Source organism: Centrocercus urophasianus, unplaced genomic scaffold, assembly GCF_019232065.1.
Source record: "Centrocercus urophasianus isolate 14NV4802_14NV808 unplaced genomic scaffold, USGS_Curo_1.0 seq_11, whole genome shotgun sequence".
Classification (NCBI taxonomy): Eukaryota; Metazoa; Chordata; class Aves; order Galliformes; family Phasianidae; genus Centrocercus; species Centrocercus urophasianus.
In genome coordinates, this window is record NW_024884253.1 from 23,117,762 (window position 1) to 23,261,940 (window position 144,179).

General features: G+C 38.4%; 2 protein-coding genes across 2 annotated transcripts; both read right to left on the reverse strand.

Annotated features, from left to right (window-relative positions):
- Positions 1–33,816: 33,816 nt before the first annotated feature.
- On the reverse strand, positions 33,817–88,314 carry SLC26A7 (solute carrier family 26 member 7). The gene is given in 18 exon segments (XM_042840087.1): positions 33,817–34,142; positions 34,231–34,285; positions 36,509–36,609; positions 39,650–39,698; positions 40,990–41,127; positions 46,183–46,249; positions 48,767–48,873; positions 54,831–54,926; positions 55,925–56,002; positions 59,223–59,336; positions 61,403–61,550; positions 62,840–62,922; positions 64,291–64,443; positions 70,396–70,560; positions 74,323–74,495; positions 77,090–77,202; positions 84,608–84,662; positions 88,125–88,314. Coding segments are annotated over 18 exon segments (2,211 nt in total).
- Positions 88,315–117,237: 28,923 nt separating this feature from the next.
- On the reverse strand, positions 117,238–126,803 carry OTUD6B (OTU deubiquitinase 6B). Its single transcript, XM_042809061.1, has 7 exons — positions 126,690–126,803; positions 124,598–124,752; positions 122,610–122,705; positions 121,673–121,985; positions 120,990–121,051; positions 119,680–119,786; positions 117,238–119,409 (listed from the first exon to the last, which is right to left on the reverse strand). Exons 1-7 carry the CDS (start codon positions 126,778–126,780, stop codon positions 119,325–119,327), a joined length of 909 nt encoding a protein of 302 aa, XP_042664995.1. The 5' UTR covers positions 126,781–126,803; the 3' UTR covers positions 117,238–119,324.
- Positions 126,804–144,179: the final 17,376 nt, after the last annotated feature.

Genomic DNA, 144,179 nt, shown 5'->3' on the forward strand with positions numbered 1-144,179 from the left:
ACATCAAACTCTTTTAGCTGTATTTCTTTTGTTGCAATAAAACTTCTCACAATCCTGTACTGATAGAAAGAGTATTTTCAGACAGAGCTGCAAGAGAATTTTCCCAAAATGATGCCAATGGAACTCCACAAAATCTTCCACAAATCCACAAAATCCACAATTTCAATGGTATCAAAATCCTGTTTCGACAGGAGAAAAGGACTGCAGAATTTCTTCCCCCTGTCATGAACTTCATGTCATATACTGATGACATCCTTAAGAATTGAAGACTCTATTTTCTTTTTAGCCATATGTTTTGGAAAGATTACTTCTGCAGTTTTCCTCATATCTTATTCACACTGGATTTTTCCTACAATACATTTTGTGCCATTCTCATGCTTCTCGGTCAAGAGGTTGTTCCTTGCATTTGACTTGCTTTTGTTAAAAATCCAAGGAACACAGAATCACAGGTACATAGCAGCAGCCCAATTTCCTCTATAGCCCTTGATGATGGCAGCAATACAAAGAGCAAAGGTTCTCCCGTCCCTTGACTTCCCAAGCACGAGCGGCTGAGCGGATGGATGACAACAATGCAGAATGAAATTGGAAAAAAAAAAAAGCCTGTTCAGACAAAAAGGTTAAAATGCGTTTCTTGAGCATAAGTGGTTTTCTCCAGGGTTTCAGTTTCATGACTTTTCTTACCCTTCGATACAAATAACCTCCAAGTGCAAAGGCATGTACATAGGAAAGGGTGCATCTCAACTCAATGTAAATGTTGTGTAGAGTGCAGACATTTCTGATGGAAGGTGGGAATGCCAAACTATGAGCTATAAAGAGAGCATTATTGCCAATGGATTACTTATAACCTTTCTTACCATTCACTTAGAAACACTTTTTTCCCATATTTAAAGCCAAATAAATAAGTAAATCCCCCCACATGGCACAGAGAGTATTCAGTGAGATTGCTGATTTCAGAGACAAAAGAATATGCCATTTAACATTTACATGTATTTCATTAGGTTTGACTGGCATATGGTGCTATGTGACCATAAGCTTGCTGCTAATATAGTGCCTGTGTTTTTTTAATTAAATCGATGGTCTTAAAAAAGGTACCTATTCTCCTGAGTAAGGTATAATCTCTTCAATTTTGAATATTGCTTGGTCTCCCACCAGCACTGCAGTAGTCCTAAAATTGCTTCAGACTCAAGAAGTTGCTTCAGAATAATTTTTAAATATAGGCTTGTAAAATTATAGTAAAGGACAAAGCAAAACTATAACCAGGGATTTCCCCAAAGAAAAATGAATGAAAGAACAGCGCAGGTTATAATTCAAATTGTCAATTAAATCTGACTCAGAGGAGTTTGAAAATTAAGTTTTTAATTTCTAAGTACTCCTTCCACTAATCTGTTTGTGAACTTTAGACTGTCAGCTGAGAAACAAAAAGAGAAGAAAACTAGATTCTTTTGAACCGGGGGTTTAATAACTCCCCCAGGTCACAGTGCTCATTATAAAGGGAATGAAGTGCTGGTTCTTGGGCAACAGAGCAAACATCTGCATCCTGCAACAAGCCAGGTGCTCTAAATCAGGGCAAAATCAAGCCAGCCCAAGCAGCAAAATCTGAGCATGTCCTTTGTCTATCCAGCCTGCTTGGGTCCCTGCTATGATTGTGCTTGCAGCTGGAGCGACCTCCCAGCCGAATAAGCACACCTGGAAACACTGATGGGCAGCAGCTGTCTGGCACCCTCAGCGAAATTCCCAGCAGGCATCAGGTGTTTGCCTGACTTTTCCTAGGGGAGCTGGATGCATGTGCACTGTGCAAGCTTTAAAATGTCATTGTTAGTTTGCGTGTCAGTGAATAACATTTAGGACTTGAATCGAAATGACAGGGGAGAGATGCGTTCTGCAAGAGGTTCTGTTATTGGCAGAAATGCTCACTGCATTTTTATCGTGAATTTCCTTTCTGTAAATCTTTTGACCGTCTCTGCTTGTGCACTGTAAAATGTTAACTCCCACGCTACTGAAACCTGTGCACACCCATCACTGTGAGTAATGTATCATCTCCATTAGATTATCTTTCCCAGACACAGGTTTGTCAAAGCACAGAATTCATCAAATAATTCTGCATAATAACAGTTTATGAAGTGCTCCGTTCTCTCAACTCTGCATTTGGTTGCTAAAACCATATACAGACTGCTTTCTGACTCCTGAAATGAAGAGAGGCATCCAAGTTACACACTACAGTGTACACAGAGGTTTGCATGCATATATGCTTTCTACCAGTAGTGTATGTGTAGGAGTATTCACAATCCTACATATATTCTCATGAACAAAAGCTTTTACACTCAAATGTTTGCAAGCCAAAGGCAGAGCAAATGCCACCAAAGGCTGCTTTTATGAATGGGGATCATGTGCTTTTATTTTACTCCAAAGGTTGATGCATCTGGGAGCTGTGTTGCATTTCTTGAACGGTGCATTTTTGCTTTGATATGATTTCATTCTCAGCTTGGTCCAGGAGCAGTGTATTAAACACTTTTTTTTTTGCTACATGAACAAAGCGTTGGTTTTCCTATGCTGCATTGGTTTTGCTATGCTGTCTGTGTCACAGTCTGTAAATGCACAACAGACATCTTCCAGCTTCTATAAAATCACCTTTTGGGGAAAAGATAAGCAAGAAAGGACATTCCCCATTTGTCTGGATTGTTCCAGGCATGTCCTCTTTTTACCCCCATGCTGAATCTTAGGATGTAAGAAGTCCAAAAGCAACCAGAAATCTCACATTGTGTACATGTGCCATATGCACTTCTCCCGATAGTTTATAGACTGTACAGATGACAGTGTAAGCGCAATGAGTACTGGATCCATCTGACTGACTGTGTGTGCACAGCTGCACAGCACATGCACAGCACATCAGACATGCTGAGGATGGGATGCACTTCCAGTGCATGTGTAGGCCATCTGGGTGGTGCCTGCACACATATTTCTGGGCAGGACACCCTTGTCACAAATGTGGCAGTCCTAATCTAAGCCAGGAGAAGCTCTGGTAACAAGTGCCAATCACTGCCACTCTCCTGCTCCCACCCTTAGACATGTCTCCAACTCTGCAGACTGGAGATGTACTACTTGTCCACATCACACTGCTGAGAACCGTTGTGTCTACATTTCTTCTAACAGTGCTATTCAATAGCACCTTCTTTTCACACCTTTACTTTAGTGACATCAAGGTTAATTCATTGTGTATCATATTTTAAAGGTGCCTTCATGAACAGAAATGCATAATGCATTTAATTGCTAGGTACTATTGGAAATCCTGAGGGACTCATCCAGTTCCATGTTCTTGACCATCTTAAAAACAGCAACAGCTAGATTTAAGGAATGAGCCCTTTTATGCAGAAGACACACTCATGAGTCTTCTATGAGGAGACCAGGATCAGCCACTAAGAATCAGCTGAAGACACCTCTAACAGAGATCAGCTGCGTTTTGGCAAAGCTGCTCTGAAACCCTTTGCCACACGGAAAGCCTCCTGTAAGTGATTTGGCTTGTCTTTGATCATTTCATCGGATTACGTGATATAAACATGAAGCATTTGTTCCTTACTGTCACACAGTGCTCTCAATTAGTCCCCCACAAATTAGTGGTGAAAGTAAACAAATGCTTTGCCAGTCTTCTTCACTACTCTGGTTTTGCGTTCTGTGATGAGAAGAACATGCTGTTCAGGAATGAATGATTTTTTTTCTCCAAATTTCTGCTTTTTCTCAGGATGTTGTCTACAGAACAGGACTGCACAACCTCATCTCTGCATTTCTGCACTGTAAAAGAAGTTCAGATTTGACCTTTGACTACATTTACATGCGACTTTTGGATGAGACATTTGTTTTCTTGAAAGGTGAAAGCTTTCAGCCTGAAAGTAACCTAAAGAAATATATTTGCCAGAGTCAAATATATCCATCAACTTTTCTGGGAATAAGTATCAGAGAAGAGTATGGCACTGTACCCACATTTATATCAGTTGGACATCGTAGCAATTTCACTTCAAAAAAGTGTATATGCACACATATGCATATGAATACTTAACATATTTCCAGAAATATCATGCAGTTTTGTGCAACTGAATGAATACAGCTAATATTACAGTTATTACAACAGCATTACACACAGAATCACAGAATCACAGAATCACCCGGGTTGGAAGGGACCCCAAGGACCATGTAGTTCCAACCCCCCTGCCCAGCAGGGCCACCAAACACACACATTCAGATCAGGTTGCCCAGGACCCTGTCCAACCTGGCCTTAAACACATCCAAGGACGGGGCATCCACAACCTCCCTGGGCAGCCCGTTCCAGGGCCTAACCACTCTCCTTGTATAGAACTTCCCCCTAACATCCAACCTAAATCTTCCCTCCTTCAACTTCAATCCATTTCCCCTAGTCCTGCTGTTGTCAGCCCTTTTGAAGAGTTTACTCCCCTCGTGGGTGTAGGTTCCCTTCAGGTATTGATAGGCTGCTAAAAAATAACCCATCTTACAGGTTTGAAAGTTAGAACAAAGCAATTTTGACTCTGATTATAGCTCCTTACACCACCTCATTGTGCTGCAGTAGACCGTCTGATCACCGTCAAAAGCTACAGGTCTGTACTACAGAGATGCAGATTTGCTCTCAGAGATGCCACATTATGCTTGTCAGCATGTGCACCAGTGATAGTAAGTCAAGGGATAAAACCCAAGATGTTTGCTTTCTCCTCTTGGCTATGGAGACTTGGAAACCTTGGTTAATGGTATTTCAGTATCGAGAGCACTCTCAATAGCTCCACATCTTCAAATTTTATAAATTAATAGATTATGCTGATCAATGGTACACATTTTTTGGAGCAGGTGGGTCTGGTATAGTAGAAGCTAAGATGTTTTAATGACTCTGATAATGCAGTTGGTGGATACACAAGCAGTAAGAGTTGATGGAAGATCAGAAGTATTTTCTTTAGATTATCTATTGTATTTTAATGTAATTTGTGTCTACCTAAAAGCAACTATTATCCAGAGGAAGTCTCTAAGACACCCAGGTGTTGACTTTAATGAAGACTTTTATGTTAAAAATAGAATTAATATTTATCATACTTCCTTCTGGACTGCTTCACATGTACACCTAAAGGAAAATACGTCTGAAGAGGTGATATTTATTAAACCAGGAATATAAGAGGCACTCGCAATGGCTCAGCATGCAGAGTTCAGTGTCTCCTTGAAATCTCATGTTTTGCATTCATTAAGTCTATACTTTTCTGAACCATGTGAGAATCCTACAAACTGCCTCACGCTGTTCAAATCTGTGTGCAGTTAAGAGGCAAAATCATCTTTGCATTGAAGCTTACTTACACCATAAAAAGGAAGATATATCTGATTTACATCACTGCAAGAAGATTTCTGTTCACCCTGCATCTAGATCCAGAGATATTTAAGTAGCTGAGCTTACTTTGAGTGATTGAACAGGGGCCAAAACAAGACTTCCAATGAAAATCTGCATTTTCCACTTCTATCAGTAGCAACAAGACTTTGCCACTTCCTATACCTATGCATCCTACACCACCCACTATGGTCACCCAACTGGGCAGTTTGGATCAGCTGTGGCTTCAGAAGGCACACGTCAATGAGGACAACAGTGGCCTTGATGTGCTCTCATACCACATGGCTCTCATGCCACAACCAGCACTGTAAAACAGTAAAAGTAAGGGTCACATGGGAAGTCAAAGGCAACCATCATCATGCCTATGCAAGGGAGCTCAGGTCTCGAGATCATCATGACCTGGCATTTAGTCAGGTGCACTCAAGAACCACCACGGTGTTTTCTTCCCCATTGCTACTCCTAGCCCTCATGTTGCTGGCAAGTCTGCTTGCACAGAGAAGAGAGCAGCTGTGAGCACGATCAGAGTAACCCGAGGGAATGGAACCCCAGTATAAAGAACATGCTGTTTTACTCAGACACTTTTTCATAAAAATGAGAAAAAAACTTAAAACAACATGTATGTCGTTGATGTAGTTTCCCTTGGATTAAAAACAGAGCCCTAGAAACATGTTTAATCAGTTTTGCTGTCCCTGGGGGTGTTAATATTTGGCATGCTCCCCCTTTCAATTAAGAGCCGTTTCTCTTGTTCTTAAATAAAACTAGCCAGGAAATTTTCATGAACGCTTTCTCGTAGAAAATGCATTTTCTGCAAAACTGAACTTTACTTTGAGGAAATATTAATATTCCTGGAGGTTTCTGAGTCTTTACTGCTAAACACTGGCTCCAAGGGGATGTTTTGTTTAGTTAAAGCATTTCAGATCAGATCAGTTAAACTTTGCTTCACAGTCACAGAAGTCATAGCAGTGCCTCATGAGAGTTCACATAACACTTGCCCCAGCTGCTGAAGTTTTCTTTTATACACCATAGACATTCCTGAAGCTGAAACATTGGTTAAAGATCCAGTTCATTTGGAGATCCCAAACCACACTGGAAAAATGGGAGCACTGCATCCGAGCTACAGTTCCCATGAGGAATCAAAGGAGCTCATAGGGACAACATTCTAGTAGAAGTCAAGACACAAAAATTAGACAATTTTATTTGGAAGAGCTAAGGTATTTAACTTCAATTAAGACAATTGAAAAGTTGCTGAAATGCATTTTAACTACTTCTGTAAAACAAATGCTGATATTCATTGCTTTTGTCCTTTTAAAGGCAAACAAAAAAGTTTGCTGTTGTTCCACCTTTATGTGTGAAGAAAGTGTGATAGAAACCTGGCTGGACCCAGCACGCCATCTTCCAAATTGCTGAAACTTATGGTCAGAATGGACCACCATCTCTTTTAATGTTTTCTCCTGCACATCACAGAGTACTGCACCTTGTCCAGGCTTCACATACTGAGAGAGCTTAGTAACATGTGTGTCTAAAGTAAAACTGATGTTGAGTAAAAGCAAGTCTTCCAGGAAAGCATTCAGAATTGTTTAGGCAATATCGCTGTTTTTTTTCTGGTTTGTTTGTTTGTTTGTTTGTTTGTTTGTCTGTTTCCAGTGGTTACTTGCCCTTTCTGCTCAGAGTTTCCTTGCTTGTTTCATTTTGACTTCAGCCAGACAGAACTTCCAACTGTAACTCTTGTGGTCCTATGTGTTGGGTTAGAGATTACTTCTACATACATCTTTTAACTCAAACATCCAGAGATTTAAGTTTGTGAAGGCAAAGTAACTCCTCTAACTCTCAAATCATTTTCTTTACTCTTTTACATAATTTTCCTTTACTCTTTTTTTTTTTTCCAATTAGTAAACATCATGCTTAAAAAGCTGTTGCATACCTATGAGCCATGTATTACTTACACCTGTGTACACTCTGAAGAAAAGTAACTCTGAATTTCCCCAAACAGACCTGCCTGTATGTTTTGGGGACCATATCAGTCATTTGGCCTCACCATCATAGCAGTAAATTGTCATGAACTGTAACAAATTTCCTTGCCCCATATCCTATGTTCCCTGCCTTATAGCTTCAGCTCCTTTCCATATACTTCATAAACTGCTAGGGCATTCTAACTTTTTATAAAGTACTATAATTCTCTCTTGGCAAATTTACCATACAGGAATAAACATATTTTGTGACCAAAAAGTAATCTGAACTTTGACTTCTTTTTATGTAAGATAGACAATTCTCTTGAGAGAAGGATTTTTATGAAGAAGTATTGATATGTCCATTCATTTTTTCCTCTCTTCTCCGTTTCTTTGACAGAACAATACAAAAATAAGACAGCCAGAATACAGTCAAGTAAAAGGGCACTGAAGATAAATTTTCAGATTTTTTTCCTTTTTCTTTTTTCACTTGTTTTTCCTATTCACTGTTTTCTTTTTATTTTATTCTTCTTCTTTTTTTTTTTATTAATAAATTTCTACAGGTGTCATGGTTTTATAATATAAATAAACATGTATACCTAAAGGTGGAACAACAGCAAGCCTTTTTGTTTGCCTTTAAAAGGACAAAAGCAATGAATATCAGCATTTGTTTTACAGAAGTAGTTAAAATGCATTTCAGCAACTTTTCAATTGTCCTAAAGGCTGTTCAATTTCCTAAAGGCTGTTCAATTTCCTAAAGGCTGGATGTTGTGTTGTGTTGAGGGACATGGTTTAGTAGGAGCTATTGGGAATAGGTGAACGGTTGGACTGGGTGATCTTTTAGGTCTTTTCCAACCTTGGTGATTCTATGATTCTATGATATATACAGATATGTATATAATATATATATATCCATAATGACGGTAACTCAAGAAGAACCATGAGCAGCAAAATGGTTGAGAAGGACATCCATAGGGAAGGGCTGACCAGAAAATAGAACAGAAGAGAGTTTATAGAAAGATGGAATAAAAGGAATAAGTGCAAAATATTTAGGAGCTCATCAAGAGAATTGGATGAAGGAGACTGTGAAGTAAAAGAGATGTGCAAAGTCAGAGCTGCTCAGATCACAGATATGCTCATGTATCATCAAAGAAATAAGTGCTTCAGCTCGGAGGGCAGCTCAGTACTGGATGAGACAAAGGTCCTAAAACAGTGACACCCCAACCACATCTCAGTGCCCCACTGAACAATCTTGATCTGACTCACTGATGTCACTTACGTTTTCCATGCACTTCTCAATCTTAGGTACCCAAGTCGCTTCTAAACCTCACTTTTTAAATTATCAACTGCTACAAAGCTACCCACAAAATTCCCACGGATTTCAACAAATAGAAAATTTCACCCACTGTGCATTTACTCAGCACAATTGTCAACAGAAGTACTACAATTACACCCCTTTCCAGAGAGAATCCAATTCTCTCCTATGGCCTTTGGTTCTGCATCCAGTAGGGATGGCAACCAGCAGCAGGACTATGGGGCAAAAAAATACTGTGGGATTAAGTATACCCAAGGAAGGTTGTATTTTCGAATACCTGCTTTTCAATTCAGACATCACAGGGCTGATAGAAAGCAATTACTCAGAATTAACTATGAGTGACACTCCTGAGCTTTCATCTTTCAGTGTTTGAAGGGCACACAAATAAAAAGCAGTTCCTGATTTTTTCATGCCACATACTCACAAGGAACGGTCACTCTGCACAATATAGTTGGGAATTGGCTCTCCAGGATTCATTACACTTCTTCTCTTACACATCAGCTGGGGATCAAGTCATCTTTTTTTGTATTTTTTAATTTTAAGGGAGCAGAGTCTGTATGCTGACTTTTTGAGTAGCTGTGACTGTGCGTGCTCCCATGTAGAAAAGCTTAGAGTAAAGCTTGGGATAATCATTTAAATATTAGGCAACTCAAACAGAAAATTCCCACTCCTTTCACTTCACTGCAGAAAAGTATGACAAGGAGCAAAACCCCAAGCCATGCTCGACACTGGATTCTGAATGCTGGCTCTGAACTGCCAGTGGACATTACATCAGACAAGCTGTGAGCACAAGCCAAAGTCTAAAGAGTTACAAGGTCAAGAAAGTAAAAAGAATCAGGGCCGCTGCAAGCTTTATAAGTCAGTAAAGGAATTTTAAAGCCATATGCTGCTTAACAGGCACTGGGATAGAGGGAACGTGAGACTGGAGAAATACGATCTGCAGATCAAGTCCTAGTAACAATTCTGGCAGCAGCAACATTCACAACCATCTGCAGCCAGTTTAGCAAACAATCTGGAACACCACCAGGAACAAATTAAAATAGTCAATCCTGGAAGTCATGAAAGCCTGTATGAACAAGAGCCTGAGCAAATGAAATGGTGTTTTCTTGAGAATATCTTGCAATATTCTCAAAAACATCAAAAGATTTTTTTTTTACTTCTCTTTCAAGTGAAGACAAAAAGCTGAAAGGAGGCTCATATGGGCAAGCAAAGGGAAAGGCGTTTCAGGACTGGAGCTCCAAAGCAATCAAAATGCCACAGATCTCACTGTCAGTAATATTAATACAAGGCAGGAGGAGTCCTCATGTACACCGTGGGGCCTCAGACCCGGATATTCCCCTATACTTCGCACCACATGTTGAGCGCAGGAGCTGGGAAGCAAGTGTGCTCAGAAATCCCACGGAGAGGGGTGTGGGTGAGAAAACTGGCTAGCATCTGTGCTGCTCCAGCACACAGCAACTGAGCTCTCGCTACATGGATTTCATTGTGCGGCACCTCCCAGTGAGAGGGAAAATGTGCTTGTGTGTAAGAGGTTAGGAACTTGGGACATCGCGCCAACGGGAAACGGAAAAGGGAGAGAAGTGAAAAACCAGACATGAGTAGAAGTTGCAAGGAAACACACCTCAGCTGTTGCTATCCAGTGTAGAGCATGGGCTTACAGCAATCTGGGAAGGAGAACTGTCATTGTGTGCTACGTGTCAAGATCTCACTGGTTGAGGCTGAACATGAGGACGTCTCAAGGAGCGCTTTTTCCAGAGCGGTCTGACCTCAAAGTACAGTTGGAAGCACAAAAGGAGAGATCTGGGCCCAGTACTTCACCAAACACTGGAGTTTGCAAGGCTACCTATGGAAGGAAACCATAGCGTGATACAAAGGTGATGTAACCAGGGGAACAGCATGAGAACAAAACTAATTCAGCACATTAATTCTGTGCTGAGCTTTGTATAGTTTTAGTCACACACTTCTCAGTTTCATTAATCTGGAATTAATAGATACAAAAGCAAGGTTTTGCCCAGTTTAATTGTAAATGTAGGTCCCACCATCTCTACTGTTGACTGGCAAGGGTGGGCCTTGCTCCCATCCAAGGAGGATCTGTGTTCAGTGATGGTATTGCAGCAGAGCAGTGACAAAACTGGCTTATTCCACAGCTCTGTTGCTCCATGACTTTGACCAAAATGGTGCTGAGCTCCTAACATGGCCCAGACAGCCTCACACTCAACTGTGAAGAACCCCATGAATCCCACTGGGCAGCTGCATCATCACTTCTCTCCTGTTGACACCGTCATGGCCGCTTGTAATCTGGCCCTAAATCTGTAGTCAGAAAAAAATAAAGAAAAGTGTGATTTATAACCAAGAAAGTGTTTTCTGACAGTCTGGGTTAGAGGAGGAGAAGAAAAGCAGGCACCTATAAAACACTATTTCAATTTGTGTATCAAGACTTTTATTAGCAAAGCTGATGGCAAGCGGCACTCCGAGCTGATGAAGTTCACAATAAAAAAGCCATAGAGACCATTCCCTGGCTTTTTAATTGTCCTTTCTAAATCACCCATGGTATGGATTTTGGAATTAAGTGGTTTAATAGCTGACTCAACCGAATGGTTTTGATGATGGTTTTATTCAAATGAGGAACAAGCTGTGCCTGCAGCGAGCAGCGGCTGGGGAGCAGCAGCGGCAGCCCCGGGGGCAGGCGCCAAGCGTGACGGGGGTCCGGGAAGTGTTGTGGCCCCACGCAGAGCCCGCCTGGCTGCCAGGCCCTCGGCTGCACAGGATGCGGTGGGACCAGTGAGAGTCTCCGTAGTCACTGGGGCTCGGCTTTGCCCTTCCCCCGTGGATGAAAGGAGCTGGGTTTGCCGGGTGGGAGATTTCTGGGGAAGGCAGATGGCTGAGCCCCTAGTAAAGGCCGGGGACATCCCTGCTGCTGTTGCAGTGAGCAAGGAGGAGGTGAAATATGCACTGCCATTAGGCCCTGAAAAGCCAAGATAGCTCCTTCTTATGGAACAAGGAAACAAGGATGGGTTTAAAAGCAGAAAGGAAGTTCTGTATTCATCCTCCCTCATATATTACCTTCTCATTTCATGCTCCAATTTCAGAACATCCATATACTCCACTATAGCACAGGTGACAGCACAATCCTGCACTTACTGAGGTTGCTATCACAGCAGTGCTATACGGACATGGAGAGCAAGATGTATGCCAAGAGAATGGACATGGAGAGCAAGATGTATGCCAAGAGAATGCTCAGTGAAAGTAGAAATACCAGAAAAACCACCTTATTCCTGTTTCTGCCCCTGTACTTTCCTTCTGTCCTTGCAGCAGGAGCAGGGGGGATGCAATAGTTTGTCAAAAGGGTCACTTCAAGACTTCACCTCTACCCTCAGTGTTTGTTCAGTAAGAAACCCTGGTTTGTTTTTAAGACTCTCATGGTGGGGGACTGTCTTTCATTAGGATCTAGCCATAAGTGATCTGCCTCTGGAGAACCAGAACTTCTTACTTCTACCAGTCACCTGCTGGGGAACATAAGCACTAACTTAAGCAGGACAGTGTTGTTGAGCACCCACAACACTTATCTACATCTGGTTGACCATGCCATGACCTGCTATGCCCTGTATTTTACAAAAGATTGTTTGCAATCTTTTAAGAACACTTTATTTATATTTATATCCACATCTAGCTTTCTTTGAAAACTCAAAGAATCAACCAAATAAATATCTGAAAACTCTTATCTATTACTATCATTTCTCAGGAAACAAACATTTTTCCACAAATGTTAAAACCTCAACAAATTAATTAAAGAAGTGAAAATAAAGACAAAACTATTGAAGTTATTACCCAATATGATTGCATCTTTTTGTTCAGATTAGGTAGGCCTAAATCAAACTAACCAATCAGGATATTTAGGATAGATTCAGTGGTTTGTGAAGATCTACCATGCCGTCAGGAAAAAGACATAAAATAAACTGAAAAATGATGTGAAACTGATGTTAGGGTTCTTATCATTTTTCACTTACAGCTTTCAGCATGAAATGATCACCATAGGAAAAATGAGTTTCTTCATTCCTCTCTTTAAAAGAATATACATTCATATACTTTCTGCTTATGTTGAGAAAGGATGAATTAGTGATGGTTTTTAAAGAGGAAATGAATCACACCGGTGAGATTAGACAGGAATCTGTCCCACACTTCCTAACCATTCCTGAGACATAAATGAGGTTCTCACAGCCCTGTTATACTCCAAAACACACACATGGATGACAGCAGCAGGTGCATTCTGCATTCATAAAAACTCTGCATGAATGTTAGATGGAGGACAAATGTATTCTCTATTGTGCTTTATTAGCCAAATTGTTTCATAACTAGGAAACATCTACATAAAAGATAAATTATTGTATTTAAGTAGTTACAAAATCACTGATTAAAAGGTATCCGATTTAAAAGGCATTTTTAATGTAAAATCCATTCTGTGAAGGAACCATAAATTATTTTCCAAAATTTTCCTATGTTTCTTATCCCCTGAAGGGGCAATTATGATTTTTAACTATTCAGAAATCTATTTGGTAACATCGCGTGAAACTGCTGTCTTTCTTGTTCACTGACATCCATCAAACAAAATCATCTCATCATCATCAATCACCTCGTAAAAGAAATAATACGTTTATTGTGATAGTGCACAATCAATATCTTCTGCTTTGAAGATAATTCTTATTTCAATTGTCAGACAGCAGGAGACTATTATTCTATGAAAATATTCTGTTTCATTCATAGTATCTCTTAATTAAAATTTATGACAATTTTATTAAGAGTGTAGTTGGGAAGGCAATTTCTTTTGTAAAGCTGAAGCTAACTTACTCTGTGGTAGAAACAAAAGGAACACAAAAATGTTTTCTCCTGCCCGTAGCTCGAAGTACTTCCTCTTCCTGCTTATGTGACTCCTCATACTACTGTTATCAGCGATGGCTGTTATCAATACTGTTATCAATGATAGCACTGGCCAACCAGATATCTTAAATATGGGTTTTTCACTCCAATCTAATTTTACTTCAGTCCAAAATTAATATTAAAACCAAGAAAACCAAGAAATTACTTCAGACAAGATATTTTGCAATTAATTTGGCATAATTTTGGTGTCAAGCTAAGAATCTTTGCTATTTCTAGCAGAAAATAAATATCCCCTGGAAATAAAAAGTAATTTTCATTGTAATGACAGGCTTATCAGTATTTCTAGATGCTCTTGAAAGAGTATTTTAGGAGAAATTTTCATTCCATTCTTTTCTTACATGCTCTAAATAAGTATTCTACTGACCATTGAAATGGCACCCCTTGGACAGATGAAATCCTGCACAGCATGAACATTAATGACCAAAGCTATGTTGACTTAGATGGAAAATTCAACAATTTGAATTTTCATCATTGTAGCAATTTCCCTGGCAAATATTTCCTAGCTAAAAACAGTAACTTCTCTGATTTCATAGAAAATCTGCTTTGTTATAAAATGCTCTCTGTAGTATTACAGAGTAGAAATACTTAATGTAAGAGTTCTCTCAATTAAAATACATTTTTTCCCCCATAGTTCTTTCCTTCCTGGCAGAAAATCCACATAAGGCTCACAAAATCAGATGAGTAGAACCATGAAATTGAAGTAATTTATGCAAATGGAGATGTATAGAGATGCTACTATTCTGCAAATTTGCAGCAAATGAAAATCTGCAGATCAAATATCTAAACTTAAACTGTCCTGGTAGTGAAATGGGGGCAGTTCACAAAATCAGAGTGATAGAATCACCAAGGCTGGAAAAGACCTTCAAGACCATCCAGGCCAACCATCTACCTACCACTAATATTTCCCCTCTATACCATGTTCCTTTGTACCACATACAAAGGTTTCTTGAACACCTCCAGGGACAGTGCCTCAACCACCTCTCTGGGTGGTTCATCATTCATCATTCCATTAGACAATTCACATAATATATCTCTAAGTGCACCAAGATATAAATGGATATAAAACTTACGATACTCTGTTAGATTTCGAGACGGCTCTAATTGATTTCAGTGGGAATTGCATTTATGTTTCTAAGGGGAGATTTCAACTGTTGCTATTAAAATGCAGAATCTCTACACATAGTGTTACAAGAATCTGAAAGAATGGTCAGGTTAAGTTTTTCTCAAGAGGCATGAGGATGCAAGAGCTGACATGGAGTATATAACAATAATTTGAAAAGGTGGGTATACACATTTCTCAGTAGCGATGCACTTTGGGTAGCAGGGCTCCATCAGAAGCTGTTCTTGAGTTTGTGTTGGTTTCGTTTCCAACAGATTACTGAAAGAAATAACAAAGCCTGACGGAAGAGTTAATACCTAGGAGTGCTGTATATTTTTATTTATTTGGAACAGTTCTGTAGGCTACCTTGTTGTGCTTTCATGCCCCTGTGCGAGGAACAGCAGTGTGTGTGTAATAATGAGCATCCTTAAGGGCCAAGGGCTTCCAGCCAGCCTTGCAGATATCTGTGCTGTCCAGCTATACTGGAGGAGACTTTACATGTCATTGCTGGGCCTGCATCTCCTTCAGCTCAGCATACTGCCCCAGCTTTTTTGTCAGGGGAGAACCAACAGCACTGCAGTGGCCTCTTGGGGTTAAATCACACAGAATTTTTTGGCTTTGGCAGATCAGCTGGAAGTCCTACACAGCAGTGTGCATGTAGGGGGAATGTGCAGTAGTGCTCCCTGTTTTCCTCTCCTGAAAGGCCAAGTCAATGGGCACCAGGACAGCAAGCAGAAGTTTTTATTTTCTGCTTACATGTTTTTTCTCAGGGTAGTGTACAGTCAGTGGAACAACTCATATCAGTAAGTTCATTGTCAGCTGGACATTAGCTGAGGCAACACACCCTCTTTACTTTCAGACTTGCCAAGTAACTGTATTTTATGTTATGATCTTCTTGCAAGAAAACCCGGTCAATGTCTTAGAGGAAGCTTGTCTGTCCCATTTCACTCATTTAGTTGCTTGACTCTCTGTAGATCGCTGCTGCCTCATAGGATCTTCTGTGGGCAGTGGAAGCATAGTTAAAAGCTCAGAGATATATGACTTCAATTGTTTAGCTCGCTGGCAATAATGCATCATGACAGAAGCAATTGTTGGAACAGGCAGCTATGATACCATTCTTTTATGAAAAACTGTAGTTTGAGATAAGAAAGGAAAAAGAAGTCTCTTGTGAATATTATTATCCTCTGGAAATTATCCCAAAAAGATTTGCAGTTTCTTTATGGACTATGGCTAGAGTTCATTGATCCACAGACTATCATCCTGAATAGCAGATTAAAAACAGATGGCCCCAGATCTGTTCATGGCTACAAATCTCAAAAGAAATGAGAGGTAGTACAGTGATGACTGACCACAAATGAAAGCCTAGAAACCATTCTTTTTTTTATTTTTTATTTTTTTATTTTTTTCTTTGATTCCTCTGTAGTTTATACAATGTCCATTGTAGTTAGAACTCAAATAATATTAACACAAAGAAGGTTACCACCCCTAACTATTTTTCTCTGGAGGCAAACAGCTCTGGCGTGGTCTCATTCTGCGCTGAAGCAAGGAATCACTGTCACTGGGCAATTGAATTCTTGTTAGCAAGGAGCTGCTATTGCAGTACGGCACTGAAAGCCATTGCTTTCAGTGTGGCAGCGGCTCTGTCATGGGGCAGGGCCAGGAGCAGTGATTTCATACCCTGCCATTACAAAGGCAGCCCCAAGGAGCTCCCTGGACCACTGCAAATAGAGTGGGCAAACAGAGGGTGGTACTTCAGTAATAGAGTGACGCAGCAGTATGCACTGAAGCTGGTGCAGGCAGGGTGAGCAGGGAGAGCAGAATAGCCCTCCCCATTTGAGGAACTGGCTCACCTATTGGCTGCCTCCCAGACAACAAATCTAACCATGGTCTCAACTAGACAGAAATACCTTGCCCAAAAGAGTGCAGTTACCCAGCCCAAGTGCTTGCCCAGAAATGCGACTGTTTTGGTCTCCAGCTGCTTGAGCCTGTTGCTGTCCCCTCAGGGTGGTAGACATGACACATGCATGAGCTGTGAGCAGGTGGAAGATCTGTTCACCATGGTGGCAGAGCTTAAGGAGGAGGTGGAGAGATTAAGGAGCGTCAGGGAGTGTGAGCAAGAGGTAAACTGGTGGAGCATCTCTCTGCCATACTTATGAGAAAGACACTGGAATTATACATTCCAGACAGTGGTGCCTTGTCACCATAAGGCAGAGGGAGGGGACCTAACAGATGTAGAGAATTGGAAATGGGTCCCTTGGCAGCACTGCAGGAAAACCCCCTCCCTACCTATCTCACCTTCCCAGATGCTCTTACACAATAGGTTTGAGGCTCTGGAACTTGAGGGCCAGGTAAGTAGGGGTGCAGTGGAAGGTCCCCTCAGAAGGCTGTGGGCAAGAATGCCAACTCCATGCCTGAAGACTGCCTCCACAAAAATAAAAGAAGGGTAACTAGGCATAGTTACTCTTTATGTTGGCCAGACCCTCACCACAGGAAAGTGTGCTGCCTCCCTGGGGCCTGGACCAGGGTCACTTCTAGGAGAATGACTAGTCTGGTTCACTCCTCTGATTATTATCACCTACTGATGGTTCCAGCCAGCAGCAATGAATTCAACGAGAGAAGAATGAGGAGTAGCAAAAGGGGCTTCAGGGCTCTGGAGTGGTTAATGGATAGATAGGGAGTACAGATGGTGTTTTCCTCTATCCCTTCAGTGGCAGTGAGAAATACCGAGAGGACTGTGAAAACACATCTGATAAATACATGGCTGAAGAGCTGGTGCCACCACAGGAATTTTGGCTTATTTGACTGCAGAGTGGATTACTCAGCACTGGTCTGATGGCTGCTGATTGGGTCCACATGGGTCATAAGAGGTAGATAATTCTGGCCCAGGAGCAGTCTGGGCTTATCTGCCCTTGTGAGACTCTATCTGAAGCACTGTGTCTAAGCCTGGGGACCCCAGTACGGGAGAGAGGCTGAGCTGTTGGAGCAAGTCCTTAGGAGGACAACGAAGATGTAGCTCTCCTGTGGTGAAAGGCTGAGGGAGTAGGGCTTGTTTAGCTTGGAGATTAGAAGGCTCTGGGGAGACCTCACTGTGGCCTTCCAGTACTTGAATGGAGCTCATAGGCAGGAAGGGGGGCCAAATTTTACATGGTCTGATAGTGATAGGATAGGGGGGAATGGTTTTAAACTAGAAGAAGGTAGATTTATGTTAGATGTTAAAATAAATGTTTTACTCAGAAGTAATGAGGTGTTGCCCACAGAAGCTGTGGCTGCCCCATCCCTGGAGGCATTCAAGGCCAGGTTGTGTGGGGCCCTGGGCAGCCTAATCCAATGGGTGGCAGCCCTGCCCGTGGCAGAGGAGTTAGAACTGAATGATCTTTGGGGTCCCTGCTGGCCCAAGGTTTAAATTATGTGTCCTCATAACAATGATAAGTGTATACTGCAAGATCAAGCAGTACAGAGGATGAATCCCTGACTATTTTAACTGTCATGTCAAAATCCTTGTTTTCATTTAATATATGTAGATTTGTTATACCGGTCCTCCTGCGAAGAAGTGCAACCTCGCAGACCAACGTTTTCCATTTCTCCCTTTTCATACTGTTTGGAACACATGTTTTCCATTTATTACACAGTTCTGTTCCATTTTGAGTAATATTTTCTGTTTTCTCTTCTCTGCACTAATGGAAATGTTGAGCCGAAATTCCAACATTTCCCATAAAATAAAAATTCCAGAAAGTGTTAGTACATGCTTACTGAAGTGACCTATTTCAACGACAATTTTTTTTTTAAACTCTGATCTTGATATCATAATTCTGAAAAGATAAAAAATCATCAACTTCAGATTGCAAAAATCATGAATTTCCAGTTGTTACGGTAGATACTGTGTTTGGATGTTATTCTGTATCAAAACACACAGTACAAATAATTCAATTAACAAAGCATTTGAATAGGATTAAAAAAAAAGGATAAAATAAATCTTGATTTTTTTTCAAATATGTTTTTTCAAAAACAATAAATTAAGTATCTTAGAAATAATGCAACTGTAAGCTCTTCTATAAAATTGTTTTCAGGCAGCACTACACCTAGATAGCAAGACCTGAACCTGGTCAGTTGGTGACATTCCCATACAGGCTATTACTCAATTTCAATTCAGCTTTTTACAAATGTTCTCAATCACAGATAAAATGCAAGCAGTTTTTATCAGGTATCTCCTTAATATTATTCATTTAATGAAATCAGTGATAATAATTGCAATTCCATAATAATGGACATAATAGTAAACTGTATAATCAATACTATTGTTAAAAACATTGCTATAAATGGTTGAAAGGATCAAATTGCTTAGTTACTGTTCTTAGATTGAGAGTATTTTTATTTTTCATTTATTCTTAAAAATGGTTTCCAAGCACGGCTGCAGGTACTTCAGACTTGGCATCAATGAAGAATAGTGTCTGTAAATACCTATTCTTCAAATATTAGTAGTGTAAAAATCAATTTTGAAAAATTATTTTGAAATTCTGAAAGTGCTTTAAATATGCATTAAGTTGGCCAGGTTTCTTGTTTACTGTGGTTGAAATACGAAAAATAAGTGAAGAAATACAATCTTCCCATCTCAGTTAGTGGTCAAGAATCAGCATCAAAGTATTGGAAGCCCTTCACAAGCCCACCTTTGTTAGCATGTCCTGGAATGCAAAGCAACTCAGAAACAAAACAGCACAGAACTTCTGGCCAAGACAGCTCTGTCTTCTGAATTCTGAATTCTTCTTATGTTTCTATCCTGGTCTGGTGGTTGGCAGCCCTGCACATAGCAGGGTGGTTGAAACTAGATGATCATTGTGGCCCCTTTCAACCCAGGCTATTCTATGATTCTATGAATTAAAATTTGGATCTTGCAAGCATCCAAAATTCAAGATGCAGCTCAGAATTTCAGCAGAAAAGCCACTGTGGTTTTTACCTCCCATAAATTAAACTCATTTTTCCCCAGGACATTGTAATTTCATTTGCATCATTGTTATTCTCCACCAAGATGGAAGGATTTCTTTCTCATTTACAACAGACGGAATTGACAATTTGCTATCAAAATGTTTTCCATAGTGAAAATTACTTTGCAATTAACATGTAAGATTTATTAAAAGAATTCAAGCATGCTGAGCCCTTTAATTAATGATACAAAAAAAAAAAAAAAATCAAACAGAAAATCTAAAAAAAATTATCTAAATACATGTTCTGTTGGTGGTGAGCAAAAGCAATTTGATGTGCATGTTTCTGTTATTTATCAAATCAATTTAGTGGGAAAAGGTTTTCTTTGTATGTTTGTTCTCATTATTCTTATTATGAAAACAGCATCTTTTTCCCCCAAATACATCCTAAAAGTGTGAAACTAAGACTTTTTTAGAATAAAATGCAAGGATTAATTTCTCTGACAAACTTATCCTCTCTGTAACAGTCTCTGTTTTATGATGCTGCTGGGTGCTATCAGAATTCACCTAGACATGGCAGGGAATATCTCAGGCTCATCAAAATTTTTGGGGAGGGGTCATTCCACGAATCCAGCTGTTCTTCAGTGATGTTTTTTGATAACCAAAGATCTGATCTCTGTCATGTCGATAAAGATTGATTTTCAGGAATGCTCTTCTGTTTCTGTCACTGCAAGGTCTCACTCCTCTCAAAGCCTGGACTGAAGACTGAAGATGGTCCCATTGCCAGTATTCCAGATTTCAAAATAATCATTTTGAAAAATTCTGGCAATTCCAAAAATATTTTACCTCTGATTACAAATGTACCCTGTTTTCACTTTTCTGTGTCTGGATTTTGATGTACATAACCAAAGGACTTCTAACAGTGAGGATCTTCAGCAGATGAAATCATAATCCATGGAGGATGCTTTCACTCATTTGTACTTCCAGACTCAGTCTGGGCAGCATGTGAGATTCCCATGGAGCCTGAGGTTGGATTCTCTTAGACCTTTCTAATGCAGAGTTTGGCTCAGAGTATTGTTGGTTCAGTGGTTAAAAACCATACTGAACAACAACATAATCATCCATAGCCTACATTCAAATCCTGAAGTGTTTATGATAAGAGCATCAAAGTGCTGTAATCAAAAGATACCTGCTGCTAAAATTGCTGTTATGACCATTTTTTTAAGTAAAGACACAATTTTTCTGTAATATACAATATTTTATGTTCTGAAAAATCAGACAGCTGTTCAGCCAAGACTGGCAAGGAAAGTAAACTAGCAATTCCTGTCTCCAGAAATCAGCTGATCACATTAATTATGCAGTGGTATAAAGAAGGAAATGAGGAAGTCACATTAGTTGTTGAATACTCATCATAGTGAAGAGTTGAAGAATGAATGCCTAATGAAAACAAGTAAGATTGGAAAGGAATAATTGTAACTATTCACAAGATAAGAATGAAAATATTTGGGATGCGTGTATTTCTGTTTGCTGTTAATGACATTACAGACTGCTAAGTCTAGGGAGGACTGAAATGTATTCAGACTACATATATTTGTCTATAATATGGATGTAGATGCTTAGAATCACACCTACATCCAGGAAATTGTTGGCAACTAAGTAGTCTGAGCCTGTAAGTTGTAGATACAGATGCAATGGGAATGACATGCTGGGAAATGTAAACTGTCTGAGTAGGGCTCTCATGTCATTTGATAGATTGCCCAAGGAGCCAGACAGCCTTTGCTTTTCTCACTAACTGGTCTCTTGAACTTAAACATCTGTTGGGCATGCAAGGACATTTCAAGCACTAGGATAGCTGGTGGGAATATGTCTTCCTACTGTTAACCCCTTAGTGTGACCAGAGGATAAGAATCTACACTGTAATATCTGTCAGGAAAACTGGTTCAAGTTAACTTGCTGCACTCTTTGCATGCAAACATAGACCTGGCCAAGGATAATGAATTAATTCTCTCTGGAACCAAGCTTGCACTGATATTTTTCTCCTTCCTGTCTTTTTACAGGAGGTAAATTGGCTGCAGATCATTCTGCAGTGACCGCTGAATTTACTATTGAGCAATTGTTGGTTTTGAGAGAGAGCAAAAAGGACTCAACCTAATGAGTTCTTGCCTTTACTGAATTCCAAAAGAACTCAGATGACAACATAAATGAAATCAAACACATAAGAGAGTCCACAAAAATTTTAAGGGACAGAAATATTTTCAATAGTGGAGCATTTTTTATTTTTTAAAAACAAGGCTTCCCCTTCCATTTATCTTCAGGACTATTTTGAAATACAGCGTGATTATTTTGTCCTTCCACCCTTCTGCTGTCACAGTTTTTGTTTAGGACTGTTTTTCATGAGATAGGAACGTCCTGTACAATACGAAAAGAAAACATTTTTTTTCTTTCAAAAGAAAAAAAAAAAATAATCCAAGGGTTTCATTGTGGAATGAGAAAGGGTCTGATGACATTTTCTAGCAGCCAGCAAATCATGCTGTCATGCATAGGGAAAAAGCCACTAAAATATCCCCGTCTAAAATATCGCAAAATTATGTAGAGCTCAATCCTAGGGAGCCATCTGCCATGTGAAAGCTTCACTGATTTCTAAAGGCGTTCATTGCAGGCAGCCTTGCAGGACTGGACGCATAATTTGTCCCTTTTAGAAACTGTAGCTGTCGAAAAGAAGCTTTCATCAAACCACGTGAGTGGCAGAGGCAGACTGACAAAACAGCCATGAATCTCACTGGGCAAAAAAACAACAACATACCCTCAAAAGGAGCTTTCATGCTGGCTGAAGAAGTGCCACAGCTACAGGTGTGGAAATGAGCTATTTGTGAAAGGATATGGCAGGATGGCAGGATATCCTGTCATGTGTATGCATGGAAATCTGGCTGCTCTCTGGGAGATTTCTGCTCAGAAAGTGTGCAGATAAGGTTCCTCCTCTGTAATAGCCCTTTTCTGAATTGTAAGTCCTTAGAACAAAAGTTAAATAACTCTAGCCCACGTGAAGGAATTTTTTGTAATATACTACATATATATATATATGTATGTATGTATACACATGTATATGGGCATTTAATATTTTGGCATTTCTTCTCATTTTATTAGCAAATGTATTTTGATGATGACTTATTTTGTCCTGCCTTGGGACAGGAAGGTGTTCTTGCAACCTCACAGTTCTGTGTTCTGGAAGCACTGAACTTAGACGTGGAGGAAACAATCTGCAGAAAGGCAGAAGGGCATTTGTTTTACAAATTGCAGCCTGATGAGCTTGGCAACAATATTAAATACCCATGGAGAGTTACTATAATACTAATACTAAATGAAAAATCTTTTATGGCAACAGTGAAAGCAAAGCGTTTGACATATATATATAAAGTAGACAAAATTCCATTAATTTTCAACTTGGGACAGACGGCATATTTGAATTTACAGACATGCCAAATGGCAATTTTGGCTTCCAGTCTTTGAGATGTGGCTGATCTATTATGGGTGATAACAGCATATGCTACTTTCTGAGTCAGTTTCTGTTATGTCATGCGAAGCACCGCTGCTAGTAATGGGAGGCATTTTTACATTAGCTAAGTTGCAAAGTGAGGTTCATAACAGCAAATAGTGGGGCTACAAAGGTAGATTCAACTTGATACTTGATACTTGAGATGGATGTCAATTTAAATAGCAAGTAAATCAATGAAAGCAAACCTCACTTGGCAAATCAGCATGGCATGTAGTTTGTTCAGATTTTTTTCTCCATGTCAAAGAGTTGTATTGTGTCTTGACAACATCCTTTAGCCTGGGAGAATAAAAGAAGACATTTGGCCTTTGTGGGTCTGTGTCCGAACTTGTATATCCTGGGGAGGTACAGGGCTGCTTGAGATGCTGCCAAGCAGCAGTGAACAGATGAGGAACAGCAGCGTCTGAGAGCAATTTGATGGAGCAGATGTTGCATCCCGGCACTGCTCAGCTTCCTTAAGGCTCTGTCTGGTGTCATCCCTTTCCTAAATGAGTTTTCATAATGAATTTATTTGTTAATTGACACATAAAAATCTATGTTAATACAGCATTAAGGGCCTATCTTGAATGTACATTGCCAAGAAAATCTAGAAAATAAAAAGCATGAGCTTGATTGCCACCAAAACTTATCTTCTCCTTTCCATGGGGAAGAAACTACTGGTACAGCCACACTTTACACATAACACAATCAAACATCACTTCTTTTCTGCTGGTACTAGCTAAAGGAAATGATATTTGTGTTGGAAGATCCTTTTTGATACTTAGTCAGTCAGAGGCAGCACCTCCGGTCCCTGGTAAATATTTTGGCAGATGCTCCCGGCCGTGATGGGCACAGCAGCACTAAGATACTATGGTTTCACATGGTGCCCAACTAGCAGCTCTGGTGTCACCAGAGTTATCCCCCTGCTGCCCAAACCAGATAATGAGGAATGTCTTTTATTCCTGACACAGGTGTAAAGTTGTTCTCCTTCTGTCTTTCACTGTTTCCACAATTCTGACAGCAGAGCTAACAAAACACAGAAGTGGTGTTCATTTCAGACATAAGCTATGGCAGGTCCTTCGGTGCAGTAGCCTGGTTGTTACCAAATATCATGAGAAATCCAGAAACTAGCTGCCTCTTGGGATGATATGTTTCAAATTTACCTTTTTTCCTTCAGATGAATACCCTGTCTGATAATGGGTGAAGATACTTTCTACTAAAGCTATGGTAGAAAGAATTCAAGCCTAACTGAACAGCTCCAACTACATTTGACTCTCCTCTTATGTACTCATGGAGTTCAATAGAGTCCCTTGAACACACCTAAATCTCTGATACTGGAAGCCCAGACCTGGGTATAGTTATGAGGCAGATTTTGGTGGTCTGTCAACTTGTAGTTTAAGCTTTCAGACCACACTTACATACACACAGCCCAGGTGGGCAGGATGTTACCTTTATCAGCTGAGGACCAGGGAGAACTTAGGTTTGCAGCCATCCAAATTACATGGATGTCTTTACCCTGATAAGTAAGGTTGTGAGAACCTCTGGATACACTATGTTTCCTCACATTAAATGAATTATGCTGTCCTCTGCATCATGCCTGCGTCTGCGCAGGTGGGCTGAAGGCATCTCTGTGCTGCACTCTGTTGTTGTGCTCCCTGCTTTGTGGCACAAACCAAGGCACAGGGTGCCAGGTTCACACTAACCACTGTCAACACTGCTTGTGGCTAACTGCTGACTGGCCCTGACTGATTGCCTAGGACTGTTACCCTAGCTTTGAATTAATCACATTACTCAAAATATTTATCCTTTACCTTTCTCTCCTTTAGTCAGCACACTTCTATCCAAAGTTTTCTTGGAAACATGCCATGAACTACGCCTGCCACTACCCCTGCTGGTTCCTGATGAAGTAGCTGAGAAGCAACACTGATGGAGAAATGATTGAAGTGCTTTAAGCATGGTGTTTACATGACTGTCCACAATACGGAGGTGGTGATGCTCAGGATACACCTGTTCCTCCTTATGGACCACCTGTCTCTCTGAAAAGGTGTACTCTGTGAGGTTGGAAAGAGGCAGATGTGCGTTTTCTCATACATACTTAATAGTGTTATTGGTGAAACACCTTTAAGTGCTGCAATTTTTCTGAAAAAGAGAACTTTAGAAAAATGCAACATAACATGCCACACCAACTTCTTTTATTGCTGTAAAGAAATTAACAGGTTTTTAAAACTATATTAGCAGGGTCTATGGCAGTGTGGAGGAACTATTCCTCTGTGAAAGTGGCATCTCTGCAGAAAATTAACTTTCCTGCTGACCAATGGCCTGACAATAGCAAGTGGTTCAAATTTTTATCATCCACCTCTCCTTCACTCTGTCACACCTTCTCCTTCACCCTATATAGCCTGACATCCCAGCTGCCCCACATGCTCGTCAGCCTTTTCATTCATGCACAATATCACATGCTCCCATTCCCTTGATATTTCTTCTCCCATCTGGTCTCTTCCCACACTCCATTGCTTCCTCCTAGTCCCAAGTCCTCCGCAGTCTCACAGTCCAGCAGCATCTCAGGCTGGTCTCTGGCTTTGCATCTGCACGACTGCACTTGTGCTGCAGTTACTGTTGCACCCAAAAAACATTTGGGTTACTCCAGTTGCACAGGAGACTATAGGAGAGAGGACAAAAGAAGGGGAACAAGCAAAGCCTGCAGTCTCCTGGTCTGCAGAGTGTCATGAGTCCCCCTCAAGTCTCCATCTCCATTTCTTGGGATTAGGAATCGAAGATATTAGGCATACTGGAGATAAGTGAAGCAAACAACAGAATCAGGCCAGCAGTGAACCTGAAATATGATTGGAAGATTTAAACACAGATTTCCTGCTGAAAATAAAATGAAAATTCAGATTGCAAATGTAATATTCCAAAACCTGTTTCAAATCCGGAAATGTTGCAAGATTAAAAAAAGAGATTTATTTTTTTTCTCTTATCAGTTAGGATTGCTCTCATTCTATCAAAACATGTCTTCTTTTATGGAGGTTCTCTAAATTAAGAATTTGGCTGTAGGAAACCAAGCTAAAACAGAACGAAATTTCAAAATTTAAAAGGAGTTGCAGACAAAGACAAAAAGGAGTCTGAAAGAAAATTCAAAACATGGTTGAAATTACTAGCTTGTACTTCAGTACTACACTGGAGTATATACTGACAATTCCAGTACTGTGACTACTAAATTTTATTGGATAGGAAATGTCATTACAAGAGGCCTTTAGTAATAGAGATGTAGAGACAGCAGGTCCACAGCAGCAGAATGGAAAATAAGCTGAAGGTATTACAGCTAATTACTGCAGTGACTACCGATGATCGAGTTGAGATGGACCCTAAGGCAAGCGTGATGTTTGGCATCTGATATATGAGATATGCAGACAGTCCTCCTCAAAAGTATGGGATTAGTAAACATTGTACTTCTTCCTTTATCATAGAGGTGATACAAGATGCTCAGAAATTTACAGATGGAATAGGCTCAAGGTGCAAGTGTATACGAAAGTCTGTACTTGTGGAAGAGTAAATCAGCAAGAGGACAAGTGATAGAAAAGGAGGTGTGTGAAGTGTGTCAGCATGGAGCTGCATGACTGCTGCTTGGGTAATACTGATTCCCATTTCTCAATGCTCTCTCTGCCTTTAGTCTACCACAGATGAATTGTTGCTATAATTACTATAGCCTGTTCAGGCTTCAAATGTTTGAGAAAGCAAATCAAGTCCCAAGCAGTCGTGAGTTTAATTTAAAGATCATTCTCTGAGATTATAAAATAATCAGATCACACACACACACTAAAAGCAACTCTTTGATGGAACAGGTCCTTTCCCATCTCCTCATGTTTCTAAGAACTTACACTCTTTCTACCAGTTTGCTGGTTCAGTCTCCTCAGAAGCTACAAGTTGTCCAAATCTGTAACCAAATGAGAGCTGTTATGTGTCATTCAGTGATGATCCTGGCACTTTTGTGGCCTAACAGAAACCTTTTGTCCTGAACCGATGAGCAACAAACATTTTTAACCATATCACAGGGTCTACAGGTGTCATCTTATTTAATCATGGTTTTGTTTATATATTCTTTGATTTATTCAACAGAGCAAAAATGTGCAAAACCAGTGATCTCCAAAATTTCACAACTGCCTGTAACAGTAAAGGATCAAACTCTTTCTTACATGGAATATAAGACTATGTACAGTTACTGGGAGACAGTGGGATTTAGGTGAATGTACAGGGTGCAGTTTAATTCAGCATTTTGGAGTTTTATGGAATTCTTAAGTTCTGGTTGCATTTTTAAAGCACAGTGGGGATACAAAGCATTTACAATCGCCAAGTCTGTCAGAGGGATAACACAGACATTCACAACCAGCCATGCAGCAGTATGATTCGCTCCCTCAGTCCTTCTCAGTCTTTATTCACCTGAAGGTTCCCAGCACTATAGGGCTTTTTACTACTGGAAAGTACATTAGGAAAAAATTACAGATATCCGTTTATCTGCTTCTGCATGTCATGCTTTTCAGAAGTGTCATGGAGCCAGAAGATTCCTCTTAGGGGAATTCCTCTTAGGGGAGGAGTTGCTTCTGAAGTGACCTCTCAAGTCCCTGGTGAGAAATGATCTTGAACTTCAATACCAATTCTGGGAACATAAAGACTAGTTTTACTCAGCCATCTCACTACAGAGTGGTTTCCTCACCATTTTGTGGGTGCCATTGAGTAGTATAGCTCTAGAAAATAACCTGTATGAATTTGTGGCACTGAAAGTCATTTACGCTTTGCAAATCAGTGTAAGGTCAAAAAAAGGACAATGCATTAATTTTGGTAGAGGTAAATTCTTTTGAATTTGCAATGGCAAATTTCCAGCCATGAAAAATTAGGCTGCTACTTTCAAGGCCAAATTTATAAGCGAATGTCGGTCTCTTTTTAATGACATCACAGGCACTAGGGATGTGAAAGGATTTACCCATAATTTCCCCAATACTGGGGTAAGCCACAGACTTCTATATGCCATCAGTGTGCACCACCTGTAGATGAAAAAAGATGCTCAAATGGCAATTTATACATAGAGGAAATATTGGGAATATTGGTCTGAGATTTCTATACCTCTAATAGAGGTAAGAATGTCTGTTAGAAACTATACTAAGAAATGTAGCCAAACTTCTGAATATAATGTAACTTCTCTCATTTACACATTCACACAGAGGGTGGTGATGCACTGGAACAGGTTGCCCAAGGAGGTTGTGGATGCCCCATCCCTGGAGGCATTCAAGGCCAGGCTGGATGTGGCTCTGGGCAGCCTGGTCTGGTGGTTGGTGACCCTGCACAAAGCAGGGGGGTGAAACTGGATAATCATTGTGGTCCTTTACAACCCAGGCCATTGTATGATTCTATGATTCATTCTTAAGACCTAATAATGCATTTAATACCTTTTGAGTCTCAAGAAAACAACGTATCTCATTCGAGATTGGCTAGTAAAAAAATGTGATTTAAAAAAAAAAAAAAAAGCTGCTAAGTCTTGTAATAATGAGGATAGTTTCCTCTTTCCACATGTGAACTGTCTCATATTGCAGTTTATTTCCACATAAATTTATGGCAGTGTATGCTAATACTCAACACTGAAACATGAAAAAAAATAAATCAAAAGCATTGTAAAACATATGGAAACATGCAGATTATGTGATCTTCACTGAAAATCCATCTTCATGATGAAAGCACCATTTAGCATCCACTCTGGAAGCGCGCTCGTTCATTTATTTATGAGATGCTACTTTCTGTAGACAAAGAAAATCTCTTCCAAAAATAGGAGTGCCATATTCTCAAGGCATACTGTGTATTTTATTTTTGTAACCAGTAAATGTCAAACAGTATTCACACACAGCATTGACGCATTAATGTTTTCATTCAACAGTGCAGATACCTTTCCTCGTTACATTATATATTTATGGCACACAGAGCTGTCAAATAAATTATGTCAAAGCAGCTAAAATCAGACCTTGTGACACTTGAATCATAGAATCAGGGCAAATAACCTTTAAAAAGAAAGACATATTATGAGAATTAGAAACATTTAATTTGCATAAATATAATGTTAACAGTCTTTTCCTTATTACATATTTTATGCCTAATTTGTAATTGTCACTATGTTCATTTCTTTACATCAGTTTGCACTCAATTTTTTTTCCTCATTGATTGCTTTGTTTTAGACTGTGTGAAACAAATTCTGCAGGAAGCATGTGATCAGATCCACATTTTAACATATCCCAATTAATACATCTTAAATTTTGAGGGAAAAAAACTCTTATTTCACATAATGTAACATCTAGCACTTAGAATTAATTCCTAAAAATATCTGAAAATTCCTGAACACATCAAGCAAATGAAATCAACAATATCTGAATGTTTTCCCATAAAGTGCAGAACATACAAAAATTTGCAACACTGAAACAAGGATTTTCATAATGTACTTGATTCACACCCTTTGAATTAAGGAATATAAAATCTGAGCATTGTGTACACATACAGGAAGCAGAATGAATACGTAGTCTTTCAGAATTGCTTACTGCCCGGAGTTCCTGTTGCCTTCACTAGGTGAAGCCATGCAGAACAGCATGCTTGGAGAGCAGACACTTCCTCAAGCCTCTCAAACCTTCAAAACCAACAAGAAGCAAGAGAGCTCAGCACTTCTCAAGACTAGGCTCTTCTAATGCTGCTCAGTCTTAGGCACGCAAGCACAATTAATAAGACTTTGCATTCATCTGAATCGTCCCTATGGTTATCTAGGTAAATAAAGCCAGAATGTACAAAGATGAATGTCTGTCTCAAGAGAGCAGAATAACAACACTCCGTTGTTCTTACTGGCTATGACTCATCTCAGTTTTCAGAATGATACCTGGGCATTTAATGCTAACTGCTTTGTGCAGTCTCTTTGCTGCAGGGTGTGTTTGGCTCACTTGCCCTCCTGACTCAGAAGAACAAACGTGGAATCATAGAATCACCAAAGTTGGAAAAGACCTCTGAGATCATCCAGTCCAACCATCCACCTACCACCAACAGCTCCACTAAACCATGTCCCTCATGTCTAGATGTTCCTTGAACACCTCCAGGGTTGGTGACTCCATCACCTCCCTGGGCAGCCCATTCCAGCACCTGAAAACTCTTTCAGAAAAGTAGTATTTCCTAATGTCCAGCCTAAATCTCCCCTGGTGCAACTTGAGGCCATACATAATGTAGCTAATGGGAAGCTTGAGATACATTCCTACCTATATACAGACTACTATTTCCTGATGAACTTGAGAAAAGCCAGTGGACAGTCTATACAGAAGAGTGTTGAAGTTGTTACTAAATTCTGTATTAGGTTGAAATTGATACTAAAATCCAGCTGTAGAAAACTTCTATTGAACACTGAGGAAAATGGAAACCATTTTGAATAGCAGTAAATTTTTTTTAATTTGATGCAGAGTTGCCAAGGATTTCATCAAGCATTGACATTACAAATAATTTTAACAGCATCTGTATTAATGTTAACAAGATTATTCAGAACAAAATTGAAGGCCTCTTGGTAGGTGTTATCTTTTCTAAAGACCATGTTTTAACAATTTTATTAACCAACGTATCTCTAAATTTTCAGAAAATGCATATAACTATCAAAGAATAAATACTGAACTTAATAGAAAAGATAACTTTTATTTATTTATTCAGCTTTTAGTTAAGAAGAGTTCTCCATTCAGCTGACATACAATTGATTCCTCTACAATGAAAGTGCAATGTAAATAGTGCCTGAAGTGTTCATAAATCACTAAGACTGTCTGAACAATTTAATAATTAAATGTTATTGCCTGTTATAACCTGTCAAAGTCATTTGCAATCAACTACTGCATCTGACATGAATGCACTTTGGGCAACAAATAAAACTTACTTCTTACATGATCAAATTCCAGCACTGACCAAACAACAGCTCAAGCTGGAAATGCAAATGACTGTGCTGAAAAGAAGAAAAAGTTTTGGAAAAATATGACAAGTTTTTCCTCTTCAATCTAAGCTAAAGAATATCCATGGCACTGAAAATATAGCAAACCATTATAATAACTCATGACATCTACTACTGAGGGAGACAGTCCAAACAACATACATCTGCCTTCTTTCAACAAATAGTGCTCCCACTGACCTTGGCAGGCATAAAAAATTTTACAATAACCAAAAAATTGAAGGATATGTTAGCTGTGTTGTGATGCTGTCACAGTAAATAGCTGTCTTGAACAACGAGAAAGGTAAATAACTCCACCAGAAACAAAGTATGCATTGGTATATGGCTGCACCAAATATAATGTATCAATTATAACATTGTGCTTTTAAGAAATTCTAATGTCTCATTATTCCATGCACAAAACTACGGATGCATTACAACTAATTTTATAATAGAAGATATCTAAAAGAATATATCTTACTGTTAAACACATTCAGTACCCCACATCTGCTTTCTAATAATTTGTCTCTAAGTGTGTATAAGAGTATTATAAAAACCACTGTAGATCAACGATAGGAACAATCTCTGAGTGATGGCAGTGGAAAGATCTTTTGTTCTGAATGGCAGATCTGTCATTACTGAGTGCACTAAACATAAATGGCATATGGAATAGCATCTATGACATCTCCTTGAGAAAAAAAAAGCTAACAAGAAACCATGGTGTAGTTCATTCTGCATATGAGCTGGTCAAACTATCCACACTGGATGGGTTGGCATCACACTTCACTCTGTTCGGTGAACTTGCTGCATTTCTAAATTGTGAGAAACAGAAAACAAATTATTACAATGTTTTCGTAGAAGATCAAGAAAATTTGCAGATGAAACAGTGCTTGTTTGAAATTGTTTGAAATTGCCACCATTAAGAAGTCTTGCAAATCAAAAAGTTATTCATGACGAAGATGAGTGGCATAAAGCAATAGATATGTCTCTTATCAACTTAGAAATGAATATGGCACGACATTGACCTTGGATGTATGTAAGAGTATCTTTGTCTTCCTGAATGCATCAGAGATGCAAAGGAACCACCAAGTCCTCTTGCCTCTAGCTTTCTTCCACTGAAATTCTGGTGTGAGGGGATCAGAAATGGAAACCCAGACAAAACACTTTCCATAAATCTCCATTACCTGCTCTTTTGTATCCCATTCTGCCACTTCTTTTCTCAAAGTTCCTGCTGACCTCAGCATCTTGACCCCAGTTACAGCACGGTGCTGCTAGTGAGATCACCCTGCCACTTTACTTCTGCCCATCTTTTTTTATCTTCTGATGTGAAAGGCAGTGAACACATTGAGAAACCAAACCACATATCTTAAACACTATAAAGAGGCATCAGCAGCATACTAATGTTTATATTAATTACACTCAGAATTTCAGAATATATGCAAGTCTTTCAGACTGCACCACTTCACCAGTTTGCTTATCAGGTGAGGTAGTAGCACGTTCTCAGGTCATGGCAAAATGGACTTGAGCTCCTTTTTATTTTCAGTACTTCTCCTGGCTTTTCCATTCCCCGTTCCCATAAAATGGGAATACCAGCTATTTCACAGGAACATTAGAAAGCTTACATGGTGTCTATAACGAATCCAGATCTTTTATAACATGACAGTCATCCTAATTCATCTAATCAGGCCCAGACAAAATATACAATAGCCATCCCCATTATTTTTATCCTGCAGTTACCATTTCAGTTTTGGTTTGTTTTTTTTTTAATTTTTAATTTTTGCAGAGCAACAAAAAGAAAAGTTGAAAAGCACTGAAGAGAACATAAAGATGGACAGCGCCAAATCACCTTATCTAGTTAAATCAATGAAAAATGATTTTTTTTTTTTGTCCAAGGGCAACTCTAATTTTACTAGTAACACATGCCAGATCACAGTAAAGGGCATGAAAAGTGAAAACAAATACCGCAAATCAGAATTAGTTTAATATCTCTTGAACAGGGTTCTGAAAGGAGCTCTGCTCTTGTTTGGAATTATAAATACAACCACAGGAAAGCACACTGCTTATAATGCACGCTCAGTTACACAGAGATTACAATCATAGAATCACCAAGGTTGGAAAAGACCTCTAAGATCATCCAGTCCACCTATTATTATATTTCCCACTGAACATTAGAATGGAAAAGACTCCATGATAAGGAAGGCCCGGGTTTATAGTCTTTTAGCAAGGATTGCAAGACTTATTGTCAAGCAAATAAATATATGAGCAAATGCACTTTCAAGCCTCAAGCCTCAATTTCTAAGACAACCTTTTTTCTTCCTTCTCCCTCTAGCTCTCCCTTCCACCACATAAAGTTCCTCTCTCCTCTTCCCACCAGTGAGCCAGCACTGCACTCTGCACTGCAGGGCAGACATAAGATTAATAGCTCCAAACAAGCCTGCCAAAGTGTTTTGTTCAGTCTAGCACAGTGCCCTTCAGTTTTATCTCACTTATCTCTTAGCACATGTGCACCTTATGGCCACGTTACTGTGCTAACAGAGGTGCTCTGCTTTAAGCAACACAGGTTGAGGAACAGTGTTGCTTTGCAATGCATGACAGAGTAGAAGATAATTTGCCTCACCAAGAGGCTGTGCTGGTTATGCTGAGATGTCATTATGCTTTCCAGTGGAACATGCACTCAGATTAATGAAAAACAACACACCTCTGGATCCAGCATAGAAGACTGAGGAGTTACTGCCAAAGGAGAGAAGGGGGCAAGAAGAGAGAGCAGGCAGGAAAAACGTGGTAAATGCAATCCACAGACTGAGGACTGGTTGCAGAGTATACAGATAAAATATTTCCGTACAACAGGTTCACCGAATATGTGACATTTTCCCAAATGAAAGCTTTATCAAAGCTCAGTGAGCACCCGAGGAGCCCCCAGACCTCCCCTACCCCTGCTGTAAGCCTCACCCTGGAAATCTGACTGGCATCGATTGCTGAAGAAATAGAGTCAAAGAAGATGGGGTTTTCAGATTCGAGATTTCCACCATACTGCATTGCTTTTATCAAGGAAGCTGCAGCAAAACAAACATATGAGCACTGATAAAGTAGCAAGAATATATAAATGTAACATTAAAAATTTTGCTGTAAGTTGATACTTGCCTTTGCAGCATGCGAGCAACACTTCAATGTGTCTGCTTTTACAATCCATGTAAATCTACAAATGTGAAAACGTGGAGAAAAAAAAAAAAAAAAAAAAAAAAAGATTTTAAACACCAACACCATACCCACCAAGAACATACTCAAATAGGCAGAGCACGGCATGCTGCTGTTCAGGCTATGCTGACAACAGCCACCAGAGAGAGCCCCTCCATAATACAAAGAGCACCGAATCACGTTCAGCAGGAAAGCATCATTTCTTCCCTCGTTTGCAAAGTGCTCTACAGCTTAGCTGGTAATAAAAATCAATCTGATCAAAATCTGATTAATAATGTACCATTTAAAATAACGTTATTATGAATTTGTTTCCAGTATGCCTTTTTCTGCAAGTTTACCCATCTCTTTCCCACAAGCTTACCTACCAGCCCACAAAGCCAATTATTGGACCTAGGGAAGAGTTGTATACTCATAGAATCCTTAGAGTTGGAAAGGACCTTGAAAGGTCATCTAGTCCAACTTCCAGCATCTATCAAATAGGTACCATAGCTAGCATGCCACATTCTGCAACAAGTTGTTCTTTATTCTTTCTCTGAAAATGTGCAGTTTCACAGAGACTAGGTATAAGCTAGAAAGTGATAAAAAATGAAAATAACTCTAGAAGAAGAGTAGGGCCTTTTTTTGGCAGATGAGGAAGCATCCAAAGCAAAATAAAAATAAAAATAAAAATAAATAATAAAAAAAACAACCTTAACTAATCCATGCGAAGTGGAACAACTGGAAAAAGAGAAGTGATTCAATGAGAACATCATCAGTATAACCTACTTTAAAAAGGACCCAGAAGCCCGTTCCACACAAAAAATCCCTCTAACTCCAGCGGCAGTGATGATATTCAGGGAAGGACTGTAAAACATTGAGCGCGTTCCTCTTATGGGTAACACAGTTTTGTCATTAAGCCACCTCCATCTATGCCATAGCACAGCATGGATTTTTGTCCCACAAATTTGTCTAATTCCTTTGATTTAATCCATAGTTCTGAGGTCTCATAGATCTTTTGCAAATCAGTTGACAAACTTTTTTTTTTTCTACTAATTTTATTGAATGCACTTTTTTTGAGGGAAGAAGTAATAAAGAGTAACTCTTACTCACCTTATTTATTCGTACCAGTTTTCCTTCCAACTATGTCCCCACATATACACTTATTTTTAATTTAACACTTTTTTTTTTTTTTTTTAATTAATCAATTCAGCAAACTGAGAAAACACTTAGGATAAGAAAAGGCTTGGGCTGAAACACAACTTCAGATTTTTGTGCTCATTGCTGCCTTCCAGTACCTAAAGGATCCTACAAGTGTAGATAACAGGACAAGGGGAAATGGTTTTAAGTTGAAGGAGGGAAGATTTAGGTTGGATGTCAGGGGGAAGTTCTTTACAATGAGAGTGGTGAGATGCTGGAACAGGCTGCCCAGAGAGAGGTTGTGGATGCCCCATCCCTGGAGGTGTTCAAGACTAGGTTGCATAGTGCCATGGGCAGCCTGGTCTAGTATTAAATGTGGAGGTTGGAAACCATGCCTGTAGCAGCGCGGGGCTTGATTATCCCTGAGGTCCCTTCCAACCCAGGCCATTCCATGATTCTATGATGATTAAAATCTAATATTCTATCTTAAACAGAAAAATTACATGAACACCCAATTAAATCTGTACCCACTGTAAATCTATTAAATGCCAAACCCGATGGAAATAGCAAGTAGCTTTTGAACATATTTTTTCATTTGCTGTATAGTGCTGATCATTATGTTGTTGCTGTTCTTGGTCATATGGGAGCTTCCTGGACCTTCTGTCATGCCTGAGGAACCCAGCCTGCTAGGTATGTATGTCACAGAATAGAACATGGAGATCATTAAGACCTCTGGCTTAGCAGAAAGTAGGTAATAGAGATAAACTCACAGAAATAAAAACTGAAATTTTAAAGCTGACTGTGTGATGTGACATAAATCAGCTTTAAAATTACAAAACAAACAAACAAACAAAAAAAAACCAACACAAGAACGACCCACGAAAAAAATACCAGCAAAGAGAGAGTTTTCTGAAATGCGACTCCATTAAATAAAAATCATTGGTGTATAATTTTATACAAACACAGTTCAGTATCAAATCTCTGTTCATCTCTTTCACAAGTTACCCCCTTTATCCACTGTAAGTTGGATGACTAGTAGCTGACTTGAATAACTTGTGTGTGTATTTATGTATTTTAATGTACAGAAAGTATCTGGTATTACTAATACCTGAAGCAACATGGAGACTCCAGTGTAATCAAAGAAATGCAGTCCACTGCAGTCCAATATCAAAATGCGTCGCTCACTCTGACATGGCTGCAGTGATTCACCTGCACATTTGATGGAAGAGAAAATTTTAATTACCAGGGATAAGTCAAAAAATGCCTATTAGAATTATGAAAGTTAAACAAAATGAGCCCAAAACATCATAGTAAATTAGTCTATTGTGTACTGGGATATGCATTAAGCAAATTGCACTGTTTAAAAGCACAAGCGAAGTACCATCAGAGCAATGGAATGAGGAATACGTTATTAGCAAGATGTATTAGACAGAAACAGTCTCTCAAGGACAAAAAAAAGAAGTTTGTCTTCACATTCAAATTTCTAAATGAGCCTGACTTGTTTGGGAAAGTTCACGTGGGATTCACAGAGCAAATATCTCTTGCAGATTCTGATATTGAGTTCATTTCTGTAGTAACTAAACACTTTCTTCTGCTTTAACTAATATTCTCCTATAAGGAAGACAAGTCTGTAAAGTGGAGTGTTTCATTTTCCCTGTTTTTCGTTTGGTTATTTTTCACATGCATACGCTATCACATATTGATGCTAGAGAAAAAAATGTAAGATTTGTGAAGGTCTTCTTATATTCATTCTTCAGCTCCTGGCCACCGTGTGCTTAATCTAAGCACATACACATAATTTTTAATCTAAGCACATACTATAGTAAGTGTGTCCTGAACTAGCACATAGATGATTCCTGGCTTTCATAAAAGAAAGACAAGAAAATAATGTACATCTTATTTACACTGCTCTGTGGGTAAATAACAGCTTTAATATCAGTCATCGTAAAACATAAAACTCAAAAAAGGAGAGTTATTTTGAATGCAAAGATAGGTTAATAGACATGGTTTTGACAAAGCAGAGGAAAAAGCTTTAAAATCCTGAAGGTGTGCAGTATATCCCTGTCGAGTAGATTTATAATGGTGCTCATTCCTTTCTGACAGGAGTCTGAGAGTCAGAGCCTTTTGGATTTGCACCTCCAGAGATTTGCCATCCAGTATACATGAATAAATGCACTGCAAACAAAATAAGGAATTTCAAAGGAAACCTGCAGCCTGGCAGTACTGTAGTGGAAACCCAGGAAGGATTTATGAGATCTGCTGGGCTACTCACTGTCATCTTTTCCACACACCTCCTTTGTTTCCAAAACAGAAGAACCTTTTATCTCTGTACTTATTCCCTCAAAAAGCACATACACAATTCTATCTGCAGGTTCCAAAAGTTTTACTTTAAAAAATGCCCTTGGGGTTGAATTTCCCTTTTCGGTTGTTACACTGCTTACATAAAACTTAATGTTTGGCAGTTGAAGAATAGATTTTGAATACATGTAATAGCACGTAACTTTCTTCAGAATAGCAGAAAAAATAAATAGAAAAGGAAATAAATAGGAAAGGACAGAAGGATAACAATACAAATTGCTTTAGCCTAGAAGTGTTGCATCCCAGCACAGAGGCTGAGATCACCTTACACATGAACTGTGCTTAGCTGATGTTAGACTAGCACAATATGAAAACTTCTAGTATTATCATACTCAGAAATCTTGACAAACCTTGTGAAGGTCAAGCCACACTCACACATGTACAAATGCAAATACAGAGACAATGCTGATCTTGCATTACTCTCCTACCCAGCCGGCATCCTGCATTTCAGTGGAGGGGTTGCAGGTACAGACCTATTGCTTCTCTAAATGACTGGGCAAAGGCAGCAGAAGCTATTTAACATTGTGCTGATATAGGCCATGTCAAATCAGTATTCCCTAGAGGTAGAAGGGAAAGATTTGAAAAAAGCTGCCATGCTTTCCAAGATGACTGCTGTGTGAATAAGGATTATGTCTTCCTTTCCCTCCACTTCCTAGAAATTCAAGCCCCTTGTTTTATTATCCTTTGAAAGGGATTTTTCTTGTTCTTTTTTTCTCTCCGGTCTTTGTTTTAAGTTCCCATGAAGAGTCACCCTACTCTGCGTATATAAGGTATAATATAAGGTATAATAATTGTCCTCAGGGAAACCAAAAATGAGTTCTTGTGCTGTCTGTCATTTCTGTAACATAAGAAACCAACTTATTCAAATGAAGACAGAAATGCATACTGACAAGACCTTCCAAAAGACTTTTCACAAATACAATGCTGTTCACTTATGTACTGTTTCACAGTACAGCACTGTATAGTCCTCAAGAGCCATCATCATTACGTTACTGTGTGTTGCAGAAAGCATTCTATCACACCCAAGTAAAGTAAACACTGCAATACCATAAAAATGTCATGAGCCTAGTTAATAAGTGTGAACTGTCAGAAAACAGCCCCCAGATCAGATTCCCTACTGAGGTCTCAGTGCTTGTACGTGTTTTAAATAAACACAGCATTGGAATTCCCTCCACAATGAAGTCATCTGTATAAAGTATCTTCTGCAAAAGGTTGTTGCAGTGGTCCCAGGAGAATGTGTGTGCTCTGGTTTGATTTAAGCCCAATAAATTGTGGGATGAGTAGAATCATTCAGCATAATCCCTAATTGAAAGCAAACTGTGTTATACTGTACTGTACTGGTGGCCATAGCGTCACTGATTGTTCAGCTGACATTTATTGAGCTTTTCTCTTCAGTGCCTTCAAAGACCACAGAGACTTCGCATGGTTCTCATCCCATCCTATTTTCAGTTTTGCATACTAATGTTCAAGTCTCACCGTGAACTAAAAATAACTCAGGAGCAGAGCTTAACAAAATGGTTTATTTGTTTCTTTGGCTGAAGACCAAGGAAGGTAATGTTCTTAGTGATGCTCCCACTCCATACCTGAATCAGTATGCATATGGTGATTTGTGTGAAATAAGAGACCCCTACAGAAAATGTATTTTCACTGGTTCCTCACTTTTGAAATCTTAAAAAGTCAGTCAAGAACAGAATAAAACCAGGACCCATTAGGCCAAGGTTAATGGAGTTTAACAACTGTTAGAACTCATGCTTCACTGAATGTGTGATCTGAAAAAATATAAGTTTCCAGACAATTTGAATTTGCCTAGGAATAAATAGAAAAATCTGGAGCTATTTTGCACACTTACGTCCATCCTGGTTTTAATATAATGTATAGATAACAAACTCACCATGACAACCTCCATTGGAAAATGAGCAGAGTAATGTGTTCTGCTCACACTGAAATAAAAGCAATGAACAATTAGCATACCAAGGAAAACGAACCCGATGCAGAGTAACCAGAGAAAATCAGTGCAATACACAAGAATTCTGTTTCTCTATATCAAAGTTAACTCCTTCTCTCAAAATCATATTTCATGCAACAGTCTATTGGACACATTTGCTGAGTAAGACTTTCACTGTCCTTCTAAAGACCTATCAAGTAGATGTCTCCCCCCCTTTTTTTCCCCACAAAACTCAGTCTCTATGATGTCTGGATTCACTCTAAAGCTTGTAACTAAAATTTTGCTTTTGATAGAAATTTTATAAGATTAGCTTCTGACTCACATTTTACTTGATGAAATCTCATTTAGATTTTTGTGAGAACAATTCTGACACATGAAGTTATTAACGAGTTACCTTTATCCAGATAATTTTTTTCATACTGATTTCCACATGAGTGTTGCCAATATACGTTTAAAAGAGAAATACAGCACAGAAACAAAATTCAAACCACGATTTTTTTCATTTCCATTGTGTTCTGTAGAAAGACAGTTATTCCACACAGGTACCAAACACTATGCACCGTATTTCAGGTAGCTGCATTGCCAAGTACCTTCTAGAATAGACAAAAGATAACATCTCCCTCCTTAGTAACATATGCATGATCTTATAAATTAACTTATTAACTTGCTATCTTATTAAATTAATGAATAAATTAATCCAATGCAAATCCTAATTAATATCTGTCAATTTAGACTTTTTTTTTTTAATCATACTAATCAGTTTAGCTAACAGAACCAAGGGGAAAAACAGCAAAATTTCAGAGCTGAATTTCTAAACAGAGAAGAATAGGTATGGGCAGCACAGCTCTTCAGTAGGCAACAGCAGAGGTTGTGGACCATTATGATCCTTTTCAACCCAGGCCATTCAATCTTTCTATGATTCTTCAGTTCTTAATTATTAACAAACCATTTAGGAAATGGCTGTGATTTCCTCAGTCCAGTTCATCAAACTGGATGAATTGGGCTACAGTTAGCCTTTTACCTTATTGTACTGAAATGCTTTCATTGTAATGATAGAAAGAATAATGTGTATTTTTTTCCCTTTTAGGAACATCGTGGAATTTGCTATAGTTGTGTGCAACTTGAAAAAATATGATCTTTTCTGGGACATTTTCCAAAAAACAACTAATTTTTTTGTGTGCTATTTGTTTTCCAATACTAATAGTATAGAAAATGGAAATGCAGGGAAAGTAACCACGAACTTCAGTACTGTCACCATGATAACTGAATCATGTAGCACATCCTACCTTGTTTACATCTTCACATGCCTGGCTGCTCATGCTATCCTTCTGGATTATCTTCATCAGGTCTGCATGAAACTTTCTGGCGTTGAGAAAGACTAATGGGTTGCTGACTGAAACTATCTTTACCTGTTTTAATGATTCCTGTGGAGTGAAATAAACAAAATGCTGCAGTTTATCTTCGTTTTGGAAATATACATAAATAAAAGTGATTTCTTTAAAAATTCTGACAATTCCTGTAAATCAACTCAGAATTAACTTTGTGTTGTGAGGATGTTAACAGATAGCTGCCTTGATCAGCTTTGATGCAACTGCACTTAAGGAGGAAATAAGAAATCTACAGGGAAATTATCCATAATTCAAGTTAACACAAAAGCAAAATCACATTCATTACAAAGCACAATTTCAAGAGCTATCATCAGGCAAATGGGAGGAGCACGATTTCAGTTGGCATAATCTGCAGACACAGACAAGCGTTACAGACTGGGAATATCTTCTATAGTGCAAACATGTATTGGAAAAAGTAGACAAAAACTGGGAGTATACACTGTGTCAGGTCTGGGGAACACTCATAACATTAACCTCAGATTCCTGAGGACTATTATAGTACAACAGGGATATTTCTCCATGGAAATGAAAAAAGCCAGCACTGACTTTAGTAGTGGAGGGAAATCCCACCAAACCTGCAACCCTGGTTCTCACACCTCCCTGAGCTAGAGCTGAGAATCGTTTAAGAGGTACAGCTTATAGCTGAATATCCTGCCTGGGGAGAAGTCTTTCTGGAGCCACTCTCACCTCACTGAGCTCTTGAGCATGTGCAAATTGTTGATGGTCCTACTTGCACCGACTGGATCCAGACTTAGTCTGAGGGACGTGTTTTAACATCGCTAGCACACACAAAGAACCATCAACTACTCTGGATCCTGTCTTCACATTTTTGCTAAAAAGTTTCATCCAAACATCACTGAAACTGTAACTCAAAGCACAGCTGTTACACACCAGAACAAATAAGGAAGGAAAACAGACAAAAGTCAGAAACGTCCAGCTACCAAGGAAGAACACTTCCCACAGAATACACAGTTTTTCTCTTGTTCTTAAGGTGAACTTATAAAACACTGTCAAAAGCTAGTAATAATGTGTATATGTATGTGGGTTGCTCTGAAAGTAATGCCTCTTATTTATTTTCATGGAAACTACAAAAGATACAAAGAGCACAATAATGCTATTTGATAGAGCGAACTCTCAGCTAAAAAACCTATTTTTTAACATAGTCACCACAATTATCTATTTTTCACTAGAAATGAACAAGAGCCTGCATGCTGCACTTGTAAAAATCTGCACTAGCAGAAATGACTCACCATTTCACAGATGCCTATGACAGTGTCATTCTTAGGAAAACATTGCCCACACAGTCATTGTGCTAACATTCATTGTTTGGTCTCCATAAGCATTGAGAAAGCATCAATGAATGTTAGTGGGTGCCATTTTTTCTGCACAGAGGAATTCAGTACATATCTTTGCTTCATCTGCACTTCCACGTCAGATGCCACAATGCCCCTCTGCTGCCATCTGTCACATGGTAACAAAATGTAATGGAATACTGGTGGGAAGGTTCAGCCTCTACTATCATTGCACCAACATTAGCTGCTGACATGGTGAGCCAACATAATAAAAGAGGAGGCATTACTTTCAGAGCAGCCCTCCTATATATAAAAACACTGGGTATTATCATCCCTAGCTTAATTGTGATGCAGCTTTTATATGTGGACTGAATTAACCTAATTCTAGTGATACATCCACTTTCCACAGGTTATAAACTGTGCATCTCTTTTCCTTGGGAAATAATCATGTATGGTATCATAGATACCAAATACTGGCTCTCTGTCACTATTTCAGATGGACCTCACTCACTGTGCAGCAGCTCTCACTTGCTTTGGTGTCTACTTCTTGCATTTCAGACTTGAGGAAAGGTCTGTTGGCTGTTAAAGTCTTCTGCTTTTCCAAGTGTATTATCTTATCTAGTAAAAGATACTACATCTAGTTATAATGTTATTTGATTATATTCAAATAAATAATTGTATTGAGTTTTTATGTATCTAGTGCTGCAAAATAGGAATAAGAAGGATCATGTATAGCCTGTAAAACTTACCAGTATTTTCAGGAGCATTTTCTACCCAACTGGCACACAACCAGAGATCTTTAAATATCCGTAATAACTCTACTAATATGGCCCAGTTGGAAAAAACACAGTAGAATTAATTTGCCTTTTAGGTGTGTCTTTCATGGATGCAGGGGATCTCAAGATTATTTGTGAAATCTCAGGGCTTTTTGCAAACAGATGATGGAAAAATATGATCCTTGAATCCACAACTGAACATTAAAAGTAAAACGTTAAAAAATCTCTATATTTATTTTCACTACTGAAATAGTTTTCATTACAAAAAAAAAAAAAAAATCTAATTTATACAAGTGTCAGCTCCCAAAAATGAACTAATCATGACAACAAGTAATCAGCAGTAAGAAAACAAAGAGATAAAAATCCCAGACATTTTGAAAGAGAATATAAGCTTCAAAAGTTTCAGTTCTTCCTAACAAAAGTCAGCGACATTTAAAGTTACTTAACTAGGCCACACTCCAATAGAAGTAAGTGGAGTTGACACAGAGACCACTTCTGTAGCCGCTCAAAGAAGCATGGGATTGCACTGAAGAAACAATTTTCCCAACAGACCTTCAAGCAAAATAGGACTGGAAATCTTTACCACAAACCACACTACCTCCTCATTGCAAGCTATTATTCAGACTTCTGGGAACAAGGCAATCTCTTGGACACCACCGCAGCAGCCATCATACAGACTTAAACATTTCAAGTATCCAAAACTGTGGCAATGAAGCCCAGTCTACATATTGTGATTTGTGCAGTTTACCTATGAATCTGATTATGGTGAACATCACAACACCAAAATGTCTCAGTCAGTCAAGTGGCAAAGCCTAACTGGCAATTAAAATGGCCAAAATTATATGAAAACCAGGCTCTAAAACAGGGACAAAACAAAGAGCGATACATAGTTGAACACAGAAATACTCTGAAATCCTACAGATTCCCTTAAAAACTATCCTACACAGAGCTTGGTGTGGAGACAAGTGAGAACTTTGGTGCCATACCAGAGCTGACCAAGTAGAAGATAAAAATAAAAGAAAAATAAAAAGATAAATGTGCAAAGATCAAAGTCTCTGGTGATCAAAAAGGTGAAAGATGTGAAAGATTCAAACTGTAGAATCACAGAATCAAACACCTCTGCAAGAGAAAGGCTATCTGCTGAAACACATTCAAGCAGGGGGAACACTTAGGTATAACTTTTTGCCTAAAATGGGCAACACAAATTTGATTCAGTTATTCTTGACTTGAGTTTTAGCTCTTGTCTTAAGAAGAACAGTTCTAAGAAAAATGCATTTCTTTTTTATCATGTTCTTGCCCAGAAAAGAAGAAAATGGTCATTATGGGTGGCTTATTCCCTCTGTCACTTAGGATGCTTACAATTGCCCCTCACGCTCTGCACAACTCTCTCTATGTTTGGGTAAGAATTCATGTTAGTGAATGCCTGTGATGCAATTTGTTTCACACAAACTTCTAAACACCCTCTTGATTTTTTTCCACATTAAAGTGTCATTTCTCCTATGGATGAAATAATCCCTATAAATCCACAGACTTTAATGGCAGGGTAGATCATTAAGCTTGCATATTTTTGTGTTTAAAAAGCTCTGTTACTTATGTCTAAGCTATTATTTACCAGAGGAACATGGATAACTCTAACACACATACATTAAAAACTACCCTAAATGACTGCTGCAACCCAGTGGCTCCATAAATTAAATTAAAAGCATTTTTTATAAATCTTAAAAATATTTTCCTTTATTTGTATAATAAGCTCTTGAGCAATTTGCTTTCTTAACAAAATGTTATTTTCCTCAGTGCCTGCAGACACTAGTTCGTTATTACTTGGTGGCTGGCATTAATCTTAATGATTAAAAAGCTGCGGAGTAGTTAGCTTAAAAAAAAAAAAAAAAAAAAAAAAAAAAAAAAAAAAAGATGCACAGAGATTCATACGAATACTGTATGAATTGATACAAAAGCAAATAAAAAATAAAAGCAGGCAAATTTTGGTAGCCCATCTCTGACAAAGTTATTCTAACAGTCTCCTCAAGAACGACAAGTGATATAATTGACAATTGGACCAGCTTCAATAGCAGTGTTTTAAATTTATGTTTTAGAGTACTCTCCATTCTTACGTGCCTCTCACATTCCAGCATTGTTCAGCATGCCAGAATGGTAAAACCACCCAACCCAAGCTTGGATATTGTGCCCAAGATAGCTCTGATAGAAAACATTTGCCAGAAAAAGAAGATTTAGAAGAGAGCTTCTTAATAATAACAGGTAATAACTGTGAACATATTACATTTGACCCTTCACAGTTATTAGGAAAGGAAAGCAGACACAACAGAAACTTCCATGATGGAGAGCTCAGGATGTCCCAGTGACGGGACTCTATGCTGTAAGGACACATGGTTCCACTTTTCTGTTGGCTACTGATCTAAAACTTCATTCCGGAGGAGGGAGGTCACCTCTCTGGGTTGTTACCCATCTCTTCTTACCACAAGCTTGACCACAAGCAGCTTTTATGGTAATTGTAATGAAAACGACCAAAAGAATTTAAAACCTCTCATTGGTAAGTTTAAGTTTGTACAAAGCAAATTTAAACAACACAGTCTTTGGGAGAAATGCTTATATCCACTTATCACATACGCTTGCCTGAAAAGTGAGGTGCATGAAGCAGCCCGTGACACTTCATGATGCTGCCTCGCACACATGGCCTCCTCTGGGAGTCAGGTCACTGGGGCTGGAGGCAGTGTCAGGGGCAGAAAAGAGATAGTGGATGGTGGGGGTACCAAAGGACTTTCAGGAAATGAGGAAATCTGATAAGAACATAGAAAGAGCTGTCCAATTCCCTGAGACTCAAGGCTACTTTTCTACCCACTATGTTATCCTGGCTTTATATTTGAAGTGCCTTTTGTAAGAAAGGACACGCTGATTATAATCTGGTAACCAACTACAGAAGACAAACAAGCCTTAATTAGGACGACACAGAGAAAAAAAAAAAAAAGAAAGAAAGAAAAAAAAAGAGGGGGTTGGATTTAACTTACACAAGTATCTTCAGTTTTGTATTTATATTCCACTTCTTTCATATTTTTCAAATTCAGTGTCTTTTCTCTGTAATCAACACATACAGAAAACATGTGAGTCAAATCATTAGTAAACATGAACAGAAAGAGCAAGATACAAGACACCCCAAAACCGTAACACAGAAGTCTAAATGTATGGCAATTATGGTAATTATTTGATGATCAGAGGGCTGGAGCACTTCCCCTATGGGACAGGTTGAGAGAGCTGGGGCTCTTAAGCCTGGAGAAGAGAAGGCTTTGGGGGGACCTCATTGCGGCCTTTCAGTACCTGAAGGGACCTACAGGATAGCTGCCCGTTTTATAAGGGCAGGTAGCAACAGGATGAGGGGAAATGGCTTCAAACTGGAAGAGGGCAGATTTAGACTGGATATTAGGAAGAAATTCTTTACTTGAATACTCCCTGGGAGCATTCAAGGCCAGGCTGAATGGGGCTTTGAGCAACCTGGTCTAGAGGGAGGTGTCCCTGTCTGTGGCAGGGTGGTTGGAACAAGATCATTTCTAAGATACCTTCCAACTCAAACTATTCTACGATTCCATGACAATACTATCCATATATATTTTTCTACATATGTATTTTTCTGCTTATAAAGCTTATTTATCATAATGACAGTGTAGTCAAAAGAGTAAATGGCAAATTTCAGAGTTACAGTACATCACTTTGAAAATCTAATAGAATTTTATTTTATTCAACTGCAAATAATAAGATCTTTATTTTAATTTTCGTTACCATTTTATACCTGGCCAGAGAGCTAGTCTCAAATCAAGGTAGCTAATACATGAACTACCACTTCAAAAGCTCAGAGATTTAATTAACATTTTCTACCTTTAACCTTTAAGGATGATTTATTTGTAGTTAAAACTGGTGCTTGTCTGTATGACAAAGCAGAACGCTGCACTCTAGCTGTCAAAGTGGAGGACTCAGTTGGAAAAAACAGTGTCCCCATGCTCTCTGTATGGTCAGTGGAAAGTTGCTTTGAACAGGCAGTTCAGTATAGGAATTTCTGCATCCATACATCTCTGCAGGAATGCATTAAAGTGCAGAACAAGAAGTCTATAAAGCTAGCTGTCATCTGAGATCTGTGCCTAAAGCTAGGCAATGAGAGTAATCCCAGAACTAGACAAGGCAGTGCACAGGGAGTATTTACAAGTACCGGGGTTGGCTAAATGAGGCTTGCAAAACTCAGCTGTTCTTTCTTGTCTGCATAAATCTTACTGTAGCTGCTGCTGTTTTTAATGCATCCTGATATATAACATACCATGTCCAGTGCTCTGGTGTCTGAACAGAGATTTCATAATAAATCATCAAGTTATTTTTCATGCTTTAGCGTCTAACTCTTTTGCAGCAGTCATTAGTCAGAACATGTTTGGCCATGACTGGCTGACTTACTGCATATTCTCATGATAATCTCACCTGTGCAGTGCACTTTTTAAGGTTGTTAGGTCTTTTGGTGCCCTTAGATTGCATGGACAATCCCGTACAATCTGATGGAAGACCACACAAATCAATGGAAAGAGTATTACTTAGTTAACTAGTGCAGGTCCAGACTAAGGTTTTAGTCGGACAACAGAGGATCCTACTTTTTGTGCCAAATATCTCTCCCTTTTCTGTTGCAGATCAACAGACATCCAAATGTGTAAATAACATGAAAACTTTCCTTTACAACAAGAATTTACCAATAGTTTTCTAAGCAGCAGGGGATTACCAGTAAGGTTCTGATTGTTTCAAGCAGAAATCATTTGCAATAATTTGCAATTTTGAGCTATTTTCACGCTGATTCTGCAAATTATCCTGTAAGAACAGAGCTCTGCATAACTTTAACAAGCATTTAATCGAGCTGTCTATATTGTATTTAATTCCTGTGTAATTAAATGTTCTTGCAAACAGCTGCCTGCAGGCAGCAAGTCATTCATAGGACTGGTGAGTTATGGATTAATTCTGTACTATGAAATGATCATAAACCCCGAACAATGTTTTTCTTTTAATCAAAATTAGCAACTGTAATATATGAAAAAAGAATATCTGAATTTGTTTTAGCTCTAGATACTTCATCCCAACTTCTCTAATTCATAGATAGGATCCATAAAGCAAATTTCAGGCATTAGAGCATGTCATGCAATTATCTTTCATTAACGTGTTTTAGCAAGGCAAATATCAGCTTGCAACTCCTGTGCAATGCAGTATCTAGCAGTTGATAAAGGAGTTTTGTTACTAAGTCTTGTCAGAAATATTCTTCATGAGTAACAGTATGAAATGAAAGAAAAATATATTGTTGGCTATCCTGATGACTTTGTGCTACTTTCATCTAGTGAGTGAAACAGATACATACTACTAGGTGGTAGTACATATCTGCCTGGGCAGGAATTGGACCAGATGGCTTCCAGATGTCCCTTCCAACTTCAGCCATCCCAGCATTCTGTACAACTGAAAACTGAGATTTCACTGTTAAATTTAGTGTAGTGTAGGTATATCCCAACAGCAAAGCAGTGTTCCAGAAAGAATACATAATTATGTGCTACTAGAACATTTCAATAAATTACATCTCACCTGGGAAAGCGGAAAATCACAATTGCTATTGTGCAGACAACACCATACAACAATCCCACGTTAGCAGCAAAGCAGATTGTGAACATGTAGGTAGTAACCCATATGCTCTTCAAGGAGGGAAACAGAAAGAGATGATTAGATGATGATAATTGTAATGATGTACATCTTATGAGTTAGAAATAAAAAAAGCCAGTAGTTTCTGAGAGGTGAGCATTTAGATGTTTGAACTGGCAAGTATCTGAGTTATCATCAAAATAACATCTCTCCACTGTAGAACACGTGTAACAGGACATCCTGCTCTTCCCGATGTTCACAGAAGATCATTCTGGACGTCCTTAAAATAGTGCAAGTAATTGTGCTAGCAGCTTAATTTGGAATGAACTAGGTTAGTTGGTTAAAACTGTAATTGATTATTCACCTTGCAAGTTATCACTACTTTCTTTGCAGCACACAGCTAAAATCCTTCTTCCCTTCTACACAATGAAGTACTCTAAAGGTCACACACAGAGAGCTCTTCTCTCACTAATTACCTAAGTGGGAATTATAATTTGCAAGGAAGTTAATCACAAGTGGCATTTATCAGAGTACAGCTGACTAAACCAACTCTGTAACAATTAAAAATTATTGAGGAATGAATCAGTTGACATTAAAATGGTGAGTTTTCAGATTGCTTCCCCATCTTTCAATGTTTGAATTTATTTTAAGTTTTTTTTAAAAAATGCAAAGAATATCGGGAAGAAAAGTTGCTTCAGAAAGAAATTTTAAATATGAAGAAGAAAAAATGTTTACATTTCAAAAAATTGTCTTAATTTATTTTTTAAGCAGAAGAGATTACTCCTACTTCCATCCCATAATGGTGTATGTGACATAGAGATATCCAGATTTTTACATTAAAAGGAGAAAAGTATTACTGACTTGATTTCTTATATAGCCCTGATGTCAAGGATATCCAGCACATACTTCTTTGCCTGAGGGCTCCTTCAGCAAAGACTGCCACCTTATCTTCAAATAAAAAGTGTTAAAGAAGAATGGAAAGTATTTTCTCTTCTATGAATATACTGTTCTCCACAGTCATCCATTTCAACCATTACAGCACTTTCTGATAACATTTGCACAGGAACAGATTGCAATGCACATAGGATTAAGCACTTTTAAACCCCTTCCCAATCAACTCAAACTAGCTACCACAAAAGTAATGTAACGCATGTCTGCTAATGCTGGAGGGATAAAAAAATCTCACTAGTATGTAAAATTATCATAATAGAAGAGCTGGCTTGCTTGCTACTCGGCAAAAAATTGGTTATACAGCAAAGCCTTCTGAGCTTTCTCAAGAAGGAGGGCCCCACCATATTGAATACCTGAACAAACCTAAAAGGCTATCTCCCTCATGAGTATGAAATGTTAAAATGTTCTAAAATACATAAAATTATACCGGTGGGCTCCAAAATTCCATGAGAAACCTTCCCTGATCACCCTACTCCAATCTATTTTGACAAAACTGTTTGACAGGTTGGTGGCTTTGTGTTGGAAAACCCTCTCTGGAAAGATGCTGGAGGGCACTTGTCAGAAGTAAGCCCGATCTTGTCACTACCTTAACTGTAGTTAGTATCATTCATTATGCCCCTTACAAATTAAAATATATGCATACTTATGCAATTAATGCATCCATAAGTACCTCTCACATCACGGTATCACAAAAGGAGTGTGTAATTTTTACAATAAATTGTTGCTATTCTTTCTGCTTTCACAAGTCAAGAGTACAACTTCGAGCTATTCAGCTCTGGTCATTTCCAGGCCAAGTCACTCATACAGTGAGAATGCTGTTAGAAAATGTTGGTGGACTATTTTCTTGATGGAACATGGTCTAAGTTTTCTGCAGATTAAAGTGCAGAAAAATTTTTATAGATGGCATAGAAGACAACAGTGATAATTTAAAAGGTTGAAAAATAAAGAGCTTTCATGGAGAAAAATGACACTATCAGACGCTGACATATCCAGTATTATCCTGGAGAATATGGCAACTGCTGGCCTGATCAGCTGTACTCTTTGCTGGATAAAAATTCTGGCTGGCTGGATGGGCCCAAAGAACAGTGGTGAATGAAGTTAAAACCAGTTGGTGACTGGTCGTGAGCAGTGCTTCCCAGGAGATGGTATTGGGGCCTGTCCTGTTCAATATCTCTATTGATGGCCTGGATGAGGGCATTGAGTGCACCCGCAGTAAGCTTGCAGATGTCATCAAGCTGGGAGAAAGTGTCAATCTGCCTGGGGGTAGGAAGGCCCTTCAGAGGGACCTGGATGGGTTGCATTGCTGGGCTGAGGCCAACTGTATGATCTTTAACAAGTGCTGAGTCCTCCATTTCAAAAAAGTCCATGCATTGCTGCAGGCTTTGGGTAGACTGGCTGGAAAGCTGCATGGAGGAAAATCACAGAATCACAGAATCACCCGGGTTGGAAGGGACCTCAAGAATCATGTAGTTCCAACCCCCCTGCCTAGCAGGGCCACCAAACAGGATTTGAGAGTGCTAGTGGCCGGCTGAACATGAGCCAGCAGTGTATCCAAGTGGCCAAGAAGGCCAATGGTATCCTGGCTTGTATCAGAGCTGCCAGCAGAAGCAGAGAGGTAATTGTTTATCTGTACTCAGCACTGGTGAGACTGCACCTTCAGTATTATGTTTGGTTTTGGGTCCCTCGGTATAAGAAAAACATAAAAGCCCTGGAGTGTGTCCAGAAAAAGGTAAGGAAGTTTGTGAGGGCACAAGCCTTATAGGGAGTGGCCAAAAGAGCTGTGGTTGTTTAATCTGGAGAAGAGAAGGCTCAGGTGAGAGCTCATCATTCTCTACAGTTACCCAAAAGGTCGTTGTAGTGATTTTGAGGCCAGCGTCTTTTCCCAGGTAACAACAACAGGATGAGAGGTAATGTCCCCAAGTTGCACCAGGGGAGGTTTGGGTTGGGTACTGAGAAAAATTTATTCTCCTGAACTGTGGTGAGGTATTGGAACAGGTTGCCCAGGAAGGTGGGGGTCACCATCCCTAGAGGTTTTTAAGGAAAGGTCACTAATGAAGTGACATGGTCTAGAGCAGTCACAGGCATGGGTTCTAGTTGGATTACATGATCTTAATAGTCTTTCCAACTTTAATGATTCTATGATTCTAATTTCTAATATTTTTTCTCTTTAAATGTAGTAATGTTTCTCTGTTGAATATTCTAAATCTCTTTTATATATTTGTTTAACTGAAATACGTTTCCCTGCATTTGGTCATTTCTAAGTCCAACAGTTAACCGCAAAATAATATTTTTCTTTGGCACTCCTTTATCAGTCTTTGTCTAGTTCAAATAGCTGCTGTTCATCTAGGACTTTCAGCCTTAAGAACATAACATAACAAGAACATTACTGACTTTTTCCCTTACGAAGGGGGAACTTATTTAGCAAGAAGAAATTAGGCTAGCAGGAAGGATATGGAAATCAATTCTTGAATTGATAACATGAAAGAAGACATACACTTAAGAAGTCCAGATCAACTTTTTGGTAGTTCCCCAAAAAAAGAGGAAAAATTCAAGAGTAGTCATTTCCAGGTCAGTGTACAAAACAGATAATTCAGGGAACAACACCTTGGAAGCATCCAAAATACGAAGACATCAGAGAGGGGAGAAATGCTGTATTGCATACAGCTATGAATATGTACAGTTCTTTTACAATAAATATCACTAGAAAAGAGGAAGCTTAGATCTGAAATGAATGAAGTCATCTAAGAAGGCGCTGGGACTGACAAAAAGCCTTCACTGAAAAAAGAGACCTTTATGTGAAAGTTGTGAGTGGCAGAAAAGGACTCTGGAGCAAGAACCGTGGGATTCTAGCTGGAAAGAAGTTGAACGTGATTTGAGAGATGGGATATAAAAACAGGATATTCCTGAGGCTGATAAATTGAAAGAAAATTGAAACAAATATATGTAGTAATATTAAGCTGATAACATACTGTATCAACCTGCTCCTTCAAACTTGGCTGCTTCTAAACATTAGATCTGCAAGAAAATGCAATCCATGGCTGAATTGAGAGATTTCAAGCTACCTTTCATATGTCAAAGGATTATGTTGTATAAATCACTAATCAAACAGTATTACTCATGCTGTTCATGTTCATTAAGAAGTTTAAGTGTGAAGGAACAAGGTAAGAAAAACTGTAATGGTCCGTTTCCATGCATTATTTGCCAGACACATGAGCATAACAAACCTGTCTTCTATAACCCTTAAAAAATTATTTCCAGAACAGCTGCTAATTATTTCCAAATGTTTTGTCAGTGGTTTTTTTTTCTTCAAAATACTCTGGATAACCTGGGTAATGGAACTGATTTGTTTCCAAAAGGCTGTCAGTTCTGGAGTGAATCTTTCAGTCCAAAATCAACACCACTGAAGTTATTCAAATCACTGTACATAGTGGGGCTTCTCAGCCTAGGCAGCAATATAAGATCAATGTTTGTAGTTTTATTTTAGATTAATGCTGTTTAAAGCAAGCCGATTTATCCTGTCAGGTTAAGGACTGATGGCACAAATACTTGAAGATAAATCATTTTCCAAGTATATTCAGCCAAAAATATAAGCCCAGGAAGCTCTCTCTCCCTATAAACTATCTTAAAAATCATAACAGATGCCAGAGATGTTATAACTATTCACTCATCCTTTTTTGTCAAAATCACAAGAGCAAAAATCAATCAGGTTATTCTACCTATAAAAATGCATCAAGTCTAGCAGAATATTCTGCTGAAAAACTTCACTTATGAAATCAGTGTACAGTTGGAGGAGCTAAGCTCCCTCATACAAATTTTCTGAGGCCCACTATCCCCAAAATAATTTTTGATCCACACCATCCTATGTTTTTATAACTGGGTTAGAATGAAGACCAAGTACAGCACAAGTAGAGAAAAATATATTCAGAATTTTGCTTTTTGAGGAATGTAAGATTTTGTGAAAGACAGAGCTCTTCTTCTGATTGACACAAAACATGTAACTCTAGTCTTCTATCTTGGAAAGGGAGAAACATCAGGTAGTCAAACCAGAACAAAGCAGGGTTCACACAACTCTGCTTTCAACAGTGAAATTCAGTACTCAGCAAAAATATAAAATAAAAAAAAATAGATGTTCTAATTAGCTGGAGTGACCGTTACTGCAGGAGAATGCTAAATCACCATAGAATCCAACAAAATCCAATACTATCTCCAGAAACCTTTACCTCTCACCACAGAACTGGGGAATATAGGGCCAAAATACCTTTCTGAGTATTTCTTAATTGAAATTGCATAAATAGGAGTTACAAAATCACTACAGGATGTCAATTTGTTTATACAAGCTATAAAGCAGTTAGAGGCCTGGGTTCTGCTTACTGACCAATGCATTCCAAACTCCCATGGGAGAAAAAATTAGGTGTCTTCCAAAACATGACTCATTTTCAATATTTGCTGGAAATTCTGTGTAAATGCATGTCAGACTGCTCAGATCTTGTATTAAATTGTATTTTCTCACTGTTTCTTTCTGTCTATCTGCTCTTTATGTTCTGTTTCATCTCTCATACTGCATAATCTCTCATATGATAAAAGAATACATTTTTGTATCTGTTTGCAAAATCTTGGAGAGTTGAAGCAAATAACATCATCTTAGGACATACATCTTTCTGCATCTCCCGTGTTTCCAGTTCTGCTTGTCCTGTACAGTCATTCCATATACACAGAGAACAAAGATAATGAGACCTTTTTGATGCAATAATAAAAGCATGCTGACTGGCCAGAGTAGGAATGCAAAATTAGATACATATCTGCCCAGATCTGTATACATCTTCAGCATTGAACTATGATCTTTTTCATTTGTCAAAATTTCTTTTTGCTTTTTCTGACGCAGACAATTGATATTTCTGATGCTCCTATTGTGAGACAAAAATTAAGCTGATAATACACAGAAGTAATAATAACAATGACTTGCAATTGTCTCCTCTAGGGCCACACAACTATTATAGTTTATCTAGCAAGTGTTTTTAATGGCTTTCAGGAAAACCTCCTAAGATCAGATCTCACTTACCCAGTCTATTTTATCCACATTCCAATATTTTTTTAAGTCACGGAACTGCATTAGCATCCCCTTCAAGCCCACAATGATAATGCTTGCTAGCACACACTGGAAAAAGAAAGAAGAAAAAGTTCATTATGGAATTAGTAGAGGAGATGAATCTTCTTGCTCAAGCCCAGCAATCAATATTAAAAGCAAGTTATTGAAAATCTGGTGATTGTGTTTCAAAAATGCTATAAAGAAAAAATATTCTTCTGTTGCAACAATAATAGTATCAAAATCAATTTTTCATTCTTGAAGGCATTTTAGAAGGCTCCTGACTATGAGAAAATGACAGAAACTTTAAGACATCCCAAGATTCTGTGTGTGTTGCCAGATCAATGACATCTGAGGGTCTCCAAAGCAAGTAAGCACTCAAATTGTCTACAGTGAAAATATTCAATTTCCCTTTCTAATCACCTAGGGAAAGACTTTAAAGGAAAAAAAACCAACAACGTCGATTAGCTTTGTGGCAGGCACAATAATTTATTGTTCTCCAAGATGGAGAGAAGGATGAAGTCTTTGGGAACTCAAGAAGGGTGGAGAAAAAGAGACTTGCAATAGGGAGGTGGGAAGGGGTGAAAAAACACCTGACCATACTGCTTTACAGTCTTAATGTAAAGGGTGCATCCCATGACAGAGATAAAAGAACTTTCATTAAACTAAGATCTCTATCTTCAATCATGTGTGTTACATTTATTTAAAAAGCAAAATCATACATCATATGCATTACTGGTGTAAGATTGTGGATCTTCATTAATTTCTATTCAGCTCTGCCAATCTGTCCATAACAGTCTGGATGTAGATTTCTCACAAACTACATGCCAAAAGTAAGTAGAAGAAAAACGTTTTATTTTATAGCTATGTGATAGGCTTATGTGGAGCTACATATGTGTAGACTCTACATGTATTATGCAGTCAACTCTGTATGTTATGATTCTGGGACACGTTCTACCCTTGCTATTCTTTGTCCCATTGAAGTTAAAGAGAGTTGTTTCAGATATAGTACCATCTTTCCCTCAAAGAAACTCAGTCTTTATAAAATACTGGAAGTGATAGTACCATACCATGGGCAGCCAGTACAACATTGCTCCAATCGTGTAGATCACCACAAGAACTAATGCACAAGAGATAAGGCAAGCCACCTAAAACAAAAAACATGAAAATCCAATCACTCAAGTACACACAAAAGTAAAAAAGCGTTATTGCCATATATGGTAGACAGAGGCAAGAATGAGATGTTGAAGATACCAGGTATTTATAGGTTGTTTAACTATGTAATTTCAGTTTTTAACTGAGGTGATTACCTTTAGCCAACTATAGTGAAAACACAATAAGGAATACCAGTATCTGTGTTTGACCCTGATGTCAGCAGGCACAAACCATAGCTCCACTCACAGAGTTATTAAATGGTGTGTGTGTTGTGTAACATCTCATTTTAGACCTATTGCAGCACACACAGTCATCCTGTAACATGATTACAAAATTATACTCTATGTTGCATCAAATCACAGATTGGGTATTGCATTGAGCAAAAATTATATATGAAGAACTGTGTCATGATTTTTGCATCAGAAAAGTTTTCTAACCTCTTTCACTGGGATGAGTGCTTGGAGATACTGTGTACAGTCAGAAACCACCAATGATCAGCATCTTATAGAAGCTATGTATTTTACTTTAGAAGATGCAGCAGCAAATTATATAATATTATGTTGATATTGTATGTATATATATAATGATAATTGATGAAAACAACATGAGTCTAAACAAACGTGGTCTACAGATTATATGTTACTTCACAGTACTCTTTGTATTAATCTGTTAGAGAACTACATTGAAATTGTAGTCTCCCACTCTACTCTGACTGTTCACAAAGTACGGCATTTCTGTCTTGATAACAAACAAATAGTAAATAAATAGTATCATTATGGTTGGAAAAGATCACTAAGATCATCCAGCACAATCATCAACCCATCCACACCATGCCCGCAAACATGACCCTCAGCATCACACCTCCATTTTTCTTGATCACCACCTCACCAACTTAACCATCAACATCTCAACAAATCCCTGCTAGGGACAATTGAATAAGTGCTAAGATACAGTCCAGATTCACAGAAGGTTTTGATGGTAAGTACACAGATGCTCAGTTTATTTTTATATTGATAAAAATTTTCCACACTAAAATAATTGTTTCATTTTAAGAGACAAGTTGTTAAAAATAAAAACAAGTAAGTTGTTGAAAGAGTAGAAAACGAGAGCCATGACATACTTTAAAATACCATCAAGAGAGATAGATAGGGTTTTTACAGAAAAAGGGATGCAAAATCTGCTGGCAGAGTCACAAGGAATTTTTGCCTTTCTCTGCCTGTTCAAAACATAAAAAACAATGTGTCGATTGTACTTGAAGGACACTGCTCAGTCGATGAAATAGTTCTTCACTTCTGTTCTTTTTTCAGAAAGAATATCACAGCTCACAGAATCTTTCAGATTGGAAAAGACCTTCAGGATCACCAAGTCCAACTACTCAAATAGAAAACTTGACAGTATGGCAGGGTCTGGATTCCTGTCTTCCTGCAGTGAAGAATAAATTACTTCCCTGAATCTGAAGTTTGGTCTTTGGAGAAAAGCAGGCTGTGCATATTTCTGTCATGTCTTTTTGTGTATGCAAAGCAAGTCATTGCTTTTCTTTTTGTCTGTGATCTGACAAACATCTATGACAGTTATTCTTCTTAGTTGCTCATTCTGCCTAGACAGCTCCAAAAGAATGGGCAGGAGTGAATATATTGCTTTCTAAGACATAGGCAAAGAAGACAGGTGAGAGAATATTATAATCTCGAGTATTGTCATAATGCTGGTGCACAACCACACTAATTTGTGGATGCAAATTCTGCTGTACTATGAAACTTCTGGATAAAACTAGCAGATATTCATTATTCTTACCATGGACTTCCCACTTCGACTTCAAGCCATGGTGGTTTGTTTTTCCATCTTATAGCTTGAATGTCTTTCGAATGGGGCCTTTGTCTATATGTTCCTGAGCCAAAGTGCTCAGATGCCCTATATGCATTCAGGTTAATTAGCTGTCTTAGAAAAGTCATGATGCAGTAAAACTTTAATTTGGAAAGATATGAACAGGTAATAGAAGAGAATGTCAGTGATGGTGAGGGCACATGGTACAACACTGAATCTAACTAAAAAAATCTGAAGTTGATAATAGCAAAATGGCAGCTAAACTATTTGCATATGAATGCTTTTAAAGATGAGTACTTGATAAATTATTCATTATGATTAACAGAGTTCAGAGAAGTGTGTAGGCTAATTAGCAAGTAATTAATATGCATAGTTTTGAAATAAAACCTTGTATCATTTCTTACTATTGTGGTGTCTGCAAGAGAAACAATTGTAGGATATAGACGGGAAGAATCACCACCTACAGACTGTGCTTTTCCTTGGCAGTCACATCCCTTTACTGTTCTTTTCATAAGTAATGACCTTTATACAGGCAAGGGCAGGAGTTATAAAAGGACAATGGCAGCAAACTCTTGAGGATACAGCATTTATACGATAGGATGGCCTTGATGGGCTCTTGAATTTCACAGTATGGACAAAGAGGCAGTGTTCAGTGCTCACCCACATGGTGCCATCTCACACCAAGTTAGCTGCTTCTCTTGCTCCCAGGCACAGATTGGACAGGTTACGACACTACAGAACCCCAGTGAGTATTTTCTTCAGTTACTATTCCCTATTTCCAGAGGTACTGCCATGGGAACTTCTGAGTTTCATTTCAAACAGAATGCAAAAAAAATCCTGAGAAAACTATATTCCATATTTGTGCTCTGAATGCATTGTGAGAGTCAGAAGAAATACACCAAGACACAGAACAGAAGTTAGCACATTGTTTCTTTTAGGAGCAACTCTTAACATCACATTCATTTTCTTTTGAAAATCATATAGGATCACTAATTATTATTAAAAAAAAAAAAAATACAACACTTTAGGCTAGCCTGTAGCAATAAATCCACTAGATGCCATTAGAGGGCACTTTTGTTACAGTGCTGACAAATCTGCACAAAACTGAAAGGGCTCTTGCATAGTTTCCTGCAATCTGAAAACACAACACCCTCACCTCCATACTGTCCCACACTTCAAAGTTTATATCAAATTAGACAGGTAAAAATGCAGAAGTGGAACCATTAGTTTTTCTGTTAAGACTGTTGCCAAACAGTCGTAATTCCATGCAGATGGTTAAAATTGATAGGGATTTTGCAGGATGGTGGAATGCAGTGGATTAATCAGAGCAAGCTCCAGTGTCCAGAGCAGCATGGTCAGTGTCCTTCCACTTAAAGCACTCTATCCTATTACCTGTGTTCTGGCGCCCGTGCTATATAACAGTGCTGTTCGTCCCATCGCTGCCGCGCTTGGTATGCAAAAGAAAAATGAAGGTATCATGTTGCTGAGGCCATGAGCCAAAAGTTCCTGCAAAGTTGTTAAAAAGAATGAGTGTCTTTTTTTTTTTTTTTTTTTTTTTTTTTTTTCCTATTGCTGCCTCATTTCAATGCTTCTTGCCATCAAAGCAATCTTCAATGAAAATATTAGCCAAGATGGAGGATGGCCATAATTGTTAGGAAAAAAACACAGCATATGTACATAATAAAACATCTCCCAGTACATATTCAGAAATTCAGTACACAACTCAGAAGTAATTTGAAAGTAATTTGAAGTAACTACTGAACTAGATTCACCAAAAACAGGAGATGCATTTTTTTCACAGAATAAATGATATTGCTGAGTTTTGAACACAAAATTCAGCAAAAATAGCTGCATCTTGATCCACATCTGCTTTTTAACAGGCCAGAGGCTCAAGTAGTGGGATCTGGACAGTGTCCAGGTTTTTTCTGGCTTATGACTCTACTGGAAGAAGATAGCCACTGATTTTTTTTCATATATGCATTAGTGAAAGTGAAGTATGATAATAACACTATCTGCATGCTCTCTTTCATTAAAAATGCATTCTATGTATTTTCACAAGCAAAATACAAGTATGTACAAACAACTAGTACAGAAGAAGAAAGAATGCACCGAGGAAGCCACCTTGTATCCCAGCTCTACACTGGGAGGAGCTCATCCATTCCCTGAGGGCAATGTGACAAAGACACTGGTGCTGCCAAAGTGCTTGATACATATATGATGTCATATCTAGCCAGGGAAACACATCATGGTGAGTCAGTCTTCACAGCACCAGAGAGGAACACCATGGAAGTCCTCAGATAGACTTGTACACACACATGACACCATGCAAAGAACTGTGCCTGGCTCGTGAATGCAGTGCAGCTTTGCCACCATGTTGCCCTGCCTGCTCTGTTTTCATGTAGGTTTTCTCTTTGCTCCATTATCCTCTGCAGACATACACATAATTTCCACCATTTTGATAGTTAAGCAGTAAAAGTTACAAGTTTTCCAAAAGTACCATAAGACACACAGGTTGCTGTGCTCAGTTTAGTGCCCTCTAGGCACTACAGCACATTGTCCCAAGGCATAACTTATATTAAGCTGTGCTCCTTAGAAAACGTTGCTCTTCAGCACCAACAGAAAATCAGGGCATAATGTATTCATTTCAGAATAATTTTTAGACACCTGAATAGATAAGAATATTGTTGCCTTATTTTCAAATGGTAGCGAGAGTTGCAAAAGATACGCGCTGATGTAGCAAGGCCAATCTGTCTAGATGGGATGTTCAGATAGGTCTTCATCTGCAAAACCAACTGCTCTTCATACAACATTATGTCATCTATCCCAAATGATTTAACAGGAAGTTGGGAACAGAATTCTCATCATATAGCATTAATTGCCAGTTAGGAGTGTTTCTTACCAGTGTTTGAACTATTGACTCCATGGATTCCCACTTGCCTTGAAGTTGCCTACCCACCATGAGCAGTAATGAGGTAGCGCAGGAAGAAATCATCCCACTTTTATTTAAGCTAGCATACTGCAGAGTGGAACTCTAAACAGAGAGCTCCTGTGGCTGCAAATTTAGCAGTGCTCTCTGAAATCATCCTGCATCTTTTATATAAACAAACCTTAATTTCAGATGAGACTCCTTCATTGAATAATCTTATTTTATAACATCAGATATTTCCTAGGGCAGTAAGTACCTAATTTATTTCTTTCTTTTAATCAATCACTGGTTTAAAATCTTAGCTGGCCTTTAAGATCTCAGCTGCCAGAAGAGAAGCTGTCACACCTTGAAACACTGGGAAGACACATTAACACCTAAATTAGCTACAGTCTGCATGAAATGCAGCATTATGAGATTATCCTTGAAGGATGCATTTCCTCAAAAAGTGTAGCTCATCCAAATAGGATATTCTACAGAGCTGATTTGGACTAGATATGAGTTCCACAGTAATCATTGGAAGGCCTCAGGATGTCATGCAGAATTTATGCTTACAGGGCTTTCATCCATAACACTTCTCCAAAATGGTAAATGAGTTTTATAGCTTACTGACCTTCTGGTCTCCTTAAGTAAAGAGAAAGAACTTTACCTGGTTATCATCCACAGTGTAATTAAATTTTTTAGCAGAGCTTTGGGCTAGAGCTAGTGATGCTACATAACCAACCAGTGCTACCCCAAAAGCTTCTGTGACTACCTCAGATAGGACATTCATGGATGGCAGTTTTGGTGGTGGCAGCCTGTAAAAAATAAAGATAGCCTCAATACTTCTGTTATTCTTGACAATAGAAGAGAAACAGTCTTTGCATGCATGGTTAATTTTGTTTAATACTTAAGACATTTATTAAATTTTAGATTAATTGGAACAGTATTAGTATTCAGCATCTCATCATCAGCATTCAGTATGGAAACTTACTCCATCTAATGGCGATTTTCTAATGCTATAAAACCCCGCAGTTAAGAACCGAATCACACCAAACTATCTCTGTACTCTTCAAAAAGATGTCAGACTCTTCTGAGAGCAAATTATGTCCCCTCAGATCTCAGAACACCTAAAGTTTCTAATGATCTCCACTGACAAGGCAGTTAGATATCTCAGGTGAGCGAGCACTAAAGATATGTGGGAGGGATCCAGCTTTCTGCTTATATTTTTCAACACTAAAGAATCTTGGTATGTGAGGTTAGACAGAAAATAAGCTTCTGATTAAAGCTATATCAGTACAATTTAACTGCCCATAATGCATATCAGAAGGAGTACAATAACGTTGTTTCAGCCTCAGAAACACGTAGCCTGTAATAGCATACCCAAAGAGTTAAAAATAATTTTCTTCCTCAGCAACTTCCTTTATTTTACATAAGTGCAATCTGCCACACATGCATTCAGAGCTTGCCCTGTGAAACTTAGGGAAACCCCACAATCTCCAAGAGGGAGATTATAGAACAGCTGTGCTGTTCCTTACCAGCCCTTGGAGTATGAACATTCTCCCTAACACCTAATCTAATTGTTTTCACAGCTAATTATACTGAATATCTTTTTCCTTCTTTTCAAACTCATGGAGGAAAATGTATCATTGCCCATAGTCAGAATGCTCTTCTATAGCTAAATCCTTCTCTTCAGAAACCACATTTTCTAAAATTACCGTATAAATGAGTAAAGAAGAACTCATTGGTGCAATCTACAGGTTTATCTCACTGCAGTCCTCTCTTACACAAAACACAGGTAGCAGTAATCTAGTAGATTGCCCTCCTGACATACATCCATTAGCCATCATCAGGTATACAGTAGCTACCTTACTGCATAAAGTAATGAGATACCTATGAAAATGTACAAAAAAGTCTGCATTTTTAAGACTACATCAATACACCTTGTTAGTGTGAGATTGAATTGTGAGAGAGTATTCGAGAAGGTCATGAATGAAAATGATAGACTTTGCTATTTCTTACTCCAAAAAACTACTCTGACCTCCTCACAAGCTGTTCATAGATCTAAGCATATTGAGAAGCCACAAACTAATAAAAACCATATTACCCTTGAGGAATATGCCCCACAACTTCTAGCCCGTAGACGTATTCCATATCGGCATAGCAGCAGGCAATGGATGTAGCAATTATCTATTTGATTCAATATAGAAAAAATACATTATGTTTCTATTGCTTTCAGGTTCTCATATAGTCCACGTTACCACCAGAGCTGAGAATATGACAGCGTTCATGCATGTGTCTTTACACTAATACAGTAAGACAGGGAAGTATTATAACTAAAATTATAGTAAATCTGGAAGTGAGGCAAAAGAAATGGTCTGGACACAATAACAGTTTTAGAAAGCATGTCTGAGGAAAGACTATGACAGAGGAATTTAGATGCTCACTGGTAATAAAATCAATCTGAAAAGCCATTTGCCAGTCTTCATCAAACTGCCCCTGTGCAGCACATGGCTCAAACCACTGCCATTCACAGCTTAAAGTAATTCAAAACTGTTACCATAACTGAGGTGCGCCAGAGTGTGCGGTTCAGCTCATGCTCTCTGATCCCAAGTGGCAATATCGACTTCAGCATACAACCCAGCAGAAGAAGATGTGGTTACCTCTCAATTTATGTTTCAGCAGATATAAACCTTGCTGAGAGATTGGAAAGTTTGGCCTTGAGGTGGTTCAAGCTCATTTCCCATACTTCTGTGAGCTGACCACAGAAATCCCAGAATAGGAACATGCTGTAGTACATCATGCTTGGCTTGCTGTGTTTTATCCAGTATTTTTTAATGGGCAATGCACAAACAGATCACAGAGCAGAGAGCAGAATCTCATTTTCCAGCATTTTATACAAGAAAAATGGTTCTTTTGTAAACAGTTTTTTTTCAATAGCAACAACAAAAAAAGTATTCACGATGATCCACTCTGAAATAAGCCTTTTGTTATTGTTGCTAAATTTTCTTTTACTGGTCTAGAACAAAACAAAAACTTCTGTCCTAGAGCTGGTTATTTTACCATAGTTTAATCCTTAAAGTTGAGATTTACTGTACAACAGAGAATTTCAATTCGGTCTATGCTATATGAAAGGAAAACTGTAAGTAAACTTATAGAAAGCAATAACTTAGGTATTTAACTTTGCTGCAGATAAATAATATGCAATATCTAAGTAAGAACTACTCAGCACAATGCTTGCCTGGAGTTATATCAGTTACTTTTCATTTCCTACATTAAGCTTCTTACAGTTTAACATTCTAGACCTCATGTTCTTGTAATTATGCAAAAAAGTAATAAAAATATTATAAAAATTGGGAACATATGTCACTTCTTTCTTAATTATTTAGCCAAACTCTTTCTTGTTATTGCATTTAATATACAGCCATGAAAATTAGCCATTCATTTAATAAGTGGCAGGTGTGAGTAACTACAGAAAACATAGAAAAATTCAGGGAATTAGTTGAGCCACTAAAAACTCTATAAAGCAAAAAGTCTAATATTTGGCTTCCTACTTACCAAAACTAGATCGATAGGAAGAACAATTTTTATGTTTCTCTGAAATTTCTCATTCAATTCCTTAACAAGAACAAGCACCACAATGCTCAGCAAGGAGAGAAGTAAAGCCTCTAGCTGAACCGATCTGATATTCTCAAATACGTAGGCATAAATCTGCAGTGATTGAGATGAACAACAGATTATATTCACAAATTACACAATACGTAATTCCAGGTCACATGGTATTGTATTTTCTACACTTCAAATGTCTGAATTATCTGGGTGAGCTGGATCAGTACTCCAAGAGATCTGTCATCAATAATTTATACATTTCTATTGATTGTAGAAGCAAGAAAATTCCAGTAAATCTGATATATGTCCTTTCCTTCCCTGTTTTATTAAATTCAGTGAATTAAGCACAAAAACATTGAGAGAAATTTGCACAAAGATGCATTATTGGTGCCTACAGCACATGACATCCACCAACACTAATGGCAAATGTGAGGTATGAGGAAAGAAGTAAAGAGACAGAAAGAAGGGAAAGAGAAGGAGAGAGTGGAAGAAAAAAGAAAAAGGAAAGAAAGATGCAATAGAGGCTAGGACGGGAAGCAAGAGGAAACTTCCCAGATGATTGTTCTTTTCAGGGCCACCTCTCCAGCACTCTGGGGAGTCCATCCAAATATTTTGCACAGAGCAAGATACATTCAATGTCCCTGTTGATTGCTCATGGCCATTTCACTAACAGTGCTCCATGACGCATGTTTTGATCAGGTCCAGATGCTGCACACACTAATTGCCTGTCATGCTTTGTGTGTAGGCACTGTTGACTATTTAAATGACTAAGGCTATCTACTCAGCTCTGTTTCTGTCTCTAGCATGAAGTTTTAAGTTGAAAGCTGCAAAATAAGTCCACTGCTTAGAGGAACAAAGAAGCATGAAAATGAAAGTAATGCACATGCTTTATAAAGATGCAAGGTGGAGAAAAAGCAAGGTAGGCTTAAACATTTAAATTCTGCATTAAGATTTTAGGAACATTTGCATAGCCCAAAATATAAACTGTATAGAAAAAAGAAGTTAAAATCTAGGCTGTAGTTTCAGGCTGCTTCACAAGTAACTTCCCTTAAAACCACAGCATGAAGGATAATAAAATCAGGGAACTTACGCTTGAAATAAAATATAAGTAAATGTTGTTTTTTCCTAGCAACAACTAAGATCCCAGGTACCAGGGTGGACCAGGCTCTGAGCAACCTGATCTAGCTGTGGATGTCTCTCCATTTATTGCAGAGGAGCTGGACTAGATGGTTTTTAAAGGTCCCCTCTGACTTCAAGGATTCCATGATTCTATGGATTCTAAGGTCAATACAATAAATGAAAAGTCATGCTTGTAATTTTATCAAAGTAGATATTAATAATCCTCTGCCTCACAGAGCCTATTTCCAAATAAATGCATAATACTAACAAAGTTTGACAGTTTGGAGCTTAAATGCATACATTTATATTAGGAAGGGAAAAAGAATAGATAAATTATCTTGAGAAAGAGCACTGTTCTAGAAGAAAGACAGTCAATGTGATGATAATTTTTTCCCTGTTCTGATTCTGTCACTCATTGAAGAGATTATGCTTTTTTTGCATGAGTATATTATTAATGGCTTCTGATTTTTCCTCTCTTACTACTTCTAAGATGATCTTTATAATCTATAAGGGGTGAAAAACTGAAAATATAATATAAAACTCTAAAAATGGTGATGGAAAAACAGAAGAAATGTAATTTTTCTCATAAAGGGAAGTCCTTTCCATTGAAATATAGGCCATGGGTTTTTGATTAAGGATGAATGGCATAACCCAGCACAAACATTTGTCAGAACCCCTGAAAAACATTTTAAAAACAACTTATTAAATAACGTGATATACCTATGTAATGAATATGGTAATCAACCCAATTTTTATTCACGTATTTCCCCACTGTCATCAGACAATGTGAACTATGTCTTAATGTGGCTTGCAAATAATCCGCATACACATAATCTTCCAAGCATGCATTGTCAAGAGAGCACAGGCCTTGGCTTGGTACCCAGCAGAAGCTGTGATTAATTAGGGCAAAGGAAGGCAATCTAGAAAAACTACATTGCAAACTGCACCCACAAACATAGGGAAGGTTGAGCTATATCAAAGATAAAGTGGTAAGAAAATAGAATGATTCTTAATTGTCAAAGTGACGTTGGTTTTTTTTGTTCATTTGCTTGGTTTTTATTTTTTATTTTCCTAATGAGCACTGTCAGCTTTAGCTATCTATGTATTTTTTGTTTAATTTAATTTTTTTTGCTTAGAAAAACTGAGATCTAATGCAGGGTGAATAAATATAATTTTAATGAAAGATTACTAAGAAATGTGCACAAGCTTTTAGAACATCTCTCTTTACAAATTAAATAAAAGGAAGATTCCTTTTATTTTTATTAATGTCTAGCCCAAGCTTCTAGAGCTTTCATAACATCTCAGAATGCCAGGACAGCTGCAGCTGACATGGGCCTCAGTCTATTTGGTTTCCTCCAGCCTTCAGGCACTTCTCCCCTTTGCATTCATCAAGATTATATACAGTGGACTCACAGTCTCATTTGCCAGATCCCTCAGCACTCCCAACAGGGCGAATGGACTTACAAATGCCCAATTTTCTTAAATAATCTCTGACCTGATTCTATTCCACCAAGATTACATATTCGATGCACCAGTCTTTCAGCCTGGCCTCAGGGACATGGGATTTCTGAAGGCCTGAATTACTGGTAAAGACTGAGGCAAAGAATGCATTCAGTAGCTTGGCCTTTTCACTGCTCACAGTAACAAGGTCTCCCTTTTCATTCAACATAGGGACCACATTTCCCTTAGTCTTCTTTTTGTCACTAATATACTCGTGTGTCAGCCATTCTTGGTGCCTCTGACTTCCCTAGCCAGATTCAATTGCATCTGGGCTTTAACCTTCCCTACTCGATCACTGACTGCTCAGGCAATGTCTCCGTACTCCACCAAGGTTAACTGTCCTTGCTTATATCCTCTGTAGGTTTCTTTTTTGTGTAAAGTGTGGCCAGGATCTTCTTGTACATCCATTCAAGCATTCTGGCATTTTTGCCTGACTTCCTCTTTGTTGGGATGCATCACTCTTGAGTTAAAGTTTTTTCATACCTTTATCAGACTCCCACAAACATTTTACTTGAACAGCTTGCAGTATTATTTGATGTTTCTCTCTAAGCCCTACCCTTCAATATGTACTCTACATCAGCGAATAAAAAAATCAATACTTCAGAGCTAACAACAAACAGCCATATCCCCAAAATGTGGCATTTCTAAAAAAGATATCAGAAATATCAGTGTCTGTAATAAACTGAAACAAATCTGGCAGTAATATGTATAAATATTACACCAATTACCACATCAGACTCCAGAGCTACCACTGACTATTCCCTGGTAATCGTTCCCTGAAGCCCTAAAAACACACTTCACGATGATATCAGCAAAGCAAGCAGAGCATTTCACAGACCACTCACTGTTTCTTCAGAGGAAAAACCTGCATGTGGTTAATGTGTACTAAAGCCATCAATCTGCACTCTTCAGTTCAGATTTCATACTGTCCGTTAGATTCCTGTGCTCATCCAACATAAAAGTGTGAGCGCTAAATATAAGCACCTAAAACTCAAGTTACAATTGTAATCTGATTCAGAAGAAATATTTGCAGATGTTTTTATCACAAAAATCACTAGGAATTCAGTATTTTATACATCTTAATGACACACACATTGAAGTAATTTAGAATCTGTAGTAGAATTTAGTGTGATATTGCAATGTAGAGAATATTTTGTGTCATTGTATAGCTAACAAAATTTTTACAATACAGTAATATATTTAGTTGATTGTCTCTTTATTTTATTGTTATTTTCATGCAAAGAATTTTAATTGAAGTGATGCAGTTAGATGAGTGACTTGATGTAAATTTGAAAATAAGTAAAAAAAAAGCAACTTTGTAACTTTGTTCACATATATACACACATAATGTCTCTGTTTTCGTGGGAAATTAACTGCTTTGAATTTCACCCAATTTTCACATAATATTAAATGGTAATAGTGCACACTGTCATGGTTTATACTCGAGAAGGAATGTGCATTCTGGTAGATTAATGAAATCCTGACTTCTTTTTTTAAACTGCATATGTGAAAATCCAAAAGATTAGCTTTAAAAATGAGTATGGAAACTGAAGCAAATAAAATAAGAAAAAGAAAAGCAACACTTGTGTTAAAATGCCTGGTTCTGTCTGAGAGTAGGTGACCTTGTTACATTTTAAAAAATGCCTCTTTTTTATTATTATTATTATTTTTAAGAAATACAACACATTGTATGGGAAAATCATGCAGGCAATTACTGTGAGCTGGACAGGGAAAGAATAGAAAAAGAATAAGAGAAGAAAGGCAAAAGACTGGTAGTGGATTAGTGTGAACATGAAGACTTTCTCGGCCAACTTGCAGCACAACCACAAGGATTTTGCAACCAACTTGCAACGTAACCACAAAAGATCCAATTTTGCAAAGTAGGCTTCTTACATTGCAGGAGTTCACTTTTTAGCACTGCATTCCATAGAAACTTGTGGAAGGATAAAGGGCAAATGCAGATATGGCTTTCTGTTTTCAGTAAAACTTAATGATAGTTTTCTCATTGCCCCTTGTGAACATCAGATTTCACATGCAGCCCTCCCTCATCATTTTCCTTCTCACCTTCATCCAGCCATTGCCATTTGTAAAATCTCCACTGATTCTGCAACGTGCAGCACAGTTGCAGTCTTACAAACCATACACAGGGAAAATGAAATGTAATACATTACACAAGCTATGTGTAAACACAAAAATCCCACATGCTTGATGCAGATGTAATATATTCATTCTCCATACACAAAGCTCATTTTTACATATTTAATTGTGATCTCACTTGCTGTAAAAGAATGCATTTCAATGGCTTGCTCTACTTTCAACCCTCCCGTTACACTTTATTAAACATCCTTACTCTCGCTTTCTCAACCCAAAGGCTGTCTAAAACATAACAATGGGATTTGTGGGTGGGAGGTGGTTTGAAGAAAGAAAACAAAAAGTAAGCAAAAACCTACTCCCTTGTTTCATGAATTTGGAGCAAAAAACATATCAAGAGACACAGTGTCTAATTCACTGCTGGGGACTGAAATATCGGAGTTTCTTGAAGCAATCCACAAGTCTAAACAGACACCAGAAACATTCTGAAGTATATGTATGGTAAAATTGTTCTTTCTAAATGTAGAGGCTTCCTTGTTTGTTATTATTTTAAATTGTACAGAGGGTTTTTTGTTTATTTATTTGTTTTTTACGCAATTCTACAGAGCAATTGAAAACCTTAAAAAAAACCTATCAAGATTTTTTATTCTGGAAAATGCTCAAAGAGGGTTGATTTCAAAACTGAAGTGAAAGGCAAAGAACTTTTTCATATGCATTAAAATATACAAGGGATAAGGGAACAGATTTCTTTCAAAGCATTTGTATTACCTCATTTATGATATCATCAACACACCAACATGGAAATATTTCCTTCTATCACTGCTGTTCTTTATTATTGCTCATAATGTGTGTTTTGATTATTTCCTGGCTGTTGTACTTAACACTGTCAATTCTACAAGATACTAATATGCCCATATGTAAGTACAGCCTCCTTGGAAAACCTACTTAAAAAAAGAAAGAAATAAAGAAAGAAAAAACAGATGGCTGCTTACATTAAGAAGTATTTATGAAAAAGCTTTTGAAGAATTAACAAATATTTTAGTAGATGATGAATGTCTCATTGCTAAAGATAATGAAGAGAATTACTGATGCTGTAATACACATCTACTGAAAATGTAGTTTCCTTATCTTTTCAAAATAAGACCCAGTCTTGCTAATTCTTCATCAAGTTTTCCTAATCTGTTTCTACGAAAAGAAATAGTAAAACGAAGATTTTGGTATTACATCAGTTCTTTCTCACACATACTTCACAAATTCTTCACATATATATAACTTTTTAAAATGTATCATGATTTAAGAAAAGGTTAAGCTAATGAAATAACCCATCTCTTTTACTGGACTCACATGAAAAAATCCTAGCGGTCCTGATATGTACGGCATTTTCATTCCCAGCAAGTACTTCACTTGTGAAGTCACAACGTGCGTCGCAGCTCCTGTGGTCATTGCACTGATCACTGGTTCTGTTAACAAGAAGGTGGCGTGGCCCAGCTGCAGCATGAACATCGCTACCTGGAGAGCAAGGGTATGTGCATTAGCAAGGGTGAAAATGTGCAGCTTCCAGGTGACAGAGCAGTGAGATGGGCTCCTTTTAATAAACTGTAAGGTAAATGAGGATTGAAAGCAAAAGTCCTTTGAAGGATGAATATAGCTTACAATGGGACCACTGAACCACCTGCACCATCTCATTCACATCACTGGTTTACCAGACTCTAACATTAAACTTAGTAATGAAAGCAGACTTGAAGAAACTGTTTTCATACACTGCTTACTACCCTGGTCAAATACATGAGAAAAGCTAACATTCCAGTAAGGCTGATGCTAAGACTCCTGTTCCTCTGATATTTGACGGACCACTTAGTCAATAATAGCTTGTCCATAGTATGATTCCCAGTCAGTAATGTCAATAGCTACCAAATGTATTAGGTGCTGAAACTACAAGATATGAGCCTTATGCTGAACACTCTGTAATTCTGTGGAGATCTACTCTGTCCCAAGCACTAACATTGGTGTCTTCAACCCACAGCTTTTCCACTCCTCTGGGAGATCCTAAGCTTCCTGATATCACACTGGCCCCACACATACACAGATTTCAAATACATGTACGGTCAGTCCAGTATTTTGAGTTGCATCAGCTTTATACACTGAGGTTTCTAGTTTTGCAGATATTCAGAAAAGGAGCTACAGATTTTTCTTCAGAAGATGGGGCAACATTCTTGTTTACAGAAGATCAGAGATGTTTGAACAGTTATGCATTTTGTTTCAACAAACTTTATAAAATTATAGTACAAGTAAACAACAGAAGTGGTGGAAGACAGGATTACTAAACAAACAAACAAACAACAACAAAATAAAAAGAAATTCTAGAAAAGTATTAAAACTGAATGTGGGACTGGGAGAATGATCAGGCAAAAGGAACTTTCTTGTAGCTATCATATTTATCTTGTAGCTGTTTCATAATTTGAACCTGATAACTACAAGAGGATAGAGAGTTAGCCAGAGAGAAATGAGTAATTGCAAAAAAACAAACCCCTCTATGTTTATTAATTCAAGTCCTTTTAGTTCTTGTCCACTTTCAATACTTACTTTCCATGACAACGAACTCAGTTTATTATAGTTGGAATTCCACTTTCAAACTGTGTAGTCAATTTAACTTTATGGACAGTAAAAACTTTTTATCACGTAACAGGCTCTTTGGAAATGACTAATCTCGAACTTTCTGTCCAAAATAATTGAGTCTGATAATGGTTACCTGTTGCATGAACTCACTTTTGGAGAACAAACTTTAAAACCCTCAAACTCCATGGTCTGGAAGGTGCTGGGTTTTTGCTGTTTTTTCTTTTTTTTCTTTTTTTCTTTTTCTTTTTTTCTTTTTTTTTTTTTTCTTTTTTTGAGCTCTACTCAGAGTAAGACATGGTGGTCTTCCTTCAGATCATTTGGTTCCTAGGCTAAGAAAATGAAGTCAACCTCAGGGAATGTGTTTAGAGCGCCTAGCCAGCCTACTGGAAAAACAGTATCAAACGCCTTTTCTAGCCAAATCGATTCACATCTCAGCCTGTTCTTTCTCAGAGGGAATCAGCTGTTTAGGAGAGAGACACTTCATCCTTTTTCTTTTTTTTTTTTTTTGTGTGTGTGTGTGTGTGATTTTGTGATTAGAACACTGCGCTTTGGTATAAAGAAACATGTTTATGGGCAGACACCAAAACTAAGGTGTACTCCTTTCCTAGAGAAGTATCATCCCAAATGCCCTGACAATTCGATGAATTTTTGTAATTCAGGACACCTTTAATGGAAATCTGTTTCCCCAAAATACATCATATTTTTATCTCAGAATGCCATATCTTATTCCAAGCTATCCATTAACTTCTAATTTAGTCTGATGAAAAGAAACAGATCACTGTCACAGCTCTCAATTACAACAAGATTTTCCCTGTCTCTTTATCCAGTAATTGCAGCAACTGCTAGCCAGAAGACTGGAATCGAGGTGACAAAAATTGACCTAGGATGATGGCAAAATTTTTTCACAGTCTTGATCTGGACTTCCACCCAAATTTCACTGATGAATTTCCTCTGGGATATGGAAAATAAGTATTGTAATATTTTCTCTGTGTCCCAGGCAGATACTCTGATCATTTTGCTTGCATGAAGCATTAGTGGCATCACAAGCACCAACTTTATTAGCAGGATTGTAATAAATGTAGCCTTACTGACCTCGGAGAGAAGCCCATGTACTTGGCTCAGCTCCCTGCCAGACACATTCTGAAGACCCATACAGAGGATTTTCTAGTTCTTGTTGCAGTCCAGCTTGAACAGGGCAGAGGCTGAGATAAGTCACCTGGGACAGTTTAAGGCATACGCAAAGGCGGTACTTTTCAGAATGAATGAGAAAATGGAAGTGGATTTACACACCTAATGGGATTTTGCTAAGAACAATTTTCTGCACTGGATTTTGAACTTAGATCAAATGCAGTCACCAGCATCCTGCTGTAGGCATTTTGGCCTCTAACACACAAGAAGAGATGATGTAAGAGATTGTCAGGCTCTGAGCATTGCACTCCCAAGTGTGTATGCTCAAAGGACTTTTTTCTGTTACAAGTGTTCTGCACAAAATGCAGTGGTGCGATACACTCACTGGCACAAGCAGACAAGCACAAAAACAGAACACCAGAACATCAGGATGGCTGAGACTGGAAGGGCTCTCTTGGCCATCTGGCCCACCCCAGCTCCAGCAGGGACATGCAGAGCAGGAGGCCCAAGCCAGGTGGCTTCTGAAGGTCTCCAAGGAGGAGACCCCACATCTGCTTGGCAACCTGTGTGATGTGATCAGAACTAGGTCTACTCTGTTATGCTGCCTCTGGGTTTTCCCTTATATTGCATATTTAAGTAAGCAGTAAAAGAATCGAAACAGCAACAGCACAGCAGAAGTGAACACACTTCTTGATACCTCCTACCAACTAGCATAAGTACATGCCCCAGTTCCTGCCAAGTGCCAAGACACTAGACATGCCAGTTCTGGGCATTTTGGCTCATCCTTTACACGGTGGATGGACCCAAAGCACCAAGCATGGGGATCCATGTTTCTTTCAGAGGATGGGTACCAGGAAGTGTTGCAATGTCAAGGGCTGAAACATTTCTTCCATTTAAATACTAACAAGGAAAGGTAGAAGCCCTCTTCGAAGACCTGAGCAATTGGCAATGGATAAAGAAATTCAGTGTTTGTGGTCAGAATAGGAAAAGAGAAAAAAATTAAAAAGATCGTTGATCATTTGTATAAGCTTTGGAGAATTATTTGAAGACATCTGTTTTACTAATTTATTATGCTTTAACAGTGGGTGTGCGAACTCTAAAGAGAATGTGAAGATGCTTTCCTTAATGCTTTTAATTATTGAATACTGTATAGTGTTTCTCTTCAAGACAAGAGCAACAGAAAAACTCAGGAACATGTCAACTTACCAGAGAGCTGATTCATGTTTTGTTTCTGAAGGTAAAGGAAAGGGAGCACCAACAGTGACTGAACACTGTATTAGAACTGACTGAATGTGGTTTTACTTCATATTGCAACATTTCATGAGCGTGCACACAGACTATTACGACATCTCAACCAAGAAGCAACAGATTCTTACACCAGATTCTTACACGTTTCATCATTCATGAATATCAGACCAGACCCAGGGTCAGTTTTTCCAAGAGAAGTGAAAAAAAAATATTACAAATGCCATAGCTGTCACAAATGCTGAGCATCAGCAACACAGAGTATATGTGTTCACTACCTACCTGAATGATTCCTCCAAGAAATGAAACTGCTGCTGCAACTCCAATTCTCTGCATTTCAAACTCTGACAGGCCCAAGATTCCTGAATTATTATTTGCAGTGAAATTAGTGCCAATGGAAGGAACAAGACGTTCAACTGCATTGGCAGATATTAAGGAAGTTAAGGCAAAAGTTCCTATAAAAAAAAAGCCACAGATTAGCTACCAATGATTCTATACCCATACAAATCACTAATGGTCTGTTTTTAAAAACTTGACCATTTTGAGTGGAAGTATCCTTTTGGACACTCTTAAGAATTTTTGAAGTAGTTTTAATTGAATTTTTTTCATGTAAGATACCATTTATACATTCAAATTGAATGCATTTGTGTCTATATTAATGCACAGTCATGTAGACACATTAACAAAAGAGTTTGCAACATGACAATTCACGATGATTTGAAGTTAACATAAATGTTTTTGGGTATATGTGTGATGAAATGTTTTTTCCCAATAGCCACAAATGTTCACCATTCAAATTTCTAGGATAATTAAATCATGCTATATACATAGGACCTAGTCCAATATAGTTTGCTGATTCAAGAACTCAACAAATAATCTGCACTCCAATAAATGGAGACAGGCAAGGAAATAAAAAATTGCTCAGAAGGGCAAAGCAAGGTTAATGAAACATTTCATTAAAGATAAAGAAAGATCATAATTCAATATTTAAAAGGACAAATATATCATGAAAGCTCTAAGAGTCTAACAAATGCCCTACTATGTCAGACCAACAGTCCATTTAGCTTGACATTCTGCCTCCAGCTGTGACAGTCAGAGGCATTACTTAGGCAACGCACACAAGCCTGGCCACTTTCTGCAGACCATTCCCTACATAATCCCCAGCATCCTGTAGCTGCAGGGATGTTAGCAAGTATTTTAGATTTTTGTTATGGACTAGCATTCACAAATGTGTTGAATTTCTCTTTGAACTTGATAGTACTTTCTGCCTCTGCAGTGTCCTCTGGGAGCAGGTTCCAGAAGTTTAGCATCTGCTGTGGTATATCTGTTAATCTATACTTGCTTCTAAAGTGATCCCTTATGAGTTTCATTGAGCCATCCATACTTCTACTATAGCAAGATGTGATAAGTACAGTTCTACCCTCATCTTGGGTATACCCCTATTTATCAAACTTCCCAGCACAATTCTTTGGGCACCCACAAGGGACTCCACCATCCTGAAAAATCACCACTGAGTCCTGTTTTATGCTTCTTATCCTACAACTAGCTAATCATTAATAAAAGAACTTTCTTCTATCACAAGGGCAACTTCACTTTTTTTAATAACCTTTGCTGTGCAACCTTATCAGTAACTGTTTGACCATTTTGATATCTTATATTAAAAGTATTTCCTTTTGCCATTTGCTTACTGGCACTTCTATAGAATTCAATGACTTTAGTGAGATGGGATTTCCCTGTACAGAAGTCACACTAACACCTTTCATACAGACATTGATTACACGTAACTTTCAGTGATCTTGTAGTTTTACCGTAGTCTGTAAAAATAAGGGTGAAGTTCAGGTTTGCAGGTACCAGGATTCGCTACAGAGCCTTTTTGCTAAATGAAATCGGAGTGGTAACTCAAAAATCTTGTGGCCTTGTCACAGAATGCACTGGTTTCACTTTCCTCAGAAAGCCATTCCCACCAGTTTCCTTCGTTGCCTACCGATTTTGATGCACTTAGGGAATTTTCAGGCATCCACTTGATCTTCCTCTCCATGGCATACTTCAAATTTCTCTTTTTGGCTTTCCAATCTTCCTACATATGTTTCACCTACCACTTTTCATGGCTTTCCTGCTTACTTCATTTAGTCAATTTTTCCATTTTTTAAGTACTAAATTCTTTCCTATGACAGAAATGTTAATTTTCCTGTCATGTTGAGGCATGAAGGGACTTTTGGAGGATAACTTTTTTTTTTTCTTTTTTTTTTATGACATGACATATATTACCTGGGTTTATAATATTTTAATATTAATTTTTTTAATATTTAATATTTAAATTTTTTATCTAATAAGACTGAACTTGAGAACACTTTATGTAGGACTCTACATTTGATATTATATCACAGCAGAAACTGCCTTCAGACAATCATCAATTATATCAAGAGTAATCAAGAAAAAGATGATTTCTGGCCCAAGAAAAAGGGATTTGTTATTTAAGTGACTGATCTTCACACTGACATAACAGACTCCACTAACAAACATCATTCTTGTTGTCTGTATATGTACACAGAACACCATTAATCTTATAGAAATTGCTGGTAGAAAAAGAATTTCAGTGATGGATGTGGAGAATTATATAGCAGTTGTGAACAGAGCCTTTTTTGCTGCTGTTTGCATATATCTTCTTTACTGAATCTTTTGTTAAAATCTTATCTTGAAGCAGATTCTAATTGATTAAGATTTTAAAATCTTAAAAATTACAGAGTAATAATATAATCTTAAAAATTGGGGAAAAAAAAAAGAGTTTAGGAATTCAAATCCAAAATCCCTTAGTAAATGACATTTACAAAAGAAGTGTAAGCGTAATATAAAGTTACAGTGACAGAATTACCTCGAGTGTATCCTTAATGGGCTTTTTAAAGTACTTAAGCTGGGGGAAAAAAATTGTAAAAGGAAGCACAAAAACATTTAATTTCTGTTTAGTTTTTAGAGAATATTCCTTCCATTGATAACACTTTTTTTTCCAGTTTCATATTTCTGAAAATGTTTAGAGCAGAAAGACACTTACCTGTTGCAACATGACGTCCCATTCCAAATATGGCATATATAATGACAGGGAAGAATGAACCATATAAACCAAAAACTGGATGGACTGAAGAGAGAGCAGCAAAGGCCAATCCTATGGAAAATTAAATGGGGTTACCCCCATGAATTAAGATAAAATAAAATTATTCTGCTTTCAAGTTTTTGAATGTCCATGTTTTAATAAAGGCAGGGGAGAAAGCACTTTCAGTTACAAAAATCTAGACTATAAGCCAACTAATTTACAGTGAGGATCAGAAAGAATCAGGAAGGGTTGTCCATCTACAGTCTTGGTCACCAGTGGAAACTAATAGGTCATGTATATGATCTGTGGCATCAGCTGTCGTGTTTCCAGATTGTCTCCATCAGCCATCTCAAACTTCTTTAATAGACAGTTCTCACAGGAGGAGGCAGCGCCATTCAGTGCCATTCCCCAACAAACAAGGTTTTGAGTCTGCCAGAGCTCCAGGCAGTCAAATGGTTATTTCTTGCATACAGTTCAAAACCTATAATTTTGGTTTGGATAGAGACACTTCAGTTTGCTTTCTTTTAATTTCTTAAAAATAAAATTAATAAAATAAAATAAATGAAATTGTGAATTCATTCTCTTTAGGTGACTGGGTTTTTTCACTCCTTCAGTTGACAACAGTTTTTTTCTGTACATTAAGCTGTGAGTCCAGAAATGTAGAAAGTATTTTAATAGTATTTTAAAACAGATTTTAATAATATGAAGGCATCAAAGACCATCTTTGCCTAAAGGCTTTCAGTGGCAATGTAGAACACTTTAATTCAAGAGCTCCCTTCTTGAATTTGAATTTGAATTTGTGACAAAGAACAGTGACGAGGGGAGCAACAAAATGCTGAAAGCCCAGACAAGTCCAGCTATCTGTAAAGCAGGCCCAGCAGTTCATCAGTAAAACATCATGAGGAGAAAAGGAGAGGGGAGGGTAGAAGAGGAGATACTATAAAACACAAAATTTGGATGCCTTCTTTCAAGCCTTACAGTTTCTTCTCTTCTGCCTTACAGTTAACATGCCTACTCATCAGTTTTTCTTTTTTCTCTTCTTTAACACACTGGTACCATGAACCAGGAAGATCTCTGAAATTACAGTTCTATGCTTGTGTTCACTTGAGCAAGAGATGTAAAAGACAGTTCTGATCCAAGAGCAACAGAAAAGGGTGTGCCTAAGCAGAATAAGACAGCACAGAAGAGAACAGTATGATCCTGTGGTAACAAAAATGAGCAGAGGAAAAATGAGAGAAGATGAAAAAAAAAGAAAAAAGAGACTTTTAAGGCCTGTTCAGCACTGAATACCTCTTCCTTTACAAATACTTTACTAATAAAAATGAAAACAAACAAAAACTTTGTAACTACTTACATAGTACTCACAGAAATATTCTATTCTTGCAAAAGAGCTTATGAAAAACTAATTCGTTTTCCTCTCCAGAAAAGAACAGAGTAAGCAAAATCTGTATAACTTCAGCCATATTTTTATTATAACAAGATAAGTGAAGTGAAATGACATCTCTGTGCGAGATATAAATCTACAAGATTCACCATGGAATACTGAACCAGTTGCCTATTTATCAGCCATATTGGGAAGAGATCAATAAAAGCTGGTTGAGTCAACTGTAAAAAAATTCATTTTCAAATTCAAAAATTCCTGAAACACACACTATGGAACAGTTGCATCATTCCTAGAGAAGTCACCTCTGCTAGTTCTTTAATATGTTCTCTGACTTGCATTTCTTAAGCATTTGTTTTCCACCAGAGATTATAAAGGAAGTGGTTTTAGGTTGAGGGAGGACAGATTAAGGTTGGATGTCAGGGGGAATTCTTTACAGAGAGAGTAGTGAGGTGCTGGAACAGGCAGCCCAGAGAGGTTGTGGATGCCCCGTCCCTGGAGGTGTTCAAGGCCAGATTGGATGGGGCCCTAAGCAGCCTGATTTAATACTGAATGTGGAGGTTGGCGGCCCTGCCTGTGGCAGGGAGGTTGGAGATTCATGATCCTTGAGGATCCCTTCCAACCCTGGCCATTCTGTGATTCTGTGAAGCACAAAAATTCCCTCTTCATTAGGAAGTTGTAACAATTTTGAAAGATATGATTTAAAATATTTTTTGCAGAAATCACGTTACATTCATATAATTTTTAATTTTGCAAATAAACTGTGTTAATTTTGGATCTTGTTTTCAGTATGAATCCATGTGGTTCATTTTTAACAGGTTTTCACTCTAAGAAAATCATTCAAGTGGAGGTGAGCTGTGAAGATGTACAAAACAAAACTGGAGGTTACAGTAATATACCACAAGCTAAGCAAAAATACTTCTGGAATTGGGACCATATTCTCTTTTACTATTCAATATCTCAATTTCTTACAGGCTTAAGAGCAGAGAAGATTGTTTTTTCACCTCAGTATTTACAAGGTAAACAAAGGTTCAGCTACGGTAAAATACTGTCACCATCTAGCTGTAAAAGTCAATTCCTTTCCCCTAGATGTGTTTACTTTGTTTTTATCTTTCCTAAAACATAAAATCAGAATCAGAAACATTTGACAATTTCAGCCTGAGTGCATTTGATCTAGCATAAACTGTACAAGTTGTAGGTAGAGCACTAGAAGCAATACTGTCCTTGATCACAAACACAAAAACATTGCCAGCATCTCAGTTCAACTCTCTGAACAATGCTGAGAGGTATGACATAAAACACCCAAACACTGCCATGTTCTGTGAAACTCTATGAAAGGTGCTACCCACCTAGCAAATACCAGAATCTATAAAGGAATTCTGCTTTGCTCACAGGCTGACTGGGAAATACAGCTTTCCTGCAGGCAGATAATCTGAATATAAATCTGGCCACTATTTTTTTCCTGGATAGTCTTTTTGTATGAATTTTCTAGAGGTGGTGGCTCATTCTCTTGCAGGTGAGGTCACTTCAATAAGGACAGAGCTAAAATCGCAGCTTTGATTCCCATCTTGGCTCTGCTTGTTGGCTTTATTTCTTGTTACTGAAGCACATCAATTGTGTGTAAGAATAGAACAAACATTATAAAACAATTAGAAAAGACTTCAGGCTTTCTAATTAGACATATAATGTTCTAAAATTTCAAATACATTTTCAAAATATAATCAGTCATATATTTCAGATCACTTCATTAATTTTCATATTAAAACTTGCTACAATGCATTCCATATGCTCAATGACTAGTCAAACTCACAAAGAATGAACAATAAGTTCAAATGCAGTACATTAATATTGTGAATCTTTTTATTTTTACTGAATTCTTATCATAAGATAACATTTGTGTGGTGCTTTTTCATTGAAAATCAAATGTCTGGCTAGCACCAGAAGAATAACAATCATGATTTGCCACACTGGAAAGCAAGAGATGTGGTACCTCTACTTGTAACCATCAAATGCAGTTAACCATAGAATAGCGAACTTGATGCAAGTAGAAATAAGCCCATATCCCACCACAGGAGAAAGTTCTCCATGTTTGTTAATTTGATAGTTTCTGCTGACTGCGCTGCTAAAACCAGACCCTATTTCCCATTAAAAAAGCTTTCAATCATCATAATATGAGCAGTGAGTTAAAAAAGAAAAAAAGAAAAAAAGAACTTTGACAGATAAGCAGAGATTAAAGGTTTCGACTTATTTAGGATGAATTTGACACAATATCTGAACATCACAGAGACTTTATAAATTACTGTACAGACAATCCTACAAACTATTGCACGTTGATCAGCCATAATTCATGAAGAGTGTGGCTATCTCCAAAATAAAGTAAGTATGATTTTAAAATATTTTTTTATTTATTTATAAAGAGTATTATTACAGGGAGATGGCTCTGCATCTAAGTACAAATGGAAAACCAAACTAAGAGGTAGCCTTTTGAGAAGCATCAGCAGCATGGAGAAAGAAAGGCCAATCATGACTGAAGAGACAAACCTTAACAGAGATGAACCAGACTTTAGGAAATCTGTGAAAAAGACTCCTACTTGGAAAAACTGCTGGTCAAGGATCTCGGCAGTAACAGTTTTCTTGAGCTCTCTGATCCAGAAGATTAGAGGTGGAGCAATCTCTCTTTCTCCATGGATCAACACTGCCTGGCTTTGTTGGTCTCTGTCCATGGTGCTCAGGCACCTCTCAGTTACCAACATGGCACATCTGGCCACAGTCACAGCTCATCTGGCCACACTAAGACAGGTCTACCTTTCATAGTAGGCTCCAGAGGTTTCACAGGTCATTCAGAAGCTGAATTTACATTTCTAGCATTCTATCAGACCGATCTACATTAGCACATGTAATTTGAAGACATTAGAAATGAAAATATTGCATGCACAGCAACATCGGTTCCTTAATCCTCTGCTGGAAAGCTGTATAAACATGAAACACTGTCCCTCATTTACTGACTAATGCATTACATTTCATTATCAGCTTACATCATTATTTTTTGTATGGGAGAACTATAACAGAGCTCAGATGGACATTTTCTTCCACAAATCACTTATGAACTACATGGATTCTCCAATGCATTTTCTAGGCAACTTTTCTGGTTCTGTTGCCAAATATACTTATTCAATTTCATCTACACATGCTATTTGTATGCCAGATGTATATTTGCAAGACATATCTGCTCCTTAATAAAATGATTAGCTCCAGTTTGTCTGCTCAGAGTGTATTTACATCTATACATTTATAGTCAGAACCTGGGGGGAAAAGAAAAACACAAAAAAACACCCCCACAAAAACATAAGACCACAAAACAAACAAACAACAACAACAAACAGATACAGCTGAGGTTCCTCCATGGAAAGCTGAAAAAAAAAGTTGGCATCATGCCTTTGAAAACACTGGGCAACAAATTCTGGAATGCATGAAGGCAGTATAGTCTTTTTTTTTTTTTAACAAGGTCTCCAGCCAGTGTTTAAGAATTAGTTGTTCAGCAATAAATCCAACTCGAGACTAAATTAACTTTAATTAAAAAATACAAACCATGCCAATCCTCAGTAAGTAATTATTGGACTTGAGGAATGAAAATGCTGGCAGGAATAACAATACTGATTTCATCAGATGCCATGTATGTATTTCGCTTTTAGAAGAAACATGCCTCAAGGGCCCTTCACACCCCCTCACTCCCCAGAAAAACGCAGCCCACTAAAACCAAATTGAGCCAAAGTATTTTTTTCTCATGATAGGTCATAGGAAAGCCAGCTACTGTATAACACTACATACAAATTCTGTATGGAGTGTATCGATGTGCTAGCTGACTATAGAATATATATATTTAAAAAGTCTGATCAAAATTAAAGTCAAAATTTTATAACCACATACTTTCAGATGGATAACTTTTGACTATATGCAGTATACGCAGATGGGTACAACTTTAAATTAAAACTAATGTCACAGTGTTTATGAATGCGGCCAAATATCAAGAACTTAGCAAGATAAAGATGAAACCAGGAATACAGTGAGAGTTTGTGGGATTTTTTTTGTTTGTTTGTTTTCATTTATTTTAGAAAAGCTCTTATGTTAATTTATCAACACACATATCTCAATTTAAGAATTCCCTCTTTTTTTTTGAGCAGCAGGTAACACAAAGTACCAAACTTGTGAAGAAATCTCCTTGTGCATTGTGTTCTGATTCTTATAACTGGCAAACGTGTAATTTACTGCATCTACAATGAAATTATGTGATAAAGACATGCATCATCTTATGATATTTCAATTGGCTGTTTTTAGATTTAAATTCTAAACATACTCATGTTCATTTATAGTCATTTATGTGCGGCAGTTGTATTTAAATGTCTCTCAACTCTTGTACTTACCCATCTGATAAGAAACACAGTCATCTACATTTTCAGCTTTCAACTGATACGTATAAGCCGCTTAAATCTTCTCCCACATACAATCTTTATTTTTCTGATCCTCCTCCTAGCCTTTTCCCACAGAAGTTTGAAGTTACCTTCCATTAACACAAGCAACCAGAATTATATATTTCAGATAAAAATGTATCAAGTCATCACCTTCTTTTCACCTTTAGATCTCCCTAATACTTTCTTTTCAAATAAGCTAATAATTTTCCAGCAGTTTATATAAACTACCCCTAACTGTGTGCATCAGTGCATCTATCGTTAGATTGTGTAGATCTGAAGCAAAACACAGAGCCTTACCTCTGAAATAGGTTGTAGGATCAATCGCTCTCCTATCCATTATTGTTACACATAAAAATATTATTTTATTCCCATTAAAGGGAAATACACATTTATTGCTTGCATCTGGCCCAACTGCATCCAAACTGCAGTCTTGTAACTAGGATGCAACACTACACGTACTACTATCAAATCATAGAACATTATTCCAAATTTGACAGAATCTTTAAAGAGTAAGGCATCTTCAGTTGTTAATCAGAAGACTTAATTTTCATTATAGGACATTATATGATGTCCTAACCACAGTACTCTGCTTAAGACTTCAGACATATCTCTGTCCCCTAATTATATAGAGAACTGACATTCCTAAATAAGTTACATACACATATATACATATTCAAACAGACTATAACTATGAACTCAGCTGCATGACTGGGGGTAAATATGCACTGTCTTTTTCTGACAAACTCAGATTAACATTTTTGCATGTTAAGACCATGGCAGTCAGAGAAGCTTAATGATGGGTTGCAATATTACTTACATGGCTTCTAGATGATAGCCTGTGTAGACAGTATATGAAACAATCCAAAACACAATACGATACATTACACAATAGCAATCCAAAGGCAAAAAACTGAGATGGGTATGTAATTGCATAATTCATATACTGAAAGAAGCCACAAAGGTATTTATTTGACAAGGTAAGACCAAGAAGGATTGGAAAATGGATTAATCAGAGATATACTAACAGCTTGGTAATGAATAAATGATGCCAGGAAAGATCACCTATAAAAGGCCTTGAAACTAAAGATAAATTGCTTAGTGCAATAGAAAGTTAGCACAGACTGTGAAAATGAGCTAAGCAGGTGCATTCTGAACTGATATGTATGGGCTATAATACATGTTCAGGAGGCAACAGAAAGCAGGATGACAGGCTTATGAGACTCAGCTGCATGAAAAGACTACATCATAATGCATCTTAATATTATCATGCAAGAAAACTTAGGAAAAATTCAGGTACTGTTTGATTAAAATATGCTTTTCCTCCGAGTAGATGAAATCCAGGTTACATTAAAAAACACAAGCAAAATTCTGGTGTTAACGTGTCAGGTTAATGGATGAGATACAAGAAAAAAAATAAGACCTATCTTAAACTTTTTTTAAACGCAGTTTATTACCCACAATACCACAATTATAATGACTGGGAAAACACATCACCTGAATTCTACATCTTCTGTGCTTACACCCGAGCCAGTCTCCTGTAACACTTCTCTAATCTAATCAATATAATCTTCTCAGTAACATCAATTAACTTTAACAAAGTCGATGCCTGAATTCATATGAATCACATCTGGAGTGGGCTGGCTCTGGACAGCAGCTAAATATCCCTAGCCTCCTCCTCCCTCCTCTGAGGGACAGGAATCAGAAAATCAAAAGTAAGAGAACTTGCAGGACAAGATAAAGGCATTTTAATAGGTGAAGGAACTCAACCAAACACATACAAAGCAATGTAAAGGCAATTGTTTGCTACCCCCTAGAAGATCAAACATCCCAAGTTTCACTATCTCTTACAACTAGATCTCCATTGATTTCTAAGGAATGCAAGCTTCCTGACAACTACAGTGAAGAACACTGATTATATTTACACAGTTTCATTTTGGAAAGAAAAACAAACAAACAAACACAACATATTAGGAAGTTCTAAATAATCTACTTGGAGACTGTAATTGCATTTGTGTGTATGGGAGAGAAACAAGGAATAAAACAGAAACAAAACTGTACCTACTTCAAAATCATCTTCATCTTGATGGAGTATTAATGAGTTTTAAAAGGGAAATGAAACGCTAGTCTGAGAAGCAAATGGAGAATTTATTTGTTATTTTACAGAGTTGTTTCTCTAGTCTATCAAAAATAGATTTTTCAGAAACGCAGACAAAGTAGTAATTACCAAAACATGAAAACTCAACTTTCTTAACTATCTGTGAAAGTAAGCAGCAAACTTCAAGATGGGAAGAAAATATTCATTATAGATTCTAAGATTATTTTTCAGCCTTAGGTAAGAATAATTTTTCAGCCAGAGTAAGAATAATGATTCTATGTTTGAGAAATGAGGTGTTGAGAAGTGTGTAATTAAGTTATAGTTTTGTGCTCTTGAACTAATGAAGCCTAGTTTCTTTTGTTGGTTTAGACTTGAGCTTGACTGGCTTTGCAGTCTGAGACAATGCAAGCTTCAGCTGAATCTTTTCAGCAATTAGAGTATTCAAAGTTTCCATTATTGGAATTTTGTAATTCATAGGGTCTATTTTCACTGTCCATACAATTTATAGAAACATAATTAACTTGGATGCCTCTTTCTCTGCTGCTGAATTCACAAAAAGACTCTAATATTAAAGGACATGCATAGAGACTGCAGAAGTATTGTTTCAGTAGGTAAGTAGAAGAGTTTGTCAGTGAATTCTGAGACTCATTAATTAAGGTTAACTTGGCATTTTTAGCAGGGAAGAAAACAACTACAGGAACACACAGAGAGGACTACTTGTTTTCAGACATGACTTGGTATGAGCCCTCATTCTTCAGAAATGCCAAGCAGCACATTGTGGTAATGCCATTATTTTCCTTCTCATCTTTCTACCTTCCTCTGTCTTGCCTCCCCTACTTAGGAATTGGATCTGTTGGTTACATGGGATGTTATTGATCAGTATATTCTGACCACATGGTTGAACATGACTTCTTTAGTTATGTTTTGATCGAACTTCAGTAGAAGTAAAAAGGAAGCTTCAGAAGATCCACTTTCTGCAGTAATTGTTCATTTGATAATGATTATATTTTTAATCTGATAGAGAATTTGATTAGAAAGAGTATGCATAACACGTTGTACCTCCTGACGGTCTGCACAACTAAAGACAACTGAATGTTCAGGTAGCATGCCTTTCTCATACACTGTTCCTAGACTCTGCTCCACAGGACATAGTTTCTAGCAAAGGACTAGTTTCCAGTGTGCCACAATAGAATATATTTAATCCTAAATTATGTAGTATATGCTCAAGTAATTTAATTTTCAAGTACCTGATTTGACGATGAATTACTGGGTTGAAGACATAACTCACATTTAGATACCAAGATTTTGGATAATGAAAAACACTAAATGAGTGGTAGTAGCTCTATAAAATATTGTCCAAAATAAAAAGAGTCATAAGAACAGCTATTCTGAACTACCCTATACATCACTCACTGAAAACATTGGGTGATGGTAATTGTAAGGCTTACAGCACTAGTAAAAGAGTTAATGCAGCAAGTTCCAGAGAAGTAAGTTGTGCTCAAGTAACACCGCAAACATGATAAAGTATTTAGGTACCTAGCTCTCCTTTTCCATAACCTAAAATCCTTCTCAAACCTGAGGAAGCAGTGAGGAGAAAGAAAGGAAAAAAAGTCAGTTGGAGGAAAGAGTTTCAATACACTCATTTTGAAAAGTGTAAGATTATTTCTAGCTTTCGTAAAAATAATACAGAAAAGCAGTATTCTTCATCTTCTTTAGATTTTCTCAAATGTATCTCTCACATTAAATTGCTTTTAGTACAAAACTCAAACAAGAAAGTTCTATCGAAAACTACTGGCATTATAAAATTGCTATTTTTCAACATTTCAACATTTCAGCATACTGTTTTAAAAGTTTTAATTACAATTATAGTAAAGGCACATACTAGTGAAACTGGTACTTTACAGCATTATAGTATTAAGTTTCTTAAAGTTCAATCATGCCAGTGCAGATGTTACTAATTACCTTGGAAGCACAAATACTTACACAAGCCAGTTGTTTTCAGCTGCAGCATAATTCAATTAAAGTAGTGCTTACAATTTAACAACATAAATGATAGTTAAGCATAGCCAGTATGGGGAGTTGTTAAGAAATAACATATATATGTATAGTTTACATCAGGGAAGGGATTGAAAATTATCTGAGGCAGACAAGCAGCTGGGATTATCTGAGACAAGTATAAAATATTGCCTAAAGAAGTGACACTACAATGGACATATTGAAAACAGACCAAAGCATTTATTTCCCAGTAACAACCACTTTAGAGACTCAGATAGCTGGGACTTTTGTTTTCTGCAGGTCATTCTGCAGAGTTTTGTTTCTAGGAGTTTTTCTTTCTCTTTTTTTTTTTTTAATTTTTTATGTTTATGAAGCAAAATAGAGTCTAGCTCCACCTCTCTTTGTATTGCTGCTTGACAAGAGAAGTGACAGGTAATGTAATACAGCACTAAGTCAACACAGAAGCAGAAATATGCAAGCTGTGTATGCACACACATTCTCCGTGGTTCATGTCACTGACAGAAGTGCCCTTTTAGTACAGAACACTGTTATCTTTTACTGCTGTACACTGGGCTTCCACAGGTAATAGTGTAATCACAATGATTACTTCTGAGCAGATTTTCTTAAAATGCGGACAACATATAGACAAATTACAATGCAGTTACCATGTAGATACATTTTATTTTTCATGTGGAATAAAAAAATGTGGTCACGTAATTGATAAAATCTTGTATGTAATCACTTGCTGTGTGAACAGAGTTAATGCTTCCTTATTTCTTGTATTCTGAAAAATTGTCAAAGGATCGGATATAGAGGAAGTTTTGGTTCACAGAAAGCTATTCAAATAACACCATGTATTTCCATCTGCATTTGTATATGCATAAGATTCAAGAATTTTTCTTGTATTTTTATTTAGATAAAATCTGCTTTTGATAGATAAGGATACAAGCTGCCCTAAACTAAATTTTAAGATAATATGAACATGAAGAAGGTATAAAATAAAACCAGATAAATCCAGCAGGATTGGATTTCAAGATTTCAGAAGTTTAACTGTACCTTGAGTCACCTGCTGGATGGCCAGCATCATCCCAGACACCATATCGGGAACCAGATTCTCCTTCCAATCATAGACGGGCACCCACTCCAAGATGGGCAGCCGCCTCACGCACCATTCCTTGATATCTTCACAGCGAACGGCCCGGATCTTCCCCCACACCGTTCTCCTTCTCCTCTCTACCCCCGTCATCACCAAAACCCCCAAAAGAAGTTCCTTGTGCAGAAGAATGGGTGGCTGAGAAACCACTCTGATCTGGGTCGTTCTCCAGGTTTCTTCCGAGAATTTGTGGTTCCGAGACTATAGGGGAAAAAATTGAAAAAGAACAACAAAACAACAAACAACACAGAAGCACTCACATTTTCTGCAGCTGTGCTCTCACTATGCTCAATAAAAGCACTTACTAAATGTCATAACTGTACGAACAGCCACGCAAAGCTCTCAGAGCAAAGCTCACATTTTCGGCTCGTCTCCTCTCCTGTCAGTTTGTGGCTCTCCCCCGTCACCTCCCGCTTTATATTCGGGCAGTGCTGTGCTTTTGGCCTCGGTCCAGCGGGAACGTGAGGCACAGCGGGGCAAGCACTCGCCGGGGCTGCGTGGTGCCGGGAGAGGTGCTGGACCTTGGGACATCTCAGGGCTGCTTCAGGGTCACAGCAGAGCCAATGCTGCTCTGAGGTGAGAGATGGGGCTTAGCTCCACCAGCCCCGCTGCCCCTGCGGGGCAGGACAGAGCTCAGTCCACCCAGTAATTTTTGGTCGAGAAATAACTTCTCTCACTGAACATACAGGTACAAAGTGATCAGCGCAGAAAAAGTCAAGCTGTCAACTTACTTAAATGCTTCATTCCATTTGGAACAAGGGCACAGGGGAGCTAGAGAATCTGTACCTCTAGATGCTCTAGATCCCTCAGATCAAAATCTAAAATCCATTACCTGTGTGAAAGTGCCCTCCCAAACTGTCCCACAGTAAGCAATAAAAATAAATACACCGTTAAATATTTTAGTGGTATTTGTATAAATTAGTTTATATGTTAATCTTTAGACAAAGATGAACAAAGCTGAAGTGTCATCCATTCATGATTTTGATATTCTGCTCAAAACACTCATTTCAATTGTCAAGATCTCAATTCTAATTTACAGATATAAGCAGTTTTACAGTCCCTGAAATTATAGAAAAACATTACAAGAAATTTAAAACGGCAAATAAAAATATTCGAATTTCATTTTTAGTCTATTAACTCAATCTCCTGATATTCTGAATCCTGACTTAATTTTTTAATTGCTGGCATTGGTGGTTCTGAAACAAAGCACCAATTTTGGAAATATTTAATTATACATTTAACTTTTCAGATTTAATCAAAGCTTAATATAACTTAATTAGTTTCCTGAATATTACCAAAAATGGTTTCTTATAACATATTTTACATTTTTTTATGCTGCACTCCAGTTTTTTGTATTCTGAATCTTATTATATCTCCCACATTGTATCAGTACAGATCACGGATAATAGATGTTTTTTTCTAGCATGCTAAAGCTTTGTTTAGTTAGTTCGTGATTAAATGATAAGAAATTTTCTTCTCAATCATATTACCAGCATTCCTGATGATGCTGCAAAAAATATAACATAAAATATTACCAAAAAAAAAAAGAAAAAAAGAAAAAAAGTTTTCTGACTGGATGTAGAATCTTAAAATTAATTTTATAAGTTCTGAAAAGAAATGGTTGCAGTCACACTAATGTTTCAAAAACCGCAATTTCTATTCAAATTAAAAAAATAAAAAAATAAAAGAGAAAAAGCAGTAGGGTAAATGCACCACAAATCATTCTACTGTGTCACTCATCTGGTGTGTACTGTTGTATCACTCAAAAGTGGAAAAAAGTGGTTTACCGAAACACAAACAGATCACTTCTGCTAAAGCTTTGATCTAGAATATTCCAGCGTACCTATTCTCTACCCTGCTCATCTTTTAATCATGTACATCCTTTAAAGAGCAGATGAAACGCCACCACTGGTTTGTTTTACTAAACAAAAATACATGTAAATACATTTCTACACATAGATATGTATGTACAAAATGTGACTACTGATGTAAGATGGACTAATCCTAATTTAATAAAAATCATGGTTCACTGGGAGCTATGAATGAGTATTCTGAAACAGGCAGGAAAATGGCACATTATGAAAGCAAAGATTCATGATTAAACAATCAAGATTATAATCCCTAATCTCTGGATTTCTCATGTCAAATGCTGAAGCTGTTTAGGAGTCTGTAATTGAGATTTTCCCACCTGGTATTTTTAGGGTCAGTAAATTTGGACAGTTTTGTCAATCCCAGATTGATATCTGAACTCCTAGGATTAGCCATGTCAACAGACTTTTGTCTACATCCAATAGCAGGGGATGGCTTCTCTCTCTATGGCTGTGTGCATGCATGAATGCAAACATCTCACAACTAATGCTTGAAAATAAACACTACTAATTGGACACAGACAGAATTTCACATGCAAAGTCCTTGGGATGTCCATGCTGGTGTGGTACTTGTGTGGAAATTTGATTTTACTCCAGCAATTGCTTTGACGAGTAAAAGACAGATTGAAGAATCATTAAACCTGAAGTTGATCAACGTCACCGCCAGTCATGGAAGACGTTGTTCCTCACTGTAATTTTGTAATTAATTAAGTGTTCATACCAATGCCACAAAGCAATACATCATTTGCAACAGCACAGACAAAGAAATCAAATTTTTTAAGGGATGGTGGATGCACAGGTGCACAAAACGGAAAACCTCTTTACTACAAAGTAGTGCAACCTTAAGGAATCATCAACAAACTCATCTGTTCTTTGGTAAAACACAGTACCCTAACTGAAACACGTACTGTACCACACCAAACAAACATTTTCACACCAGGTGGCTTTCATTAACCTATAAACCTGTGACCTATAAGCCCCTAAAGTACACAAACATGTCATTCTTTAAACTGTATTACAATGTCTACCAGGACTGTGAGAGCCTGGAAAATACACAGCAGTATTATTCTAATAGTGGATATACATGCAGGGCTGAGAAAATAACTACATAAGTTGAAATTTACAATATATTTAATATAAAAGGAAAAAAAAATGTTGCTCTACAAGTTGGGTGGGCTTCTCACACTTCCTTTAAAACAGATTCACTGAAAAATGGGGAACATTTTGCAAGGACAACCTGAATTTTCATTATTCATTGGCTATTTACATACATGATGCATACACAGAGTTAAGAGGTTTGATCTTATGGCTCTGAACTCAAAGGATGAAAAAAAAACTAAAATAAAAACAGAAAAAAAATATATAAATCCAGGCATCCCACTTCATATGGAAGCAGGCTTTGTAGGAAATCACTTAACCTTTGCTCAAGAAGTGCTTTTAGTCTTCACATAAACTAGCAGGAAAACTCAACTATGAATATGTTTACATGTCCTTCAGAAGTCTTTGTACCTTAGTGCTATGATGGAAATGATGTGACTTGCTCTTTTTAATTTTTCTCAGGAAAACAGATCACTCACTGAATATCTTCCAAGATTAAACCAGTTGGACTTTGGACTAACTAAACCTATGCTCCTGCTGATTAACATCATTTGTTCCCTAAGAACATCTTGTGCATCTAAGTCACTTCACTTCCCCATGGTCTCTCATCTACTGTCATTCGGCAAGGGAAAGTACATGCTGTGAGTAATCAAAAACATATAATGACTGACATCTCCTCATCTTTTTTTCACCAGTGAACCAAATTTCCATTCATTCTTGTCCTCTATCCTATTCTATGATCTCGTTTTGACACTGCTGTCTTTCTGTCATATTCAGACAAAAATAGACAAAGCATTCAGAGGATGCCAGAAAATAAAAGAATAAAAGATGGCTAAAAATCTTGGGTATACAAGCATTGTTTCATTAAGAAAGCTGGCAAAAATTCCAAGGGAAAGTATGTTTGAGCACAATGAGAATGGAAGTCATATTTAAAACAAACAGTAGTATGTATGAGTTTAGATCATTCAAACTATAACTATTATATGATACAAGCTCTTGAAATGGCTGGGAAGGTGCTGAAAAACAGAACAAGACTAAAGTAGTAGAAGACATCCGCATCTTCAGGAATGCATTCCTGGACTTTGAGCATTTATTTAAAAAAAAATAATAATAACAAAGCAACCAACAAGTTAACAACCATATGTTGCATAAAATATTAAACTGGGTCTCAGAAGGTGCAACCCTTTCAGTATCCTGGTCATTACCAATGAAATTTAAGAAACTTCACCTCTAAGATTTTGGTGTCAAAACAAAATACACTCTATGAAGTCCAAAGCTTCCCAATGCGTCTTTCAAAATCAGACAAAATGCTTTTGCTTTTGCAGTTAAGAATACTCCTGACTTCAAATACTTAAACGTGGGTATTGACTGAAAAAGATAAGGTCCTAGCCCTCTACACTAAAAATAATATGACTACGAGTAAGCCAAATCCTGCTCCCTTCATCATGCAGCACACTCAGGAGACACTGTGGTTTGACACAGTGTGAGGAGTCGAAGTTATTACAAGATGAAGGCAAACCTCCAGCCATACAGAAGCCGGGTCCTGACCCACACGGCTTGGGCTCAGCTTTAGGATCTTGTCTACAAATGGGCTTTCAGTGCTCTCTAATTATGCCATGCTATACAAAGCTGTGTGAAGCAACACTGACATCCAGTGTCTTTGTTCGGTATTTTTCTTCTATTTTTGCAAGGCTCAAGAGCACTAGCTGGACCAAATTGTTTCACTACATGATGGTTTCTGAACTGTGTAACTTTAAGTGTACAGCTTAATAATGCAGGATGGTAAAAATCACAGCAATAGAAGTATTATCCATCACATTTAAAATAAATTTACAGGTCAGAAATTAAAGACCGGGTATAAATTAGCAAGTACTGAAACAGGAGCTCCTAGTGCTGAGGTACAATCTGCTCTCAATGAGTCTAATAAATGAAAAATGCAAGCACAGAACAGGCAGATAATTTTACAGTGTGACCATTCTCTTAAATTCCACTCCTGCTCTGTTACAACTGTCTGCTAATAACATGCCACGCAGCTGCTAATGAGGAAAAAGATAGTATGAATGTGAGGTGATATTGAATTATTTTAGAACGTCTAAAATGAGCACGAGATGCTTAACAATGCCTGTTTCTTATGGAAAATGTCTGTAAAGAAAATCTCACTTTTTCCTTCTCTCTTAAGATTGCATCTAGCATCACTGAAAGGTAAACTTTCCTTCAAAATAGTAAAAAATGGTTATTATTATTATTTTTTTTTTAAGCTAGGGGTTAAATTACCAAATGAACTGTAAATTGATTTTTGTGAACACCCACATTTGAGAACTTGTCTTTGTAGCCAAAAAGTTGATAAAACAAGTCATAAATGTTATTATTTTGCATACCAAAATGTTCAGACAGAATGCATAAACCAGATTTCCTGATCTCTGGTTGCGCAAACCAACTTATAAGCCTGACAAGGCCAGACGCTTTTCAGCAGTGTGTGGTGTTAGGACAAGGGGAAATGGCCACAAAGTGAAGCATAGGAAGTTCCACACAAACGTGCTAAGAACTTCACAGCGCGGGTGACGAAGCACTGGAACAGGCTGCCCAGGGAGGTTGTGGAGTCTCCTTCTCTGGAGATGTTCAAAACCCACCTGGATGCCTACCTGTGCAGCCTGCACTGCCTTTGCAGTGGGGTTGGACTTGATGATCTCTAGAGGTCCCTTACAGCCCCTACAATTCTGTGATTCTATGAGGCCACACAACAGATGGAGAACACTTTGGATTTGGATGCAACTAACCCCAGGTTCAAACACCCTCTTTTCAACTTCAAACTTTGTTAGCTGGCTGTGAGCAGAGGCACACAGGCTCCTGTTCTAGCCTTGACCTCCAGAGAATGAGATTCGAAACGCCTGCTCATTACAAATATTCTTCCATTTAAGATCACTGGGCGCTGAGCATTTAAACTTCTTGAAGAAGTTAAATCCATCCAGAAGTATGTGAGATTTGTGCTGGGTTCTGGCCTACCCATGGTTGTGGGACATCAAGGCACTGATGCATTGGGAAGACCGAATTCAAACTCCCGCGACAGGGTTTGTTGGAACCAGGGTTCAGCAGCCTTGTCAGCTAGATAAGCAGCAGACAGGTCTAAAATGTAACTGTTCATACAGTACAACACACTGTTCCCAAGCCTTCAAAGGCTTGTACATCCAGTTACTTTTTACCTGAGTAATTACAGTGTTCTCATTCATTACAAAACATTCTGTGTTCACTGACTTAGAAAAGACTTATCTGGGAACAACTATCATGAAACAAGCATTCCTGAAGAATTTTATTTCCAGATATCCTTAGTGTCATAAACTCATTTACGGGAGAAAGGCCTTCCATAGACCAGCTAATCAAAATACTTCTTCAAATATGGGATAATTGCAATGTCAGATCAAATTGCTCAGGAACTTGTTCAGGAATGCTTTGAAAACCTCTAAGGATGGATCTTTTTCTAATTAACCTCCCACTGCATTTGGTGTTGACTTTTACATCAACCAATAGCATATGTTGATTCCAAGCCATCAGACACAAAAAGTTTATTAAAGGACAATAGAACAAACTCCTCTTTTGTCAGCAATGTGTGACTAAGAAGGGCCGCACTCAGTGTCACAGCCACTGTGAGCTTGTGAGCATGCTAAAACCAGGAAAACCTTAACTGCCATTAGGATCATGAACAAACAGATCAATAAAACGAATTTCACAGAAGAGGAAAAGAATGCTGAAATGTGACATCACTGCCCTTTTGCTTCAAAAATAGAGCAGAAGGATCCACTTTCCTGTTGCATCCTCAGGGTTACCATCTCTTCCCCAAAAGACACATTAAATTAACCAGTGTGAACAATACAGAAAGTTTTACCTCCCTTTACCTCTCTGTACTGAGTGCTACACTGTCTTATATCAGAGGAATAGACTATTAAATTGAATATTATCCCAATTTTTGAAGCCTTCTTCAAAAGTAAATTTTTGCTCTGATAGTGTTACAGATAAGTTACTGCTTAACAACCAACAATACTTTACCACCGGATGCTTCAAGCACATGAAATCCCTTATTTTGCATCCCTTGATAATCTTATCACACTCCTTTTTCTCTGTGTGAAAGCCTCTAAATATCTCCTCTCTACCCACCTTTACTATACAATGTGCCACTGCTACACGTTTTACAGAGATGTCATTTCAGTCCAAAAGTTAGTTACAAAAACTGGCAGCTTTACAGTCCACAGACTTTATTCTTTGGGTTAGTCTTATCCAGCTGAAATAGAAACTCAATCACTTAACTGAAGAAACTGTTTATATATAAAGCAGTGTACTAATGCAGTGCTGTAGGCACAATTGTAATAGATTTTATACCTAATGACAGAAATGTGGCCATTCAAAAAGGAAAGGCTATAAAGGGTAGTAATTAAAATTTACATTAATTTAACAGCTAACATCTTATTGCCTTCTGAGACAGTAAGCCAGTGGAATTCTGAAGTGACAACCAGATGAATTCACTGAAACTAAGGAACAGCTAAAACAATTCCTCCAGAAAAGAAAGATCTGAAAATATTAACACATTCATACAATTCTTGGTTTTCTCACGGCAATTCGGAATGTCTTAAAATGTATTTTATGAGACTACTGTCTTGTAATCTGCATGCAAAAGTGTTTCACATGAAGAATGTACTGTTCACATTGCATTTTAAAACATTGTTTCATTTTCAAGCGTGAGCCCAAAAACACTTGAATGTTTTCCCTTCCGTAATTTGTTTACTCAAAAATGTACATCAAGTACATATGAAAACACAACATATTGTGTACTAAGCTATTCCAGGGGCCAAGAAGTTAGAGAAGACGAAAACTGCTGTGTTAATAATATCCTGTAACATCAGCTTTTCCTGATTCTAAATATGAACTGGAAAGATATTATATATTCATAAGAACATTATTTTTCTAAGTATTTTAGCTACTAAAGAGGACAGTAGCCTCAGAAAATTCATACAACAAAGAGTTGTTATGAATATCCTGCTTGCTTCAATAAAAATCTCAGCCTTGCTTGTGACATAGTAAACTACACACATAAAATAATTTGGTTTGATATGAAGTATTTTAAACTACTCCACAGGTCTGCTTACAGCTATAAAAAATAATTACAAGTGCTAATGGTTAAGAAATAAGTCAGAGTAAGCCACCAGGTGTACTTGCCAACTGCCAAGAAGTCAGGAGCCTTGCTTCTGCCTCTCCAGCACTTTCTTCCCAAGTGCTGGGAACAAAACCAGTGCAGACTCTGAGCAGTCACCCAGCACACAGTGACTCTGCGTGCCAGGTCCTTAACAAGCCATGACTTATTCAGGGACTACATCCAGACAACTCCATATACTTTGTTTGAAGTTTTCACTATACAAATGTATATTCCCCCATTCCAAATTTTAAATTTGCTTTGAAAATACAGCATGAGATGAGAACACAACCAAATGCACGTGCTTACCCATTTTATGCCACTTTTATGCAACCAAGTATATGAGAAAAAATTGCATGACCTGGACTCTATCATTTGGGCATTTTTGCTTCTGTTTTCAGTGCCCTAAATTTACAGCAGAAAAATCTATTGTAGATCACCTTGAACAATGCATACTGTCCTTGTATACCTGTTTTATGTGTTTATTAAGATGTAATTCTACTCACTTATTATGTGAATACAAAGATTGCATATATGAATCATAAAATGATATAATAATAGAACGGCTTAAGTTAGAGAATGAAGAAATGCTTGTTTTGCTGCTTTCTTAAGTATCTGCTGTTTCACAGATTAGACAATTTAAAATTAGACACAGTTCTTTCCTGAAACAGACAAAGTAATTTTGCAATCAAGTCAGTTATCTATGGTTTGAATTGTTACAGCTACATCTTAGGTGCAATATGGTGCTCTGAGTAGGTAGGTAGTCTCTTCTAGACTCTGTCCTAGAAGAGATGAGCCAAAACTCTCAGTGAAAAGGACAGAGAGGGGTGTTAAAAATAAATAAACAAATAAAAATATGGCTAGTTCTAGAGAACACAGCTTCATCTCATACATAGTACATATAACTTCTCCCAGGTTTTTGAAAATGGTAGCAATTAGAGAGTGGAGAACAGCTGGTAAGGATCACAGAATCACAGGGACCTCTGGAGATCACTGGGTCCAACCCCCTCTTACAGCAGTTCCCTAAAATAGGTCATAAAGGTAGGCATCCAGATGGATCTTCAATATCTCCAGAGAAGCAGACTCCACAACCTCACTGGCAGCCTATTCCAGTGCTCTGCCACCCTCACTGTGAAGAAATTCTTCCTCATATTTGTATGGAACATCTACTTTCCACTTTTTTGGCAGTTGCCCCTTGTTCTATCGTTATACACCATTGAAAAGAGTCTGGCCTTATCCAACTGTCTCCCACATTTTAGATATTTATAAACATTGATCAAACATCTTTCAGCCTTCTCTTTTCTAGGTGGAACATACCCAGGTCCCTCACCCTTTCCTCATATGGGAGATGCTCCAGACCTTCATCATTTTTGTCACCATTGATTGCATGCTTAGCGTGGTGTGGCACACATGTTAAACCTCACTTGGGAGAGTGGGGAGAAAGGATATGACCTGTGGTCATCTATAGTCCATTCAAAGAGACAATTTGTTATTATCTGACAGAATTTTGTGCATTTTAACCAACTCATGATTTTAAGATGTTTGAAATGTGCTTGTCAGGACAAGAGAAATCCATCACATGCTTCACAACTGTTGCAGGACTACAGTCGGTTTTCCTAATAATCAGTATTAGCCCCAGCTATTAAGAAATTGTCATCCCTCTCTTGCTAAGGTAAGACAGCACAGACAGCTGAGACTATTCTGCGCCCAAACAGAAATACACTAATTCATTATATGTACATTTTCCAAAAGCACTTTTCAAAGTAATCAGGAAGACTGTGCTTTTCAGCATATTTGCATCAAAATAGTTTGATATAAACTTTTAAGTCATCTTCTCGGCCTCATTTTCTGTAATTCCACAGACAGTGGAAACACTAAACCTATGTCTTACTGAAGTGAAAAAGACGCCCAAGGGACTAAACTAATTCTTGTAGCAGTTATGGAAAGATTTCTGCAGACCCCAGTGATTGCTTAATTGACTGTGGAGTGCTTTGTTAAATAAAAAATGCACTTCAGCATATGGCAGGATAGTTTGCTGATGCAGGTGCTCAGCAGTTGCTTTTGTTTAGTTCCTTATTTTCCTAAATGACACAAGCCACTTTTCTCTATCTCTTCCCCTCATATTGCTAGTTTTGAAGTTTCAATTTTTGAGATTCTGTGTTGATTTTGTTTTCCATCACACTGATTTGCAACTCATTTTCTTCTTCTGGAAGAGGATGCTCTTTCTCTCATGCTCCATACAGACATTTTCCTTCCACCTTGTTAAAACCTCTCTCATGCACTCAAATGTGCTGATGGGATGGGATTTTCACTGAATATTTACTGATTTTTCTTCCCACATGTCAGTTGTTCAGTTTCCTGCTTTGGAATTATTTCCCTCCAATGAATCTTTCTTTGCCCTACAGAAATGTACAGTGTTTGTAACTAAGAAGTTAGTTACAGCAGTGCCTCAGAGAGGGCGTATATAGCACAAATTTGTTGCTTTGAGCTGTAATTACTTCAAGTTCATTTTGCTGAAGCTGGAACTGCAATAGGATTTCAATGGAGAGAGGGGAAGCTTTCTCCAAGCTATAATTACCTTAAAAAAATCTTGTTTAAAATTACCTTGGGACAATTTCTGCAGAAAACCTGGTATCTGTAGTGAGAGAAACTCAGATTAATTCAGCACCTTCTCATACTTCAAAGTCTTCATGGGCCAAAGTTGTGACCTTCTATTACAATGGATGGAAGGAGCCCTCTGGATTAAAGGAGCAAATGTTACAGAGAAGTTGATGACAAGGAAAAATGATGGCATATTCTGTAGACCTTCATTTACACAGTTGGTAAAGAACAAAAGTGAAGTAAAGGGAACCAATATTGACAGACCAAAGATTTGGGCAGCTGTGAGACCACAACTTTGATTTTCAGCTCTTCCTTTCTTTCACCTCCTCTTTCAGGCCATCTCAGACCCCAGTGTCTGGTAAATGAGGGCCCTGTCTGCCAGCAATTACTTACTTTATTTGCATATATAATTAATATTTGCCACCTTTATATTGCCTTATTAGCATTTGTGCAATGGTTTTTAAAGCGTGTTATTTAAAGAGCCAGCAGCTTAAATCAATGTCATGTAACATACTATAAACCTCATGCTGGAATGAAGCTGTTTTTGAAAATGAAAATGAGATAGACAGTATGAATTACAGTACCTACATTCAACAACAAAGTCTGTATCAGATTTTTTTTTTTTAAATCCAAATTATAAAGAACTTTTAAAGTTCTACAAATTCTACATGTATATACATTTTCCTGCATATGGGCATGCATTCCTACAAATTTTCTGCAGCAGTCCACATAGACATTTACTCTGGGACAGTACCTGTGTATAACTTAGTAATATATTTTTTTCCTTGTCACAAATGGATTTTGACTTATGCCCTACACAAAGGAAAGACACTACATAGATTAGGTGAACTACACAGATTAGGCGCACACAAAATATAAAATTGGCATAGGTTCTCTTTAAACTTTTGAAATAACTGATCTTCATGTATGCTTGATTTTACCTCCTAGACTAGTCAGGTGTATGAAAGTATTCTGGCTCTGATCTTCTTAAGTTTTAAGACATCAGCAGTAGTCGTTAGTGAAGTAAATTCAAAGTAGCTTTGGAGTAGCTGAAGAAGACTAAAAAGCATAACTCTGAGTTCAGGCACATGGAGAATCCTACTGACACCACCGACAAGTGATGTCAAGATTAGGAATCTGTTTCTTGGAATCAACTCATTCTGTGTACCATCATGATTATTTCCAAAGGGTGTGAAATAACAAACAGTTGTAATTTAAAGCAGGGAGAAATGACACAAATAAATTGATTTTTACCAAAAAAACAAAGGAAGAATATTTTTTTCTCCCACATGAAAACATCCATTGGAATTAAAACAATGAGTATAGGTACAGAATTTCTAAAGACAAAACAATTAACATTTTTTCATTGTTTTCTGTAATGGATAGTAACCTCCTATAGAAGGTCCAGGAAAAAACAAAAAACAAAAAGCAAAAAACAAAACAAACAAACAAAAAAAAAAACAACCACACAACAAAAAGCAATAAAACCACAAAACCTCTAAACATTTCAAACCTGATTGATTTACCTCATTTTTTTCCCTTTATTTCTTCATTTTCTTCTCTATCAAGACATCCATGCACCAAAACCTAAAAGGCAGTTTACAAACATGAAAAGCAGGATTTGTAATGGAAATGGCAAAATATATTACAAGTAACATGTGAACCCAAAGTCTGTAAACAGAAAACCATTAATCAGGATATCACATTAAAGTACATGGATCACAAGAAGAAGCTAATCAAAAAGCAATCATATTTCAATTGTTTACAGCTTACCCAATAAAACCCTGAATAATGCTTAAGAAATGTCATCCACTTGATCTATGCATTGCTGAAGTTCCAACAGCCAAAACCACCACCATTACATAGTTACAAGGAATAATTATATATATGGATAGATTACTACTTCAGAATTCATTTTCTCTCCATCTGGTGTACATCTTATTTTGACCACAAATTAGGTACTGTGCTAGGAAACTAATTAACAATCATTGTAAACAATACCAAAGAGAGCAATCTGATTTATGTACTGAGCATATTCCTTCCTTGCTTTGTGCTGCAGTAGCAGCAAAGACTATGACAGACTGGAGCATAAGCAAAGACCTTGCAGGCAGCAGGTGTACATTTTCAACTACTTTAATTTTCTTCTCAATGTAAGAGTGAATCATGAAATTTTTTTTAAATGTAGAATCTTCTGATATTTTATATATTTTCTAAGAAAAGCTGGAGTGCCATTATTTTGAAATCACTTTCCATTACTTTTTACTAGAGAAGCTGCTGAATTCTTATTCTGTCAAATACTCTGTAAATACTGTTAGCTTTTTAAAGCAGATTAGAAGGCACAAAGGTTTCTAAAGGCACAATTTAAACTCAGATTTTGTCTTTAAGACATTTAAACCATTTAAAGATCGCTATGACAGGGACCACTGCTAGCTTCTGGGTAATATTCAACCCAGTGGCAATATTCGGAGCTGTTATACTTTCATATACTTCAGAATTCAAAATCTTATAACAGAAGGTAGTATTACAAGATATTAAGGAATTTGCTTCTCTAAACCATCTAAATGAACAATATATTAAGTAGTGCCAGCCAATGGTTTTACTTCACGTCCAGAGCTTAGAGATAGCCACTGCCTTGTTCACAATGATCTGGAATTAGTTTCTTAACATTTATTTATTATGCAGCTGCTGATGGCAACTCTAATTCTGATGGTTTTATAGTTAAGCAGGAAATCTGGCTCAAAAAATAACATCTCATCTTCATATTTGAAAATTTTGTATCTGCAATATACAGAATTTTTCTGAGATCACAGAAGCAACTCAGATTATGTTTAATTTAGGGAGCAGGAATTAATGTATCATTGCAAGGCAGCATGACAGGCCTGGCCAGACTGGACTCCATTGAAAATTTCTTCTCCAATAAATAGTCTGGAGAAAAGGCTGGAAATGAAATTTCACCTTGCACCCTCAATGACCATACTGAGTCATTTTTAACTCATTCACTGGGACTTTGGGACTGCTCCAAGTAACTGAGCAAAGTTAGGAGGAGGGATCACTCAAAAAAATGCAGCCAATGGCACCATGGGTAAGGCTACTTCAGTTCTTCTCCATAGACAGTGCTTCTGTACTATATCCTAGAAGTCTATGCATCCCCACAGACCTCTAAAAGTCCTCATGCTGCAGTCTTTAATGTACTTACACGCCTTCTATAAAACGGGTCACCTTCAGCTGGCTCTAAATAGATCAGATTTTCCAAGGCGCTGACCATCTTCAGCCCTCCCTGCCAACACCCACACTGGGACACAAAGCATTCATTATCTGATGTCTTCAGACGCTTTGTAAGCCCATAAATCATTGAACAGAATGTACTGTAAGGCCTCATTTGATTAGACAGATGTAGAAGAAGCCAACCAAAGTCCTTCAATAAAAAGCGTTTAACTTATTGGCAGTTGGACTAGGTGATCTCAGTACTTTCCAACCTCGATGATTCCATGATTAATCCAGGATCCTCCAATTGAGCTTTTAAAATCCACTTCCAAAGAAACATAGGCTCATGTTGGATGGACATGCACAGGATTTCCTTTTTCTCAGTATTGTACAACCAAATGCTTCCTACAGATTTACAATTCCAGCTCAATTTCCCATACACAATTAACCCAATTCCATTTTCTGTTATACTGTTCATCATACTACAGGCAACTCATTTAACCTGTGACCTTATCTACCACAGAAAAGCAGTGGCCTGTGTAACTAACACCAAGATGCACCTGTGCTCACCTGATAGCACAGAAAGAGCAACCATAAATCACAGCTTCTCATAAAAATTAAGTTTGTGTAAGATCACATCCTTTACAACTCAGTGATGAACAAAAACTAAGAGGAGATGGAACAGAAGCTACCAAATCAGGCTTTTGTTTTGAAGTGATTTATTTCCCTGTATTCACTGGCATACAGAAGAGAAGTGTTATTGAGCTTAAGTGGCTGTGTGCCCATGACTTAGAAGCCAAACATGTCCTGTTGGAAATCTTTGATTAAGACACTGCTCCAAATTCTTAGGGAATGTCAAGCAGCAGCAACAAAGAACAATAATAAAGACAGATGGATTTTATTTCCCCCTAAATTTTTAGTTTGATTTAAATGAAGCTACTCATCTGATTTCCACTATGGAATGCTTAAAGAATTAGTGAGCTGACAAGTCTGTCTCGCACTGCTACAGAAACAGTTATAAAGGCCAAAGTGAAAAAAAACACAATATTGTTAACAGATGAAATATAACCATCTGGTTTTACTGTGAAGTATTTGAAGGCATCCTGATAAGTATAAAAATCCTGTCCATCTGATCAAAATAATAATTATCTTCTGAGGTAGTTCTATCTGAGGTAGACAATTGTGCAACTTGATTTTTCTTTTATTACAAAGATCCTTGGTTCCTATCACCTCTACGCTTGTGTTAGATCAGAAAAAATAACAAGAAAAACAACTAAACAAGAATGCCCTATCAGAAATGCTGTAAAAGGAAGCAACAAAACTACAAAATAAAATAGTATAAACAAACAAACAATGAGGTTCTCCTTTGCTGAAGATTTCAGGGCTAGAGGCATTTCTTAATGTAAAATGTCATCAGATTCCAATATATCTCTGCAAATCTCTTTCTGTCCAAAGACGTGGTGGATACCCTATCCCTGGTGATACTCAAGGCCAGGCTGGATGGGACTCAGAGCAACCTGATCTAGCTGTCGATGCCCCTTTTCATTGCAGGAGAGTAGGACCAGATGCCCTTTAGAGGTTCCTTCCAACTCAAATGATTATATGAAATAAAACAAAGCAAAACACTGTGTTTTTACTACTATGAAATAACTGACATTTGTTTTATTCTAACATATTCACAGCAGGAGCAGTCACAGCTAAAAACAAGGAAATTCATTTTGTCTGTTAGCACTTAAATATATGGCAATAATATGCATATATTAAGCAGGGTCTAGCACAACTACCAAGCTTAGTTGCTTTTCACTGACTTCATTACGTCCAACCTGGTGAGGTAATTTTGGCTGGCATGTTATAAATCATTGGCAAGATTAACAATGATACACATTAAGATGATATATGTTTTATTGCTGCTCAGCTAAACATGTCAGCTAAAGTAATTACTGCTATGAAGCTGCATTTATTTTTCCATTGTGTGATCCTTTAAGTCACTCACATTTGAGATGAGGAATATTCACTTCAGTCTCTTTCAAAAGCAGTTATTAACAGCATTACATCATTTAAGACAGAGTTGAAAGTTCATTACCCAGCACACAAGTCCTAAATTCTATGACTTTAAGAGGATCTAGGGAAAAGTTAGGATTATCAGCACTGGAGAATGTAAATATGTCTAAAAGTGTGTCTTGTGGACTGTATGGCTGCAGGAGATGGCAAAGGAATTTAGGACCTTCAATTTCCAGTTGCTCTTTTCATTACATACTCAGTGAGTAATAATTGAGAGCTATAAAAACAAACTGCTAGGTATTTGCTCCCCGGTCTCAATCCAGATACTTATGGATGAAGCCCAGGTTTTTAAATATTCATGGCATGGTGGGAACCCTGACTGGCAGCTGCAGCAGAAGCATTAAGCACCGACTGTGCAGAGAAATTGTTACCTATTCTAAGATAGGGAAGTTCTTTCAAAAGAGATGTAAGTCATGTTGAATGTCTGATGATTGATATAGTTTAGGTCACTGCCACTGATTTATTCAATGCTGCACAATAAAATCTTCCAGAAATGCTCCACAATTGCTGGGGCTGGAGTTCCATGAAATAAATAGACTCGGGGCAAATTGCAAAAGGACAAGGCATTATCTAAGTGAGACAGCTAATGCTGTGTGACAAAGCACATTACTGCAGTCCAGCCTTGTCTTATGCAACATTCATTAAGGTGTTGAGGTGCAAGAAATAGAAAATGCTTTAACAGGATGTGAAGCTGCTGCTAAACTGGAGAGAGATGCTATAAGAAAGAGATCTTCGGAAATAAATACAAATGGAAAACAACAAACTGAAATTGAAGTGGAAAAGGAAGTGTGAGATTATCATAATTTGCACAAACTTGGCAAGTACACCTCTTTGCATGGGATGTGCTCCCAGGTGAGAGCTCTGGGAGCCTCAGGTAAGGACTGAGGGCAAACAAGGGAACTTCTTAGGTAAAAACTTCTGCAGTTCCCAGCCCCATTAAAAAGGGACAAGACAGCACTGTAATCCTTAACAGTTTTCCAATAAAATGATTTATCTGAAAAGACTGAACTACGAGAGCTCATTAAAGAATGGAAAGGTTAGGGATAAGAACAGACCGAATGTAAGACCTGTCTAAAGGAATCAGCATCAGACCATTTTGTCCAATTGAGCACAACACACCAGCATCATAAATAACCTGAAGAGCCAGAAATATATCTCAGGCTGTTCCAGTCCATCAGTTGGCTCCATGAATTCAAGACAGTAAGCAAGCAGAAAATCCCAATTAATCACTTCCTTCTCTATGGGCTAGGGAACAGAATCCAGACAAGCAATAAAATTCAACACAAACTGAGGAAACCTTCAGCTGAAGAACTTCTCAGAAGTGTCATCCCATTGACCAGCTGGACCACAGGAATATGGGAACTGCAATCAGAAACACACAGAACAAGCGCTTCTCCTGTTGGACCTAAAAAGTTGTCAGGATCCTTTCCTCCCCTTTAGTTTTCACACGCAGAAGTGGAAGAGTAACCTGATCTTATCTGACAGTAGTGCTGCCCTGAACTGGATGTTCAATTAGAAGGCCTCTGGAGATCTCTTCAAAAATGAAATATTCCCTGATTCTCACAAACTATACATAAAGGACTGAATGTAACTATGAAATTTGTGCTTCACAGTTATTTATCTGTTTTGTGTTGGACTTTAGAGAAGTGAGATTCAATTTTGGCATTTAGAAAATCAGCTGTTACAAGGGACTTGAGCAGTTAGCTCACTCTTATCATAACATGGATGTTACTAAGGCCACTGATAAGCCCGTTAAGAATTTTTTGCCCATTTTTGATAACAATATTCTGACTCCACTCCACTTCGCTTTTTGTTTTATGTTCTTTTAAAACAGATTAACTTTTAGAGATAAAAAGTGAAGTAGAATTAATACACATCACTTATCTTGGTGTACAGTCCTTCAAATATTTGGTAAAACATCCTTGTGGACACTCGCTGAGTGAAGAAAATGTTATGTACATTAACCTTGTGTGCTCAGCACTGTTTCCAGAGCTGTGCTTGGGTACTACTCTTTTGCTTTAGAAGAAGGCAGAAATGGACAGAATGTGGATTTTCTTATATGCCCATGGGAAGATGAGTGGTATTTATGTTTCAAATTACTGTTTCCTAAATGAAACATAAATGTATAGCTATGGGTTATCTATTCCCAGACATCTATATTCCAAAACCAAACGTTTGTAAGATGTATTATACACAGAATCAGAATTACAATTGCTCCTATAATTCTTAAGCCTCTTCCATCAAGGTTTACTGACAGTTTTATTCCTGACAATGCATACGTAATTTGTATGGTGCTTTAATTAATAATCTGCCAAGTTTCATTTTAAAAATTGGAAGAAAGAATTATTTCTCTGCTAAGAGAGTATAGCACTCTGTTATATACCATGAAACAGTTCCAGTTAACAAAATTTAAGTGCATCTAAAAATAAGTCAAACAGAAGACATTTTAATGAGTTAACGTCAGGCACTCAGATCTTACTTTGCATCTTCAATGAGCTACTTCTGATTGTTTCTAACTCTCCTGCAAGCTGTCACTCAAGTGAGAAGATTAATCTAGTAGAGCGAATGAGGATTGGCTGTCTGATTAAAATATGTGAACTACTTATTAGAAGCTTTAGGGGACAATGTGCTCCTAAATTTTTTGCAAAGGAAGAGGAGCTCTAACTTAGCATACTGTGTAGAACTACTGCCCTGATTTCTTTATGCTTTTACTTCATGGATCAACTGTTCTATTTCTCATGCTTCTACTTCCTTCAATTGCTTTTCAATTTGTAAAAGAGTTGATGTTAACTGAAACAGCCAAAATGCTCAATTATTGATATTGGCAGTTGCAAACTTTTTTCTGTTGAAATAAAAGGACTGAAAGGGAATGAGAGTAACCCACTGCCTTAGAAACAGCCAATCAGTATCATTCTGAATGAACAAGTTTGTCCTCTTTAGATTACAATGAGGTAATTCACATATTCCTTTTGCTATCACTAAAGTCACTAGAACCCAGTTATTTGGAAGAAATATTGAGTAATACAAAATGCTTTGAGGAACTAACTAGGGTTAGGGTTAGGTTAACCCTACCCTGTGTAGGGAACCTGCTTTGGCAGGGGGGTTGGACTCAATGATCTCTGGAGGTCCCTTCCAACCCCTACAATTCTGTGATTCTGTGAACTCCAGATTATCCTCTTCACTGATGTTGTTCTGTGCTGTTTCTTCTGGTGATACCCTTGTGATAGGCAGGAAGGCAGGCACAATCAGAGGCAGAGACACGTGTAGACAATTGTTTGGAAGTTCATTTTTGGGTGCACTTTGCACCACTTAATGCACTGATGTAGGCTTTTTTTGAAAATTATTTTTTTTAAAGAAATCAAAGGCCTTGCATCAGCCAGTGCTTTGAGTGAAATAAATTCTGAGAAACAGGCAAGTGGTTTTGGAGATCTTTGTACAGCCTCTTTAAAAACTGAATTGTAGCGTCTTCGGGAAATATTCATTTTTAACACTGCATCATAATACTGCTACCTCTATTCAAGGTGATGTTTTAGTTAATTAAAGAAACTTGTAGCCCACAAATGTACTTTATTTATGCATAAAAAGTGATGTCAAAAAAATTAAGCTTGCACATCTAACCGATAACCTGTTTGCTCTCTACTCAGCTGGATTACTTCCTGTAACATTACTCAGCTGTTCTCATCTCTCTTGACAGCACACTGCACAGAGCTCTTTTTTCACCACACTGAAACTCATATTTTATGGCAGTCGTTGAAAGGATCGTTTATAACTGCTCTGATCTGAAAAATTTTGCGTGATGCTGCAGCTGAAATTTGTAAAAACAGTTCAAGGCTCTTCCTAAATCATGTAACATTTATCATAAATCTGGGGAAGCCCAGACCTTGAAGGTAAGATCTGAGCTTTCCTCCCTGACAAAACTTGATGTTACATAGGGACATATTCACACACTGTGTGAAGCGAACAAGGATATAAGAAAACATCTACTGAGATCCTGTTTCACCTGTTACAAATGCAAACAAGCTATCTTGTGGTCAGCTCTGGCTTTGTCTAGCTGTGTGTAGCAAGCACTCAAGGACATACTGCAGTCTCTCTGGATAACCAACACTTCACCAGCCTCATAGGCCAAAGAAACATATCCAGATACAGAAACATATCAAGACACAGTTCAATTGTTGCCACCTGTACTACTAAAAAGCCAGAAGAGAGTTTGGCTCAGTCATCTTTATAATTCTTCTACATTAGTAGATTATTAGATCCTCCCTTACCATCTTCTCTATACTCAGAAAACTCAGTTCCCTCAGTCTCAATGTGTTCATCTTACAGACCCCCAACCAACTCCATGGCCCTACAGTGGACTTCCTTGAGCTCATCTGCCCAAAACCAAGAATGCTCTGCCAGCCTCACCAGTGCCAAGCACAAGAGGATTTGCTTGCTATACTCCTAATGTAGTCTGCGATGATGTTTGTATTGTTAGTGGAGAGAAAGCACTGCTGCCTCAAATTCCACTTGGTGTCTGCTGTGACACACAGCTCATATATTACGATCCCATAGGAGACTGGGATGTAGTTGGACCATAAGCTGTTATGGAGCTATGGTACTTTCCTCTTTGGTTCCTATGGTGCTTTAGGATTGTCTTCTTAACAGATGAGATTTGCAAGGATTTGGTTCCCTATCAATGCTCAAGTACTTGGGAGGGAAAGAAACAGGATGAAGAGAGAGAGAAGCCTTGAAAAACTTTCCTTTAAGGAATTAAAGTTAGACATCTGAGGAGAGCCCAGAGAGCTTGGGGAAAATTACAGAAGGATGTTGAGAGCAAACAAATTTAAAAAGCATGTCTATCATCATCTGAAAATTATGACTGTCTAGAAAGAAAACAAAATTTTAAAAAAGGTATGTACAGAGAAATCATCTCTCTAGATACTATTCTCTCAGAGCATCTGTAATTGGAAATAAAAAGGAATTAAATCTTGTTTGTTTTCAAATTTAAATGAACCATTACAGATTTTTACTCCATTAAAAGTACACTGAAGTGTAGCTGACTATACAAAATCATATGCATATTTTAGGTTTTCCTGCTAAAATGTGCTTGGTCATCACATGTTCCTGACTAGCAGTAGCAACCATTGATTTTTAGAAATTACTCAGGTTGACATGATTTTGTCCTATATTTTGTACTAGAGGCATGAAGTGAACAAAGGAACTTCTGTAGGGGAATGGCAATTTACAATGTGCTTGTATCTTCTGGGAGTCACAGCAAACAAAGCAAATAGAAAAATTTAATATATGGAAAATCTGGTTAAAAAAAATTGTTTGCATGAGAAAAATGACATTGGAAGTAATTACATTTCACTTTGTTTAAACAATACATTTTTAATTACAAAACTCCTGCCTGTGAAAACATTTTTTTATGTCTGAAAAATACAGCCATATTTTGCTGATCTTTACAGTTCTCAGCATGTCTTTATGAAACACACATTTGCTATCTGCATTTTCAAGTATTTTTGTCTAGGCAGAAATTGAGCTATCAACTGAATACATTATCAAGTCAAGCCTGTAGGAAGCATAATTAGAGAAGTTCTCAAATATTACATCAGGAATGCAGGGGAAAAAGTACATCCTGGAAGATGGTGGTGCTCATGTTGCTTGTCAGTCATCAACTTCCTAATGCTTTGAATTCCACCATCACCATGCTGATGGTGGGTGTACTGCAGTCCTCGAGAAGCCAAGCATGCAATCAACTTACCAATGATGGAATCTGACTGCAGTGCCTGCCACCAAGGAACTTCTTCTGCTAGGTCCTACAGGTTCTTCCAAAGGCTTTTAGAGGGTCTCCCAGTTGTTCTAAAGGCTTTGCATACTTCCTCTTTTATATTGGCTGGTGTGTAGCAAGCACCCCCCTGACCCACAAGCTGTCAACACGCAGGCAGGGCACTGTGCACCTGAGCTGCTCTTCCTGGCAGAGCACAACCCTCCTCCAGTTCCTCACCTCCCAGCTGCCTGTACCCAACAGCACTCTTTATCCATGACAACGTCCTAGATCCACAATGGTCCACAGGCTTCCATCATCAGGGGAAAAACTCAATAGCTAAGATAATTTTCTGAAGGGACTGTCCTGTTGAGGGCTGGTTTTAATTAAAAAACAAAAAAAAAAAACAAAAAAAAAACAAAAAGCAACAACAATACTGCAGCACTATTCCTACAGACAGCATCAAGGCTAAGTCAGTGAAGATGACAGAAACTAAAAGCCATCCAAGCAGAAAGAGACCCTTATCACAGTGTTTGTTACACATCCTTGCACTAGAGGGGAAGGCTTGCTGTTATGTCGGTGAAAGTTACCACTCCTTTACAAATAACAGTCTGCAAAAACGAAGTGCACTATCAGAAGCATGACATCCAGTTTCTTCTCTGTTAAAAACAAGCAAACAAAGCTTTTTCTGTGGTAGCCACAACTAAAACAGAAAAAGTAAACTTTTGGTATAACAGCTAGGTAATTCTCCTTGAGGATCTTTTTCATTTTCCAAATAGTGCCATTTTGTAAGTAGGATTTAAAACATTCTTACTCCACTCTCCAACTTCTTGCCTGTCTACAGATATTTTTCATATTATTAAAACAATTATGAGCCAGTAAAAGCAGTCTCTGTGGCAAACACCTTTTCCCTTTTAGAACCATAGAAAAATAGAAGCTGTAGAGAAATACATGATCCACCTGTGTAGATCACACTTTGTTTCTGGAGAACATGCTTCTACCTTCATTTGCTGTCTCTTGGCTAATTTTAAAGCTACTGTAGCCTTCAAGTTTGTATTCTTTTTTCCTTTCTATGCTCTTCATACAGCCATCCCCAATTTCCAACAGCCTCCTCTGTTCTGCTTTTGGTTTTTTGTACTCCAACATTCAGCATACGGATAAGAAAAAAAAACATTTCTTCAGTGGATTTTATCCCTCACTGATTCCAAATTCAGTGCAGCTCCACTAGGATTTTACAACAAATTCTTGCCTACTTATACTGTCAAGTTTTGTTTTTCTTTTTTTTTTAAATAGCACATGCATGTGCACGAAGAAGAGTTGTCAGTTTAAAATCTCCATGTCCTTAGTTTTATCAAAAGGATCTTTCATAAGACAACATTATTCTATCATACGACAAAAAATCTTTAAAAAAATAAAATAACATTACTCACATCTGGAAGGTTCCTAAGTTTATTTCTGGACAAGAACAGCATCTTCAGACTCTTCATGAATCTGATCTCGTTAGAGTTCATGACAAAACACTCGCAGGTCAGATAAAATCTGGGGAGGCTTTGCAGAAAACACAGCTCCCCAGAAATATATATAAATATTATTTTTATTTTTTGCTAAAGGTATACGCTTGAATTTTTCTAACATGCAAAAAGGATGAAGCTTTTCAATCAGTACTCCTGGTGTATTTAACTGGGAACACAGAGACTACCTTGGTTTATTTGTGATTTTACAAGTTTTTGGTCTGTGAACAATTCTTCTTATGACACACATATTTATAACATACAGAGGCAGTTGCCAAGATTTTAATTGTATCTGAAAGTACCTATACCATATGCCTCCAGTGATTAATCATAACCCATCTGCTGCTTTTATTAGTTTCTCAAAACAAAGGAATTGGTGGGTTACTGTTCTTCTCAGAGCCAAAGAAGGCAGAGAAAATGCCTTTCATAGTTCAGATCCTATTTTTAAGTCTGCTCAGCTGCTTACATAGATTAAGTAATCAACACAGGCTGCTTGTCATTAAAAAATGCATCACAGGAGAGCAGCTGGAAGATAAAGGGCAGCTTGTGTCTGAGAACTAAAAATAAAAAGTTGTACAGGCAACAATGGCATGCGTTACAAAAAAATACCACCTGAAATGTTGCCTTTTGAACTAACCAGATGATGCAGGTGGGACATTCTCATGCTAGATACTGAAAGGCCACCATTAAGTCTTCTCAGAGCTTTCTCTTCACAAGGCTGAACAGCCCCAGCACTCTCAGCCCAGGTGAGAGGATAGGGGAGGTGTTCTTTCCCTCAGAGTACTTTTGTGGCCCTCTTCTGACTGTGCTTCAACAGGTCCATCTGAAACATCTGATCAGGGCTTCTTAGAAGATACCAGGCTGCCTCTAAGAGCTGCTACCCAGTTCCACTTACTCAACCTTCCTAGCAGTGAATTCCCTAACTACAATGTGACCAGAGCCAGCCAAGGAGGAAGGCTGGAAAGATGAGAGTAATCCACAGGGCCAATACCAGCTGCAAGAAGCAGTGTCCCTACTCTGCCTGCTGCCAGAACATACAGCAGTAATTCTCACATCTGTAATTCATCAAAGCATTACACTCAGACAAAGCAGAGCAGATGGAGTGCCACCATCTCACTTCATCAGATCTGTCCCATCACATAAGTAGTACACTCAGCTCTACTGCCTGTATTACAGAATAATTAACTATCACATAATCGCAGAGTAATTGGCTTGGAAGGAAACTTACAGTCTCCCCCAGCCTCACCCCCTGCTGTAGGCCAGCTGCCCCCATCAGCTCAAGCTGCCCAGGACCCCTTCCATGGCACTGGGTGCCTCCAGAGATGCAGTACCCACAGCTCTCTGGGCAGCTGTGCCAGCACCTCACTGCCCTCTGAGTAATGAATTTCCTCCTAGCATCTACCCTAAATCTCCTCTCTTTTAGTTTAAAACCATTCCCCCTAGTCCTATTGCTATCTGTCCATAGATGAAGTTGCTCTCCAGAGTGACTAATAGATCTTCTTCTTCTTCTTATATATGTTGAACATCTGTCATTCACTTCTTGTCTAATAGCTGTTCATTTAAATGTCTTTATTTATCCACGATTCTGAGCCTGTGCATTTTTTTATTTGAAGCAGAAGGTCTGCACATAAGGGTAAAAGCTACACATCCTCCTGGATATTGTTAAATCACATTTGTTGTACTGGATAACTGTGGTCATATGTTTAAGTTATATTTTCAGAATCACTGTTTTTTGTCTGTTTCAAAATGCTAGCTAACCAGAAACAGTGGATACCTGCAGTGACTGGGATGCTGGTAAGGCCAAATGAAACAAGCTTTCTGTTATTACTGGAATTTTTGGACAGCATGTGATGTGGATAACAGGAATATTTGGCTTGCTTTTTACCTACGTATTCTTTATCCTAACTAAATAGTGAAAAACAGGTGAAAGGTGATTTCATGTTTCTTAAGCCATAATGTCTTTTCATTTTGAGGGACTTGCTACATATCTCTTGTATTCTTACTACATCTATGTAAAATACTTATGAATGACAGTGTTTCACAGAATCATAGAACGGCCTGGGTTGAAAAGGACCACAATGATCATCCAGTTTCAATCCCCTGCTGTGTGCAGGGTCGCCAACCACCAGACCAGGCTGCCCAGAGCCACATCCTGCCTGGCCTTGAATGCCTCCAGGGATGGGGCATCCACAACCTCCTTGGGTAACCTGTTCCAGTGTGTCACCACCCTTTGTGTGAAAAACTTCCTCCTAATATCAACCTAAACCTCCTCTGTCCTGGCATAAAACCAACCCACCTATCACTATCAACTCATGTAAACAGTTGGTTATCTGGCAATGGCTCACCATTTTTTGATTGTCTAAGTTGTTAACAATGAAGTTAATACTTCAGAGCATGGTTTGTCAACAGAAATGCCTTTGTGCTCTGAAACTTATGTTTTTAATATATGCGAAAGGATTTCTTTCTATTAGGAAGGTAGTGCATTGGCTGCAATGACATCAGAAAGGGGCACAGGAGAAGAATCGATCTGATTTCTTATGCTGAGCAGTAATAAAATTGAAGGGCAAAGCGATAACCATATCTGCTAATACAATCTAATTCACTTCACAAAATAAAGCAAAACATTGTTTAAATTAGTGGATAATTTAAGAATGTTTGACAGCTTAAATTCTTTTGACAAGCCTTTGTTTATTTCTATATGCAAATCTCTTCTAAGAGTTATTAACAGAGCTCATATAGCTGGCCCAGAAATCCATTTTTTTTTAATACAACTGTGAGGGGAGGAAAAAGATCTGTTGTTTTTTTTTTCTTTTGGAAAGTGAACTACTAACGACTATGAGAAGGTCGGCTGAAATGTTGTCCCATTCAGGACAATCTAATTGCTCTCTCAGCTGTTAACTGTCTTTACAGTCTAGCGATGCTTCCTTGGGCATTGGGAATAATTATCTTTTGAAGTTAATCCACTTTTAATACCAGTAACATTTTGGTTTCAGCAAAATGCAGCCTGTGTTTTAGTAACAGGAATTAAAGAAAAGCTCAGTAAACGGAGTCCTCTCAGATAGTGATTTGGTGCCAGAAGAGTACTCTGTTTTCTTCATTGCTTCATTAAAATAAAGTTACAAAAGTACTTCATAGAAAATGAAAGTGTAGATTAAAATTAAATACAGAGAAGATAATTTTTAATCACTTTTTATAAATGCATCTGTATAGATGTACGCTAGAAAAGGACTCAGAATTGTCTTCACCAGAGCTCTGTACATAGCACAAATTCGGCGCATCCAACTTCCAGTTACTTTGTTTATGCCAGAATATGGGTTCCCAAGTCCTTCTTATAAACAATGTCAACTTCATTTGTCAGCAATAAAAAAACAAACTGATGAAGTTAAGCAGTTTGTCAATAAAGTAATGCAGTCAGAACCAATCCCCAGAACAGAAGGTTTTTGTGCCATTTATATTTATCTGTTTCTTTTTCCACTGAAGGTGACTTGTCAGAAAACTTATTTAAGATGCTTACTGGATACCGTTCTAGCATTCTATCACTTCTTCTACATTCTTTTTAAACAGTATATGTTAAACATAGACCTATTCAGGTTGCACAGGTAGGCATCCAGATGGGTCTTGAATATCTCCAGAGAAGACTCCACAACCTCCCTAGCCAGCCTGTGCCAGTGCTCTATCACCCTCACTGTGAAGTTCCTACACACAATTGTGCAGAACTTCCTATGCTGCAGTTTACAGCCATTTGCCCTTGTCCTAACACCATACACTGCTGAAGAGTCTGGCCACGTCCCTTTGCCTTCTGCACCTTAAATATCTATAGACACTGACAGATGCCCTCTCAGTCTTCTTTTCTCAAGTCTGAACAGACCCAGGATGCTCAGTCTTACTCATAAGAGAGGTGCTCCAGGCCCTTTATCATCTTTGTGGCCCTCTGCTGGACTCTTTCCAATAGATCCCTGTCTTTTTTGGACCAGAGAGCCCAGAACTGCTCACAAGATTCCTCACCAAAGCAAAGGGGGATGATCACCTCTTCTGACCTATTGGCCATGCTCCTTTTAATGCACCCCAGGATGCCATTGGCCTTCTTGGCCACAAGGGCACACTGCTGGTTCATGGCCAACCTGTTGTCCATATAACCTCTAACTACTTCAGCCAATGAGGAAAGGAGGAGGGACAATGTGGTTGGGAGATGAGGAAAAAAGGGGGCTACAACACTCGATACTTTGAGAGACCCTATAGGGAAATGCCCCCAGCAGACTCTTGCTTTATTCAAATAAAGAAAGCTGGAGACTCTTCTCTGCCTATTTTGGGGATAAAGATGATGGAGCAAGCCTATTTGAGCAGAAATTTTCCCAACAACCCAGAGGCTCATCTGGGATCCTTCTACCCTCTGGGATCAGCAAGCTGAGTGAGCTGGCAGGCAGTCTCACTGATTTATGGTGATCAGTTCACTCTTGGGGCTGTTGGCACCAGCAGATTGATTGTGTTCTCATGACCATCCCAGAGGCAGACAGGATGACAAACTGGAAAATGGATGCAGCACCACTGCTGTGTTACAGCAGGAGAGATCACTGGAAGGATTTCCTACCCTGCAGACAACAGGACAGAGCACTTGCCTGGATTGAAGGTTGAATCCAAACAACGGGCTTGTTTATGCACAGCTTTCTCTTTTGCAATTCAAAGTCTGGTGTGACTCCACCTGCAGGTCCACAGTGGAGTCCTTGAAGATGCAGCACGAACCTCAAGAGCCTGATGGAAGACATTCAGGAGTAGGGCAGCTGAGACGCGCTTCTCAGTGCTGCAGCCCACCTCCAGGATGTGCAGGATGTGGCCAGGTGAGAAATCCTTCCTGGATTGCAGGAGTATCCCCAGTTCTCAGAGTAAGCGCTGCCACAGCACCAGTTTTTGTGACTCCTGGGGGCATTAAGAGCTCCCCCTGTCCCTGCTCCTCAATGCTGAGCCCCAGGGAACAGCTGGGATGGCTGACAGATCAGCCAGGGTTGATAGGGCGGCACAAAACAGATTGGCAAAAGGCTGAGAGAAAGGACACCTACCAAGATGAGCAAGGGAGGGGGATGTCAGGACAGCCCGCAGGCAACGTGCCTGTCCCCTGCTCCCTCCTGCTGGTGGGGAGAGCTGGGGGCAACAGCTGCAGTGGGCCAGGGAAGACCCTTCACTCCCACCTTGCAGACGTACTACGCCATAGCACACAGACAGCCCCATAGACAGCCCCAGACCCCACCAAGGCCCAGCCCTCCCGGCCTGGTCCACGGGCACTGCCCTGCCAGCCACCACCACTCGGCAGCACTGCCCTTAGATGGCAGCCCCCAGGGTGAGCCTGAACCGCAGCGCTCTGCAATGGCTGCTAAAAGGCAAGGTTCAGGAAATGGAGGCACTTCCAATACCTGAATATAGCGGCTTTCCCATATCTGAACAGGGCATACAAGAAAGCTGCGAAAGGACTTTTGAGAAGGGCATGTGATGGGGGAGTCTGATGGTGACAGGTAGAGGCAGGTGTCTCACATTCACCAGGAAATTAATATTCAGAATTAAGATTCTGAAGAGAACTCCATTTCACTTGGTCATTTTCATTTACAGAGAAATTCAAGGATATTTTCAAATAAATTATTCTGAAAATTGCTACAATGCTGAGCATGCAACTCATCTACAAACACAATTTTACAAAGAGCAAACCTCTGTCTGCTTGAATGGGAGGAGTCGCAGAGAATTCATGCTACAGCAGGATCCTAAAGTCATAAAAATTAGTAAATTTATTAATACTAGAAATTAAGAAGTGAACAATTCATGTACAGAATTAGAAGTGACCACAACAAAAAATGCCACATATAAACCAATTTATTACATTTTGGCAAGTTCCACACAGCACGAGCAAGGATCTTCTGCCCACTCTATTAAAACATTCTTTTTCTTTATACAGATTGTAAACATAATAAACAGCACAAACTGTTAGTACAGGCATTGCAGGATTCTGACATCTTCCTCTTACCAGTTAAAAACATGAGAACCCAACAAACCAAAGAACTTCTTTCACAAGGTATCTACGAAAAGCAGCATATGCTTTTGTGTCATGCCAATTTGAAGCAACACTGAGAATAATATTTGAAATTATTATTTTTAGCAAAATTCATAGTGGTATTATGAATAGAGACATCTTTTTTGTTAAAAACGTGGTTTCATACAGGCAAGGTAGTAAAATTCTGCAGTGGAACAGCTGCTGTAAATAGAGCTACATTTGCTGCACTATGTCTGATAAATAAGAATGCAGCAAATTCTTGATCTTGTTAATACATGGTTACCTAAACCATTCTAAAAAACTCTTAATACGTGTTCTGCTTGTTCAACCAGCACCTCTTTGCCCCTCACAGACCTCTGCTATGACTGCTTTTTTATTTTCACTTTTCCCTCTCTCTAAGTGTTTCATTCAGACAGAACCTGATCCATAAAGTGAACATTTATCTATTTGATTAAGAGCAGATTTGCAATTTTTAAGTCCTATGAACATGTATCCACTGGCTAAATTCATCAAAAGATTACAATGTGTGCACTGTTACCTCATAATCTTCAACTGAGTGCAAACATGTTGAAATCTGACAAGAACTGCTTTTTTCCAAAGCAACTTACTGGCACTAAGATAATGCAGACAATTATGATGTTATAGGCTATGGCTTATAGATCAAAATGACTTCTACGATTAAGAAACAACTGATTGCATTACAGTTTGATACCAGTTTTGGAGTCATAATTGACTCCAAAATAGACAAAAATCTACATTTCCAATGTAAAAAGACAAACAAAAAGTAAAACACAAGCCTTTCAAGTCTTCTCTGTGCATAAAAAGGAAAACATAAATTATTTTGCATATCACATTTAAAGTTACTGATGTAAGAGAAGGTGGTTATTTTTACACTTGTATGCAACCAGCCATTTTAAGCCTTATAAAATACTGCATTTTAGGCCACGCATAGATCAGCAGGTCCTTGCATGATGAGTTCAGGTGAAGTCTCACTACCTGAACTAAGGAAACTGAGGACCTGTTTGTAAGATTTCTGTACCATCAAAACACACAGATGAAGGATAAACAGCACAGCTGACTCATCCATGTTATGATGTACAGTCATTAGCAACAATTCTCTACCTAAGAGATTCAGTACTAGGAACAGCATTAACAGCATCCTACAGCAAAATAAAAGTAAAGCCCTCAGATCTTGTAAAAAACTTGATAAAAGCCTGTAAAATTTTAAGACACTTTTTGTGACTCCTTCAGTCAAGCTCTTCCCTGCCCAAATAAAGGGGATCCCTAATATATTATTAAAGCTAGATTCTGATGGAACTAAAATACAGCAAACAATACTCCATCAGTCTAAACAAATCAATTATTTTGAAGTCCTCAACTCTTCCATGATCATGAAGATCTCCAAGAAATAATGCAACAGAAACCTACCTAGTAACCTTAATTCTTTAGCACATTTCAGATTAACCATTTGCTGCTGAGTATTTTCACAGTGGCATGAGATGAAGTTCTACGAAAAGAAAAACAAACCAACCAACAGAAAAAGAGTTCTGACCTACACAGTCAGTATTTTAGAGATTTTCTAAATATGATTAATACCAACAAGTTCAAAATACTGTGGTGTGTGGAACATTTTGTTTCCGTGTTTCAAATAAAGAGCTGTTTATGATTCCCAGCAGAGCCTCAAACATCTTTTTTTCCATTTTTTATCCATTCCAGTTAGTTTTACTTTCTAGTCCATCTAACAGTTGTCTGGAGCCCAACATATCAAGATGCAATTGTTACTAATGTGGATTTTTTAATACTAGCTGCCATTTTCTGTAGCCGTGTCTGTTAGAAGTTTTACAGAATTGTAATGTTCTCCTAATCCATAAGCATGTCTCATATACCTGAAAAAAAGTTAGAAAATAAATATTTAGTTTAAAATATACTAAAATATACTGCACGTCAAACATTAACAGCACTGGACAGATTAAGTTCAAGCTTTAGCACAGAAAAATAAATGGTCATTAAAAAAAAAAGCAGAGTATTAAATAAGGGCAGGTTTTAATGTTGGTGACTTTCAGACACAGACTGACATATGCTTTGAATAATAATAAAAAAGAAATTTTTATTAATGTTAGTAAGAATTTTGAGAATGGGTAAAATTACATACTTACACAAGTATTATTGGTTTGCCTGAATATTCTTCACCAACAATAATGGAAGGGGAATCCATCTGCACCACCTCAATAGGTGTCTGCAGAATGTGCGACAAAGCCCTTAGCTGTAAGGCAAAAAAAACCAACCATTCAGTAACACGATTAAATCCAAGTGGGGAGCAGACATACTATTTAGTTCTAGCAAACATGAGTCTAGTTATAACATTTCAAATTTTGTTACAAACTAAGCTTTATTAAAAAGCGAAACAACTTCCAACTTTTCCAACTAATTAATTGCCTTAAGTTATTTATTATCTTGATAAAAACACACAACATTGTGCTAGCTACATAATAACTTCAGAAAGCAGTAAAAAAAAAAAAATAAGGACATAAACTAAAACGTACTTTCTCAACCTTAAAGGTTATTACAAAATCCAACACTGCTCTATTATAGTCAGCTTTGTTACTATACAATCATAGATACACCAAGGTTGGAAATCACTTCCAAGAGCATCTAGTCCAACTGTAATAGAATCACAGAATTGCTTAGGTTGGAAAAGACTTTAAAGACCATCGAGTCCAACACAACCAGACCATACAACCCTAACTCTAACAACCCACTGCTAAATCACGTCCCTGAGCACCACATCCAAACAGTTTTTAAACACATCCAGGGATGATGACTCAACCATCTCCTTGGGGAGCCTATTCCAGTGCTTAACAACCCTTCTGTAAAGAAGTTTTTCCTGATACCCAACCTGGTGCAACTTGAGGCCATTTCTCCTCATCCTGTCACCTGTCACCAGTAAGAAGAGACCAACCCCCCTCTTGCTGCAATCACCTTTCAGGTGTTTGAAGACAGCAGCAAGTTCTCCCCTCATCCTCCTTTCCCCCAAACTAAACAACCCCAGTTCCTTCAGTCTCTCCTTGAAGGGCACATTCTCCAAGCCCTTCACAAGCCTTGCTGCCATTCTTTGGACCTGCTCCAGCACCTCAGCATTTTCTTTCTGTACTGAGGTGCCCAAAACTGAACACAGTCCACCTACCACGAACTTGCACGACAAAAAAATGCTTTCTTCCCCTTAAGACAAAGTTTTCCCCTAACGCTACTGTCATTCTTTCTAACAATATTTTAAGCTACTGAATTCTTTACCTGTTGTCAAACAGAACATCAGTAGACCATCAGAAATGCCGACATGGAGAAAATTGCAGCAGAAGAAAGTTACGAATGTTTCCCTATTCTTACAGGCACTACTTCCTAAAAAGTCCCTTTTTAAAGATAAGTTGATAATTTGCAAAATTCTGAACTGAGTGAATACGACACTTACTTCCAGTTGACCACCCCACGCAGCCGTATTTGCTATATCATCACAGTACTTTGCAAATTCCTCTGTGGGGAAACAAAAAAAAGTCAACTGTTAGTAGTCCTCTCCTTTGAGAGCTAGCAACTAAGGAAAAATAACAGTTGCACAATGAACAACTAGAGCTTGAAAAGTCCAAACATGGGAAAATATACATGCTCACTAAAAAAAAAAAAAAAAAAGCAGTAGAAACCAGAAACAAAAAGCACAACTGTTTTGGAAAGAAAAATGAAGACTGAAGACAGAAATAAGGAAAGTTATGGGGGAAAAACAGAAGTTTACACTTTGAACTTTTTATTCAAGGAATTGTTAGTAACAAAAAGCATGAAATTGCATATGTGTTTCAAAAATTACTGTTTTGAGAGTCTAGAATAGAATATGAAAGCAAGTATTATGCTTAATTCTTAGTGAGATATATTTTTAGTATCTTGTAACTGCAAGCAGTTGAGCTGTTGCTTTTTGAATTCCAAATTAGCCAAACAGTTGTTAACTTCTACAGCATTTAGAACACAGCAGAACCAATACACTAATGAAGTTCAGAAACAAATATATAATAACGACTTAGTCACACCTCAGCTGTAACAGAGGGCAATAATAATGTCAGAAATCATTATAATGGTTTCTAAAATGTTTTACACTACAACTCTTACCTTTGCTATACATGTCTCCAGTATTGGGGTTTGTAAGAAATGGTAGGAAGTCATCAAAGTGACTTTGAATATACTTTGCTGTTTGATTTCTCAGAGTTGCAACAGTCCAGGAGTTGTGGTGATCCTTGAGCTGATCTTCAATAGCTCTGTACATGCAATGGCCATCTGAAGGAATCTGTTTAATTTCCAAGTGCCTTGCTGCCAACAAGGAGGCAAGTTTCTGACTTTCAAGATGCCTTGCTCCTGTTAGATTTTCTATCTCAGCTTCAGCAATTCTTTCTTCTCTTTCTTTCTCCAAGGCAGCTTTTTTTTCCTTAGATTGTAAACATAAATTATATCAACTATTAGACTTCAGAAGATGTCTATACAGCTCTTCACTTAATAGTTGTCTTTAACTCTTTAACTGAAATGCTTCCTCAGTACATTGAAGTTTATGAAACGTTCTCTGAAATCAGTACTACTAAGTTTCAGAAACCTAAACCCAAGTTTTAGCAAATGCTAAATGACCAATAAATTCCCAAACTCACAAATTTACAAGAACTTCATTATTAAGGTTCATTTGTTGAATCTGTGATGTTCTATTACTTTCATTTTTTCCACATATCCTATGGTATTTTACTTTATTTCTTTGTTAGTAATTCCAGTGTAATTCTTACAAAACTGTCTGTTTTTTAGAATTGTTTTGGGTTTTTTTCTCCTGTCTTCTACCTCCTCATCTATTCAGACTTCCAGCTGAATGTAAAGAAGTGCAACTATTTTAAAAATGCTTACAAATGACTACATAGCAACTTCACAAGTTTTCAAGACATCCAGTAGGTGCAAAATCAATACTGAATTATCCAGATAATGCCCTCTGTAAAATCATTACCAGCTACTACAGTTTATTTTAAATGAACTTAATCAAATATTTGTAAAATGTTTTGATGTTATATCATACCCGTCTCTTCTGTGCTTTCGATATTCGAGGATGCTGAATCTGCTGCTCCCGTCCCTCAAGCTCGAAATTTGCAACACCATCAGCTATAGAATCTATCTGAAAAGAGAAAAAAAGGCATTAAAAGTTCTTATTGGTATAAATAATCGAGATGAGCATCTCCTAAAACAATTTTAAGCTGCTCCAAGGTAGCCTCAGTGTATACGTACAATGTTTTTACACAAAGATCAGCATGCCACAAAGCCTCTCATAGCTGTCAGTCAAGCGTTTCACATCCCAACCATCTGATTACCTTCTTCCTTTCATCTCAAAATACGAATGGTTGTGAATTGCACAATTCTGTATGTTCTCTTACAGGCTTCCACAGTGAAGCTTGAACACATGCTTACTGGCTGCTGGGGAGTTTACCTGCAGATGCATGTTAAGCTGAAACAGCCAGAGAGCTGTTACCAAGTTCAGTGCTAGTTAAATCAGAAGGCTCCACCCTTCTTAACAAAGAATAAGTACTTGGAAGAGACGAAGAATTGACATTTCTAAGACAGAATGTCAAAACTCATCTCATTACAGTATGAACCAGATGTTGCCCTGGAAAGCACAGGTGTACTTTTGGTCTGAATAGAGAAGTCAAGAAATAAATCTGAGAAGACCAACAGGTATCTCAAACCAAAATCCTCACAGGGAACTCTATGATTGCCACAGGAACTTTAGCTACTACTTTGACAACTCATTGGCAAAAATGAAACAAATCACTGAAACTAACCTAAAAAAGCGTTAAGTTTAATGCTTATGAATTAAACACCTGCTTAAGAATCTGATTAAAGACTACTACATAAGGTTTGCATAGGGTTATAGGGCTCGCAACTGAAAAGTTTTCAAAAGGAATCTCAGTAGATTCTTCTCAGACAAGGCAATTTGTCTGAAAGTCTTTCACTAATCTTTCTCTCTTGTTTTCAAGCAATAGGCCAACTTGCTTACTTCCTCCTTAAGTTAGAAAACATTTGTGTCCAGAAAGCACTGCAGAGACAGGCTTTTATTTGTTTCTTTACAAGATTTACATAGCAAAAAGTCGAAGTTAGGAAGTCACTTAAGGAGACAGATGAGCATGGAGCACAGCATCAGTCACAGATAACCATGTTGTGCCAATGTGCCAATTTAGCTGCAACCTGTACTGCCATTTAGATAGAAGAAAGTATATGAACAGGCCTGCGTGCATCAACTGCATTTAAACTCAAGTACATGTTAGAAATAAGGGTTTCTTTCAGGACTGGATATACAGAATTAAGTCTGTGGAATGCAAATTGTTTGCAATGGGAGTTTCAGTCACTTTATTTAGTAATTGCTAAAACATAGGTTAATTTCTGTACATTATTTAATTAAATGCTCATATATAGTTTACTCGTCAGTATTTCCTGCAGTTAAACTGGAATAATACTAAGCCTCTGTAAAAAATGAAGCACAGCACACTGGAAACATTCAAGTAGCTGTACTGCCAACAAGGCCTAACAGCAGCCTTTAAGTCAAAACTCTTATGACTACAGGAAATGTATTTGCAAAAAAAGAATGTCACCTATATTGTTGCCAGAATCACAAAACCAAGCAGAATACATTTTTCAATTGCCTACTGAAGTTCACCAGTCCAGTACTCGAGTAGCCTACTGCTTACAGTAACGAGAATGACAACATAACGAGAACTATAAAAATGCATACTATTTATTAATTAGCCTGAGCTATTAACTTAGCTGTAAGAGCAAAATCAAATACTGTTCACCATTAAGAATGCAAGTAAATGCTTCTTCCAGCAATGTTTGCTTAACCAACATAGCAGCTGAATTTTTCCAAAGATTATAAGAGTTACTACAAGGAAATACAGAGAGTAAAAGGAGAAATGCTTTAGAAAATTACACATTAGTTCATTATAATTTTTAAAAAAGTTAAAGAAGTTTGAACACAAATTGTATCCACACAACTTCAGCTGAGGTTAAGGAATATACCTTATTCTGCTCGGGCATAGTTTCCTTCAGCTGCTTTAATTCTTCCTTGTGCTTCTGTTCAAGTTCTGCCTCTAGTTTGGCGACTTCTTCAGCCAGCTGTTTTCGCCTCTTTTTATCATTCTTGGGAACAGCATTTTTCATGCCTTGAATTTTTGCTGTTAAAATAGTGCGATAAAATGTTACAGCAATTCCACAGTCACGGCCTAAAGGAAGACTGCTAGCCATAAAGAAAAAATTACGTATCTCAAGATATCAGAATGCTTTAACAGTTCAGATATCAGGCTGCATATCACACCGCATTTTACATTACATATATTCTTTTAACAGTTGAAATCATGACACTGAAGTGTTCTATGCTACTATTATATAAAGCAGAATGGGTTCAAGAAGGAGTAATTCAAGCAGGCTTGAATTGTGTGCAGGGCTACCACCCAGCAGATCAGGCTTCCCAGGGCTCCATCCAACCTGGCCTTGAATGCCTCCAGGGATGGATCATCCACAGGCTTCTCTGGGCAGCTGTGCCAGGGCCTCATTGCCCTCTCAGTGAAAAACTTCCCCCGCACATTTAATCTGAACCTCTTTTCTGCTAGTTCAAAACCTCCTTGTTCTATCACTATCTACCCACGCAAAAAGTCGCTCTCCCTCCTGTTTATAAGGACCCATCAAGTACTGGAAAGCCACAGTGAGGTCTCTCCAGTGCTTTCTCCAAGCTAAACAAGCCCAAGTCCCTCAGTCTTTCCTCACAGGAGACCAACAGCCCTCGATCACGTTAACAGCTCTCCTCTGGACTCGTTTCAACAGCATCATGTCTTTCCTGTGCTTGGGTCTCCAGATCACACAATCACAGAATGGCCAGGGTTGGAAGGGACCTCAAGGATCATGAATCTCCAACCCCCATGCCACATGTAGGGCCACCAATCTCCCCATTTAATGCCAGACCAGGCTGCCCAGGGCCCCATCCAATCCGGCCTTGTTGGACACCTCTAGGGTCTGGGCATCCACAACCAATCTGGGCAGATTGTTCCAGCACCTCGCCACTCTCTCTGTAAAGAACTTCCCCGACATCCAACCTAAATCTCCCCTCCCTCAACTTAAAACCATTTCCCCTCGTCCTGCAGTTATCAACCCTTTCAAAGAGTTGATTCCCCTCCTGTTTGCAGGCTCCCTTTAGGTACTGAAAGGCTGCAATGACGTCACCCCACAGCTTTCTTTTCTCCAGGCTGAACAAGCCCAGCTCCCTCAGCCTGTCTTCAAAGGGGAGGTGCTCCAGTCCCTGATCATCTTCGTGGCCCTTCTCTGGACCCTCTCCGACTGTCTTTCTTGTATTGCGGGGTCCACAATTGGACGCAGTACTCCAGATGGTGCCTCACAAGAGCAGAGCAGAGGGGGACAATCACCTCCCTGTCCCTGCTGGCCACCCCTCTTTTGATGCAGCACAGGTTACTGTTGACCTTCTGGATTGCACACACACTGCCGGCTCATGTCAAGTTTTTCATCTATCAGGACCCCTTGACTACTGCCTCTCTTTTCAATATCTGCTTTATCTGAGGGATGAAGATACATCCCCAAACAATATGCTCCTATAATAATAATACACTGCCAAACTAGCCTTCTGATTAAAGGCTGCAAATTGATCTCTTTCATTAAATACCAAAGAACGCAGATAAGGAAAAGCTCGTATCGATACATCAACAATGGGAAACGCTTAACGAAAAGGTAACGGTCAACCTTTTTTGTTGCAGCTCAACAGAACCCATCTAAAGGATCTCTCAGTCACGCCGTGGTACCGCACCGTATCGGTGAGACGCGGACGCAGCGCTGCAGTGACCGCCGTCACCGCGGCCGGCCGAGCCCGGAGGCCGCAGCGCGCCGCGAGCGATGACACGCGGCCATGCGGGTCCCTTCGGCAAGCGCTTCTGCACTGCCTCACCAAAGCGCGTCTCCCTTCACAACAAACGAAAAGAGCACAACGCCGGGCCGGGAGACACACGCTAACGCAAGAAAGCGCCCACCGCCGCCGCCCCTTCGGCCTCTCTCGCTGCCACGCGCTGTCCCAGCGGGCAGGCCGCTCCCTGCTCCCGGCCCTCCTCACCTTGCAGCTCGCGCTTCTCCTTGCGCTGCCGCTTGACGAGCTGCTGCAGCGGCCCGCCGGCCTCCGGCTCTTCGTCCTCGGAGCCCTCCATGGGCGCCCGCAGGCCCGAGCCCGCCGGACGCCCTCAACCCGACCCCGGCGGGAGCCGCGTGCTTCCGGCAGCGCCGCGCCGCCCGGCCCCGCCCTCCACCCACGCCGGCAGTGCGGGGAGGGCCGCGGCGGGGCTGGGGCGCCTCGGTTGTTCCGGCTTCGGGCGCCTCCGGGATCGGTTGTTTGCGGCCCCGGTGTCGTGGGGCTGCCCCGCCGCTGAGAGGAGCGGCTTCTCCCCGCCTCGGCAGCCCTCGCGTTCTGGGCCCTGAGCCCGGCGGTGGCAGCGTTTCTATGGTGGGCGGTGTGAGAGCGCAGGACGACGGTGAGGGAGACGCACGGCCGTCCCTGTCTGATCGATCGTAAGGCTGAAGCACCCCCTCGGCAAAAACACCTGCGGAGTGGCTTGCTCGAATCACCTAGCTGATCCAAGGCTGCCTATGGGACTGTCTTTAGAAACGGAAAGAAGGACATAGCTCGCTCTGAAAATAATGCTTCCTATTTATTTCCATGGAAACTTCAGCAGATACAAAGAGCGCTACATATACAGTCGTGCTGTTTGATGGAACAAACTCTCAGCCACAAAACACTATTTGTCAGCCCAGTTGCCGCCATTAGCTGTGCATTTTCACCAGCAACAAACAGTAGCCTGCGTGCTGTCTCCTAAAGATCTGCTCCAGTGGAAGTGACCGGTGTTGTTGGCACTGCTGCAGAAACTTCACTGCTCACTGCCTCACTGTGCTCGTATCCACTGTGTGGTCTCCATCAACGTTCAGCAAGAATCAGTGAATGTCAGTAGTGCCATTTTTTCCATGTAGAAGCTCAGTCCCACACTTTGCTTCTTACGCACTTCTGTGTCAGATGCCATTGTGTCAGACTGCCCCTCTGCTGCCAGCTGTCACACTGCAACAACACTAACAACGAAACTGGGGGGGGGTCTGAAGCACAAGTCTTATGGGGAGTGGCTGAGGGAGCTGGGATTTTTCAGTCTGGAGAAGAGGAGGCTCAGGGAAGACCCTATTGTTCTCTACAACTGCCTTCTCTACAACAAAGAGGTTGTGGCAAGGTGTGGGTTAGCCTCTTCTCCCAGGTAACAGTGATAGCATGAGATACCCTTAAGTTGCACGAGAGGAGGTTTAGGTTGGACACTGGGAAAAATTTCCTCTCAGAAAGAGTGGTGAGGTATTGGGACAGGCTGCCCAGGGAAGTGGTGGGGTCACTGTCCCTGGAGGTGTTCAAGAGAGGTGTAGATATGGCACTGAGGGACACGGTTTAGTGAGCGTGGTGGTGATGGGTCAGTGATTGGACTACATGATCTTAGTGGCCTTTTTCAGCCTTAATGACTCTGTGATTGTATAATATGTCACCCTTATTTGAACACCTCTCAGCACAACTGAAGTCAAGATTATGTAGGATTTCAGACCCTCCATTGAGCATAGGAGAGCTAATTCCTTTACTGCCATGCAACAGAATAAATGAGAATAATTAAGAAGAGCATTGCCATGGCTAGCAGGCTTAATTCTAACTTCTCAAGGCCTCAATCCTGACCTGTTAGGTTGGTTATCAGCCTGTTGTGAGAACCTGTTCTTTGAACTGGCGGTTGGTACCAGACATCTATTGTGGACTGTAATGTGGGATAGCAACAAAGGCCTTGAAAATACCAGAACAGGATGAAAATAGAAGATGCAAAAGTGTGAACAAATCATTGAAAAAACACATCGCAAGCTATGAGAAATACTCCTCAGAGCATGCCAAAGAAAAGCAGCAGCAGTAACTAAGCAAGAGAAAAACAACCAAACAACAGAAGGCATTTGATGAGACCTGAGAAAGTAAGGCTCTCCGTGATCACAAAGCATACTTATAGCTTAGGGGCAGAGAGCAAGGACTGCAAGCTGTCTAGAAAACACATTTTAAGGGGACTAAATTCTGAATTTCTGGAAACTGACATCATGGGATCTGCAGTCATGATGTCTCTGTGGGATTGCCAGGGCTGTTTGTGTGCCACTGCTCTCCCTGTCTGTGCCAAGGGCACTGATGTACCATGCCTGCTTGCTCCAGAATTCTTGGCTTCTCAAGGATGTCTTCAGGACCAAGTACAACAGGATTATGTACATGCCTCCCCTCTCGCCCCCCTCCCCCCCCCAAAAAAAAAAAAAATCTATCCCTTTTTCCTCTCTGACACATAAATCAAATGCTTAAATAAAGCCTTACTGTGACTAAGTTTAGTTTGACTAATTACAATTTCTGGGCAAAAAGGGTAGTTTAACAGCAAACTCCTAATAAAATCCATTGACTAAAAGCTGAAATTACAAAAAAAGAGAGAGAACTAATATCTCAGGTAACTAACTGTGCTAACTGTGGAACACTTCAGGATATGATAGGTTCACTGTCACACAAGTCTTTAAATCAAGACTTGTGAGTGCTTCTTGATAGATAAGATTACCTCAACTGGCTCCATGCAAAAAATGCTTCTTAAATTCTCTCAGAATACGAAGAAATCATGGATTATCATAATGGGCCTAGAGAAACCTACAACTTTATTAATCTTTTTCATAAAGAGACACTCGATTTTCCCATTCAAGTCAATGACAACTATAAGATGATTTGTGCTTTGCATACTGTCATAATAGACATTTTCAGGATTAGGGGGCAGTTTTGAAATGTATCTCAGTGTTGACAAAATAGTCGCTGAAATCAGTGACTGAGGGGTTACCTTTGATGACATCTGACTAGGACACTGACTGTATCAGCTGTTATGTTCTCTTTATTTCATATTTATTGTATTGTAGAGTATCTTCTTCCCAGTGGTTCAGGAAGGTCTTTTGTTCAGTAGTACTTTATAAAGAAATCAGAGTAGGATGTGTGGTACTTCTGGTACTAGGAAAATCTCAGTTGCTTCTTCAGTGCCAAAACCAGTAAGTTAACGCTGTGTAGCAGTTTTCATGACAGCAGTAAAGAGCATCCAAATCTTACTCCAGCTAAGTGGTATATAAAACATTGGTTGAGCAAAGGGGCTGCATTACTACTTTTAGGTATATATGTTATCTCATTTCCCTCTGTTATCTCCAAGATGTTGCTTGCTCATTGGGCATTAAAATAAATTACAGACTAGTTGCAGCCATACACAAAACTCTTAAAGTGGCTTTATTGTTTTAATGAGGTCTTATTGAGTTTTCTGACTCATGTAGTATGTAAGCAGTCAATCATGATCTGAGATACTGAATCAGAAATAGTTATATTTTCCTTTACTCAGTGCCATAAAATCAGATTGTAGTAAGGTTTGCAATTATTCTATGTGAATTAAGTATACATTAAATTGCACTAAAGCCTCCACAGAATGAAGCATATTCTTATTTGCTTCCAAAATCTAACATGGCATACATGCACATTAAGATGCTTAGATTGAAAATGTCAACCTTCTACCTTAAAAATGCCAGCCATGGATCAGAGCACTGACAAAGTTATGTTTTCTGGAAACAGTGCAAACAGATTTTAGTCACAGGATACCTGTAGCTAAAATCACTCATCCATGAAGCTGTTTTCTAATAGCTTATCAACACCATTCTGACAAGTATAGCCCTGTGCATGCTGGTCTTCAGCCAGTTAAATTTGAGCCAGCAGTGTGCCCAAGTGGCCAAGAAGGCCAATGCATCCTGGGCTGCAATAGGAAGAGAGTTGCAGCAGGACTAGGAAAGTGATTGTCCCTCTGTACTCAAAACTGTTGAGACCACACCTCAAATACTGTGTTCAGTTTGGGGCCCCTCACTACCAGAGGGACACTGAATTGTTAGAACACGTGGAGGAGCAACAAAGCTGGTGAAGGAACTAGAAAACGAGATGTGAGGACTGGAATGTGAGGAAACTGGGATTGTTTTATCTGGAGGAAAGGAGTTTGAGGAGAGACCTCATCACTCTATAACTCTGAAAGGAGGTTGCAGTAAGGGAAGAAGTTTACGTGGGATATCAGGAAGAATTCCTTCATGGAAAGAGTGCTCAGGCATTGGAATGGGCTGTCCAGGGAAGTGGTGGAATTGCCAGCCCTGCAGATACTTAAGAAACTTGTGGATGTGGCACCTGGGGACATGGTTTAGTGGTGGACTTTGTAGTGTTACATGCTGGTTGGACTCAATGTTCTTAAGGGTCTTTTCCAACCTGAATGATGCTGTGATTCTAAGTGTCAAGACCTAATACAAATCCTATCAGTAATCAGTTACATTTATCAATTAAACAAAATAATGGGGCTTGTTTCTGAATTTAACATTTTGATGCTCACAAAACCAAATTTATTTACCCTTTCTATCTGTTGAACTAGAAAGTGTAAAAAGAGTCACAGATTTCTTTGCAAATTCTATGAAGATTGCTATTGAAAAGTGTGTGTGTGTTAGTGGTAGCAAAATTTTGCCAGGCTCTGTAAATGTCAGTTAGCTCAGCAGTTAGAATGGAGAGTTTTCATGAAAACCTATAAGTCTGGATTTTTAAGCAGTTTTCTTGGCTGTGTGATCAAGAGATGCAACCTATGTTTGACAGGAAGTGACTTCAATGCATACTAAGTTGTCAGAAATAATAATTAAAAAAAAACAACTCAGCTGCAACTTTTTACCCTTCATTTCAGCAGAAAAAGGTTTCAAAATTAGATGCTTGGGGCTTCCAGTACTAACAACCACTTATCCAGAGAGTGAATCAGATTTCATGGGGCTAGCATTGGATGTTATCAAATTTTGCTGGTATAGTCTTGGCAAGAACCTTAATCGACAATCCATGCTCTGCTAAACTCCTAGAAGCTGAAGCAATTTTCACAGTGACAGTTATTTCCTATCTAGACTGTGGAATTTCCAAATGCTGCCTGTGTTATGGCTATAGAGCAATGAAAGAGAATGTCTCAACGTAATCATACATTTTTTTTCCCAATGATCTAATAATCTTCCAAGTCTTGATGATAATGAAAGGGAACAAAAGAGGAACCCTAGGTACTCCTTAAACTGCTAGAAAGTATTACCAGACAATTATTGCAATCCCTAAGACTGCCCAAATATCATTCAGTAGTAGGAACTCCAGCTAAAACTGCAATCTATGTGTACATATACGTTATTCAAAATGCATACTGTAATTAGTGCAATATAATTCCATATATAGAGAAAATACATTTAACACCTTCCTTCAGACCAGAGTTGTCCAATATACAAACTGCTGTCTGATTCTCTCCACTACTGTCACAACTCTGAAATATCTGTCTACATCAGACAAACAGCTGAGATGGCTGAGCAGAGAACCTACATACACACCTGATAACAGCAATGAAGGGGACAAAGGAGATTCAAGAATAAACTGTCTGGGTGACAATACTAAATGCTGGTGGTCTGTGAATAGTTTTAAATCCCATCTGATGTGTATAAAGACTTTCACATCTTTAGATCTGTAAGTAGAACCTTCACTTACAAAGGAGCACAAAGCACACTTTCGTGTTTGGCTTCCTTAGTTTAATGTTTGAGCCCAAGAATGAAGAAACTACCACAATAGATTCTTAACTAGCTATGTTATCAAAAATGTTTTTTTATTGTGAATATGGATAGTAGGAAGCTTACCTGAAAATGTTTATTCTCAGATTGTGTCAGAGCCCCTCATGCTGCTCTAGCAAAGCATGAAGGTGTCCTGCAGATTGGAGAAGCACGTTCTGCCTAGAGCTGAAGGACAGGCAAACCTGAGCTCTACCTGCAAGGCCTGTCTACAGTTACTCTCTATGGGACTGAGTACTGGAGCCCACCTCTCATACTCTCATACTCTCATACTCTCATATGCCAGGTAGCCAAGGAAGAAAGAAATGCAACTTTCCAGCTTTAAGTGCCATAAGGACAAGGAAGAGAAGTCAGAAAAGGAGTCTGGAGGCCCAGACAAGGGGAAGAGACAGGGAAACTGTGAAGGTAGCATTGGCCTAGTGAGGAGGTAGTTGGACATCAAGATCATGGCTGTGAGAAGAGGATGGAAGGTCTAGAACCTAGTACAGAAATGGGAGAGAAACTGGAGAAGGCGTGTTTGATAGAGAGAGGGAAATTTTAAAGTAGAGGATGAACAATGGGACTAAGGTTAGTAGTATAAGGTGACAGGGAATCACTGATCCTTACCTGTAGTATGTGGAGTAGGGAAATAGCTCTGGCAAGAAGCAAGGCTGCAAGATAAAATGAAGATGAACTGAATGAACAAGGATTAAGGAATCATGTACATGGAAGACAAAGGGACAAAACAGGATAAGGACCTGGAGTGGAAAAACAGTACCAGGGCAATGAAATAGTTAAAAGAGATTTACAAATCAGATGGATAAACTCCAAAACTCTTCAGTGCAATTCCAAGGAGAGTAGGCTGCACAAATACACAAATACTGACTGACATGCAGAGATGTTTTTGTGCTCACTCCAAAGAAAACTATCACCCTGTGTTCAGCATTTACAAACAACGAGTTGATTAAGTAGTTGATGAGTTTGGCAACAGAATTTTGATTGCTCTTCCAGTCTGTTAGAATGAACAGCCTCTACAGGGAGTGAGTTATGACTGAATTGTGGAGACTGATGAGGTGGAAAAAAGCAACATATGATTAAACAATAAGGACAGTTTAATTATTTGAAAAGGTGCAAAACATATGGAGGATACAATGCTTGGTAAAAAAGAGAATAGATCAGAAGAATCATAGAGTTATATATTATGACTATGGAGCTGCAAGACCGAAAGTACTACTTCCAGTATTTCAAACTAGTGTTGGCACAACATCAGCCACCTTTCAATCTTTCCCTGAAATTGCTTCGTGAAGTTTTATCTCTGGATTTATAACATCTATTAATAAGCACCTGCCAAAGCTCTGTATACCTTTGCTGTCTAATGTCAGCATAATCCTATGGAAGGAAAAAAGAGAATCCAGCAGTTTTCTCAAAGTCAAAGCAATAAATAAAGCTGATGCCTATTCATCTTATTATGCATTTCACAAAAAAAAAAAAAAAAAAAAAAATCCTTTTCCATACCTAAAGAAAGCAATACTTACAAAAACAACTGCCGTTACTCCTTCACTATTGTTGTTTTGGTGAGGAGTTATTTTTCTTTTATTTTATTTTTGAGGACTTGGATCTGTCCCAGAACTGCATTTTCCACTTCCTTGGAAATCCTGAACTCTGAATCAGTCTCTGTCTGACTCCAGAGGTCCTCAACTTCCAATTGCTCTCCAAACACACTGAAGAGTTGTTTACGTTCTTGGTTAGCCATCTGTTCTAGTAACATGCCCAGAGATGATACAATAGCTCTTTCATATAAGGATATATCAGAGAACATAGATGTTATAAATTTCATACGGAAGCAACATTTTTTGTGATCCATAATAGATAGCATAATAGAGAGCTCAAATGATATAGTAGGTCATCTGGGAGGGATTATGGAAAGAAGGCAGACTGGCTGGAACTGTGATAGTTGCCTGCAGGTAAAAAGTGAAATTGAAACTTTCCCTAATAGCTGTAATACTATATGCAATAGGAGCAGAATGCAACATCTTCCAGCTCCATAGGGAGAGAACTAAATTTTATAATTTAAGGAAGTAACCTGATGAGCAAAATCACATGGAAATTGGGCCATTGGGTCCCAACACTTGCATACTGAAAGAACTTTTGCAGAGATATACTGGAATAACTCTCTTGTGCTTTTTTTTTTCTTTTTTTCTTTTTCTCGTTTTTCTTTTTTCCAGATGAAGAGATTATGGGAAACTTTTCATGTGCTATCTGCTGAGTAACTATGTGCAAAGGCTGCATATCTATTAGCTCTTCACTAGGAAAGCTACTTTAAAGATGCTGCAATAAAAGTTACACTGACTTTATTGCACCATTTTCAATTGTATGGATCTTGAAACTTGTTTGTAAAAAGGATTTTTTTTTCCTATTCAGTTGTAACCCTAATTGTACCATTTTACATTCTTTCTCCTTGTTATACATCCTGTATCTTTTCCCATCAATCTCAACACTGGTCAGTTGATAGGAATAAGTAGCTCGCACCTCAGTTTTGACCTTCCTAAGGATAATAGTGGGATTTCTATAAAAAAATTGTATATTATTCTTCTGTTGAAGATCATGGTAATATTAGCATGCTTTACACTATTCCATGTCAAGTGAGTATCCATACAGTCAGTAGAGGGCTCTGCATCTTTGCAGACATGAGAGATCAACTTTATCCATGGCAGCTGATGTCAGCTCTTAAATTTGCCATATGTATTCATCGACCACTCTAAACAAAATCACTTCTTGCTCACGTTAGTCATCACTCACTACAGCCTTCTCTAGCATCATTGTTGAAAACTGACCATTTTTAGAATTATTTTTTATGGCCTATCTTAGTCTGCTTTGTTCATGCTTTGTTGGTTTGTTTGAAGTATCACAAGTGAAGGTATTAGCATGCTGGTGAATCTAAAGTTTTTCTTGCTCTTTGTACCGTCTAGTGGTGATATTCTTGAGCAACCACTACATCTACAGCATAGTCCTTGACTCTCTTATTAGCATCCTCTATAATTGAATTTGCTCAGCAATAACTTCCTCAGCTGTGATCTAATCACATATTTACAGTGTGCCTAGAGGTATCATCCACCATATGTGTCACTGCTAGGCAGTAATATATAGCTGTTGGCAGTGTATCAATATCGTGCCACTGGAACATGGAGAAAGTACTTTTCTTTTTTCTTTTTTTTCTTTTTTTTTTTTTTGCTCTGGTCTCCAAGTACTAAACAATTTTCCTTCAATACTTCATGCATTCATCAATGTATGTACTGTACCATGATTTTTCTGGTATGTTTCTTCCTAACACATTCCTTCAGCCTGTGCTATGCCCTTGCTCAGCTTTAGATGTTGAGCAATTCTGATTTTGATTCCCTGGAAACCTCAGCTCCTTCAAGACACATCTCTGCAACTCTTGGCTTCGTGCAAGAAATGCTCTGCCTATGCATGATTTTATGGCACTGAACTCATCAGGCCTTCATCAGCTTCTCTAGTGTTCAGGTATTAGTCCTTGCAAATCACTCACTTCTCAATTCTTTTCCCTTAATAACCTATGTTTTCACTTTTCCTACACTGACAACATCTAGTTAGAGATCAAAAAATAATCCATTATTCTTAGAGATGGAAATTCAGCTTTCTAGCAGCTGGAGTCCCTCCAGGCTTCTAATGCTGCTACGTTTTGCAGTTAATTACAATTTCCTTCTTATTGGTGGATGTGATTAGACTAGTTACTGCCACCCTGGCATCACATGCTGAGATACACACAATAAGATTCTGTATTTGTATAAATAAATGATTTCCTTATGAAAAGAGGTTATGTAGATGTAGATGGAGCCAGTATTTAGTTGCAAACATGCAAGCAGTATAATTTCTGGGTATTCACAGTAAACTCAGTCTCCACTTCATACAAACACATATCAAGTAATGTGAAGGTTTCCTAACCCCCTGAACCTGGAACCCTAAGAGAGCCATGCTCTAGGCACCCAATGCTCTTTAAGGTTTTCATTTGATCACATTTCTTCAGCAGCATCTCTTTTGGCAGCTCCCAGTCATAGAACTTATCTTGGAGAAGGGCCATCACCAGCATTTTCACTTCCCCGGCCTGATTTCAAATGTTTACATTCAAAGTGCTAGTGATTCAAAGACTGCCAGCTAAATGTGAATAGTCTTGATGACATGAGCATTATCTTCTTGTACGAGCATTATGTTAATAACTGCAATTAAGTTTGAAAGGCAGCACCATGCCATTTCAATCCATACAATCCATATATGATCAAGTCCAGAGAGTGGTAGTCAGTGGCTCAACATCTGGATGGAGACTGGTGACAAGTGGTGTCCCCCAGGGGTTGGTGCTGAGGCGCAATGCTCTTTAATATCTATATCAGTGACACTGATAGTGGGATTGAGTGCACCCTCAGCAAGTTTGCTGATGACACCAAGCTGTGTGGTGTGATTAACACACCAGAAGGTTGGGATGGTATCCAGGGGAACCTAGACAGTTGAGCAGTGGGCCCAGGTGAACCTCATGAGATTCAACAAGTCCAAATGCAAGGCTGGACATGAGGCAGCAATGTGCCCTCACAGCCAAGAAAGCCAACCGTATCTTGGGCTGCATCCAAAGAAGAGTGGCCAGCAGGGCAAGGGAGGTGATCTTGCCCTTCTACTCTGTGCTGGTGAGATCTCACCTGGAGTACTCAGTACAGAAGAGACATAGATTTGTTGGAGTGTGTCCAAGGAAGGACCACAAAATGTCCTATGGAATGAAACACCTCTCTTACGAGGACAGGCTGAGACAGCTGGGGCTGTTCAGCCTGGAGAAAAGAAGGCTCCAGGAAGACTTGAAAGTAGCCTTTCAGTATCTAAAGGGGAGCTACAGGAAAGAAGGGGACAGACTCTTTAGCAGGGTCTGTGGTAACAGAACAAGGGGAAGTGGTTTCAAGCTCAGAGAGGATAAATTTAGGTTAGATCAAAAGAAAAAATCTTTTATAGTGAAGATAGTAAGGCACTGGAACAAGTTGCCCAGAGATGTGGTTACTGTAAGTGATGAAAGTCGCCTTTGAAACTTTCAAAGTGAGACTGGATAAGGCTCTGGGGAACCTGATCTAGATGTTGTGTCCCTGTTCATTGCAGGGAAGTTGGACTAGATGGCCCTCAGAGGTCCCTGCCAACTCTAAGGATTCTATCATTCTATGATTCTATGATTCTGTGTGCACAGCAGGCTTTGCAGTAGAACTTGAAATACTGTCATGAACCTATTAAGCATTAGGTCATCAGAGAGACAGTACTTAGAATAGGTATCAATACTCACATAGTAACAGGCATTATTACTCTGATTTTTTTGGCCTGGAAAATCATACACTCATTTATGTTAATGCATCCATTCCTGAAATGCAGTAAGCCTTTAATTAAATTGCTGTGTGAAACAAGTTTTGGTTGAAAATGAAGAATGCTCTTTGAGACTGAAGTGGCAGAGGGAATTCAAGTTAGACGAATAATTAACCAAAGTGGAGTTTCACAAAGATGCTGTTATTCTTGTGATATGTGTCATGGGATACCTCATGACCTAAAGACATCATAACCCTCACTTCAATTTTCAGCTTACCTCTTTATACTTAATCTCTAGCTAGCACCACAAATGTACAGCGACTCCATTCCTCCTTAGAGCAGAGTGCCATCTATTGAAACACCAGGAGTCGTTTTAGATCTTCAACAGTTTTTCTTGAATTTCACCCACCTAGCCATTGACTTAGACGTGTTTCTGGCTAGAAAAGTAATCTACTCGTCCTCTTGTTCCACCCAACCAAAAATCAATGATAGAATGAAAATCATATGTAAACTAAAATGTAGAAGCATCTTCAAATCTAGAAGTATATAAAAAAGCACACTCTGTAATATCCACCCATTCAAGAAGACAAAAGAAAGTATAAATTAAAGGAATTAAAAGCTTACTCAAAAGCAACCAAAGAGTAACATCTGACAAGACACTAAACGAATGGAATGTTTTCTAACAGAAGGAAGGGATCTATTGGCATTGATTGAATTGAAACATCTGATAGATAATAAACGAAGGAATCTTGAGTATATGCACTGTGACTAGGGGGAAGTGAATAAATTAAATTAAGATTTTTGAAAGCAGCTAGTGTCTACAAGATGACCAAGAAGGAGCTTAGCAGTTACGGTAATGTACTGATATGAAGCTGGGCTAGAAAAAAATTTAATCACATCAACAATTTTCTTGCCAATCAAGATTATATTTTCCAACATGAACTGCTTCAGAATTGGGACAGAAAATTCCTCCATTATTCTAAAAATATGGTTAGCTAGAATAGCACCAAGACTAAAAGAAGTGACAGATGTTCAATCAAGAACAGATAATAATAATAAGCTCTACAAGAACTGCAATTCTAGTTAGGAATAAAAGAAGAGGTCTCCTTTGTGTAAATTAAGATGTCTTTACCATGGTAATTTCTGTCTGTCACAATCTACTGTAGTAAAATTAATGCAGGCCAATAAATTGTACCTTTGTAACAGCAGACTCCATACATAAATTTGCATGAGTGCTCTGTAGTGACAGAAGTAAAGCATATGGGACAAAAAGTTACCAAAAATAGGTTTTTAGAATTAGTGGCTAAATTCTGTCCATCATTTCTGGGAACAGAAGCAACATGCAGAATGCTTGACTGCAGTGATTATGACTCTTCCTGCTGCTCTATGTGCCGCTAGTCCTGCATTTGTAGGTGTGAAGGAGCAGGTTGAAAACAACAACCACTTTCTGCACCATTAGCTGCCGCCAACTTCTTGAGTCATCACTCCACCAAATAATGTTCTGTGTCTGTGTTTTCTAGTGGGCGGGTGATTTATCCCACAACCATGTTGATGGGACTAGAGATACAATTCTTCTGTGCTTATGAGTCTCACATTTAACTCCTATACTCTATAGACATTCTTATTTCTGCTGTATGGAGAGGAATCAACCCTATTCCAAGTACTGATAAACACAGACTTGCATGATGTTTCCATTATCATGTTGCTTGTATACTTTTTATATATGAATAAATGAGAGAGAGAGAGAGACATAAATTAAAAGAAACAAGAAAAAAAATAAATAAACATCCCAACTAATGGTTTCAGAGGTTATCATGCCAATGCCAAGTTCCAAATGTATCACAGGACATCAGAGATTAGAATACTGAATAAGAATGGTTGTTTCACTACACAAAGAACAGCAAGTGACATTCTCTCCACCAGCATCCTGTATAGTCTATCATAGTTCTGTACCTTACCTGAAACCATATGTAAAAACCTATAATTAGCTATTTTTATAACTGTTACTAATAATGCTGTCCTGTATTTCATACTACACAGAGTAATGTTATTACAGTTCTCAGACAACGTACAGTATAAAATCTTATCTTAAAGACTTACTCTTGCAGTGCAGGAAACCTCTGTAAATTAAAAGGATGAGAGGATTTTGTGGACACTATACATGCTGCTGCAGTGCACTGCTCTGTATAACAGTCTGGAAAAATAGGCTGGGTCTTCTTCTTTCTCACTCTCTTCCTAATGTAGCAGACCTGGGAAAATATAACAATAAGAGTGGCTGCTTTTATCTTTATTCAATATTCTTGCCAAATAGCAGGAGAAATTTTATTTCGGTAGTATAGGAAAATAAACATTAATACAGTGGCACAGAAAACAGTATCAGAAAGATCCAGTTCCACAGTTTATCTCCTTTCCAGCATGGCCAATTTATGAAATCTAGAAATTCACTTAGCCAGATATCGTAGTAATATCCTTCAAAAATGATTTGAATTGACATAAGTCCTGCAAGCAAATTACAGCAGATTTTTATTGTTCTTTTTTACTGTCTTACTCTGCATCAAAACCAGCACAGGACAGGCTTGCAATTATTTTCAGCCATCCTTAAGTACAATTTTATCATACAAAGGTTAAAAGGTATAATACAAGTTTCATTTGTGCCTACTTTGATTATTTGTGAAAACTGAGCTGAGACCGTGGAGGGGCCTGGAGATGGGTCATGTGTGAAACTAACAATCCCAGATCTTCCTTCTTGTTCTTTAGCCTAGCAAACAGATCCTGTGCCTGGATCTGAGAAGCACTGTATTCCTTTTCTTATAATACCAGTGAGATATGCAAATATGCATGACACACAAATTCTTTTTTTTTTTTTTTTCCTTAAACAAAAGCATTTAAGCTGAGGTCTTTGAACAGCTCCTGTCACAATAGATTTTGGCTTGCAGTCTCTTAGCATTACTATGAAAATAAGAGCAATAGACATGTAAAAGTTAACTATTTTCTTTCTTAAATATATATCTTAAATGTATTGAATTCCTAAATATGTTATTTGTTCTTAAATATAGCATACAAATTTAAAGTTACCTAAAAAAAAAATCAGTAGAACATGAATAAGCTCCATACAATATGTTTTGCATTTAGTACTTATTCAGAAGGCAGAATTAACAGAGTTGTAGTTGTCTCCAATACTGACACACAAATAGTTTTGCACTTGATAACGAGCTTCAACATTTGCAATGATTTTTTTTCTCATACTGAATTAATTTGAATTTTTTTTTGGCTTCGAAAATAGAAAACAAAATAACCACTGAGGATGTTAATATTTTCAAAATAAACTAAAATAAAACTAGTTAATTACCACACTTCTCAAACAGCCTCACCGAGTCTGGGAAATCAGTAAAAACTGTAGCAAAAATGTATGCTGTGCCCTTTTAATGTTATGCCTGTATTTAATTTAACCCTTGTTAGTAACTGATGTGTCTTGTTCTGCCCTTGCTCATTCAATACAGAAGAACTTAGGGGCAGGATGCAGGGGTACATGTGTGATTTAATTCTGTGACAGTGATGAAGGCACCTTGAGAAACACTTTGTAAGATTGTTCTCCGAGATTGGTTCATTTGCCTGTACAATTGTCAGAGCTCTAGTAGCATGTTTTTCAGCTTACCTGCACTTATGGAGGCAATGTACCTCACAAATCTTATATCTAAAATACTTCACTGTGATTAATTTTGAATGCAGAAATAACCACCTGGTTCATAGAATAAATTCCATTTGTTATTAGCTGATGTTACTAGCAGATATGCAAGTATTCCAAAATGGTTGTTTCAGTCCATAAACCCCTGCGAAACTAAGAATCTGTTGAAGCCAGAGTCTATCACTCAGCCTTTACTTCTGAGGACCTTCAAGATTCACTGGCAACATGAACACATTACAGCCCTGAGGCACACATGGATATGGATGCAGCATGACACACAGGTCAAAAGAGCCACGGGGCAATGAGGCCCAGGGCAGAAAAACATGCTTGTGAGCTTGTGCTTGTGATGCTCTGGCACAGAACTCAAGTGATGACCCATCCTCTGGGTAGCCAAGAGTGAGGCTGCTCAGGGGAGAGCATCCCACTCATCAAACAAGGCAGGATTTCCATAGAAGAAAAGGTACACAGTGGTGTAATGAAACATGGAATTAAGAATTTATTCAGTGTTTGAATTCTTCTTGTTACAGACTGGGTAACATCCATAGAATGCTTGTTACTAGCCTGCCATATCATATTGCTTGACTGTACAGCGTTTGGTACCTTCTCTTGTTACTAGTTGGGTCCACCTACCTTCACTTGGAGACTGCAGGCTGTTAGCAAATCTACACACACACTAGGAGACAACACTTGCATATTTTTAGCTGCATGCACTCAAAATAATGAAAAACAGAGCTATTACCTAATTTCTGCTATTCAGACTGCTTAGCAGCTCAGGTGACTAAAAGGTGTAAAGGTCTTTGATAAGCACAAGAGCTAGAGGTTTTTTGTTTTGTTGTGGTTGCTTGTTGTTTTGTTTTTTAAATCCAGAGTAGGTAGTTATTTAGACAACAATCATATTTCAAAGAGCAGGTCAGCGAGGTGAGGTGCTTAATAATTCTCACCTGTATGTGCAGGCGTGAGCTGTCACTCAGAGGCACAACACAGCTCTCCCTCTGGGCAGCTGGGGGTGGCCTTAGGGCTTTCAGCCTTCTTCTGAGGTGCAGAACATCCATTCAGTGAAGAGGTCCCACAGAGGCAGTTTTCTATAAATGCAGTAGGATGAACTGGCTATTGACTGGCTAACTCAGTGCTGCCCAGTTGACAGCTTTGTATCTTTCCCCAAACAAGAAAAATTATAAAGAAACCTGGTCATAAATGCCAGCTTCTGTATTAGGACTCCAAAATAAAGCCTATGCTTCTGTTTTTGTTGAAAACTGGGCATGTGATAGCAAGTTAATGGGCTTAAGATGCACTAAAGACATACTCTGAGGTACATTTATTAAGCTCTACACTGGGCCTGCCAATAGCAACCTAACAGTTCTTCCGGAAGACAACAGATTTGGGAACTCAAAATCCTAAAAATCTCTTAAAATCCTCACCAAAAAAGAGCCTTTAAGTATTGACTCCCTGAGGAGTTCCTTGTAAGCTGATTGAACGCTGAAAGCTCAACGTAATTTGACCAAAAACCATATTCCAAGTCAGTAACCACATTGATAAGAAGAGCAGGTTAACATGACGTGACCGCTTTTCCTGCAAGATGCAGACAGTGTAGCAACCAGCTGCTTTGTAGTGTGTTATTCCTTATGTGGTAAGATCAGAGCTAGCTCAGATTCACAGTTTATTCCTGCATGAAACAATGACATTTAAAAGTGCGATATTGTCACAAGTAAGAAAGATTGGTATTTAAACATTAACAAAACCATTTTCCTTTTCAGAAACATTCAGATTTGAAAACATTGTTTTCCCGTTGCAATATCACCATTGCTTATTATTTCCATATTCTGGTTATCAAGGTAAAAATTAAGCACTTAAATCCTAGAAATACATCAGTCTTGATTATTTCTCTTACTTTCAGATTCATCAGTTTATGTGTAAGTTTCAATTCCAAAATTCCAGGGAGAGTTTTCAAATGATGTGATATTATTTTATCTTATAAATTATGTTACCAAAAAACATGATCAGCTAGTGAAATCTCAGACCACAGTCTCATCTGATAAAAGTTTTTCAATCATGGTTCGTTACCAAATTCTTATGAAAACATCCAAAAGCTTTCCACATAACGCGCTTCAAGAAGTGGATTAGTTTGGGGTACCAGTGTGGTTGGGATGTGGGGTGGCACTTGGCAGCCACAACTAGAGCCTGATTTTGTATCAAGTACTGTTTATCTACTTGTGTTATCAGAGCCTGGCAGTCTCTGCCCTTTGGACAGCGGATCAACATGACGCCTGGGAGACAAACATCTGTCCTGTCTCAATATAGGCTGAGAAATCCATCAGGAAAGGATACTCCCTCTTCATTGCCTGTGTCTTCCAGATGGTGCCAGAATGGGCTTTCGGGAGGGTAGAAATTCAGTCCCTATATCTTCAGGGTGACACAAGGGAATGTTTCCCGGCAGAGCAGCCGGTTTTACAGCACGTAGATTAATCTCCTCACGTTTTAAGTAGCTTTGGAGGCTACCACCATTGTCGCACCTCAGCGGGCCCCGCCTCAAACCCTGCGCTGCTCGTCAGGAGAAGGGCAGCTCACAACCCACCGTAACGCTTCCCCGGCCTTCTCTGATGTGGACGTTCAGAACAACCGCAACACTTCAGAGAAAGAAAGAAAGAAAAAAAAAAAAAAAAAAAAAAAAAGAAAGGGATAACGCAGAAGTACTTTTTGGGGAAAAAAACTATTTATTTATTTATTGTCACAGAGCGTTACGTTTCTCTTCCCGACGCCTCCCCGCCCTCGGCGCCCCTCGCTGTGCAACTTGCAGGGGGCCGGACGCAGCCGGGACCCCCAGGCCGTCCCTCGGCGGCATTGCAGTCCCGAACCCGGCAATGGCTGCAGTACCCGCAACAC

Coding starts and splice junctions, on each gene's coding strand:
- OTUD6B (XM_042809061.1), bottom strand. CDS start 126,780: ATGGAGGGCTCCGAGGACGAAGAGCCGGAGGCCGGCGGGCCGCTGCAG. Junction 124,753..126,689: donor GGAGAAGCGCGAGCTGCAAG/GTGAGGAGGGCC, acceptor CTATTTTAACAG/CAAAAATTCAAGGCATGAAA. Junction 119,410..119,679: donor GGCAAACCAATAATACTTGT/GTAAGTATGTAA, acceptor ACTTTTTTTCAG/GTATATGAGACATGCTTATG.